This window comes from Clarias gariepinus, chromosome 13, assembly GCF_024256425.1.
Source record: "Clarias gariepinus isolate MV-2021 ecotype Netherlands chromosome 13, CGAR_prim_01v2, whole genome shotgun sequence".
NCBI lineage: Eukaryota > Metazoa > Chordata > Actinopteri > Siluriformes > Clariidae > Clarias > Clarias gariepinus.
This window is the reverse complement of record NC_071112.1, coordinates 18,655,998-18,799,326: the sequence shown is the minus strand read 5'-3', so window position 1 is coordinate 18,799,326 and position 143,329 is coordinate 18,655,998. Positions and strand designations below refer to the sequence as shown.

General features: G+C 38.4%; 8 protein-coding genes across 14 annotated transcripts in view; 6 read left to right on the top strand and 2 right to left on the bottom strand.

The window, feature by feature from the left end:
- eml5 (EMAP like 5) overlaps positions 1–3,249 on the top strand; it is a 66,392-nt gene extending 63,143 nt beyond the window's left edge. The window contains exons 43-44 of the mRNA XM_053510158.1: positions 1,221–1,321; positions 1,633–3,249. Of these exons, the coding sequence (XP_053366133.1) occupies positions 1,221–1,321; positions 1,633–1,669 (138 nt within the window). The 3' untranslated portion in view covers positions 1,670–3,249. The remainder of the gene's footprint in view (positions 1–1,220; positions 1,322–1,632) is intronic.
- Positions 3,250–5,694: 2,445 nt separating this feature from the next.
- Positions 5,695–10,458, bottom strand: isca2 (iron-sulfur cluster assembly 2). The gene is made up of 4 exons (XM_053509369.1): positions 10,342–10,458; positions 8,982–9,135; positions 6,813–6,928; positions 5,695–6,209 (listed from the first exon to the last, which is right to left on the bottom strand). The coding sequence occupies exons 1-4, from the start codon at positions 10,401–10,403 to the stop codon at positions 6,035–6,037; spliced, it is 507 nt and encodes a 168-aa protein (XP_053365344.1). The 5' UTR covers positions 10,404–10,458; the 3' UTR covers positions 5,695–6,034.
- A 1,191-nt stretch (positions 10,459–11,649) lies between these two features.
- Positions 11,650–14,064, top strand: LOC128535867 (NPC intracellular cholesterol transporter 2-like). The gene is made up of 5 exons (XM_053509943.1): positions 11,650–11,743; positions 12,082–12,195; positions 12,839–12,946; positions 13,360–13,532; positions 13,666–14,064. Exons 2-5 carry the CDS (start codon positions 12,108–12,110, stop codon positions 13,750–13,752), a joined length of 456 nt encoding a protein of 151 aa, XP_053365918.1. The 5' UTR covers positions 11,650–11,743; positions 12,082–12,107; the 3' UTR covers positions 13,753–14,064.
- Positions 14,065–16,143: 2,079 nt separating this feature from the next.
- gskip (gsk3b interacting protein) lies at positions 16,144–18,336 on the bottom strand. Its single transcript, XM_053509373.1, has 3 exons — positions 18,279–18,336; positions 17,607–17,849; positions 16,144–17,490 (listed from the first exon to the last, which is right to left on the bottom strand). The coding sequence occupies exons 1-3, from the start codon at positions 18,315–18,317 to the stop codon at positions 17,332–17,334; spliced, it is 441 nt and encodes a 146-aa protein (XP_053365348.1). The 5' UTR covers positions 18,318–18,336; the 3' UTR covers positions 16,144–17,331.
- A 3,498-nt stretch (positions 18,337–21,834) lies between these two features.
- Positions 21,835–53,268, top strand: atg2b (autophagy related 2B). Of its 3 annotated transcripts, none has more exons than XM_053509572.1 (44): positions 21,835–21,929; positions 29,599–29,640; positions 31,925–32,310; positions 33,378–33,540; positions 33,652–33,804; positions 34,153–34,255; positions 34,993–35,155; positions 35,630–35,809; positions 36,131–36,227; positions 36,353–36,526; positions 36,633–36,784; positions 36,891–37,002; positions 37,208–37,451; positions 38,289–38,451; positions 38,550–38,639; positions 38,986–39,174; positions 39,281–39,551; positions 39,756–39,864; positions 39,976–40,183; positions 40,310–40,452; positions 40,569–40,726; positions 40,924–41,096; positions 41,262–41,412; positions 41,639–41,838; positions 42,324–42,404; positions 42,527–42,633; positions 42,784–42,876; positions 42,965–43,035; positions 43,128–43,204; positions 43,994–44,164; positions 44,399–44,531; positions 45,797–45,999; positions 46,104–46,333; positions 46,499–46,616; positions 46,765–46,956; positions 47,179–47,280; positions 47,444–47,522; positions 47,613–47,814; positions 47,930–47,999; positions 50,549–50,631; positions 50,755–50,876; positions 51,144–51,298; positions 51,404–51,553; positions 51,668–53,268. In XM_053509572.1, exons 3-44 carry the CDS (start codon positions 32,149–32,151, stop codon positions 51,896–51,898), a joined length of 6,228 nt encoding a protein of 2,075 aa, XP_053365547.1. In that variant the 5' UTR covers positions 21,835–21,929; positions 29,599–29,640; positions 31,925–32,148; the 3' UTR covers positions 51,899–53,268. The 3 variants fall into 3 exon arrangements, with proteins under 3 accessions (XP_053365547.1, XP_053365548.1, XP_053365546.1); XM_053509573.1 differs by having other exon boundaries at positions 36,630–36,784; positions 41,265–41,412; XM_053509571.1 differs by having other exon boundaries at positions 36,630–36,784.
- Positions 53,269–54,764: 1,496 nt separating this feature from the next.
- msh4 (mutS homolog 4) lies at positions 54,765–69,448 on the top strand. The gene is made up of 21 exons (XM_053510254.1): positions 54,765–55,080; positions 56,871–56,996; positions 58,058–58,221; positions 59,250–59,360; positions 59,586–59,701; positions 61,708–61,881; positions 62,063–62,192; positions 62,260–62,302; positions 62,407–62,474; positions 65,141–65,215; positions 65,316–65,380; positions 65,474–65,643; positions 65,740–65,876; positions 66,079–66,182; positions 66,434–66,558; positions 66,739–66,939; positions 67,689–67,807; positions 67,888–68,016; positions 68,155–68,329; positions 68,539–68,627; positions 69,260–69,448. Exons 1-21 carry the CDS (start codon positions 54,813–54,815, stop codon positions 69,446–69,448), a joined length of 2,778 nt encoding a protein of 925 aa, XP_053366229.1. The 5' UTR covers positions 54,765–54,812.
- A 2,118-nt stretch (positions 69,449–71,566) lies between these two features.
- On the top strand, positions 71,567–110,217 carry ktn1 (kinectin 1). Of its 5 annotated transcripts, none has more exons than XM_053509529.1 (37): positions 71,567–71,773; positions 76,966–77,594; positions 80,574–80,756; positions 80,986–81,144; positions 81,329–81,459; positions 81,557–81,670; positions 81,928–82,068; positions 84,159–84,265; positions 84,418–84,562; positions 84,654–84,750; positions 84,835–85,022; positions 85,104–85,172; positions 85,257–85,294; positions 85,381–85,471; positions 87,330–87,398; positions 87,498–87,535; positions 87,853–87,943; positions 90,059–90,127; positions 90,221–90,261; positions 90,443–90,533; positions 92,161–92,270; positions 92,356–92,469; positions 92,562–92,655; positions 96,138–96,175; positions 96,279–96,369; positions 98,836–98,922; positions 101,973–102,062; positions 102,147–102,239; positions 102,347–102,436; positions 102,623–102,715; positions 103,956–104,024; positions 104,296–104,379; positions 107,161–107,244; positions 107,807–107,890; positions 107,968–108,057; positions 108,251–108,361; positions 109,394–110,217. In XM_053509529.1, the coding sequence occupies exons 2-37, from the start codon at positions 76,967–76,969 to the stop codon at positions 109,409–109,411; spliced, it is 3,930 nt and encodes a 1,309-aa protein (XP_053365504.1). In that variant the 5' UTR covers positions 71,567–71,773; position 76,966; the 3' UTR covers positions 109,412–110,217. The 5 variants fall into 5 exon arrangements, with proteins under 5 accessions (XP_053365504.1, XP_053365503.1, XP_053365507.1 ...); XM_053509528.1 differs by having other exon boundaries at positions 96,135–96,175; XM_053509532.1 differs by lacking the exon at positions 98,836–98,922 and having other exon boundaries at positions 71,568–71,773.
- A 7,417-nt stretch (positions 110,218–117,634) lies between these two features.
- On the top strand, positions 117,635–138,611 carry peli2 (pellino E3 ubiquitin protein ligase family member 2). Its single transcript, XM_053510406.1, has 6 exons — positions 117,635–117,988; positions 124,611–124,740; positions 131,176–131,277; positions 133,298–133,495; positions 134,624–134,812; positions 136,771–138,611. The coding sequence occupies exons 1-6, from the start codon at positions 117,870–117,872 to the stop codon at positions 137,359–137,361; spliced, it is 1,329 nt and encodes a 442-aa protein (XP_053366381.1). The 5' UTR covers positions 117,635–117,869; the 3' UTR covers positions 137,362–138,611.
- Positions 138,612–143,329: the final 4,718 nt, after the last annotated feature.

The following is a 143,329-nucleotide window of genomic DNA, read 5'->3' as shown; positions in this document are numbered from 1 at the left end:
GTAAAGCAAAAATACTTCTTGTGCTACACAGTGCCTTCCATGAGTGGTTTTAATGTGTTCAATGGCTTTTGGAATGTTTAATCCAAGAAAAAACTGTCACTGCCATTGCCACGAGTAATAAATAACAGGTGGGAGTTGCTTAATGTCTATGTCCTGTAAAATACCTTATTATGCAATTTGGATATTGATTAAACACCATGTTATATACCTATTAAAACCATGTAGGATGCTATAGTGCAAGAACTGTGGTGAAAACACTGTGGTAAATACATTCGCTATTATATATTATACAGTGTATACTTGTACTATGACAGGGAGCTCCTTGTAAAAGGAAATGTCTGAATATGTTGTAAATGAACATTGTATTGCTAATAATGATCATGATCAACAATCTTATAATTAAGATATGTGTAACAAAACTTTTTTTCTTTGATCAAATTTGTTGCCACTAATTCCACAATCAAAACATGAGTTTGCTATATTTTTTTCTAAAACTTAATTAACATATTCTTGATACTAACTTGCATACTTCAATATCAAAATCAAAAATATGTTCTAGCTTTGTGAAAAATCATACAAAATTCACTTTGATAAAAACGAAATATTTTGGCATTTCTGCTTTTTAACACAATTTTAATTTTGACCCTTGTGCTTTTTGTGATTAAAAAATCATAATTCTTGCTTTATTTAAAAATATAGTTATCTAATTTTGCTGTCAATTTGTTCATTCATACATTAAAAAAAAAAATCTAAATCTGGGGCTGGAGCTGTTTCAGTAACCAAATTCAATGGCAGTGCTTGTTAGATTTTCTTGTAAAATGATTGTCGTGCTACACCACTACTGATCAGTGAATTAATTTAAATTGTTCTCAACGTTAGTCCAGAAAAATAGTGGACTGAATGTAGTGGTTAGGATTGTGGTTGTGATGTAAATTAATTAAGCAACAAGTAGCCTAGATAAAATGTGGAAGTAACCCACAAGAATAGAGAAATATTAAAATTCAGTACTTCCCTGGTGTTTAATGTTATAATCATGATCCACACATGACCTTTGTTTAGTTTAGTCTAACTCCCAAGTATTCCTGATTGTCTTATCACTTGTGCAGGGTATTTCAGATGTTCAGACTTCTATAGCACTCCGCATGATCATTCTACACACAATACACATTTCTGAACGTGTGAAAAGGACAACTGTTAACAGGACAATCGTTTTTCCTCAGGCCAAACATAAGCGCTTTCTAGGCCACTCAGCCCATGTGACCAACATCCGCTTTACCAGCGGGGACCGGTTTGTCATCAGTGCTGGAGGAGACGATAGAAGGTACTTTGAGTCATCAATATGTTTTTTGTGGTTATGATTCCTCTTGTGGTTGCAATTCCTGTTGGCTGCAGACATTTCACTTCTGCCTGTTTGGCCAAGAGGTCAAAGTCTCGTGATGATCAGACACCCTTTGTTGTAGACTGAGGTCAGATTAGAAATGAATATTAGATTCAGAATCTCTTCAATAGCCAGTGTGTGTTTTGGTTGTTTAAACACCTGACACACCTGCTGATCTTATAGGACCATGTGAAGATGTATTGGTTTGTAAGGATTGCATTTCTAACATGTCCTGTTATTTGTTTCTTATACAGTTTGTTTGTATGGAGGTGTGTCCATGCTCCTCACTAACACACTTAGTGCCGCTGTAATGCCCAGAGAAAAGTGCAGAGGAGCGAGTGAGCACCAGGATGGTTGCTCTTGATGGGTGTTTTGTATCCAGGTGCATGTATCTGAACAAGCCTCCAGTCCCACTTTACATCTGCCTGAACTACGCTGTGTTGTCTTCTCAGTCTGATTGATGCTGAATAAGAGAGTGAAATTCTCTAATCTCATTGTCTGAAATATACTGTATGTATCCCCTACCCTGTGTTTTCCAATGGCCCAGGATTGAAGATTGAATGTCTTGTTTTTGTTTTGTTTTTTATTTGTGCTATGTCTGTGTCATTGTTCCTTAACATGTGTGAAAGTTCCTTCCAATCAAATGACTTAAACGTGTAGCAAGCAAAGCAGGATTAGCCTTAAAGCAGTCTTTTTAAGACATGTCGGACCCCTTGGTTTGAAAGTCTTGTTTTTACTAAATTATCACACTCACTTGTTTTTAAGTGCTTTTCATGTCTTGACACGCGCATTCTTCAGTCCGAAATCTTTTCATTAACGATCAGAACTCTCGTGGCCTTCTCCCTGAACGTAACAGCTGTTATCTTCTTGGATGTCACCATGCCAAAGCATACTATGCACTGTATACTTGACCTGCTCACTGTGGTTCTCCAGTGGTCTTTACTGTCATCCCTGAATGTTGTTACGTTATTCACTCATCAGACCTCAGATCCTCCCTGCACATGTAGGTGGCATTCCTAACTGTAGCGTCTTTAGCTTGAGCAGTAACCATGATTTTTGTGTGCAAATGTGTGTTCCTGTGTGTGAGCCTGTAGGTAAGAATCGTAGGTTTTGTATCTTGTATCTGAGAACAAACTTTGAAAGAAAGTTTCTTATCCAGTCTATGAAAAAAAAAAAATGAGAAGGGAGTATGTGTGTGTGGGTGTTGATGCTGTGTTGCATCATATAAAATCATTCATTGTGCTGCTAAAGCTTTTTTAGGTCATATATATATCATGTTTAGGAAAGAAGATATTGTTTCTTCCATGAACAGAGTGAATATCACTGAACTGGAAAGTTTCAACTCAAGAAAAACATAAAAGTAAATTGAGATTACTTACTCACTCACTCATCTTCTATACCGCTTTATCCTGTATTCAGGGTTGCGGGGGCCTGGAGCCTATCCCATGAGGCCTAGGGCACAAGGTGGGGTACACCCTGGACAGTGTGCCAATCCATCGTAGGGCACACACACATACTATACACACACTCATTCACACACTGGCAATTTAGGAATGCCAGTTAGCCTGACCTGCAGGTCTTTGGACTGTGGGAGGAAACCGGAGTACATGGAGGGAACCCACCAAGCACGGAGAGAACATGCAAACTCCATGCACACAGAGACGGGACTCGAGCCTGGCCGGGAATCGAACCCGGACCCTGGCGACAGTGCTTAAATGGAGATTACATCATGCAAAATGTTTTCTATTTCATTTGTTGTCATACTGATAAATAGTGCAAGATGTGTTCAGTGCATATTTTGATTTTCTGATATTGATGTAAATATCAATTGTAAAGGCATTCTTTTGTATATTTTTGTGAATTTTTTTCTTAAAAGGTCAAATTTGATTAAAAAAAATTAGTGTATAACGAATGCGATTGATTTTTTTTTTCATATATAGTATTCATATTATACTGCCTGGTCAGAAACAAAAATCATACAATATTTTGTAATATTAAGTTTTGATTATGGAACACAATATAGTGGCCATTGTATTTGTGCAAATAATTTCTTATCCAGCCAGAACAACTTTATCACAATTTGTTAACTGCATTAACATTAATTACCTGAGATCGTCCACAAGCCTTCAAGTGATCTCCGATCATTTTATTATCCATTTGAATTTTTATTTGCTTGATTTAGACCAATCCTTTGATCCTTCTAAACCTACAACTTTTTTTGGCCAGGCTGTGTATAAACAACATTTAAAGGGAAATTAGATAACACTAATCAACTGACCAGGAATACCTGGAAGGATTAAACTCTCTAACAATGAAACAAAGCACAGAGGTGTTAACAGGGCTGCAGTAACTGTGATCTAATCAGAGAAATGAAAATAGCTAAACATGACTAAGTTCAGGATGTTCTGTAGAATCCAAACGTTTTGCTAATAACTAATTTAATCAGGAACATGTTAAAAGATCTGTATATTGATCTCAGCCTACTGTGAGATGGTACAGGTGATGTCTGGATCTAAGAACCTATTGATGTCTTAACTGACAAATTACAGTGGGGCAAAAAAGTATTTAGTCAGCCACTAATTGTGCAAGTTCTCCCACTTACAAAAATGAGAGAGGCCTGTAATTTTCATCATAGGTATACCTCAACTATGAGAGACAAAATAAATCCAGAAAATCACATTGTAGGATTTTTAAATAATTTATTTGCAAATTATGGTGGAAAATAAGTATTTGGTCAATAACAAAATTTCATCTCAATACTTTGTTATATACCCTTTGTTGGCAATGACAGAGGTCAAACGTTTTCTGGAAGTCTTCACAAGGTTTTCACACACTGTTGCTGGTATTTTGGCCCATTTCTCCATGCAAATCACCTCATCATCATGTAAATCATGTTTTTGGGCTGTCGCTGGGCAACACAGACTTTTAACTCCCTCCAAAGATTTTTTATGGGGTTGAGATTTGTAGACTGGCTAGGCCACTCCAGGACCTCAAAATGCTTCTTACAAAGCCACTCCTTTGTCCCCCGAGCGGTGTGTTCAGGATTATTGTCATGCTAAAAGACCCAGCCACAAAGTTTCATGCCTTGAGCCCCAGAGATCATGCATTGAGCCCCAGATTGAGGGAAATTATCAGTGGTCTTTTATGTCTTCCATTTTCTAATAATTGCTCCCACAGTTGGTTTCTTCACACCAAGCTGCTTACCTATTGCAGATTCAGTCTTCTTTGCCTGGTGCAGGTCTATAATTTTGTTTCTGGTGTCCTTTGACAGCTCTTTGGTCTTGGCCATAGTGAAGTTTGGAGTGTGACTGTTTGAGGTTGTGGACAGATGACTTTTATACCGATAACAGATGCCATTAATACAGGTAATGAGTGAAGGACAGTGGAGTCTCTTAAAGAAGAAGTTACAGGTCTGTGAGAGCCAGAAATCTTGCTTGTTTGTCCAGTAGGTGACCAAATACTTATTTTCCACCATAATTTGCAAATAAAGTTTTTTAAAATCCTACAATGTGATTTTCTGGATTTTATTTTCTCATTTTGTCTCTCGTAGTTGAGGTATACCTATGATGAAAATTACAGGCCTCCTTCATCTTTTTAAATGGGAGAGCGTGCACAATTGGTGGCTGACTAAATACTTTTTTGCCCCACTGTATTTATAGCTTGAATGTGGGGATTATCGCTGAGGGTGAAGCGGAAATTATTGACTCAGAATTTAACAGTCATTAAGATATGTCTTTCCAGTGAAAATAATTATTATATTACTCCCTACAATTAATCCCTACAGTCTAAGGACATGTATTTTCAACTGACTGCAGATTGTATGACTGGGTGTATACCTGTGTCCTACAATGTGTGGGCACGTCATCTAGGATGTCCCATCACCCTGTGCCTCAAGTTCCCTAAGATAGACTATTAAATTTTGAATAAACTGGAGAGGCAGCTATTAACATCGGTTACACTACAGTTACAGTACACTGACTATTATTTAAGTGCACACGTACACAGAGCTTGGAGTACATACTAACTGTAAATAACAATGAATAAACTCTATGAATCTCATTCTTTCGCTGTACTGCTTATCCTGCACTCACATCTTTGGAAACACCAATTAGCACAAATGTTTTTGGAACGTGGAAGGGAACCGGAGTATGCAAAGGAGAAGAACATGCAAACTCCAAACACACAGGCACGAAGATGGGAATCAAACCCCCGACCCTGGAGATACAAAGCCACAGTGCTAACCACGCCACCGTTTCACCACAATGAATGAACTTTTCGAAATGTAGTGTAAATGTAAAACAATTTTGAAAACTGCATCAGGTAATATATTTATTTTATTATATCCTATTTACAATCTGTATGTACAACCTGCATGCAAAGATATTTTCGTGAGCTCAAAAACAGTCCAGGCATATTAAATGACTACAGCTTCAAATCATACTGTAATACAGCAACTTTTCAAACTGCTTTGGTTCTATTGCTGTGTTTGCGTGTGCATAAACATAAACAAAAAACACTTCTTGTTCTCAACTCCACGTGTGCTATAAAAACCTGATTTGGCTCCTCTAACTTCCTCTAGCACAAGATCAAGACCAAAAAATGAGGAACTGGGACTGAAAGACACTGCTGTACATGTCTATGGTGCACAAATATGTTTCAGGCTTTGACAGAGAAAGAGCTGCCACAAGAGCAGCCATGTTCTGCCTGCGGGTTCCTGAGCACCTGGAAGGAGGAGCGGATGAGCTCCTGACTGAAGTCGATCGTTGCTCCTTTTACAAACTCCATACTGTCTTCGTCTACAATCACGGCCACACCGTCCTGTTCAAAAACCCTGCGGGAGTGCGGAAACACAGACTCAGACACAGAGAAAGGCTGAATTCAATCCTTACCTGTTCGATTGATTACTGAAATATCTATCGACTGACTGTTGTGCAATCCAAGACCAGTGATCTAAGCATTTTTCCTTCTGCAGGTCAAAATCCAGTTTACAATACTAAAACATGCTTAATTAGACAAGTAAACACTCTGCCAAAATATGCACTTTATGCATAACAAGGGAATTGTCAATAATTGATAAAACATCCTATTAAAACTATAAAGCAGTGCATGTGCAATTCTAGCAAATCTCCGAAGGAAAAATCTGATTAATGCAGTTTAACTCCGTAAATAAATAACATCAGCGCTCCAGGCAAAGGTATCGAGTACTAGAGTTTTAAGCAAACACATTTCCTGTTTATGTATCAGTTTATGTGGCAATTATAGCTTTTATTATGGAGCAGACCTGACATGTGCAACAGGCAAGAACAAAATTGAAAATGTCACAGTGCATGAAGTATTCCTTTAAACGCTGCTTTTTGTATCAAAACCCTTGTCAAGCTCATATTCTCAACAAAAACTGAATAATCGGCTGAGAGTTTCTGCCTGAATCTGTTACCTGTCGTCATCATTTTTGACCATGTCCACAGAAAACTTGTACTGGAACCCAGAGCAGCCTCCACCCTCCACCTGTATCCTCAGATATTCTCCCTTCTGCATGATTTCACTCAGCCTCTGCGCACAAAACATGTTTAATAGTAAAGATTCTACTAGGCCTTTTAACATACAGTCGCATACATGAGTACACAGGACAGAGACACTTTTTGAATTTGGCCTCTGTACACCAACACAATAGATAAAAATTAAGATGTGCCTAAGGTGTAGACTTTCCAATTGGACAAGAGACATTCCATGAGTGGTAATAAAAGACTGAACCAGCACTGGGACATTTCACTACTAATAGTCTTTAAATTACATTAACTGTAAGTCGCAGCATGTATGAAAGGAGGCTAGTACAGTACTAAGGAGTGAGCAATGGCCTGGCAAAACCCATATTCAAATTGTGACAGAAGCACTGTCAGTAAAAACACACAACGGATAATGTTATGTCATCTTCAGCAACAATTTTCTTTTTACAAATTGCTTTGAAGCTGTTCTGAATTGCATATGTGTAGTTTTATTTACGCCTAAAACGATCTACAAAGCTAACTATCTTCTAACACACGGCTGAATCCCAAATCCCTCTCTAACCCTAATCAAATGCACTACTTGTTGTGTGGAAAAAGTGATCGTCCTCCCTAGTGCACTAGCTTTCCTTTTAACGCTATTAGGGATTCAAATTTCAGGTCCAGGAAATTAATGGAGATGAGCTAAAGCAGAATAAGTGGAAACATAAAAGAGAAACGTACAGGATTTACCGGAAGTCCAATAATTTATTCACTTCACCTTTTGGCTGATCTTGTGAAAGGATTCACAAACATTTATTTGTAGTTATTTTTCTGTGACACACCTTAAATTTCTATAGACGACCTAGCAGATATTTATGAAATAAAAAGTTATACAAAGCCACACTTTAATGCTACTACACTGCCCAGCCAAAAATATAATATATATATTCACCACTAGCGTATCATTTCTTAAACAGCCACATCAGAAGACATGTCCTGTGGTCGTGGCAAAGATGTTACTCTGTTTCAGAAGGGTTGAATTATTGCCCTGCATTAAGCAAAGAAAACAACTAAAGAGCTTACTGAAAAATACTAAAATGTAGTTAAAAAAAAAACACATTATTAAAAGCTGAGAGTATACTAGTGAGCCACCATCTTTAAGAAAGAAATATGGTTTTTGAACGACTGTGATCGGAGATGTCCTGTATCCAGGCAAATATCTATTTAAATAGCTTGTGTCTGCTGAAACCATTTCGTTTAAATTGAAATGCAAATGTGTGTCCTATCATGTCTGTCTGTCTCCGGGCCTCTCTGTGACTTACATGTTAACTGGCTCTTTTGATGTACAGGACGTACATGATACAGGGCACCTGGCCAAAACATTAAATACGTTTACTTTGCTGATGATAAACAGAGATCTTCAGACATCATGCATGCGTTTGTTTTTTTTACCTTAACTGGTTGTTCAGGCTCAGCCGGTAAGCGTATTGAGGCGCAGTGGAAAAAAGCAATAATTCTTTTTCTTTTAATTAATCTTAAAACTTAACAATTCCCTCTTTTCTTTTTACACCCAACACCTAGTGTCTGCTGTACAATCCTGTTGGGTCATGTGTGTTATGACCTGGAGTAGTTTCAGTCGGTCAGGTCTAGGTTCAACAACAATATGTGCACAAAAAAAATTAGGCCAGCTGATGACCTGAATGTACTGATCGAGTGAGTTTTTCCATCAATTAATTTTTCTTCCTTGATGTCACATTCCAAGATGCAGGGATTCATCAGGCTCAAACTGTGAAACAGTGGTTCAGGGAGGATGAGACATCATTATCACACATGAATTGGCCACCACAGAGTCCAGATCTAAACCACACTAAGAATCTTTGAAAGATGCAGAAGAAGGCTTTACGCAACGGCCCGACTCTCCCATCATCAATACAAGATCTCGAACAGAAATTAATGCGACTCTGGCTAAATGCAGAAGCCTGTTGATACGATTCCACAGCGACTGTGTGCCGTAATCAAAGCAAAAGGTAGTCCAATGTAATATTAGTATGTAACTTTATTCACTTTTTTTGCCCGATTAGTGTACTGTATATTATAATAGGGTTTGAGGACTTACAAACCTTGACACATGCATCACTAAGATGTACTTTATGGTCAGTGGGACTGGAGAAGAGCTGCTGTCCCTGCGATGAGCTGCTGCTATAACACAGTGTGGAGGAGACAAGGGGGGACTCATGACATGTCTGCAAAGCTCTCAGTCTTGCTGAAGACACACTGCAAGACAAAACCAGGAGCTGTTAGTCAACAGTGCAGTAATCTGATGAGCGTCCTTATGAATAGTTGAGCCGTGGGGAGTCTGGAAGAATGTTTTGTACAACTTACATTAAAAGTAATTTTTTAATAAATAAACACACAGTTCTTTGTGAGAGATGCCTCACATGTCAAACAAAAATACCAAAGCACAGTATTATTAATATTTTAATGATTTTATTATTTTTTTAATGCAACACAGAAAACGTGTAAAAAGTCAAAAAAGCTACTTCTGAAGTTTATCCAACATGGAAGTGACCAATTTTGCTTAATAAAAATTTTAAGTTGCTAACTTCAGCTGTTTTGTATGTGCCCCGAAAAATGACCATACCGTCCCGGTCCTGTTTTTATAAAATAATTTTAAATAAAAATTATTCAGATTTCTTTGAGTATTGATACTAAAAATGGCGAATGCTGGTTGAAGCATATGACCTGTCAAATTGTCGCTTGAATTGGTTTCTGGTAAAAGCTTAAAAACCAAAAAGTTCTGTTGTGTCCATAACCATGTCAAATTCATTATGCAATATCATTGCATTTCAGAATGATGCACTTTTTCAGGTTTTTGTCTTTTCATGTGAAATCTAAACTGGCTTCAGTTAAATGACAGTTAAGATCTTTGAAAGATTTGTAATAACTAAAATAACGGACACTACATGAAAGGGCTTGAAATTGCATTTAGAAAATTTGTTTCTTTTTATCTGATAAAGATATAAATTTGTATGCATATATGCATACATACAAAAAAAATGAAGCATGGCTGGGGAGATAAGAAGAATTAAGTATTATGAGAAATGGTGTTATAAGATCCTATCTTAAAGTTCATTTTTTCAACTAGTTGAGACACTTGTTTCAGCAGCAATACTATGTTTTGACCGACTAACGCACGTGCACTATTGAACTCTCAGATTATGTAGAAAACAAACATGTAATTTAATTCTAATTCTTGCATTTGCGTAATATAACTGAAGGTTCTGCCCTTGACGCTGCTAATGGATGCTAATTTTAACTAGCATCTATTAGCAGCGGTGCGCGAGCCTAGCTAACGGCAGAGGTGAATGACCACACACACACACACACACACACGCGTAAACATTAAAAAACTTGAGCAGACCACAGCTCTTTAGTCTGCAGTTTTATACCAGGTCAATTCGTTTTTTGTCAGCAACCTACTTTATGATTTTCCACGGTCTTGTTTTGAATGCGCTTGTAACCAGAGCTCTAGTGAGTGACATCTTCCATAACACAACGACACCCGGGGTTGCCAGTAGTAATATTATTACACATGAATCCGAAGTTCCTGTGTCTAGCAAAAGGGGCGGGTCTAGGGTCACGGAATCTGACGTGACAATGACATCACAAATGACATAATCAATCAGCATGTGGTGCGGCCCTAATACCATGACTCTATAGACAGTTGCTATACAGCCATCAAGAAAGAGCACTATTTAGCAAAGTTTTGAAGTAATATCTCCCAATAAGATTATTTGATTATTGTAAGTATTTGCTAAAGTGCAGTCAGAGATTTTCCAGATTCTGAGATAATGGTTATGTGCACAATAATTTCCTTTGTATTGGTCTTTGTAACTGCAAGTAATATCCCATACAGCTGTAAGCAAGTATTTTATATAGTGTATCAATAGAAGGGTAAAAAAACAACAAAGATTACTGAAATTATTGAAATTATTAAAATCTAGCATTAGACATTTCAAGGAAACCAAATAAGATGAAACCCACCAAACATGGGGAGAACATGCAAACTCCATGCACACAGACCCAAGGCAGAAATCGAAGGTGACCGTGCAAACAACTGATTAGAAAGAAATGAATGGAGGTCAATTAAATGCTTAGTACAGAAAAAAAAAGAAAGTAGAAATCATAGGTATAGTCTACTAATAAAAGCTTTTTCTACACACACAATGTGATGAGAATTTACAGGACTGGGATTAAACAGCTGTGTGGCCATAAGAAAGAAATAAAAAAGAAAACTGGTGAGTGACAGCAATGTATGAAATATTACGTGTAGCTACATGTCCATATTAATAGTGTTGTCTGTGATAGGATTGAAGACACGTTAAGCTCTTAAATGAAACTTAAATGATTTGGTGAAACTGTTGGCTAGGGAACACTTCCTCGACACACCTTAATGATGCTTGATCTAGCCATCACTAGTTGCCAGGTTTTTAAAAACACAAAAAGTTTAAAGTGTTTAAACAAAATCAAAGCTTATAGGCAACAGGGAAAATACACGAGTACCTCATAAAGTAGTAAAAAAAAATATTTTAATTAAAATAATTTTTGACTATTGACTGAATATAGCTTGTTTTTATAATTCAGTTCTAAATCGTAATTGTAGAATATCTGGCAGGGAGGCGGAACAGGTCTGCTTTTTTTTGTTCTCAAAAACAGCAGTTCTATTGGTCAGAGCGTTCGATAGAGACGTCAGTTATTGGCTGAGAGCGCTGTCAAACTAATCACGCGCTCGACACGTCACGTATGTGCGTATAAATGGCCCCAGCGTGGTCTTGTGATTAGGGAACTAGGAGTGACTAGGACTGCTGGTATACGCGTATTTGTAAGTTTGTTGATTATTAACACGACTGTTGTTAATCTGTTGTTGACTGGCGTTTTTGTGTTATTCGTCTTTTCTTTGAGTTTAGTTAGTTAATGAGTGAGGGGAATGGTAAAAGTTATGTTTAGTTGCAGTTAAATTATCTGTTCTGTGTGTTTGGGTGGTTTTTAGTAGGATTTAGTAGGACTGTGAAACTCGGTAAAATCTGATTGTAGTTTGTAGTTGGGATGTGATCACGTGATTTAATGATACGCTGCTGTTTGCAGATCTAAGTTTAGGTCGGAGTTCATTTTGGGGAGTTGGTGAAAAGAGGAGACATTCTTGTGTTTTCTTCCTGACAGGTAACGTCAGCGAGCTCACCTGTGTGATGGATTTCCGTGTTGTGTGTGTCGCCTTCCTGCCTCTGCTGCTGCTGGGACTCTCGCACGCAGAGAAGGTGAACTTCGTAGATTGTGGTAAGTAAGTTAACTGCGTTGTCTATGGAGTTGTCTCCTTTTAATATAACGTACTAAACTTTTTTTTGCTTGCTTTGCTGAGGCATGACTTTCTGTAACAGTATGACTATTTTCACTTTTATAAAAACCTTCTCAAATTAAGGCAATACAATGTTCTGACATGAATTGGTGATAGAGTCCTAATGCTGCTATGTGTCTTCCTCTAACACACTGCTTATGTACATGAATAAGCAGCAGATCCCTCAGTCTGGCTGCTTTTATGAAATTTCAGTGCAGTTTTTTTATTTCCTCCCATCAGGTTAATGACTCACCAAATTCATAATCTGTATTTTAAAAAGGGAAGGTGTGGGTTTTTTCCCTATATTGTAATATTAGGAAGTAAACTAAATGTAACATATATTTTTTTTATCTTTAATTTTCCTTATGTCAAAGTTTTAGATGCATGTCTGTCACCTAGCAGATTTTGCTGTTAAAGCTTTGTAAATTTTGTGCTAAATGCTTATAACTGTACAAGAAACATTGCTAGTGATTTCCTATGTGCAGTGTTTGTAAGCATATTTGATGCATGACTAACTTAATGACAGATGAGCATCATTTCACAATTCCTTAACTTTATCTTTTTTTTTTTTTTTAATTCATCCAGGTTCAGATGTTGGGAAAGTAAGTGAGGTTAATGTTGTTCCCTGCCCACAACAGCCATGCCAGCTTCACAAAGGACAGTCCTACACTGTAAATGTGACCTTTGCCAGTGGTAATTAACTTTTACACTGATTTTCCACTTTTTTTATTATATTTTTTTTAATAAACACTTAAAGGAAACATTTGCTTAAGGCTGTTGAAACATTCTGATGTATAATTTGCACTAAGGGACTATGTACAGTAGTTCTACAAACTGTTATCACACCCGCATGTGGGCCTTCCCCCAGCCTGGTGGCTCAAATGTTATAGAACTAAAGTGTTAGTCTTGTTTGTGGGCTTCTATAATTGGATATAAAATGTAAAGTGCTGAGAATTGTACATATTCACACAGTAGAGTTCTGCAGTGAAGCTTGATTTGTGCACAGTGATGCACCTTCACTGAGCCCATTTTATTCTTTAAACTGCATGGAGTTGATGGTTTAGTGCAAAAAGTGTCTTGCTTGAGGAAAAACATTTAATTTGCAGAAACTGACAGTAAGACGAGCAAAGCTGTGGTCCATGGCGTGATTGCTGGCGTCCCTGTCCCCTTTTCAATCCCTAATGATGATGGCTGCAAGTCTGGAATCCAGTGCCCTATTCAGAATCAGAAAACCTACAGTTATGTCAATCAGCTTCCTGTTAAAACGGAGTACCCTTCAGTAAGTTGGACTGTCTTACCTTTACCACTATTTGTGCTACACAGCTACAATTTAGGCAGCAGTTATGTGATCTCTTAGTTCCTTGCATGTATGAATAACCTGGATTTCTCTTCTCCTTTATCACCCCCTCCAGATTAGACTGGTTGTGAAATGGGAACTTGAAGATGACTCCAGTAAAGACTTCTTCTGCATCAAGTTTCCAGTCCAGATTGTCAGCTGAAGGTTGACTCTTGTGTTTTTTTTTTTTGTTTGTTTGTTTTTTTTAAATGACCATAAATTTTTAGAAATGATAACCTTTTTTATAATTTCTAATTGTTAATGAACACCTGTTTTAAACATCAAGAAAATATCTACTGCTTTATGGTTAAAGTAATTCTGTTAATGTTTTAAGTAATGATTAAAAGAACGTTGAAATGCATTTTTCAGATTGCGGCTATTCAGTGGTAATTAAGATTCTATCACAGTGTCTAATTTTTAATATTTAACCTCACATATTTTGATATGTCTGAAATAAAGAACCTTTTTATTGTTACTATGCTGCAATGTTTATTTTTTAACCAAGGATTTTGTCAGGTCAACCTTTTGCACACTTTGTCCAATGTTTTGCCTTAAACCCCCAGCACTAATTTAACACAAGTTTGAGGTTGCTGGCTGATTTTGTTTTAAAATTTAAAGCCATTGAATAGTGTGAACCTGATTGGCAGCTTCTCCATGAAAATTTTCCTAGAAAGCATTTTCGATGCAAATGCCTGTGGTGTGTTTTTTTTTTTTTTTTTTTTTTTTTTTTTTTTTTTAACTTCACTATAATGCAACATAGGAAGATGGTTACTTGAGTTTAACACAATATATTTATAAAAAAAATGAGTCTAATGAATATTGCATCACCCTGGGTAAAGGAGTGCCATATATGACAAATTAAACAATAGTTTTATTTTAGAAACCAGGCTCAATGCTTCACTTTGGACAGAACTTTCCAGACCATCATAAGGTGTCATAGAGACTTACTAGCTTTTTTTTTTTTTTTTTTTTTTTCAAAAAATCTTTTCAGGTCCAATTTAGTGATAACAAAATGGTAAAGCCTAACTAGAACAAGCTTGCGTTTGGTTTGGGTCACAACAGAGGTTAAAGCAATCTCTGGTTTTAGCATAACTAAAACAAGCTACTGTAGTAAGGTGTTTTGGATTGGCAAGGGTGCTTTTAAGATGTTTCGGCAGAACTGTAGTGTGATTACTAGCTATTGTGAAGATGCTTGGAAGTCCTAAGTTTGGTCTTCACTTTCTATTTTCCACTTGCAGTTCTGAACAAGCATGCAAAGTAGTCATTGATGGGACATTCCTGGCCAATGGATGCAGTCCCTGTTTCAAGCCTGGATAAAATGGAAGGGTTGTGTCAGGAAGGGCATCCGGTGTAAAAACCTGTGCCAAGTTGCTGTGGGGATTGGATGGTCTGCTGTAGTTACTTCTCAACAGGAGCAGCTGAAAAACTAACTTGAGCATATTGGAAAATTAATTTCAAATATTTCCAAAAGGAAAAATTTTATTAGTTATGCTGTTTTGCTCCAGTGTCAGACAACTCAAATCTAAAATTTGTAAAAAAAATCAAAAAAATTATTAGTTAGATAGAAATTTAAAACCTTTACAGAGCAAATGTAACTTTCCTGTTTCCATTTCCTCTTTCCTTTATTTTTTGGTAGTGAGAGACACAATTGTAGCCTATGTTATGAGACATAAAATATACAAGTATGAGTATTTCTTTAAAAGCAGATTATTAAAATCAAAACAGGTCAATCACATGTTCCTAAAAACTGAAATATCTAAGTGTTTACATGTAAATATCAATTATATCACCTACTGTAACTTTACCAAATTTTTTCCCCTCAGCTGACTGTTAGCACTTTTGGGAGAGCAGTATGCTATGTAGTTTGGGTTCATATTAACTCAAATAATTTGCTTGTCAGTTCAAACGATGTGTTGATTTGGTTTAAACTATTATAAAAACAGTACTGGTCTATAAAGGGAAGTCTCACCAAACTTTTGAGGTATGAAAAAATGTCACTTTCACAACACTTTATGCTGCCCTAAAGAGGCGAAACTTCAGCAATTTCTGCTTTGTGAATAATTTATATTTCCTGGCCTTAAACAGTGACGCCTATATTGCCTTTGATTCAGAAACTATAAATGTAATGTCACATGTTCTTAAAGACTGTGTTGTTGATGTTGCTGTTGTTAAAAAATAGATTTAAAATATACAAAAACATTGTGCAAAAAAGAATAGGATAGTATACAACAGGTTTCAATTTGGCTTTTGTGCTGACAACTGTAACTGTGCTACATGGTTATGATGTAAAGTGTTAAAGACATGTTCGAATGTAAAAGCTGAACAGCTTTGTGATTCAGCCTAATAATTAGCCAGACTGATAATCAGTCTACCACAATGGTGATTGTGGTAAAAGTCCAACTTTATCCAGGTGTTTTTTCTTCTTCTTGAAATAAAATAAAAATGTAACAGATACATAAAATCATCAAAGTAATTATCATTTTTACCTGTGCAGTCTCTGTGTTTTTGTCTAGGGCTTTGGCTTAAACTTTCAACACTAATTCAATACAATATGTTTGAGGTTGAAGACTGATTTATTTGGTTTCACAGAAATCAGCACTAATGAAATGTGCAAACCCGATGATTGGCCTTATTTCCACAAAACAGCAAAATTTGCTTAGGCCAAAACAACACATGTATTAAAACAGAAGTTAAACAGGCTCATAAAAATACGAGGAAAACTCTGAAGCTGATGGACTTATCTTACACACTCCATGCTTCTCCTTTCAACTGAAAATGAAATAAAAGTTATATTTGTTCAGTAGCCCTATGTATCGTGACCGTTGTTTCCTTTACTGTAACTTTAAGTCATAAATTATATAATATAAGGGCATTGTGCATTTTAAAACCTTACATTCATTAAAATAATAATGAAAAGATGCTGACAAAAAAAAAAACGCTGTAAAATCTGAACTGGAATCAATGTTTGGCATCACTAACATTCATGCAGATATTTTAGATGATATATTTTTTTGTCTGTTTTAGAGCAAAAACACTAAACGGTTATTTTTTTTTTCTTGAAATGACACTACATTGGATAAAGTATGTAACACCATGTCTGGACAAAACACAACCTTTCAAACATAACTGAACTATTGGAAGTAATTTAGTGAAATTATTTCCGTGATGCTGGAAAATGACAGGAAAACAGATACACAAAATGAGCCGTATTTCCAAACTAAAACTATATTATAATGAAACTTTACATCGGACAAAACATTCCAGACCACCACAATAAGGCATCATAGAAACCAACCAGCTTTTAAAAAACAAGCAGCTTTTCAGGTCCAGTTTAGACAAAATAGTAAAGCTTTAAAACAGCACAAGCTGGTTTTCAATTCTAGTCACAAAAGTGATTAACAAATTCCGTTAATATTTTTTTTAATCATGTGCAAAAGTATTTTCAGTATTTTGTAGACCCTACACTCAAAATCATACAGCACCCTCTGTTTGTTTGTTTGTTGTTTTTTTTCTCCAAACCATAAAACACAATAAAAACATTGCTACTACAGTAACTGTGAAGCTTATTAGAATCTGACCAAGACGTCTGTAAAATTAAGAGCATAACTAAAATAAGGTGTTTTGGATTGGAAAGGGTGCCACTGGTACTTTTACGCTCAGAACTGCAGCGTGATCACTAGCTATAGCGGAGATGTTTGGAAGCAAGTCCAGGGTTTAGGGTTCAGAGTTCGGGCTGAACTCTTCACTGTCCGTTCTGTTTGAGCCTCTCGAGTCGCTGGAACAGGGCGTTCCCGAAGGCTTCTCTATAACCCGGGCTTAGAGAGTCCAGGAGCGAGTAAACAGTCTCATGATACTGCGAACTCAGACCTGCATCCACCTTGTCGAAGGCGTGTCCCACCACCTGCAATGTAATGCAATGTAAAGAGAGATGAAACATGGAGTTCAGTGGTATTAGAAACAGAACAGAGCCTTAAGGACAGAGTGTCTGTGCTCTCTCTCTCTCACTCACTCACTCACCCTGAGTCCTGCTTCACTGAGCTCTAAGCAGTAGCGCTTTCCTTCTCTCGTCTCCACGTTGATAAAAGCCAAGTCCAGGCCGTTGGTGAGAGTTTTAGACACGAACATGTTGCTGACTGCAAACAGGACGTCACTGACTATAGCTTCAGCCTCCAGCCTCATGTCTTTAACACCATGTTCAACACACTGCTCGTCGTACGAGGACATGGACAGATCCTCCGGCTGATAGTCCACCTCCATCCCCTAAACACAGCACCGAGCACTTTACTGCTAATCGATTATCAGTCGAATCGGCAAAAAAAAATCACTGACGTAATGGAGTATGCTAGCTAGCTAGGTGGGTTAGCTTAAGATCCCTGAAATCCAACAGCGTACAGATAATCAGTCATAAAACCAAACATCGCAGTAATAGTGATGTACGTGCCTGGAGTTAACGCTATAATTGAACAAACATCATTCCCTCTATCTAGATATAAACACTGACAGCTAGCTAGCGTAGGCTAATAGCAGCACTGCTAGCTAGAGCCTACTCAATTAATTATTGTGCTAAAATGACAAACCTGTCACACAATGCAAAATAAAACACACTACATGTGAACTAATGTGTTGCCTGGTACGACCTCACACGATTAATAAGTTGGTTAAAGATGAATAATATTGTTAGCTACAGACCTCCTCCGGGGAGAGTTCACCGGTGCACTTCCGGCTCATGCCGGCAAATAAGGGTGTGTTCAACACCAACGATTACTGCGCACAATTTCTACCAAGGCAGACCTTTCAAAAATGAAGCGTTTTTTTTAGCCATGGACTTTCGGACATAGACATTTTATTAAAAAAAAAAAATGCCAGTTAAAAAATCTTATTGTATATAATTTATTATATATTATTATCAAAAATATTATATGTTTTTTTAGCCTGACAATAAAGAAAACGTAATTAAAACGTATTTAGTAAATTCATATTCATACCACTTTTGTACACCCAAAAATCCAGAACATTCTCTATATATAGGTATTTGCCTGGTTAAACCTACACCAAATGAAGGAAAAGCTAAATTAAATGAATGGAAGTGAAGTGAAGTTATAAGCAGTTATGTGTCCGATTATGAACTGCAAATCTAACTGTTGGTGTGTCTCAAAATCAACCGCTGGACAGAACAAATTCAATTTAGTCAGAACTCAGATACTGTATCTGCCTGACGTTTAACCTGCACTATAAGTGAAATCTAAGTGATGGTATAAAGAGTTATTTGCCAGATTTAATAATCTACTTTAAAATACAACTAATAAACTACTGGCTTAATGTGAACAAACACCTGCACCAATAGATATTAATTAGAAAAGCCAAACTGAATATTTTACTGGGAACCTAACAGTAGTCAGCCCAATCATCAACTTTTTTCTACTGCGATTGTATCACAGGCAATTCTCACCAACTGTAACAGTAGGCAGTGTTGTCTACGGTGAAAAGGGGGTATGTCATGATGCCATGCTCATAGCTACTGAAACCCTGGGTAAGCACACCACAGGCACAAGTAAGAGCTGCAGCAACATTGGAGCAGCGTGAGGAGTGGCACCGAGTTTACCGCACAATCCTTTCGCAGGTGATGGTACTGTAGCACACAGGCATCAGGATCTGTATGCGGGTTAACTTCGAGTTAATTATAAAATTAAGTTAAATAATATAAAACCAGTTTTAGATTGGAACTGAAATGTTTATACAGTATATATTATGGACGGCACGGTGACATGGTGATTTGCATTGTGGCCTTGCACCCACAGGGTCGAGGGTTCAAAAGACATACAAATTAGGTTAATTGACTTTCCCAAATTGCCCATAGAGTGTGTGTGTGTGTGTGTGTGTGAGTGTGTGTGTGAAAACTCTCCTGGGATAGGCTCCAGGTCGTGGGGTCGTAGAGACATGGTACAGGATAAGCAGTATAGAAGATGAATTAATGTATATTAACAATGACAGAATACAAGGCCAAGGGTTACTCACTCACATTATATGCACAATAAAACTGGTTGGCCAATTATAAAATGTACACCTACAATTGGTGGCCAGTTAGCGATGATGTACTTTCTGTCAAAAACATTATGCATGCTGATAAGGACATGGTAAAATAGTATATTTATTACATAATATATCACAGTGTTGAGTGCTTGAATCTGTTTTTTTATATAGCAGCATGGTTAAAAAATATTTCCAGCTAATGTCTAACTTTGTCTTCTTTGTTGTTTAACAGTGGTTGGGATCCAGTAAGTTGCATTACTAACTATACTGTAGGTCTCACTCCTCCTCATCATCCCGGCATATTAATTCCAATTATACAGTACAGCTTTCTTTTTAAAAAAAAAACATTAAATGCTTCCTTCCCTGATCTTGTTTTGTCTTGCTCTGTGTCTCGAATGCTTCATCTGTTTTTGTCTGGCACTTCCACACACTATATCCTCTCTACATGTTCCCTCTTTGTACTGCTCTGTGCCTTTGGTTGGCATCCTGTATGCTGTGTTACCACCTATAGATTTCACTCTCCCTAAATTTAACAGTCTTTTAAAGCCAACTTTCTTGTCCAGACATCCTAAACAATACATTCTATTTTTTGTTTTAACTATTGTTTCCATAGTAACAGTTCATACTGTAGGTAGGGATTTGTATAGCTTGTATTTTTATTGTTCATATATTGTATGTTCTTTGTAAGGAGACATTTGCTTAACATTTGTGGAAGGAGTTTTGGTTGTAAGCTCTTGGTTATGCTTAGTTGAGCTCAGGTTCTGCTCATTTTCTTGGACGTTCCACAACATAAAATTCAACAACATTCCTAAGTCCGAAGACAACAAGTTCAAATCCAGATGATGCCACAGCCATCTATGGCCAGAAATATTGAGAGCAAATTTGTCCATGTTCTAACAAAGAGAGGGGTGGCATATTATATCTCTCTGCTTTGTCAGTCAGAGCAATGCTAGACAATCATGGGCATTTGTGAGCTCATGCATGCAGAAATGGGTGAATAGCACTTTCCCATGAGTGTGTTATTTCATCCTCTGACATAGCATGAGCAGGTGTTAGAAATGTTGACTAGTTTTACGTGCCATAGAGGATGCCTTCCATGGTTGGTGGCTGCCTAATAGAGGTTGGAAATTATTATAAATTAGGGAGAAATCTAAAGGATTTTGTGTCTCACAGGCGTTCCTCACAGCATGACATAAAAGTTGATGTTGATGCTGCCTACTGTTAGTTACAGAGAAACGCCTGTGACGGAACTGCAATACCTGTTCAAAATTATATACTAGAGGTGTACCGTGGACATGAGGTTTATAATTTACATTTAGGAGACACTCTTATCCAGAGCGACTTATATTTTTATCTCATTACACATCTGAGCAGTTGAGGGTTAAGGGCCTTGCTCAAGGGCCCAACAGTGACAACTGGGTGGTTGTGGGGTTTGAACCTGGGATCTTCTGAACCGCAGTCCAATACCTTAACCACTTAGCTACCCCTGATACTCCAGCTGCAATCCTAATGCCTGCATGCTACCATTACCGCTGAACAGACCGTGTGGTCAACTGGCTGCCGCTCCTCACGCTGCTTCAATGTATGGGCAGCCTGTACTTCTACTTGCCTATCACTGTAGATGCTCAGCAGTCTATCCTGGGGTTTTAGTAGCTATGAGCTTGGTTTGATGTCGGGAGCAGCCGAAAGACCAACAAGTCTGGTCGTGGATGATGCTGCCTGCTGTTACAGTCGGTGCGGTACGCCTGTGACACATCCAGAATATGAAATAGTAGCTGACAATCACATGTGACTATCTGTGCAAACCCACAACCCATATCTGTCGCACCAACGACCAAAAACTGTCCACCACCTGCTGTCTGCACAAATAAACATTTGTGTTTTAGATCGATAGATAAATAGACAGAAGCCCTATAATATTAATGATTAAATAACCAAATTACGCTGGTTCATTTTCAAACTTTGACCTTTCAGGATTATGCGAAGGGATGTCAGGGCAATGTTTTTTTTTTTCTTTATAAAAAACAAACAAAAACAAAACAATGGTTGACCAATCAGATAAGACTACCATCTTCCAGATGACAGATTGCAGAATTCGCGCTATAATAAACCATAACCACCACGGACTGTACAGCTATAATACAGTTCCCTCGATTTCCCCTGCCCGCTCAGCTGCGCTGATTGACGTAGTGTGAACACACCTGAGCGTCAGCCGCGAGTGTGTAGTGAATGTGCGGCAGGAGAATTACAACGAAGAGTGCAGAGTCATGAAAGTGTTTGTAAACACCGTAAGCTCCATATGCACACAAGGTAAGTGATGCTGCTGTGATGTCCAGCTCTTACACCACGCGTTTATTCTCGTTCAGGTGTAGTCCGTGTCTGGAGGTCGGTTTAATACGGAATGTTTATGTTCACACAGTGAGAGTGGAGCACAACGGCGTGAGCAGTTTGCGCCAGATGGGTTTTGTTTTGTGACGTTAGCTCGCTAAAGCTGCTAGCTAGGAAGCTAAAGGTGGCAAGAGGGCCAACTGACTAGAGTAACTGATGCAATGTTGGGGGAAACGGGCTGCCGGTAATGTGGAGGGTATTACAGCTGGATTAGTTAACTGATAATCAATTTCTTACTTCGGCATGAGTGTATAAGGCTTTTCTTAGCTTAGCTTAGCTGACTAGCAGGACAGCTGACGTCACCTGTCATGTCTTTAGGAGTGAGCGCGAGGACGCCGGTGTCACACATGCTGGTGTTCAGTCTGGACAGAGACAGAGGCATGTAATGTCCCACATTAATGTCAGTGCTGTACTCAACAGCTCACTTGACTCTGTCACACTCAGTGTGCTGTTATTGCTACGTTTCTACACTAGTTATCTGTATTTGTTTTCCTGCAAAATTGGTTTTCTGCATTTATTTATGTACGACCACTCTCCGACAACTTCATTATTTACACCACTTTAAAGCCGATATTTAACCCGCCAGTGCATGTAGATATCTAGCCGTGATCAAGATGGTCTGCTGAAGTTCACAGGATTTACGAAACTGCTGATTTACTGTGATTTTCATGCACAGTCATCTCTAGGTTTGGCCTAAAGATGGTCTGAAAAAGAGAAAATATCCAGTTTCTTGGTCGAAAATGTCAGATGAGAATGGTCAGACTTGTTCCAGTTGAAGAGAATCTCTGACTGCTCAACATGTTGAACCTTAAAGGTGACAGGCTACGGCAGAGCAATTTCTGTCAGCAACAGACAGGAACCTGAGGATACAGTTAGCTTGAGCTCCAATATTGGAAAAATGTTTCCTTGTTTGATGAGTCTCAATTTCTGCTGTGAAATTTGGAGAGAGGGAGTAAAATCTTTCCGTGCCACGGGCATATGCCACTCCACATGTCACCGCTGTGCGCGCATGTCACTGGCAGCTGTTATTCCACATGTCACCGCTGTGCGCGCATGGCACTGGCAGCTGTTATTCCACATGTCACCGCTGTGCGCGCATGGCACTGGCAGCTCCCACTCCACGTGTCACCGCTGTGCGCGCATGGCACTGGCAGCTGTTATTCCACATGTCACCGCTGTGCGCGCATGGCTCTGGCAGCTCCCACTCCACATGTCACCGCTACTTGCGCATTGCACTGGCAGCTGTCACTCGCACGCTACCAGTACAGTAGCTGCCACTGATATGTCCGTCTGTCATCGGTCTCAACGCGACTATTAACGTCTGTATATGCCACTGGACTCCTCACGGTTAAATACGTTGGTCACATGACAGCTGTATAAGCCGGTTACGGGACTCATTGTGTGTAAAGTTTTTCTGAAGTTGCGTAGTAGAAGAAGCTAATTGCTCGGTCCGTCCGCTGTGCTTTTGATAAGCTTTTCTGGCGCCAGGAGAGACTCGGTCAAACACACACACACGTTGTCCGTCAGAAAGGTCTCTGTTTATTAACAGCAAAGATATGGTTTTTATATGTTTACACTTTCAGGTACGTTCATAATCCTGTGAAAATTAATATTATTATTTTTTTCTGTCGACGTTAATAATGTGTTTTAATGTCGGTAATAATTTCACGACTAACGCATGTTTCTTAATATGATTCAGTGACGCTCCCTGTAACTGTTACCTCTGCTGAGGGATTCTTTTTTAAATGAAGCTCATCAAAACGTACTTGCGCTCATCTATGGCACAAGAGAGCATGAGTGGTCTGGCAACTGTCAGCATCAACTCTGAATTAGAAAAGGCTTTATCATATGAAGAGCTCATGTACGACTTTGCCTCAAGAAAGAAGGCAAGAAGTGTGCCTTTGTAAATTTTAAACATTGGAAAGCTCCAGCAGATGACAGTGTTGATTTTACTTCAGTTTATTATTGTTTTTTATTTTTATTTTATTTATTATAAATTTTTTATTTAAAGTATAATTTTATTTTGTATTTTTTTGCTGTAGAGCTACAATTGTAATTTTTAAATGATACAATTTATTTATGTATTTACTTTTAATAGAATAAAGTTCTATTTTGGCCCCTATAGTAGTAAGTTATATTTTATACTGTCTTAAGTCTTACCTTAGGTTAAACGTTTTTGAGAATTAGACCATCCAGCTAAGATAAATGTTATGTTGTTGATTGATAAAATCTGGATTAAGGATATTTTATTTTATTTTGTTTCATTTATTTAATTTTTAGTTTTTAGTTTCCCCCCTGAGGGATTGCCACCTTATTGTGGTCAGGGGGTTTGCGTGCCTCAGTGACCTTAAGAGCTATACCAGCAGGAGCTTAGTCTTCAAGTGGGACACCCAAGTTGGACAGGTCTGAAGGTAGAGGCCTGACAAAGTGTAATCCACTTCTTCAGGCTTTGGACGCAGCTAACAACACAATTCAGCAAAGACAATACTGTTACTATAAGCACAGGGGGAAAAAAAGAGTGCTCGATCATGACGTGTACACATAATGCCCCCTTCACATTTCTGACTGCTCCCCCAAATTTTCTGGTCTAGAACCGGCCCTGGTATGCTGAGCAAAATTAAAATAAAACTTGAACGTGCAATCAATGATTCAAAAAGGCTGCATAAAGACGTAAAAGGCTGGCACTAAAGAATAAATCCATACATCCATACATGTTCATATGACAAGAAAAATACAACACAGTAGGCTAATTAATTAAGCCTTGTGAGGCTTGGGGAATTGGGTTTATGAATGGGGTACAAAGGTTTGCTACACACACACACACATATACTGTATATATCTATATCTATATATATATATCTATATAATATATATAAAGTTAATATATACAAATATTAACTTTTAAGAAATAATCCACCACTTCATCCTATGTTTTTCTCATGTTTGTAACTACAAACCGGATGCCAAAATAGTTGGGACACTATACAAATCGTGAATAAAAACTGAATGCGATGATGTGGAGGTGCCAACTTCTAATATTTTATTCAGAATAGAACATAAATCACGGAACAAAAGTTTAAACTGAGAAAATGTATCATTTTAAGGGAAAAATATGTTGATTCAAAATTTCATGGGGTCAACAAATCCCAAAAAAGTTGGGACAAGGCCATTTTCACCACTGTGTGGCATCTCCCCTTCTTCTTACAACACTCAGACATCTGGGGACCGAGGAGACCAGTTTCTCAAGTTTAGAAATAGGAATGCTCTTCCATTCTTGCCTAATACAGGCCTCTAACCGTTCAATCGTCTTGGGCCTTCTTTGTCGCACCTTCCTCTTTATGATGCGCCAAATGTTCTCTATAGGTGAAAGATCTGGACTGCAGACTGGCCATTTAAGTACCCGGATCCTTCTCCTATGCAGCCATGATGTTGTGATTGATGCAGAATGTGGTCTGGCACTATCTTGTTGAAAAATGCAGGGTCTTCCCTGAAAGAGATGACGTCTGGATGGGAGCATATGTTGTTCTAGAACCTGAATATATTTTTTTGCATTGATGGTGCCTTTCCAGGCATGCAAGCTGCCCATGCCACACGCACTCATGCAACCCCATACCATTAGAGATGCAGGCTTCTGAACTGAGCGTTGATAACAACTTGGGTTGTCCTTGTCCTCTTTGGTCTGGATGACATGACGTCCCAGATTTCCAAAAAGAACTTCGAATCGTGACTCGTCTGACCACAGAACAGTCTTCCATTTTGCCACACTCCATTTTAAATGATCCCAGGCCCAGTAAAAACGCCTGAGCTTGTGGATCTTGCTTAGAAATTGCTTCTTCTTTGCACTGTAGAGTTTCAGCGGGCAACGGCGGATGGCACGGTGGATTGTGTTCACTGACAATGGTTTCTGGAAGTATTCCTGAGCCCATTCTGTGATTTCCTTTACAGTAGCATTCCTGTTTATGGTGCAGTGTCGTTTAAGGGCCCGGAGATCACGGGCATCCAGTATGGTTTTACGCCCTTGACCCTTACGCACAGAGATTGTTCCAGATTCTCTGAATCTTCGGATGATGTTATGCACAGTTGATGATGATAACTGCAAAGTCTTTGCAATTTTTCGCTGGGTAACACCTTTCTGATATTGTTCCACTATCTTTCTGCGCAACATTGTGGGAATTGGTGATCCTCTACCCATCTTGGCTTCTGAGAGACACTGCCACTCTAAGAAGCTCTTTTTATACCCAATCATGTTGCCAATTGACCTAATTAGTGTTAGTTGGTCTTCCAGCTCCTCGTTATGCTCAAATTTACGTTTTCCAGCTTCTTATTGCTACTTGTCCCAACTTTTTTGGGATTTGTTGACACCATTGAATTTTGAATCAACATATTTTTCCCTTAAAATGATACATTTTCTCAGTTTAAACTTTTGTTCCCTGATTTATGTTCTATTCTGAATAAAATATTAGAAGTTGGCACCTCCACATCATTGCATTCAGTTTTTATTCAAGATTTGTATAGTGTCCCAACTTTTTTGGAATCCCGTTTGTATATAACATTTCAGAACTTACACAAAGGCTTGGAAAATAGCGCAATAAGATCCAACAGGATGTTTTTATTTAAAAATCCCACATTTTTTCCAAAGTTGAAAATGAAACTCAGTGAAAAGTTTTGTTTTTTTGACGAAGAACAGGTAGATTCATATTCATTTAGATTATTTGCCTTGTCTACAAATGTATATACTTTGAATAAGTTTGTGTTTGTTTAATTTGCTGTATATAAATATATATATACTGTATACAGACAGACAGGATCATTAAAAGGATATACACAGTTACACAATTGCCTAGAGTTTCCCTGGGAAGCACGACCTACATTCTTGAAGTTTTGACCCCTGAGGTAGATATACAGAAACTTTGATACAGGACATGAAACAATATCAATAAATGCACTGTGCATACTGCTCATAACTGTCTCCTAAAAAAAAGCTTACATTCATAATTCTGCACAAGACAGAAGGATTTCACAGATTCCAGGCAGAAATGGCTTTACAATCAAACACTGTTATGGAGTAGAACATGTGTCCTGTTTCTTTTTTAAAGGGTAAAATGTTCAAACCCAAAATGGTTTTAATAGAAATTCATCACCAGAAATGTTGTCCTGTGTGATAATGGAGGCACACAACAACTTTACTCAGTACAGTATACATTTTGGACCAAGGCAAGAGGAGGAGGCCCACTGTTTAAAAACAAAAACAAAATTCTAGGCCCTGTCCCCAACTTCTTTTTAAATTCCTAGTGGTTGAAGTTAAATAATTTCACTGACGTTCCAGAATGTATGTAAAAATTGTTAAGTAATTATTTATTTTCATGTGTTTGCATAAATTAATTAAGTGTCATTTATTTTTTATCATAGAAATGTAAATAGGGAACATTGTAGAGGTCTTATTAAAGGAAGTGATTGGTGTGATTATATATAGTGTTTCTTTTCACTTTATTTCTGTCACTTTAGGTTGCAGTTACTATATATTAAAAGCAATATAGTATTACAGTTTAGATTGAAACATATTGCTTAATTTAGCCTTGACAGTAGTCTTAATATTAATGACAAATTTAATTTTCTTGATCTCCTTTGGTTGTTTAATAGTAATTTGACAGAATGCTGTGACAGGTGCATACAGAGAATACCAGATCAAGTGACTAGTGTACAAATGAACGGTGTAGGAAATGGGGTCGCTATAGGCCTCTGAATTTGTAAAATTTGATCAAACACGAGTGCTTAAGGTATGAACAGACAAATCGGTGAGGGATAATTAAAAATAAAGGGGTATTCAGAAACAATTTAAACGTTATGCAGATTTGCAAATAGTTGGTGTAACTACATAAAACTATGTATTGAAATGTGACCAAAAACAAACAATACTCAGGGACATAAACAAATGTCAAAGATAACATGCGTGTGAATTCCCATCTCGACAAAAATACATAGAAAAACGGATGTTTTTATATAATTACAAGTGCTCTGAACGCGCATCCCTGCTAATTCTCTGCTAACCTCTGAAGTTACAAAAGATACCGTGCCCACCACCACGCAAACTGACCCACCACGCAGTCATTTTCGCCGCGCGCACCTCTGCGACTATAAACCAAGCTTTAAGTAGTGACAGTCGCACGTAGCGGTGACAGGTCGAATGACAGCCAATATGTGAAGACACCATGTCGAGTGACAGGTTCCTATTGCCGTGTCGGGTCGCGTGAAATGCGCGCATGGCCGTGCCGGGTTGGTTGCCATGCGCATATAACAGTGAAAGATCGAGTGCCATGCGCACGTAGCGGTAACATGTGGAGTGCCATGCGCACGTAGCGGTGACATGTGAAGTGGCATGCGCAAGTAGCGGTGACATGTGGAGTGCCATGCGCACGTAGCGGTAACATGTGGAGTGGCAGCTGCCAGTGCCATGCTCACGTAGCGGTAACATGTGGAGTGCCATGCGCACGTAGCGGTGACATGTGGAGTGCCATGCGCACGTAGCGGTGACATGTGGAGTGCCATGCGCACGTAGCGGTGACATGTGGAGTGCCATGCGCACGTAGCGGTGACATGTGCAGTGGCATGCGCACGTAGCGGTGACATGTGCAGTGGCATGCGCACGTAGCGGTGACATGTGGAGTGCCATGCGCACGTAGCGGTGACATGTGCAGTGGCATGCGCAAGTAGCGGTGACATGTGGAGTGGCATGCGCACGTAGCGGTGACATGTGCAGTGGCAGCTGCCAGTGCCATGCGCACGTAGCGGTGACATGTGGAGTGGCATGCGCAAGTAGCGGTGACATGTGGAGTGGCAGCTGCCAGTGCCATGCGCACGTAGCGGTGACATGTGGAGTGGCAGCTGCCCGTGGCACGGAAAGATTTTACTCTTACTGAATTTGGATGGAAGGTCAGAAGTTGGCATAAAGAACATGAAAACATTGATCCATCCTGCCTTGTATTTAACGGTTCATGCTGCTGCTGGTGGTGTATTGATGTGGTGGACTTTTTCTTGACAAACTTTGGGCCCCTCAGTACCAATTGAGCAACGTGTAAATGCAACAGTCTGCCTGAGTATTGTTGCTCAATATGTCCACCCCTTTTTGACAACAGGATAACACACTATGTCACAAAGTTAAATTATCTCAATCTGGTTGCTTTAGCATGACAGTGAGTTCACTAGCATCAACTTAAATGGCCTCCACAGTCACCAGACCTCAATCCAATAGAGCACCTTTGGGATGCATTGGAACGGGAGATTGACATCATGTATTTGCACCTGACCAATTTGTAGCAACTGAGCGATATCTCTTACATTTCTGATAACTCTCTAAGAAATGTTTCCAGCACAGTGCACAATTGTTACAGTTGTCCTCATTTAACAACCGTTAATCAGGCATATCTAATGAAGCAAAAACATCCAGGGTTTCAAAAGTCACAATTTTTTTTTTTAATACAATTGAAAAACACTCTTTAGAACTGACTTGATATCAAACATGTTTATTTTTCCTGTGTATCGAGACCTTTGAGACACTTTATGTTACAGTTGATCTCCTTTCCTCTCGATGCAGGTTGCACTACAACAGATAATTGCCAAAAGTCCTGAGTCAGGGGTGAGTAATTTATAATTTCTTCAGTTAGCACATCAGTGTAAGTCTAGTGTGCTGCTCAGTCCCTGGGTTTGATTGAAATGTTTGTTGAAAACCAATTACCTGGAGCAGATAATAAATATATAAATAATAAATATATAAATAATAAATATATAAATAATGTAATTTTAGGTTATGGTGTTCTGGTTGGTTAGTTAGAAACTAACTTTATTCCTGTCGATTGGATGACGGATCATTATCACTTTTTTCTTAAGCATAGAATATTAATGTATACAGTACCAGTCAAAAGTTTGGATTTATTTTTAACATTCTAAAAAAAAAAGTGTTGTCATAGAACTATAAAATAACACATGGCATTATGTAATTAAATAAAACAACAAAAACAGTCAGTTGTTATTCTAAGACATGGTGGTGTTCTGGAATAGTTCTTGCAAGAACAGTATTATCAAGTTCATTTGCAAAATACAACCAGCACTATGATAAACCTGGCTCTCATGAAGACCATCCTAGGAAAGCAAGACCAAAACTTACCTCTGCTGCAGAGGAGAAGTTAATTTAGAAAAATCACCAGTTAACAGCAAAATGTTTCAAAGTAGATTATTGCATATTTTGGATGTGTTAAGCTTTATTTTACAATGTAAAAAAAAAGAAATATCAGTAAATACCATTGTAGAAAGTTTGTCCAAATGTTTACTGGTGGTGTACAAAGTAACACAGAAATGCAACAGAGAACTAATGCACTAATGCAACAGAGAAAAAACTGAGGGAAAGGATAAACTATTAAAGTACAATAAGTGTTCTGACAAATATAGAACTAGTAACAAATACAATTAGTAAATAAAGCTAAATAGTTGTACGTACATAAATACAGAGAGAGAGAGAGAAAGATGAGGGTGTACCGGCACATCTACGCAGCCATTCAGTCAGCCATTCATGCAGCAGTATCACAGTATATCTAGGATACTGATCTAGAGCTCAGTAAATGTCCTTACCAAGCACCAGACAGAGGAGGGGATGGGAAGCCCCCCTGACACATCCATGGCATGACCACCAGCACCAGACAGGTCTGTCCAATATTCCAGAAGACCTACTTTCTCGACCTCCTACACATGCGCTGTGAGTGTTGAATCTGCATCTGACAATGCCATGTGACAGCCCATATTATAATCAACAGACAGGTTTAGGCCTGGCTAACAATTCAGCTGTGCATTTCCATCACCGTGGTAAGCAGAAAAGGTGCCTCACAATGCACAACACACCAAACCTGAGGTGGTTGGGTATTAAACCATGTGTGAGACACTCACACCCCATCGCAATGCGGAGTAAACACCCACCAAAGCCCCAGAACCCATCATACCACCACCACACAAATGCACAAGTGAATCTTTAAGAAAAAAATAAATTTTATCAAGAGGTAAACAAGCTGAAAGAGAGAGAGAAGAGAATCATAAGTGAAAAAAAATGTGAGAAAAGAACCAAGGAATCATAGTGAATATATATGCACGTTGTATACATATGTTGATTTGTTCGGATGAGAGACGAGTCATAAAGATAAGTAAAATATATGTGTGTTAAAAATAGTGTGAGTCATATAAACCTCCTGGTTAAACCTGTTTGAGTTGCTAAAATGTGTGTGGCCTCAGCCCGAAGTGTCTGGTATAAATTAAAATTATTTAGAAATGGATTCCAGGTTTGGTTAAATTTGTTTGTGCTTTTATGTGTGGATGTTATTTTATCTAACGTAATGTATTCTTTTCCATTGATTTATTGTAATGATTTTTTAGGTTCCTGTTTTGTCTTCGGTTGTTATCATTATTCTTTTTAGCAAAGTTTCTTCATCATATTATGTTTGCCCCTCTTAATAAAAAGTAATTTAAGTTTTGTCGGGCAAATGTCAGCTATGAGTTGTGGTGTTCTCTTGGTGCAATGCAAGATACTCAGGTCTGCTTATAGCTTTATTTTTATCCAATATTTCTGATTATGAGGTGTGTGTTGCTTTGTTTTTGTAATGGGAGAGTTATTTGTCAGCATTGTCCTGTGCATTATTTTACTTTCAAAAACCTTCAGTAATAATCAATGAAAGGTAGCGTTTGTTCGTTTTCTCCTGTTGGTAAGTGATCTGTCCACACTTGCTCAGTATGTCTACTTCTTGTGAGAACATCTGTTCGACAGTTCCAGCTCAAACATGACATTTGTACTTAATTATGCTGATTTAGATAATATGAAATTTCTGTTTCTGTTAAATTTCAGAATATATTTATTGTAACAGATTTTTGTCATTTTGTAGGTGCTGTTTTTTTGCCACCTGAGTTGGGCCTGTCATGCCACTTTACTTTACGTGGGAGGCCAGTGTTAAACCACTGAAGCTACTGGACGTTACAAATGACAGAATGATTGCTCAAAGAGCGCTCTCGGAATCAAGCAGGATATCTGTGTGTGTTCTGCATGGAAGTACAATACTAGCTTAAGGTCTTCTTGGGTACAACAGACTGAGTTCACAAGGCAGACACAATGCCGTGGCCTTTTTCAGAGTCCATTAAAAAGCGGGCCTGCAGGTACTTGCTGCATCGATACTTGGGCAACTTCCTTCAAGAAAAGCTAAGTTTGGACCAGCTTAGTGTGGACCTTTACCAAGGCAAAGGTTCACTTGCACAAGTGCCACTGGACAAATGGGTAAGTTTCTGCACGACAGAAGGAAATGTCTCCACCAGGCATGACGAGTAATGCTGTAGCCTCTACTAGGAGGTTGTAAATGCAGCAGTGTTACTTATTGCTGTACAGTTGCTGACAGACGTTTGCATTCGATTACCATGAGATGGAAGGAATGCCATTCAGTGACTTCTTTAAACGAGTATTTTTTTGGGGGGGGAAATAATGATTTTATACCATACATTTTTAATAGAAGAAAATAAAGGTAATTTTTGGTTTTGTGATAACACCGGGTGAAAAATATACATACTTACATTATTAATTTAGTGGTGCTCAAGTCCCAAATTGTCTCAGTTCAAACATGATCAGTTTGATACTTTTGCCCGGTACAGTATGTTCGTAGGACTAAAAGTAAGGCATTCAACCCCAAGGTCCTTGTACCAACTGTTCACCACAGACAGTGGTAACACTTTGCCTTGGTACTGTTTTGCTGCCAGTGGAACTGAAGCATTGCACAAAATGGATGGAAGAATGAAAAAGGAGGCATATCTCAGAGTTTATTATTCAGTTATTCATTAATCTTCTTTACAGTTTAACCTGTGCATGGGGTCACAGGGGGCCTGGGGCCCAGAAGCCTCGGAGCACAAGGCGAGGTTCATCCTGGACAGGATGCCAGTTCATTGCTGGGCTCAAACACTCACACTATGAGCAATTTGGGAACAGCAGTTAACCTAATCTGCATGTCTTTGGACTGTGGGAGGAAATCAGAGTTCCCTGAGAAAACGCACCAAGCATGGGGAGAACATGCAAACTACATGCACACAGACCCAAGGCAGGAACTGATCACAGTGCTACCTCAGATTAAAAAAAAAAAAATTAATAACTTATATATAACACAACTTTTGCACCAAATGTTTGGGGTTTTCTTCTATTAAATATCTATCTTGCACATAGTTCCCCAGCCAAAAAAGTTAATTGCAAGCCAAATATTTCCCTGACATTTATGTCCCTGATATGTAAATGTAAACTTCTGACCGCAACTGTACATGTACACACACAATAAACTAATATGACTTGTTACATTCCTTTAGTCACTAAATGAGATTCTGGAGTCGGTGGATGCTCCATTTGAAGTGACTGAGGGCTTCATTCAGGCCATTACCCTCACTGTGCCCTGGGCCTCATTGCTTCAGGACAACTGTGCTCTGGAAGTCAAGGGCTTAGAAATGGTTTTTAGGCCAAGACCTCGAATGAGTAAGTGGGATTATTGGTTCATCATTGCTAAAGTAATTGTTAAAGGATTGTTTAAGCTTTGGTGTGTGTTTCTTTCAATTTATTAGCTGCTTCTTCTCTGTCTCTGTTTAGCATCTGGTACAGAGCCTATGTACTGGTCCAGCTTTATGACCAGCAGTATGCAACTAGCGAAGGAATGTCTGAGTCAGAGACTAACCGATGATCTGGGAGAGGGTTTCCAACCTCTGGAGGGTCTAGAGAAGTTTGCTGAGACAATAGAGACAGGTACTGAAATCTCCTCCTAAAATGTCACTGAGGGCCAGCACATACTGTACGTTCTCAGTAAAACTCAGTCATATGCCATTGATTATGTTTTGTTATTATTATTCTTTACAGGTAAATTCAGCAGTTCATTATGTTTATAGCAGTGTTTATACATTATGTGTATAGCTATGTGGAATGTCATGGCTTTACAATTTTTCAGTTTAAATCGAAAGTGTTTTCGTCTAGTTATAGAGCAGCTTAAATCATGAGGAGTTTGTGTAAATAATTAAAAAGTTGATGTGTGGTGGTGCAACTTTTTTTAGTGGTTTGTTGTTGAGTGAGTTAAAATTTCCATTTTCTGTTCTTTAGTTTTGAGAAGAGTCAAGGTCACATTTTTGGATACTGTCCTTAAGATCGAACATGTTCCAGAAAATTCCAAGACAGGAATTGCCCTTGAAATCAGAATCAAAAGGTAAACTGTATTAACAGCATAATATACATGCATTGAAATGTTATGGTAGACCATGCAATCATGTCATGTAGTGACTGCAGCTTTCTTTAACAGAGCTTTTGTTAATTTTTACATCAAACATCAGAACTGGGAGGGGGGTAATTACAAGGACTTTGACTGTGGCATCATGCTGACTAGTGTTTTAGAAATTGCTGAACATCTGTGATTTTTACAGATAGTGGGGAGCAAAAACAACCTTTTTTTAGAGACTTGCCTGTGTTGAATGTTACAAAGTGCTTAAAACTGACTCCTTTCTTACATCTTAAATAAATATCACCACATCAGTGATTATATGTTTTACTTTGCTAAACATAAACAACATTTTAATAATTTATAATACATGATTGGTTATGAAGTTATAATACAGAAACAATAATGTATAAGAACAAGAACATGAATATTAGTCTTTTGTTCATGTTATAGTTGAAACTACTGTCCCAGCGATGCTGACGTATGAAAATAATACACAAAATCTGTACAATCAGATTTGAATATCCAAATTTGCTGTAAAATTACAGTAAGATACTTAAGATCAAATTATCCTAATTTTGCTTTATAATTGATTATAAGTGACACTATCTTTTTTTTATTATCAGCCTTCTTATATTTTTCTTCTTAATGGTCAGCATTCTGCTTTAAAGTGTCAAATCATTTTGTTACTGTGAGTTGTTGAAAAACTGTTTGTGCTTTGGTGTTAGAATGGTTTACTGTGATGAAGCTGCTGAAGAGGGCTCAAGTGTGAACATTCACCAGCCCACTACATTTGCACACAAAAACCTAACGTTGGAGGGTGCAAATGTTTTTTGGGATGAATTTTCAGAGATCTCCCGTGCCAGTGTCAAATCATCTCCAACTCAGTCGGTGAGTTTCAATTATGACACTAATAGGAGAGGTATTCATGTCAAACCGGGACATTCTCATGAATGGAGACATAAAAATGATATTTACAGATGACATCAACACACAGTACGTTGATGAGAGTTTTAACCACAGTTTTAAAGAAGGCCATACACTGCAAGTTGCACCCATGACCATTTAGCAAGTGGAACTTCTGATCCTTGAGAATTGTCAGATCAGACTTGCGGAAGAGACGCACATTACAGGAACTCGGCTCAGAGTTATACCCACACCCCTGTATAGTCATCATAAGTCCCCATTTGACTTGAAAACTCCTTTTATTATTGCAGATTTATTTAACTTGACATTAATATAATAATCACACTAAAGTGTTTATATATTTTTTATGTGCTATAAATTATTTAGTGTCTTTACATTTTTATATCTTTTGGGCATGTTGATGTCCTACTGTATCCACGTCTGTTGTTAAATCTACAGGAAACTGAGCCTAAGTTGTCACCAAGCTGGAATCCAAAAATTATCTGCGAGCCTCACCCACAGTTCACAGAGCCCGTTTGTGCCAGCACACCTTTTGAACCTGTTCAGGTGGGCTGCCTTAGTGGTAGACTGGAGCTGTCCCTGGTCCTGAAGCAGAATGAAGCCATGCCTGGAGCCAAGGTCTGGAACTGTACTTCAAGCTTTATTTTATTTTGTTTTATTTTTATGCATGTTTACATTTTATTTGCTTTTAAAAACATGTCTTGGTTTTGATACATGCTCTGTCGACACCATGACACCATATTATCAGAAAACAGACTCTGTTTTTTCAGCATAATCTGTTTTCTGTAATGTGGTAGTGTCTTTAAAATGGAACATTTAATGTATCATTAAGTACTATATACTGTAGTCCATATGGTGCACCTGAGTAGTTTAGAAAACCCCGATGACATAGAGATTTGGACCTAATTTCTAAGCACTGACATTTAGCCATTTTCTCAGTTGGATGTTGAAGGACAGATTGATTCATTGATCATGCTGCTTTCACCACGGCAAGTTCACCTGCTTCTGGATATGTTTGGAGTCTTCTCTGGCTCAGGTTTGTCTTGGTTTGTCAATGTTTAAAGTGCACACACAAGCCACATTAGACATCACAATTTACTACATAATTTCTATTAGTTTCCTTCAGCTTTGCTGAGTGGATCTCTGTGTATGTTTGTGTAGCAGGTCAAAAATGGTCTGGCTTGGCCAAAGACAGAAAAAGTCGTCCAATGCAGCAGGAAGATGAGTACCGTCTACACATGGAGCTTAACCGCTGCTTAAAAAAGGAGCCAATGACTGCTGTTACCGAACAGGACTTATTTGAGAGTCAGACCACCAGAACAGTGTCGAGCCGAGGTATGTTCTAGCTTTAAAAATTAAATATTTCCAGCCTAAACATTTGTCATGTAAAATATTTGTGCATGCTATTTACTGGTAAAAATTTTTTTGGTCATTTTAGCAGAAGATGTATTTTTCTCCATGGCCGACATGGACATGTCACACAGCCTATCATCTCTGCCCCCTCTTGGAGACCCACCCACTGTAGACCTGGATTTGTCTCTCAACAGCAACTACTCCACCTCTCTGGCGGAGTCACCCTCTGGCAGCGCAGCTGTAAGTCATCTGCTTTAAATAGCATAATGAGCTCATTTCAAAGAAAAATAACAGAGCACAAGTATAAGAGAAACAGTTGTGTTGAATGTTATAAAATGTATTTTAGACTGTGTGGGATGAGTACCTGGATATGCCTAAACAAAAGGAGAAACAAAGTCATGAAACACCATTGTTCTCTAGAGAGCCTCCGTGCCCACATGGTCTGGGCAGACAGACATGTAAGTCTTCCACACAGCAAATGATTGCAGCACTGGTGCAGTTTTTGCAGAATGGAACTTATAGTATAAGTAACGTATAGTTTTGCAAAGATTTGTGGATCAATCTTTAAAACATTTAAAAACTTTTCATAAATTGGGACTTTATACTGTACAGAAATGCTTTCTAAAAGTGACAAGTTAAATTCGTTTCTTTCCCTGTTTCAAGCTCATTCTTCCAAGGGCCACTGTGATGAGTCTAGGCCTGAGCTAGTTTTCAGGCTAACAGTGGGCAATATTTGCCTATCTGTGCTGCACATCGATCCTCTGCCACCCCCAGACTCAACTCTCAGCCCTCTCGCACCAATGGCCTCTGAATTTTTCCACATGATGGCAGATGACCAGCTACATCTAAGAGGGTTCCTTCAAACACGAGATATTTTTGACCAGGCCTGCCCACACGACCACCTCAGGTGAGCTTTATATGCTGATCATTCTTTTAATTATATAGTATGAACAAATACCACTGTATACATGCTATTTGAACTTTACATAAAAATTATAAACATATTCATATATATATTCAGTATCTATCTATCTATCTATCTATCTGTCTATCTATCTATCTATCTATCTATCTTCAGTTTCTGTGTATCTGTCTGTCTGTCTATCTACTTCCCTACCTTGTGAACCCACCTATATTTTTCACCTAATTATTTTATATGGAGTGAGAGCTTTGAATACACGAATGGCTTAAAAAAGTAATTTAATAAAAAAAGAACATTGTATGTGTATATGTATTAAACATTTTTACAGCAAGCGCTTAATACTGAATTTATTTTGACTTTGTTATTGACATTTTATGTGGTTGAATCTCAAATAACATCTTATTAATCATATAATAAATGCACTATAAACTCTATGCAATGAGCATATAATGCATAGTAACTTTATTATTCTTAAGCAAAGAAATACAAAAGAAGATTTTCATTATAAAATCTAAAGTTATTTTAAATTTCATTACAGTGGTTTTACAAAACAAAACGGTCTGTGATTATGGAAAGTTTTATACCAAATATTTAATTATTTAAATAAATACTAAACACATTTAAATACTTAACCTTTATAATCAAATCAAATGCAGTTAAAGAAATGTGACGACATTATATTCAAACAGCAAATAATCTTCTTGTTACATCACTATTTTTCAGATAAAAGAGGTAAACATTTTTAATGTTACTGTCAATGTCTCTTTTTTCCATGCTTTCTAGCACAGTACACATTTCACACTTGTGTTCTTCTCTCTCTAGGTTCATAGGTGAGGGGTTAAAGGTGACATATGAGCATTGCCAGGGTTCCAGTCTACGTACTCTTAGCACAGATCTGTCTTTAAGGTGTATGGAGTTGCTAGAATGCCTCTATCCTACAGAGAATCACAGAAGCACAGTGCAGAGTGGGGTGCAGTACACAGAGGTATGCTACTGTTCTTCAAATAAAGTCAGATAGTATTACACATTTATTGACCAGTTACTGACCAAGATGCTTTTTTTTTATTGTCTTTAAAACACCAGCTCTTAACGTTTGATGCTGCCAGCTATGATTCTGCTACCCAAACCTGTCTTCATTTGTTCTACAAGTTAAAAGAACGCAGAGGTCCACAGGTGAGCATGTGGTAAATCAGTTAACAATCTCATACTTTTTAAGTTTCTTATGGCATGAACATACCACTTTATATATAGTTGGGGTTCTCAGCACACTTGATTTATTTAATCAGCTATTTAAGTCCTATTTCTGAACCGAGCAGGGGAAAAAACTCTAAAATGTGCAGGACAGAGGGTTCTGCAGGAACAGAATTGAGAGCCACTGATATACAGGCTCATGACATAAGCAGGAGAAATATAATACACATTTCTGTTTAGATGTGGTTGTAGATCCACATTGATGGTCGCACCATGCGACATATACTTATTCTCTTCTCTTCTTCTCTGTATACATCACTTCTCTCAGGGTGGGCAGGTGCGTCTGAGTGCCATGCCCTGTAAAGCAGAGTTTCAGGTGGAGCTGGGTAAGGCTCGGTCAGAGTGTGACATCAGCATCGTAGACCGTCTACACTCCCTGCTTCAGCCCCAGAAACTGGCCACCACCGAAACCATGGCCTCTCACATGTACACATCCTATAACAAGCATGTTAGCCTAGTAAGGGGAACTTTTTATCACTCCTTTCTTCCTTTAGAAGTTCTGTTTGTATTACTTTTATGTTGATTTGTGTAATTCCTGATATATATATTTCTGTTGCCACCAGCACAAGGCTTTTGCAGAGGTCTTTCTGGAAGATAGCCGCAGCCCTGCACACTGTTTGGTGGCACTGTCTGTGAATGCTCCCCAACTGGTGCTAGTGGTACGGTTCCCCATCCCAGACCTGCGCTCAGACCAAGAGAGAGGCCCTTGGTTTAAAAAATCTCTGCAAAAGGAGGTGCTGCGCTTAGAACTGGAAGATTTGGAGCTCAAAACTGAGTTCAGTGGAAATAGTTCAGAGCAGACCAAGATAGAACTCACCTTTAAGGAGCTCAGTGGTAGGACCTCAAAATGCAATTTTAATACAACCATCTATCCAGTAATATCTTTTATAACTATTCCCATATTTCTAAAGTTTATGTTTTATTTGTTGGACTTGTTATATGCTTACGGCAACAAACGTAGATATGCTAGTTTAAAATTTATCAGACAAATGTTGATTATTTAGACTACTTCACCTAAGCCATTTTTTAAAATCGTAGGTACATTTCAGAATGACAAAGATCATCCTGCGTCCAAGTTTTTACGTGTCTCACATACTATGGAGGAGAACATGACCTCTTCTGACAGTGGCAAATTTGATTGGCCAAGGTATAGTGCTTTAGAAATGTACTAAACAAATTCTCCCTGCAGAACATCTGAGACAGGTATCTGTTTAAATGCTTAGGATGTTTGAAAAGCTCCCTGTCCAACTTTCTGTAGAGTGGTTCTAAAGGTGAACCCCACGGTTGTGCACTCCATATTGGAGCGGGTTACAGCTGAAGAGGAGGAGGAATGTGCCGAAGGACATTCCCAAGAGGAAGAGGAAGAAGAGGAAGGAACTGCCCACTCTTTGAAGGATGTGTGTGATTTTGGTAAACCTGAGCCGTCACCCTTTTCCTCACGACGTGTCATGTATGAAAATGAAGAAGTAAGTGGAAGAGGAATGTCAAAAGATGCATTTGTTATAGGCATATAGATATTTTTTGTAAAGCTGTGTTTATCTCTATTGCTCCAAATTTTTTTCTACTCAACTGTGGTTTTGTGTTCTTGTCAGATGGTTATCCCTGGAGATGTAGTGGAGATGACAGAATTTCAGGAGAAAACCATGACCAACTCTCGTTACATCCTCGAACTGTCTTTCCCCAATGTGCAAATATCATTACCTAACAAGGCCTTCTATGAGAAATTACACAACAGGTAATCAAGTAGAAAATATACTTGTGTTGTTTTTGTAATTTTAAATTACTTTATTCCTATGATAACAGTTGTTCTGCTGGTGTGTTTGTTAAAGTAAGCATCTTTTGCACTGCCAGGATTAACAATGACCTGCTGTTATGGGAGCCCACCGCTCCTTCACCAGTGGAGACGGTGGAAAACATGCCATACGGGGGTGGTCTCTCAGTAGCCAGCCAGCTCATCAGCACGTACAGCAAGGATAGCTTCAGTCAGTTCAAATCTCTTTGCCCTGAGGGTGAGCTCTGCTTCCCTGCTAGTCTGGTATTGAACAATTTGAGTTTGGGAAGAACTTATTGACTTCTTCCGTCTATTAAAGTTGATGCTACTCCATGATGTTTACAGTCAAACTTCATTAACATTATTGCTCCTTATGATTATTTTTACATTTGTGCTGTATATAAGTTTCTAGGTTCTGATTTTGTTTGTTTATAGAAGAAGACAGTGGTTCAGAAGAGGAGACTCTACCATATTACACTCCAGTTGAGTTGGGCTATAGGAACATGAAGAAGAGAAAAAATAAGATGCCTTCAAAAAACGCACAGAGCCTGTTCTCTGTTCTGCTATCCGTCAATCACTGTCTGGTAGCATTGCATACAGAGGCAAAGGTACGTGGACTTTATACTGCATTCTCAGGGGCTTCTTTATTAGTTATGTTTGTTAAGTTAATGTTGGTTAAGTAGTGCGATAACATAGTATGCACCAGGGTTAAACTTAACAAAATTTTATATTGCATGAAGTCTCAGTCTGCTCTTAATTCTGCGCTTGACCAGCAGTCTGATAAAAGTGTGCTGAAGGATAAACATGGGGAGTTCTGGATGGAAGTGAAAAATGGAGTTGTGTTCAGTGTCACACAGTACGAGGGTTATAACGACCAGCACTATGTCTGTTTTCACACCTCTGCAATCTGCCTTTATCATCAAGGTAAGCAGTCCAAGATTGCAGATAGGTAATCAGTATGCTCCTCTGGCAGATTCTTATTCTACATATTTTAAAAAATATTATCAGGTTTGCTTTTCACCTGTCCAGATTTACTCAGTGTAAATAAAGACTGACTTTTGATTTCCATACTAGCATGAGGGTCATATATAAAATATTGTGCATGTTTGTTTTTAATGTGCTTTGCGTATATGTGTGTGGTGCTCGTCAGGCACAGTAGAAGGAGATGTCCCGGTGTGGGACGTGAAGTTGCCCTGTAGGACACGTCCTCACTGGTTGGAGCCTGTATTGTATGTGTGTGAGTCTGCGGCAGAACGAGCGTCTCCCTTGGAAGGATTGAGCATGGAACCTCAGAGTATGCTGTCCCTTGCCCTCAAGATTTCCTCCCAGACAACCGAGCGCAATGTAAAGGTAACGGTTTTTCTGTCCGTTTCAATTTTTTAAATCCATTTTTTTATTTTGTACTAAACATAATACCTACTTAGGATGGGATATGCTTCTGTCTCCATATGATTCGATACATGATTCACAGAACAATATAGTATTGTTCTGTGAATCATGTATCGAATCATATTGAGACAGAAGCATATCTATAAGTTCAATGACAGCAATCTATGACTGCAGAATGATTGCATTTTTTTCACTCTTTTTCATGGTTTGATTATGAAAAAAAATAAAAATAAACAAGCCATTTACTGTAGGAAGCGAGTTGTAAATAATACAGTGCGTTTAAAAAGTTCCCCAGCAATGGCCGCTTAGAGTAGGTTATGGGAAATTTTTTTTTTAATGAAACTCATTATGATTCTTACTCATGTATTTATTTATTAAAATCATAAATGTCATTTACCTTCACATTAAGTGTTGATATCTACCAATGAATCTAAAATTGTTTTCAGGAGTTTCTGCTTGCTGTTGGAGTGAGAGCGGCAACATTTCAGCACAGAGTTGTATCTTCTGGTCTGGGGTGGTATGACCAGGTAATTGCTCCAGTGTACACATCAATGTTCTTCCTTTTATGAATTTAATATAGTTAATTTTTAATACAGAGCAGATGTAGCTTAGTGGAATATGATTAAATATTGATGTATTTTATCTGTAGATAGTAGATTTTCTAAATGTGACAGATGAGCCTGTGCTTGGCTATACGCCCCCGTCCTATTTTACGACCCTTCACCTACACCTGTGGAGCTGCTCCCTAGATTACAGGTGAAGTGTTTATTTTAGTTTGATCGATGGTCATTCTAATGCTAAGCATTAACTGGGTAGATGTAATGTCTATTTTTTGCTGTTTGTAAGTATGAGCATTTCTGTAGTTTGCTGTGTAAAACATGACACATTCTGTTTGAATCTCACCAGGCCATTGTATCTGCCTGTGAGATCCCTGCTCAGAGTCGAGACCTTTAGTATCTCTAGCAGTGTGTCTTTGGACCACTCTTCTTCTTGTCTTAGGTAAGAAACTGTGTATTCTACTGTGTATCGCCATCAGGATATAATACCTCATACTATTGATTGCTAATGTAATTATTTGGGCTTATAGAATCATTCTTGATGAAGCAGCGCTGTTTTTGTCTGACAAAAGTAATGCTGTGTCTGTCAACTTGGCTCAAGGTGAGTAGTCATAGTTTTATGTTTAAATTAAGAGAAAAAAAGAATGCTTTCCAAACTGATGTCAGAAGTGATTTATGCTGTCTTATATTCAGACTATGTGCAGGTGGTAGACATGGGAACTTTAGAGCTCAGGATCACAGCAGTCAAACCTGGCACAGATGGGGAGAGAGTAAGACTTTCCTCGCATTACAGTAAAATTCATGTCAAAGGGAAATGTTTCTTTTTCTATTAAAAAAAATTATATATTTCTAAACATTGTTTTTTTTGCAGCAGGTCAGCTTTATCCTTTTGGTTAGTTTGTGTTTCATGTATCAGTTTAGCAGCTAACCTCAAAAAATATTGGCCATGACCTAAAATACTGGCATGTTGTTTCACTTCCTGTGTTAGGGTCGACTGATTATTTTGGAATGTTTTTCATTTTCCTAATTTCCTTATTTGAAGTGTTCAGTTCAAATGGACTAAAGATTGCATATGTAAAAGTACCCTTAGCCTTACTGAACCTAGGTCGTGGATGTTAGTAAATGCAAAAGATCAAAATATAAGCAGATAGCATTAATAAAAATGTTACTGTAAAAACTGTAGATCCTTAAAATTGTTTTAATTATTAATGTACCAAATATGCCTAATACGCCGGATTGGTATCATGTCAGATCAGACGCGTTTAAGCCAGTCCAGTGTGCTGACGTATTTTAAGTTCTTGACTCGCACATAATAGTTATTGTATGTTATCATCAGTCACAAATTTCTGGCAGTAACTTTCTTTGCATAATTTGAGAATAGTTCAGTTATGATGTCATCAGCCTTAAATCAGTATTGTTTATTAGCTTATATTAAGATGTAAAACTAACCTGTTAAAACCAATAGAATAAAATGGAATTTGTGTTTCTTTTGCAAACTGTTTAATTGTTTACTGTTGTTTTCATGCTGCCTAAACACCCTGTCTTTCTCTGGGACGTAGACAAAACCAAGGTTTGAGTTGCGCTGCTCAAGTGATGTCATTCACATTCGGACCTGCTCTGACTCCTGTGCTGCACTTATGAACCTTATCCAGTACATTGCCAGCTATGGAGACCTCACGCCTCCATCCAGGGTGGAGAGCAAGAGTGGCAGCGCCAAACAAAGAGCAAAGGTTATAATGCATTTCATAGAATTAGTTTAGGCACAGTCTGAGGCCATATATATTTATACAACACTTGTATACGGGGTTATATCATTAAAGTATAGGATATTTTTACTGTTATAAGCTTTAATTGACTTTATATACCAATGGACATAAGAGCAGTGAACAAACAGCCCCATCTGTTATAACAATATTGTGTAAAATAAACTGTTTTGTGATTCAGTTGCATTTTTCCCTCTGCAGGTGGAGTTATTGAGCAAGCCTCAGTCACATGGCCCCCTGCTTCCTGATGCTGAGCAGCAGATGCTGCAAGATCTGATGAGTGATGCAATGGAGGAAACCGACTCCTTGCAGGGTCACATCTTGCAGTCTAATGGTCAGGAAGAATCCCTCTGATTTATATCATTTACACAACTTTACCTAGAATCAGTGGAGTTTCTTTAATGTCTCTTATGGGTTCCTTCTGATGTTATTGATATTACTTATAATAATAATAATAATAAAAATAATGACACAGTGGAACCTTGGATTACGAGCATAATTCGTTCCGGAAGTAAATCAAATAAAATTTTCCTATAAGAAATAATGGAAACTCAAATTATTCGTTCCACAGCCCAAAAAAATACATAAAAATAATGAATACAAAATATAAAGTAAAAATAAAACAAATTAACCTGCACTTTACCTTAAAAAAAAAAAAAGTAAAAAATAAATCACGACAAATAAGTGTTTCCATTTATGCGCCAAGTGCTGTGTGTGCTAAAGTAAGAGGAGACTCTTACTTTCAGCCCCTTCCGTCTCCCCCTTCTCATCTTACACAGTAAATCTTCCTCCTCTTTTATTTGAATTTCACACAAACACACACACACAGATTTCTTGTCAGAAAAATTAGCAAGGAACATCGCTAATGAAACTCGTGTGAGCGCATACTAACAGAACCACTGCTGTAAAGTAAAACAACCAACCAAATAAACCTGCACTTTACCTTTGAATAGAATTGCGACAGAGCAGTGTTTTTGTGTAGAGCAGAGTGGTTAAAAATCCATTTTCTTCCTTCAGCCTGTCGCTATGTGTGTGCTGCGCGTAATTTGACACACACTAAGGGCGAAAGAGAGAGAGAGAGAGAGAGTGTGTAAACCAGCACGGTGTCAAATTACACGCGCGCACACATAACGACAGGCTGAGGGAGAAAATGGATTTTTAACCTTTCTGAGACTTTCTTTTGCTTCACACACGCGCGCACACGTGTGTTATAAGAAACAGTACACATGCACTTACAAACACAAAATAAAATATGTTTTACACACAAATGTGGTCACAGTACACTGGATGTTGATTATACCAGTGAGAGACCTAGCAGGGGGGACGATTACCCACAATTCCGCAGCGCAAGAGAGAGAAAAAACATTGGCTCAGTTGTGATCATGGGATGCTCGGCGTCAAAACAAGAAGTGCATGCATGATACACGATACTCGGTACTCGTAAACCAAGACTTGCTCGTTTTTAAGTCAAAATTTATTAAAAATCTTTGCAAACCGTGTTACTCGCAATCCGAGGTTTCACTGTAATTTGAATTCTCTCATTTTCAGTCAAATGTCCAATACATATAGATTTTGTTCTTGTTTTTTTCCTTCCTGTAGGTGTACATGTTGATCAAACAAGTGATCAAGACCCACCACTTTCTGATCTCTTCCTCTTCCCTGATGAAAGTGGCACTGTGGGCCACGATCCTTGCCAGGCGTACCCCATACTGCATTCACCGCTCATCTCCCCCCCTTGCCCCAGCACACACCATGACTCTGATGACTTCTGCATTCTGGACACTCCAGGGTTTAGAGCAACGGTATTACAGTCTATTGTGTCTCTACTCTCACAACTCAAGGCATGTAAAATATGTTTACAATTACAGTATGTTCGAGGGTATGTGTCTTGTGTTGTGATGAACAGGGAAGGGATGAAGAGCCTGTGGTAAAGAAACTGACCAGCGAACCCATTTTGGTTCTGGACAATCATTTTAACAAGCCTCTAGAGGGCAGCACTTCCAGCAGAGGCCCACTGAACTTCCCGGTGCCTGATGTCAGGTACCTAGTTAAGGAGATCTCTGTGATCTGGCACCTTTATGGAGGAAAGGACTTTGGGAGCGGGCCGCTCTCAGCCTCTCCAGCCCGCAGTCGAGGGTAAGGGTGTGGGTCTTAGACTATTGCTTCTATCACAACATTATGAAAATGATGATAATATATAAAACAAATTGTCTGAGTGTGGTATAATGCTAACAAAAATGTAGTGCTGCATCTTTAAGAGTGGCTCCAAAAGAGTGTTGTGGTTTGTCTGTGTATGTTTAGGGGTACTCCTCACAGCTCCCCCTCTCAAACACCAGTAAGGCAGGCCCGCAGTGGCTCTCGCTCAGGGGGAGGTTGGGGGAGGAATCCAGATGTGTTGATGGAGATTCAGCTCAGCAAGGTCAGTTGGAACAAATTTAAACCTGAGAACTTAAAATAAGTTTGTCACAATAAATTTGTGATGGTACAAATAGCAATGGTAAATTTAACAAAACTGCATTTCATGGTTTCGATGGAATTAATTAACACTCAAGTATTTGTGATCTTAGGTACGGTTTCAACATGAAGTTTACCCCCTGAAGGGCCCAGAGGCAAGTACACTGGCTGAACAGCCAGTATCCAGACAGGTCTTCTCAGTGCAGGATCTGGAGATACGAGACAGACTGGCCTCCTCCATGATGAACAAGTTTCTTTATCTCTACTCCAGCAAAGAGATGCCCAGGAAAGCCCACTCCAACATGGTGATTAAGATTTAAAGATTTTCAACCTCAAGGTTTTTTTTCTTGGCCTCAACACAATATGTTTAAGACACAACAATAAAAAAATGAAAGCTCAAAACAACAAATTACGCAGTCAACCAGGCTGATTTACATGGTGGCCATATTGGACTTTGGCAGTTTTTGTTAGATTAATCTCTCGCACTGTTACAGCCTTTTTAACCTTTTTTTTTTTTTGTGTTGTAGCTCACAGTCAGAGTGTTGCACATGCGTCCAGAGGCGGGTCAGGCTCCACAAGAATGCTGCCTGCGTGTTTCCCTTATGCCACTTCGTCTCAACATTGACCAGGTGCAGGTTCATAAAAAGCACAACCGTTGTCACTTAGTAACATTGATGATTATGGGTTCTGAAACCTCTTATTATTACCTTTTTTACCAGCACATATTAAACCATCAGTACCAACAGTAGAAGGGAATGAATAGTGTAATGTCCTTTTTTTTCACCCTGGCAGGATGCTCTGTTCTTTCTGAAGGACTTCTTTACCAGTCTGGCTACAGAGGTAGAGCTCTTCTCCCCACCAGAACAGGAGGGTAAGCCTTTATGTGCATAATATTAAACGCTAGGGTTGTTATAATTTTTTTTGGTGGGTTTCTGCACATGAAAGTTTCTTTTTTTTGTAGCATTGTGTGTATCCACAAAAAAGCCTTCTGGTCCAGAGGTAGCGTGCACATTTGCGAAATCAACTGGAGGAGCAGGTCAGAGCTCTGCACCAATCATCTCTGTACCAACCCAAACCCGTGCCAGTATGAATGGCCTCGGAGCCTCCAGCCATGAGCATGAGTCTACCGCAACATCTTTTACTGATCAGCCTATTTTCTTTAGGTGTGTGAGTATGCCTCTGTTTGTGGTTATTTTCATAAAGTGCTTGATGTGTGTGGCTATAACTCAGAGCTTATTGACGATGCTTTATATGTTAGTTTTTACTTTTCTCTTTCAGAGAGTTCAGGTTCACTTCTGAGGTGCCAATTCGACTCGATTATCATGGAAAACATATGGCCATGGAGCAGGTGGGCTTTCTACATCAACAACTTTTATCACTTTTTTATGAAATTGCTTTAGCTGAGACTTTTCAAGGGTATATGATTATACATATACAGAAAATATAATTCAGATCCTTTGAAACACCATTCTAAAATATATATCATCAGTTTACCTTTTGAAAACCAGCTGTCTCACATGGCAGTCCCATAACTATTTATCTCCCTATTAGGATTTAGTGGCTACAGAGATTTACAGTATAAGATTTACGATCAGTATAAGATCATTTTCATGCCTACATCAAACCAAGATAAAAAAAAAAAAATGTTGTCATACAGTATGATAAAAGTGATCATATGGGATTTTTTTTTTTATGTTTTCCAGATTTTTTATTTAAGATTAAGATTTAATTATTAGTCACATGTACCTTACAGTACAGGGCACATTATTTTTGGATATCCCAGTTAGGAAGCTGGGGTCAGAGCGCATGGAGCAGATAGGGTAAAAGCCTTGCTCATGGTCTCAACAGTGGCAACTTGCCGGTTCTGGGGTTTGAAACACCCACCTTCTGATCAGTAATCCAGCAACCCACAGCCGTAACTGTTTGAATCACCACTGCCCGCTAGCGTGTTTTTTTCTGCATATTTTTGCTTCTGTACACCACAACATTGGATTTGAAACAAAGCAGTCAAGGTGTGATTTTATTTAAGGGTTAACCAAAAAAAAAAAAAAGTTCATCACATAGTCCCACCATTTTCACAACTCAAAACATAACTAGACAAAAAACATTTTTAATTTTGAGTCTTACCAGTGTTTTTAAAACTACGAAAATAAAATAAGAATGAACACAAAGAATTGAGTGAGTATAAGGTGCATACAGTATTAAATGAGTGTTTCAAAACAACAACCAACAAAAAAGCAATTAAACCAGAACAATTTCCCTTTCTTAAATTGCTATGCCAACCCACCACCCATAAAAGGGTAAGTTAATATCCGGAGAAGAAACATATTAGAAAGAAGGCAAATAAATGTATAAAAAGAAAAAAGTAAGTAAATAAATCAATAAATAGTCAGGAGGATTTAACAACAAGAAGAGAGAGGAGTTACAAAACAATAATGTAGTCTATGGTCTGCATTCTTTCTACTCTAGAAGTTAAAAAAAAAAAAACCCTAAAGGCATTAAAATACAAGGTCCAGTATTTTTTAGAATTGAGCGTCAGAGCCCTTCTATATCTAATATCTAAGATATTTATAATGAATGTTTTTTCCAGCGATTATGCGTGATGGACTAACAACACAACAATAATTGGATGGTACAGTATTGTATCAACTACGGGACCTTCTGGTAACTGGGGGAAGGAATGAATGTGTTTGTTTAAATACCTGTTGTGTGAATACCTAGAGATTTTAGCCAGTCAAAGAAAACAGACCAAGACCAGGTAATATAGTGATAAATAAGAAAAAAAAATGTATACATGGTGTGTGCCATTTATACATGGAGTCAATAACAGATGTTTAACATTAAGTTTTCATGTCTTAAGAGGCCAAAACTCTAGTAATGGAAGAATATCTGTTCAGGCAGGAGGAGCATTGCCCAGAAAATAAAAACTCCTGGACATAGTCCTAGAGAAATATCATGAGTGAGCCTTAATTAATTATCAGTCTAGGAATTATTCAAGTGTGAATGGCAGTAGGACTATTCTTTTAGGTCATCGGAGGCTCAATGGTAGGCTCATGGAGAAGGCCCAGGTTCCCATTTTTATCCAAAGCCTGGATAAAATAGGACGGTTGCATCAGAAGGGGGTCTGGCGTAAAACCTGTGCCGAATTGTGTGCGAATTTCAGGCGTCGCCAGTGGACCATTGATGGGAACACCCGAAAAACAACACAAACAACACCAATGAATAACAGTGGTTTTCATGTTGAGAAAAATTAGCTGTATTTATATTCATATTATCATCTGTTAATTGTAGACTTTGATGCATCTCCAGTCTCCAAACTGTTCTTAAACCATCCACTTTAGTTGTCTTCCATGGCCTTAAGGTCTTTTGGTGTTGCCGCTTCAGTGCATTCCTTCTTTTTATGATTAAGCCAAATTTTTAATTTTGGCTTGAAATGTCTACATTTTTAAAGTTTATGCTATCTCTCTGATAGGTCTATGATTTTTTTTTTCAATCTTAACGATGGCCTCCTTCACTTGCATTGGCACCTCTGGAGTGCATATTAAGAGTTTCCATGAACAACTACCAAACTTTTATTCTCTCAGTTTGTCATGAAATAAGAAACAGACTGCAATTAGCCATCAAAATGTTTATGAATTAGTATTTTAGTCACTTTTGAGCCAGTGAAAATGGGGGGACTTGATAAAACATGTCTGTATTTTCTAAAAAGTTACCCCCTGTATGATAGCTGAATGTTGACCATACAGTACAAGCAAATCTCGATTGCTTCATTTCAGATTCATTGTGGTGACAAAAATACAAAAAACTGTGTCCTTGTCCAATGATTGCCCCAGATCTATATAGAGCTCTGAGGAAATAACTAGTTAAGTATATTAAAGCAATGCAGTTTTTTTTCAGGGTACTTTTGCTGGTATAGTAATTGGACTGACCCAGCTGAACTGCTCTGAGCTCAAACTGCGGAGACTCTGCTACAGACAAGGGTGCATCTATATATTTATTTATTTATTAAACTATTTACATAATATGCTATCTAGAATTATAATAATTAAAAATGTGCTGTTTAATAACACTGTTTGATTGAGACCTGCTTACCTTCTCTGCAGACTGTTGGGTGTAGATAAGCTCTTTTCTTATGCCATTAATGAATGGCTCAATGATATTAAGAAGAACCAGTTGCCTGGATTGCTTGGTGGAGTGGGGCCCATACACTCCCTGGTGCAACTTGGTAAGTGCATCTCTTTCTGTTTTACCCACATTCATAGAATGGCCAAATTTTAGAAAATGTAATACAGTAATATGTATTGTACATGTAATAAAATAAACAGGGTAATAATCATGATGTAAAACCAGTTTTCATTGAGAGTTTTTTCTCTTCACCAAGAGTAATAGATATGGGTCAGTGTATTTATAGATGTATTTTCAAGCATCATATTTAAATAGCTTTAATAAAGCCCCAGTGTTTGTCAGTAATGTTGTTTCTGTTGATGTGTAGTTCAGGGCATCAGAGATCTAGTGTGGCTGCCTATAGAGCAGTATCGGAAGGATGGGCGGATAGTGCGGGGATTTCAGCGAGGTACTGCCTCATTTGGGACGTCCACTGCGATGGCAGCCCTGGAGCTTACCAATCGCATGGTGCGAACCATCCAGGTAAACTCCCTTGCCTGCATTACTCACTCTTAGTTTATTTTGCTAGTTTACAAGAAAAACAAATGACAAAATGTTGACCATGGGATGTTCTTTATTTGGGCATAGGCAGCTGCAGAAACAGCATATGATATGGTGTCTCCAGTGATAGATGAGAGAGAGTGCAAAAGAATCAAACGGTACTCACATTTCCGACTGGCTCATCAGCCTGTGGACCTCAGGGAAGGTGTGGCCAAGGCATACAGTGTAGTGAAAGAGGTATGTACTGTAGCTGCTTTGCCCTTTGTTTTTAACTGATCCTGGACAACTATATTTATGCCAAGACTTAAATGTACTTTGAATCAAACAGTGCCCTGTTATGTACTCTTGTAGGGCATTACAGATACGGCGTTAACGATTTACGATACGGCCACTCGTGAGCATGAGCAGAGGGGAATGACCGGTGCTGTGGGTGGAGTCTTGCGCCAGCTTCCTCCTGCTGTTGTTAAACCTCTAATTGTTGCTACAGAAGCCACCTCTAACGTGCTGGGAGGCATGAGGAACCAGATTCACCCAGATGCTCGCCAGGAGGAATCACAGAAATGGCGTCAAGGAGAAGAATAATCAAAGCAATCTTGTACTCATTCTGTCTAAGGCTGATGGAGGTGACAAAGTACTATGGCTAAGTCAACAGTACACAATTGATAGAATCAGCTTGGCTGACTGGCCTGTGGTGTCAACATTTTGCTGCTTACAGTTTTATTTAAGGCCATGGTAATATGTTACTGGTAGACCTACTGGCAGTAAAGCCTTTGCTTCAGATCAGCTGTTAAAGACTGAAGCTAACTGGATTAACAAGATTTTTATTTTTTTTTCAGCAGCGCCTGATCCCATATATTGAATTACTCAAAAGCTGCAGCACTAGGGATTTAAATTATCTTTACTGGAATAGATTAATTGGGTTAGCATGAAACCTTGTCAGTTTTATGTCAGTAAACTTCTGTAACCTGGCTTTTCCACCAAGGCTAGTGTTATAAGGTTAGTTAGTTCAGGATCATGACACGGATAGGCTAGTTAATCAGACCTAAGACTAAAAGTTGCCCAAAAAATGACATGTAGTGCCTTTATAGGATTAGTATAAAATGTTAATTAATTCAGTTTTCTTTAATATTGACATTAAAATGAGATCAGGTTCTTTTTTAGGTTTTGCCCAAACATGGTTATAATTGTTTATAAAATTGCCATTATTTTCTCATAACAAGGAACTAATAAAAGGGAATTTCAGTGGAATGGATGGTTCATGAATGACTGCTTGCATTATGTCCTTTGTTAATAAATCTTGATTCACTGAATCTGGTTCAGTTCCATGCACTAGTTTCTGCTGTAAGACTACTTCATCAATTGTTAAAGACAATTAACATTTGATGTCATAATAGAGAGTTTGCCTCAAACATATCCCTTTTTAAAAATCTGATGTTTCCATGGTTTAATATTACACATTTGTCATATGGACTTTTGATTCAACTTCTCTACAGAGACGGTGGTGTTTTTTTGTTCAGTTGTTTAATGTGTGTTTGCTTTTGTGACATTCCCTAGCATCTGTATCACAAACCAAGTCTTACGGAAGAAACATTTAAAGCCAGGCTCTTAATATTGTGGAGCTTTTGCACATACAAATGTCATCACTGTAAGCAATTTAAAAATGTAATATATTCATCATAATGCATAACAAATGTGAATATATGTGTATAGATTGTGTAGTTCTGCATTATACAAATGCTTTTGAGATTTGAATTTGTGTATGGAAACTCCTTACTGCAACACATTTACTTTAAAGCTGAGAGAAACTGACTTCCTCCTACCTTTTCCTCTCCCAGCACACAAATACACACAACTAAAAAGGTAGTAACAGATTTGTACATATATGTAAAGTTAATTTGTGCAGTTTACATGAAAGCATGTGTTATCTGTAATAAATGGTTTAATGTCCAGCAGTATGTTTGTTGTATTTTTCTGTAATGTGAGCTGTAGGAGCTGTACTAATAGGCTCACATATAGCACCAAGAAGACTGGGCTGCAGTGAAATCTGAGCACAGACCATATGCCGTACACATTCATATGTACTGGGGATATAAAAGTCTACACACATGTTAAAAGGGCACGTTTTTGGGAGAGACCATTATGAACAATTTCAGAACTTCTTCCACCTTTAACGTGATCCATAACTAATACGATTTAAGTGAAAAATAAACAGTTCTGTAAACAAAAAACAAACAAACAAAAAAAAAATATATATATATATATATATCATGGTCTATTTTGCATTACAAAAACCTGGCATTTAAACAATTGTATATACAGTATATCCATAAATTATTTTTGATAATGCTGCCAGTCAAATCCATTTTATCAAGTATTTAAAATTGTTTTGCTGTCTTACACTGATCAAAGCAACAATATTAGACAGACGTTTGCAATTAAAAAGGAAAGAAAGAATTAACAAGAAGGCATTGAAAGGTAAAATACTTTAAATTTGCTAGAATGAGCAGGAAACCTTTAAGCTGATGTTTTGTTCTGCTTAATTTGTTGCTTCTAAATATTCAATAATAATAATCTTTTTATAGACTAGCCCAGTATTTAACTTATTGTATTATTAAAATCAACCCTTAAATGGAGGCACAGAAAACCCAAAAGTGCATATTAGCCATGCAAAAGCTTGCACATCCTTAGAGATTTTTAAAAATTAAAACATGAATATTTTATGGCGACAATAACTTTAATTTACAATTGTGGATTGAAAAAATAACAGTTTGTTACAATAATAATAGTGGGGGAAATTCATTATAGGCAATATTAGACATCTCTTTAATATTGTGGCTATCCAAAAAATAAAATTTCAGAAAATAATCATAACCAGAATCCTTTCTTAGTCATAACAAGCCATTCGACCTGAGCCTATTAAAAATTTAATTAAAAATAATTGCCAGCATTAAGCTTATGAGCAAAAGCCCACTGATATTTAAGAGCTGCCATGCTCTTGATAATGATCATTTGTCACGGTAGGCCTGGAGCCTATAAAAGGAGACTTATGCCAATATGCAGGGTACACCCTGGACAGGGTGCCAATCTATCGCACTGCACACACACACACACACACTCTATGGGCAATTTGGGAATGCCAGTTATCCTAATCTGCATGTCTTTGGACTGTTGGAGGAAACCAGCGCACCCGGAGGGAACCCATCAAACACAGGACTAGAACCTGGAGGTGTAATGCGATCGTACTAACCACAAGCCAATGTGCTGCCTTGTCCCGAAGACAATTAACCAAGAAAAATTCTCGGCCTGGTGGACATGCGCCTTCCTAAACACGTGTTTGTGTTTCAGTAGTAAGTTAGTCGCACTGGCCACTAGATGGCGCGCTTAACCAAACGTCCCCCGACCAAACGAACCTGACAAAGTACTTCTTCACTCGCTGTAAACTGTCGATGTTCTTCAATAATTTGCACAATTTCTTTCCAGTCAGACGGAGGTCTAAATGCTGTGCAGCAGCACTGAGGAGGTTACCCCCAGCTCGGACACCGGCGCCAGCAGCGCGTCCAGCTCTGAGCGCAGCCTGAGTGCAGCTCGGTGTAGCCGGGAGGAGGAGGAGGAGGAGGAGGGCGCACCGCCCCGGTCTCCTCTGTCCAGCTCACACACACCGCACAGCGCTAGCTCCTGCTCCGCTTCTGGGTCAAACTCCTCCACTAAAGCCTGTGTCCCGACAACTGCTCTTAATAAAACTCCGGTTAGGACAGGTATCTGCAGTCAGAATGAAGCAGAAATAAGCATACACGGCTAAAGTTAGCTCACCGTGCTAGATTTTCAGGTTGAAATTACCCTCTAGGTCTATTTTCGGGTTCAGAGGAGATTTTCCCTAATATACACATAACCTTTAAATAACCTTGAAGTAACTCATGAGGAAGTTGACTGAAGTCTGCTCTGGTAACCTTTAATCAAGAACCTTAAATGGAAAACACTCCCGTAAAATCAGGAAATTCTCTCTGAATCATTCTTGTACAGAACTGTCGCTATAGTGATGTGAATTCCCAGAAAACACAAGTTGGCTGCCAGAATGTTTTGGAAACGTTTTTTTTTTTTTTTTTAGTTCCCAGCTGGTACAAAAGCACACCATTTGTGTTTCGCTGCATATTTTGTACGGTTCAGAGACAGTTCTGGTAAACTTTAAATAATTCAAGCCTCTCTGGAGCCTTACCCTAACATTGTGACACTTCACTAGCTGAATCATCATGAACAACAACCCTGTTTATATAGTAACACTAAGTTGGGTTCCCATTATATATGTATCTAATAAGCTCCGGATGAATGGTACGATTACTTTTTAGTATGACAAGCTACACAAATAGGCATTGTATTAGTAATAGTAGTAGTAACGCAAATGTAGATTTTTAAAATTCTATAATATTTCTATTCTAAATTAAAATCATAAATTATTCGCACTCTGTTTGTAGATTATATTTTACTTAACTTTTAGACATAATTTTTCTAAATAATATCTTTGGTGATGAATCCATGTCTTGTCATCAGTAATGATTCTCTTTAAAAAACTTTTAACTTCCGTAGAGTATTGGTCCAAATTTTGTTATCAGATACCCAAACGCTTCTCTTTATGATCTTCCTTTGGTTTGTTACGGCACCTGGGGAGACAGTAGCCTTGAACAGAAAGCGCTGATAAGACAGTGCAGCCAACAGAAGTTTTAATATAACTGGAGTGTGGATCATTTTTGACTCACCCTGGTAGCTACAGACACAGAGGTGCTAGAAAAAAAGGAGACACAAACGTGTACTTTACAGTCATCTACCTAGGACTTAAGTTTGTATATAAAAACATTTAAAAGCAACATTTGGAAAACCTCAAGAACTTCCATGAAGAAATTGTTATGAGAATATTAGTTTGTCGTTTTAGGAAAAAAAAGGTAACTCTGGCCACCATTTCTCATCGGTTATCACTTAACCGTGACAGAGTGTTGTGTTTTAAAGATCCCCGAAGGTTACAGGATTAGCTCTGGGTTTGTTAACCAAATTGGAATGTTAAATGTTATGAAATGGCTTTTGAAAAAAAGCAACAGGGAACAAAACTCAGACATTAGGGAAATGTTTTGTGTTTTCTGGACTGGCATTATTTTGGCATGAAACCTTTTGTGCCACTTTAAGACAAATAAGGTCAAGAATGCCCTAACGATTTAGGACAGAGCTGCATTTGCACAATCTGATTTTTTTTTTTTTTTGGTTATTGAAAATAAGCTCCATAAAAACATTACTCTTCTGACTTTCTCTGTTGTTATTGAATCAAAGATGATCAAACACATTCAAGGCTACAAAGGTGGCTTAAATCAACATGAACTAGATATGATAAGACAGTCTGTTCTGGAAAAATAAACACCTTTAAGTGGTCGTATTAAAAGAGCAGAGTTGTTGGGATGGTGAGGTTTATTTCAATGGACTGAGCAAACAGAATTCATATTTAATCTATGTAACTTGCACAGACTAATGCTTTACTTTCTCACTTTTCTTATTTCAACTTGTGTGTGTTAAGGTGTGAACAGGGTGAATTCATCAAGCTCTTCATGGACTGGTGGGGTCTACAGCTCACTGTACAGAAGCTTGAGCACTCCTTCCCTCAGGAGGACACCAGGCTCAGCTCAGCAAAGGGAACTCAACAGTGAGTAAACAAAAAAATCTAATAGAAAAAAACAGTTAAGCAGTCTTGTGTCATACTATTTATAAATTAAACACAACTGAAGGATTAATAGACAGGGCGTAACAAAGGAAGTAGTTGATAAAATTTTCATTTTGTTGCAAGAAAGCAAATTTAGGTAGAAATGACAATTATCCAATTTGAACTGTGTAAATAAACATTTATAGTAAGAGCTCCCATAGTGTCATGAAGGTGGCGGAGTTGCACCGCAGTCGAGCTTCACAGCCTCACAGCTCACTCCAGGGTCACTTAGTCTTGAGTGTGAGTTACTGTCTGTGTGGAGATTTGCATTTACAGTACTTCCTATGTCTTTGTGGTTTCCTTTGGGCTCTATGGTTTCCCCCCAACTCCCAAAAACATGCCAGTAAGTGGATTAAGCTCTATAATGTGCCCTTAGGTGTAAGGAGTAAGGTGTGTGTGTGTGTGTGACCCATACATTATATATGTATCTAATAAGCTCCGGATGAATGGTACGATTACTTTTTAGTATGACAAGCTACACAAATAGGCATTGTATTAACCATTTTTCATTGGTTAGAACAATACATTTGCACCAGAGTACTGTAAGTAATGTGACTAAATTTCAAACAGTATGAAAATGATGCTGTGCTAAAGGCAACAACAGTCATACTACAACAACTACTACTAATACTGTACTCATAATAATAATGGAGCAGCATTGCAAAGTTGGATAAAAAAACGTTTGATTAAAAAGATAATGTTATTATGGCAATATTCCAAGTTTACAGTCAACTACAGATCTATTTTTAGTATACAAAAGCATCAACAAATACAGTAAGTGCTAGTGGTTTTGCCTTTTTGAATGGTTTTTTAGAAAGATAAACAAAGTATCATGTTGTTTTGGTAAGTGTGGAAAAAAAGCCCCATTTAACATTAAAAACCCCTTTTATGACCACGGTCCATGGTCACCATGGTCCTGCTTTGTGCTTTGGGATCACCTTGCTAGTGAAAGTCATTTCAGAACATTGAATCATATTTTGATGGGCAGTATTCTTTGAATCTAGTGACATCTTCATCGTCTGCATCTGTGTGCCATGCTGCATCTGTAATCGTGGCTTTGGTGGAGGGCCGAGGTTTAGCCAGGGGAGAGATCGGCATGGCCAGCATCAACACTAGGTCCCCCGAGCTGGTACTTTCACAGTTTGCAGATACTGGGACTTATGCCAAGGTGAAATTACATTTGAGGCTTTTTCAGTCCTTGTTTTATACAAACAACAATTAAAGGTTTCAGAGTATAAGTGATGAATTTTGCTTTTACTAATTGTTTAATTTAGAGGTTCCCAAACCAGAGGCTAAGTTACAAATAGGATCTTGAGAGAAACTCACAATCCCCACAATCTTTTGTTCATTTATTAATTTACAAAGTAATATTATAAAATTTGAGGACATTTCTCTATAGTAGTTGTCGATTTCTATAAAGTTTCTTTGCAAAAGTTTTTTTGCAAATTGATCGACTCATTGGTTTTTACGATGGTGAGTCAAAAAATTATCCACACTCTGGTTATATTATATATATATTATAAACTTCTGTTGGCCGCACCATCTAAACAGCGCTTTCTGTTTAAGACTCTTGTCTCCCCAGTCACTGCTGTGCAGGTGTAAACATGTTACATCAGCTCAGTTGTAACTGCGGTGCGAGAAAACTTGGATGCCACACTTGTGGTTTGCACAAAAGAAGAGCAGCGTGCAGAGATTTTTTTTGTGGTTTTTCATACCAGTGCACATTCGCTCACTTCTGCCCACACTGTCGATACACTGCAAAATCTTCTTTCTGAGTTTTTTTTTTAGGTGTTTTGAGGTTTTAAAGCATCCTCTCTATAGTCCTGATCTTGTTCCATCAGGCTTTTACCTATTTGGTGCCCTAAGAACATGAAGAATTTAGCACAGGGGTGCATCTGTGGCTCGCAGCTCAGGCCAAAACATTTTTAATGAGGGAATACGAAAACCTGTTGACAGATGGGGAAAGTGTGTTGAAAGCAGATTGATTATGTTGAAAAATTATGTATTAGTCATTTCTAAAAGTTAATTAAAATAAATTCTATAGTTAGAGTGCAGATAATTTTAGACTTACCCTCATACGTACATTAAGTCTAACACGGTTCGGGACACAATTCTCATTAGGCTGTATTTAAACACTGAGCCCTTGAGTAAAAAAATGTAGTGTTTTTGTGATTTGCATGTCTAAACTCGTTTCAGGTAATTACCAAACTGCATATCTTAGTGCCCCTTGAGATTCTGATGCCAGACACTGCTAGCGAGAAAGGGCATGGAACCAAGCTGTACAACCTCATCACGGAGAATTTTTCGGTACATGTTTGGAATAAATTTGTAGGCCTGTCAGATGAACAATTGTTTAGAAGTAGCATGTTAAAGCCAGAAGTCAGCACTACTTTTGTAAATTTTAAAAGAATGTACCCAAACTGAGCATGCAGTATAAAAATTATAAAACATTTGTACAGTAATAAAATGCTGGAAATGTAGTTTTGTTACATTATTAGTTTCATATATTTTATTTTGCTGCACCACTTACAGTCTATAGCTTTCACTGCCATTCAGCGGAAGTACTTTAACGAAAGGAAAGGACTGGAGTACATCCAGCAGCTTTGTGCACCCGAGTTCAACACTGTTCTTATGGATGTACAAACCAAGTATGCTCTACATTTATTCACTTAGTGATTGTTTAAGTTTAATATAAGACAAATTTGATGGTTTTATATACAGATCAGCCAAAACGTTAAAACTACCTTCATAATGAACCTTGGGCAGCCATGACCCAGTTGCTGGTTCACAATTTGTTCTTCCTTGGACCACTTTTGGAAGGTACTAATCACTACATACATGTCAGATGCATGCCTGGATTGGGTCCCAGAGCACAGCTCAACCTAGAAAACTCTACATTCAGGATACACTGTCTAGGTCACCTGACTACAAAGAAGCAGAATTTAACTCCGTTATACAACCCCAATTTCAAAAGAAGTTGGGCCAAAAAGTATGAAAAATATCAATAAAAGCAAAACAGATTAATTCTATAAAGTCTCTTCTACATTGTTTATCATTTGGATCGAATTGTTTATTGAAAATATGCACTAATTTCAAATCTGGTTCCTGCAACATTCTCCAAAAATGGGATGAGAAACAAGTGCTGTTAAACAGGTGAGGCAATTATGTTATAGAACTCAAGCAGTTTCAAAGAATTTTCTATCAGCTTGAATTTTAACCAGATTGTTTAATAAGCAGTGTGGCATGTCAGAAATGCCCGGTCATCCTCAGTCCGATTTTCCATAGTTCTACTTGTATTTACTTCAGTGCGCATATGCACTAAATATGCCCACAATTTACCCCTAATTGTTGCACAAAACTGACAGATCATACTTCCCAAATATTAATTGTTTTAAATTCTCACTCTTTGTTTTGTTGCTGAACAATGTAAAATTGGTAGGAGCACTGCTTGACTCTTTTTTGACACAAAAGAGATTTCAGATATGTTGTTTAAATAAAATGTATTGTTTTTAACATTATGGCTGATCGATGTATATAAACTAAATACAAATGTTCCTTAATTAATAGTGTCTAAGTGGTAAAGTAAAAATCCACACTAAAAAAATTGCAAACCTTTAGAATTAATTAACTTTTTAATTTTCAACTACCAATGCAATTTTTTTTGTTGAAATTTTAGCACTTACTTAGTCTGTTCTAAAAACTTTACTTTTATAGCTAATACAGTCCTCGTTACCACTGTGTTTGTCAACTTGTTGATCAGCTTTGTGTGCCTTTGCTGTAACTCATTGCTATTGTATTTAGCTGCATTGCATTCTGCACTGCAAATTGTTCTGTGCTTGCCGAGATTTAAAATGTGGACCTGGACATATGAGATTAAGTGGATATGTAAAAACATTAAAAAAAAAAATGGTTCAGCCTACAAATAAGATTATTGGCTAGTAAATAATTTTTGTAAACTGGTAATTAAACTTGCAGCACAGTGGCTTGGTTATCACTGTTGCCTTGCACCTCCACAGGAAAGGGTTTGATTTTTGGCACAGTTCTGTGCGTATAGAGTTTGCTTGTTCTCCCCGCGCTTGGTGGGTTTCCTTTGTGTACTCCGGGGTCCTCCCACAGTCCAAAACCATACAGATTAGACTAATTGGTGTTTCCAAAATGCCCGTAATGTGTGAATGTGTGTGTGTGTGTGTGTGTGTGTGTGTGCGCCCTGCGATGAATTAGTAGCCCGTCAAAGGGGCACTTCGCATCGTGCCCAAAGTCTCCTGAGATAGGATCCAGGCCACCCACCACCCTGTCTACTCATTCTAGTCAATGAGTGAGTACTAATTAATTTCATAGGTCCAGGTCTAAGATTTTAAATCTTGGCAACCACAGAAAAAAAATACATTATAAGATTTTAAATTTTGGCACGTATCTTGGCACGTACAGAACAATTTGCAGTGTGGAGCCATCCATTACTTTTGTAAAATAGAACCCGAAGCAAAAGATTTGTGTATCAACTACAGTATTGATCTATTTTTTAGATCATGCAATCAATACTGTATGTTGCGTATCAACATACAGTATTGATTGCTCTACTTTTAATGTGAGTCTGAGGTCAGTAATTCAGATGACTGGCAGAATGTAGATCTAAGTTGATATTAAAATGTCGCAGGTACTATTGTCTGGCAGCTGCAGCAGCGCTCCTTAAGTACTTAGAGTTCATTCAGAACTCGGTGTATGCTCCCAAATCTCTGAAAGTGAGCTTCACCGGCAGCGAGAAGACTGCCATGATTGACGCGGTCTCAGCCAGGAACTTAGAGCTAGTCATTAACAACAGAGATCACAGGTTAGCAAAGATAACAATTTGTTTCTGTAATAATAAGAAACCATTCTCGGCATGTACTTCACGCTTTTTCTTCTCATTCTGTTCATTTCATTACGAAATAATATTTGAGAATATTTTAAAACTTTAACCCATTAGGAACCGCGCTAGTATATTTGTGTTGACATCGTTGTTTTAACATCAGGAGTGAACACACTCTACTTGAGGTCTTGAACTACACCAAAACACCTGGTGGTGAGAGGAGACTTCGCTCGAACATTCTGGAGCCTCTGCTGGATGTTGACACCATTAACACACGACTGGACACCATACAGGTAGAATGTCCACACTATTTAATTTGTTAAACTGGAATTATTCAACAATGTGTTCATCTGTTTATAGGAACTGCTGCAGAGTGAGGAACTCTTCTTTGGTCTTAAAAATGGTAAGGTGCTTTATTTGTGCACTGCAGGGCATTTTTTTAACATGGTGTCGCAAGAAATCTATAACCGAGTTGATTGAGTTTAATGAGCACTGTTTTATTTACAGCGATTACACAATTCTTGGATATAGATCAACTGCTTTCTGCTCTTGTGCAGCTCCCTAAGCAAGAAACGGTAAAGTGTGTTTTTATTTTTTTTTTATCTAATTTTATTAATGTACACTACCATTCAAAAGTTTGGACAAACCTCCTTTTCAGTTTTTTTTTGTTTTATTGTTTTTAACATTGAACAAATATGAAATTATACAGCCAACAAAAACATGTTAAATAACTCAGAATATGTTATATATTTTTGCAACCGCTTTTGCTTTGGTGACAGATTTGCACACTCTTGTCATTCTTTCACTCAGCCTCATAAGGGATTCATCTGCAATGGCTTTCCAACAATCTTGAAGGAGTTCCCAGAGGTGTTGAATTCCTGTTGGCTGCTTTTCCTTTACGTTCTGGTCCGACCCTTTTTTGTGCCATGGCCTGGTTTTATATAAAACAATATTTTTATGGCCAAGCATAGAAAGAGCTAAAAATAAAATTGCCTCGTTGTCAATATCAGTAGACTCATCTACCTGTATTGTGCACCATGGTGACTTGTGAATCCTCTCCACAACTGTGTCTCAATGTCCTATATCCTCTATATCCTCAATTCGCCTAGTGACGGTGCTAGCCGAAAAAGGAACCTTTTTAAGTGCAGCCTCTCCTAGAAATTTATGGCAAATGTCTTTAGCAGCGGACAGGATCAATTCCTTACTGGTAGTAAAAGTTTTCTTCATCTTAGCAATGCCTTTAGCCATTAGGTGTATGATTCTCTTGAGACTCCAGAATGTTCGAGCGAAGTCTCCTCTCACCACCAGGTGTTTTGGTGTAGTTCAAGACCTCAAGTAGAGTGTGTTCACTCCTGATGTTAAAACAACGATGTCAACACAAATATACTAGCGCGGTTCCTAGTGGGTTAAAGTTTTAAAATATTCTCAAATATTATTTCGTAATGAAATGTGAGAATCACCTGTAGCGAAAAACCTGTATTTTAAGTAAGACGCCTGATATTGTCTTTTAATTGGCCCTTTTTTTTCTTAAAAGTTGTAGGCCTTTTCTTTTCCTGTCTCCCGATTGTCTCCTCTCCAAAGACGTTTGTTTCTTGCTGATTTTTGCTAGCTTGTGGCCTTAATTTTTTTATTTTATGTATCACATGACCTAGACGAGCATTTGTTCTTAATATAAGTCTTTTAGGCTCTGATAATCAATGAAAAAAAAAATTGTATTTCTGTGCGGACCAGTACCAAATCACCCACAGACTGGTACCGTGGCCCAGGGGTTGAGGCCCAATGGTCTAAAGCAAATTAAAAAGGCAAGAAATGTCATAAATTAACTCTTGACCAAGTCTTTCAGGTAACTACCTCATGAATCTGATGAGCAAATGCCATTAGTGTGCCAAGCTGTTATCAAAGTTAAATGTGCTGTAGATACTTTGGACAATATAAAACACGAGTTGGTATCAAAAAGTTGCGAGATTAGCTCTGCTTAAAGGCAGTATGTCCTCTCTCAGATGCCTTTAAACCTGGCTATTAATGGTCTGGCTCCTGGGGATGAACTTTCTATGCACAATGCCACAAATGTCCAAAAACACATTTTTAGACATTTCCGCTTGGTCGGACTTGGTTGAGCATGCGCTTGGTCAAGCTGCCTCGCCTGTTTGGTTGGGTCGTGGAGATGATGGGCTGATCTCTTATCATCTTCAAGTGATATTCTTGAAGCCTGCGTGCCACTCAAAACATCTCAAATGACTTATTGCAACGACTGCTGTAAACTTGACGAATTATGTCAAACGTCTCCATGTTTCACGCAGAATTTCACATTTGCTCTTTGTTCTAACTTGCTGTTCATGATGAAATTGCAGATCTGGTAATGGATATGGTCAAAATAACACTAGTTGCACAGCTTCCAATGTACACAGGACAATGTCTTTTGGCACACTGACTTATGAAGGTCGGTGCTCTGTGACTGTGTGCTGCCATCTGTTGGTGTGTTACAAAACTAGTCCTAAACCTTTTGAAAACCACCTTGTATAAAATATATGCTGCATTTCTACTATATTACCACATAATTGCATATATGTTATTTCATAATTCCCTATGTAGGTATTCAGTATTAATGTATACTGTTGAAAATAATAAAAATAAGGAAAAATCACTGAAGGAGAAGGCGTGTCCAAAACATTTCACTCATAGTAAATGTATATTTCTCATTTAGGTGTAAGGCTAAAAAGTTTAAGCTGTTTATGTTTCTAACTATGTAAAATGGTACATAGTGGAAATATATTTTTTTCTGCATTTTGCATAGACCAGACTGGGTAGATGATAGAATTGTTAATAATTTAACATTGTTTAATCTTTAAGGCAAGGGGGCTACTGCATTGCACTATACAGGTGGCAGTTTATAAACTACTCTCATTTGCCAGATAAGATCATGTAGCAGGTGTACAATTACTGAACATAGTCCATCTGTTATTATTCACAACAGCCCCATTCTACCTGTTCATCAGTGAAAAGGGATCAGTATACAGTATTATCCGTGTGGTGGACCATTATTAGCAGTGACAATTAATGCTGATGGATTCAGGACATATACATTTTTGAATTGTGCAATTATAATGTTTTAAGAACAGATAGAGAATTATCATACTGTAAATAGTATGATATTTCATTTAGATGTGTATTGTGTATTTTTATAAGAAAAAAACAAATATGCGCTGAAATTTTCTTCTTCTCCTTTTTGCCTGTGATCTAGGTTGAAGTGGCAGAAGCAAAGATAATGCATGTTATTCAGCTGAAACACACTCTAGAACTGATTGAACCACTCAAGGTCAGAATCGGTCAAATCAGAGTGTTTGCAGGCATTTATATACGTATACTTTATGTCATTTGTATGGTTTGGTCAGTAAACTGTTTTCAGTCCTTGACAGATGGTGTTGAAGGACGCAAAGACACCCTTACTGAAAGCTTATTACACTTCACTAGAAGATTGCAGGTTATAAACACATCATGCTGCCTTATAAAAATGGTTGTATGTGTAACACTCCAAAATGTACAATGCATGTGTTCTTTTAACTTGTGTTTGTAGGTTTAACAGCATTTTGGACCAAATCAAAACAGTGATTAACAGTGACACTAGCTACATTAAGGGCAGTCTGAATATGCGCACACAGAAGTGCTATGCCGTACGTCCTAATGTAAACGAATTGCTAGACATTGCACGTCGAGCCTACACTGAGGTAGTGGATGATATAGCAGGTGAGCAGTTTTATGTTAAATATTTAAAATGAATTGTTCATGCCTATATGACAAACGTTTCTTAAGCAGTATCTGTATCGTACTCCACTGGTACAGGATTGGTAGAACAGCTGGGAGAGAAGTATGGCCTTCCTCTGCGCACTAGTTTTAACACTACTCGAGGTTTCTTTATCCAGATGAGGATGGAAGGTTTTGGTCTACCTGATGGACAGCTCCCAGGAGAGTTCATTAAAGTAAGGCTTGATCGCATAAACAAACCAGTGCTACAGTACTTTTAACCATACACTACACACAACACTCAATGTTATTTCACAGATGATTTTCTTTATTCTTGCTTATTAACCGATTCAAGCATATGCAGTGGATATTTAAGGGATTAAACACATGTAACATAAAGACATGAAGTGTGTGACAGACTTTAACTGCTTACTGCAGGTAACGAGGCAAAAAAACAACTATAGCTTTACTACATTGGACATGATGAAGATGAATGATCGCTGTGATGAAGCCTTGAAGGAGATATTTCACATGTCATATATGTGAGCATTCACGACATATACATATTCTTAGACTGAACATTAAAGACACAGGTTTTTGTTCAACTGTCTAATTAGCACACTTCAGATCTTTTTAACCACTTGTGAGTATTAAATGTACTATATATAAACAGTACTGTGTATATATTAATTACGATTTATACTTTTATGTTGATGATTGTGTTGCTGTTCTGCTCAGTTGCAGTATGGAACTGTAGATAAATTGATATTTTATGTCTTCTACACCTCTGCAGTGTGGTATGCAGGTTACTTAATGATGTGTATTCACACATTCACTGCCTATATAAGCTGTCTGATGCTGTGTCCCTGCTGGATATGCTGGTGTCCCTCGCCAATGTGTGCACTATTTCAGACTACGGTAAGATTAGACCCCAGACCAATCTAAATATACTTCAGTATTTTTGACGTATGGCTTGCTGACACTTTGCACAGTTACAGCCATGACCGATGCTGTGAAGTCAGTGGTCATTGTAGCGAAACATTGGTCTTAATGACTGTTTGAATGACGAATATTTTTCACTTTGTGTTTATGCCCCAGTGCGGCCTGAGTTCACGGATACACTGGCAATAAAACAAGGCCGCCATCCAATCCTGGAGCGCATGGTTGGCCAGCAGCCCATCCCCAACAACTGCCATCTCTCTGAGGGAAGCAACTTTGTTATAATCACAGGCCCAAACATGAGCGGCAAATCCACTTACCTCAGACAGGTGGCTCTCTGCCAAATCATGGCTCAGATAGGTACCCGGACGTGCTGTTTTTCAAATCAATCATTGTTTAGTTATATACTTCACGTACTGAAAATATAACAGAGATATAATAATTTTACCTCTTAATTATATGGGATTACCACAGAAAACTAATTTATTCTTCTAAACTCACCTTTAAGTTTTGAGCAATTATTGAAATCAGTCAATAAGTTATTAAAAACATGCAACTTATGAGGATTGGAAGGATTGTGGAATAGAATTCTAAAAGGCCTCACCAATGCACTTCTTACAGTATGAGGTCCAACAGTTGAGCAAAACTGTATATAAAGAAGTAATTCTGGTAACTCAGTGAAAAGTCTGTTGAAATTTCTAAGCATTCATCTTACAACATACTTGTAACCCTCATCCATAAATGTCTTCCTAAGAAAAAGTCATATTTCTGAGAAGATGAATTGAAGAATTTTTTTTTTCTAGATTGTATTATTTCAAAAGTATGTGGCATTGGCACTTCACAGCTCCTATGAGGAGTTTCACATGTCCTCCCTGTATTTACTTGGGTTTCCTCTGAGTTCTCTGGTTTCCTTTTACTATCCAAAAAGATGCGTGTAGATGGATTGACTGCACTAAACATGTCCCTAGGTGTGGATGAGTTTGTGAATGTGTGAGTGCATGTCATTTTTTTATAGAATAACTATTCAACAGATGTTCTACTGTATGGCTAAAATTAAAATGTATTTATTTCACTGGTACACCTCTCTGTTCTCATTAATTTTGCTTTAGGATCATTTGTGCCCGCTGAATTTGCCTCGTTCCGTGTTGCTGATCAGATATTTACTCGGATAGGAGTAGACGACGATTTTGAGACCAACTCATCAACATTTATGGTTGAGATGAAGGAGGTTAATATAAAAAAATTTAAATATGTACAATACTGTTGTGCATTTGCCATCTCCATACTCATTTTATATTGTGCTTTTAGGTGTCTTACATAATACACAATGCAAGTAACAGGTCACTCATTATTATTGACGAGCTGGGACGTGGCACCAGTGCCGAGGAGGGCATCGGAATTTGCCACTCGGTTTGTGAGTTCCTCATCGGGGTGAAGGTACGGTGAACTGATTATAATTTGCAAGAGTTAAGACACTCAGAATTCTCAGTATGGCAGTGATAACTTGCTTTTCATCTTGGGAACAGTATAAAAATCATTAAAGAACAAGCAGCTTCAACCAAAATGTGTTTGCAGGCGTTCACTCTGTTCGCCACCCACTTTCTGGAGCTGTGTCAGTTAGAGACACTTTACCCCAACGTAGAGAATCAGCACATGCAGGTCCAGCACATGCGTGGGACTGAAAACATCACGGAGAATGTAGTCTACACCTACCTGCTGACTCAAGGCTTCTCTGAGGAAAGCAATTATGGTAATCTTAATCAAACAAAGGGCAGGTCTCTTAGCTCTTGTATTATTTGATGACTAGTTGATAAATTCGAATTAAAGAGTCAGTTTGTTAAATATAAAATAATGATAGGTTTTAACCAAATAATTACGTGACTTGACAAATTTTAGTAAGTTTGTTGTTACACTTATCCCTTTTTGATTAATTAAATGTATTATGTTTATATATTTGAGGTATAAGAGCAGCAGAGAACACGTCGTTTCCACTTTCTATCATTAAGGAGGCCAAGTCTATATCAGCCATAGTTAGTCAAAAGTTATGGGTAAGGTTGTATTTTAATGTCATTGGATGTATACTTAATTTGGCCTTGTTTATCATTCTCTTAGTGTATATATGTCTGTTTACTATATATGTCTACTATATATATATATATATATATATATATATATAGAGAGAGAGAGAGAGAGAGAGAGAGAGAGAGTATAAAGCAAATTTCACAGTGCTTTTTTTTCAGTGTCAAGTTATTCGACAGGTAGAAGAAACAAACAATAAGTTTGAGTGCTCAAAAACAGATGTGGACAATTTTTTAATTTTAAGGATAAACAGATTTTAACATTGTCTTCTAAATGCTATTAATGTGATAAAAATGAGTGAGTTATAATCAGGAGAATAATCCACATATTATGGTGTAGTAATGCATACAAATTACATATAGGATTTTAATTCAATCATGTTTGCGTTTACATTAGTTACACTCATTATAGGTAAGTAAAGAATATAGAATATGAATAGTTTTTAAAAAAAATTTCACAAAAAAACAGAACAAATCGGTCATATCCTGCAGGAAAATTAAGACCCACTGACTGTATAATTGCTTAGATGTCCTTACTTTACCTATTTATAAGATGAAAAAACTTTCCTGAATAACTTTACCCATTTATTCATGTCTCAAAGGCTAAGCATCATAGTGATCCATCCACTCTGCGTCAGGCCGCAGTGTTTCGTCTTGCCACAAGATTGTTGCAGGTGGGCCGAAACTCCAGATTGGATCAGGACAGCCTCCGTCTATACCTAAAAGGCTTAAAAAGAAACTATGAATCTGAGTTAAATAAGAGCTTAGAGTCCACGGATACAGAGGAGTGAGTGTACCTAGACTAAAAGAAACTGACAGACTTTAGTAGACAGTCCACACTGAATTTGTTGTGTTAATTAAAGTATTTAATACATTTATCCATATATTGTTCTGATTTGGTTCTCTGATGCCATGCCAACAAATCACTTTATTGGTTTATACTCTACAGAATGTTGAGCAGTAAATGCTTAATCTGACTGAAGATTATATATGCCTAGGTTTTCCTACTAAATAGAAACAACTAAAATATATGTTTTATTTTGTCTATTTTATTTATTTCTAATACTTTTAATGTATTGTTGTTTGTTATAATGTAAGCTCAAATCCTTTAAAACAATGCGTGTTTCAAGACCTGCTTTATATTAGGATACCTACATATGTACCACAGTAACTAGGGTGGCCTGATTACTGCTGTTAATTAAATTTTAAAAATTCTGTTAAAAATTCGACAGCAGAGCTGCTTTTGAGGACACAGTGTAGAATAGATAAAAATTAAGGACTTTTTTAGCCCAGCTCTGGCCCACAGTTACCATTTTAACCTGGTCAAAATAATGCAGTGAAATGGCAGTGTGCAACTAAAATGAAACTATGTTTTATTCCCATAAAAGTTTCTGCACGCAGTTTCGTCTTTTGTTAGTTACATTACGAGGCGGTATCAAAGAAATTTTGTAACACGCCAACAGATGGCAGCATAAAGGCTGCACGCACAATCACAGAGAGCACCGACCTTTATAAGTCAGTGTGCCAAAAGACATTGTCCTGTGACAAATCTGCCACAGAGTTGTTTGGCAAGATTTGGCAAGTTTACAGCAATGCAGCAAGAAGTCATTTGATGTGTTTTGAGTGGCACCTGCGTTTCAAAATTGGAAAAACATCACCGGAAGACAACGGGAGATCAGAAAGACCTTCAGTAAGCTCAACCCACGAAAAATGTCGAAACCATTTGGCAGCTTGTGCATGATGATCGTCAGAGAACAATGAATCCTGAGCTCCATGGTGGGGACATGGAAAACTCTGCACAGACAATAAGTCTCAGCTGATTTTTGAACTCTGGTTTACAGTAAAATCTTGGATTGCGAGTAACTTGGTCTCCCGATTGTTTTGCAAGATGACCAAAAATTTGTAATAAATTTTAACTCTATAAATGAGCAAGGTCTTGAAATATGAGTAGTATGTATATGCTTTGTCTACTGAGAGTCACATGATCACAACTGAGACAATGGTTCTTATGCTTTCAATCCAAGGTTTAACTGTAAATAGTGTATCAGTATATACTCTAGTTTATAGTTTTATTTAATTAAATGCTATTAAAAGGTGCTGCATTAAATTTTGTAATAATTATATAAAAGAATAAAAAAAAAACACTTGATTATTAGACAAAACATCTTTTCAAGAAAATAAATATAGTTGCAAGCAATGACCTGTGCCATCACCACCCCGGCGCATTACACAACCTTCAAAAAGACATCGCCCCCCTGGTGCACTGCAAAACTTGTGTGTCTTTTGAACATGCTAAGACCTCTAAAACGATATCACTGAATATGATGTCACAGAGGAAGTCATGAGTCGTTTTTAGCATAAGTTTAAGGCACCATCATGGCTGTATGTAATAACCCACACCTCACTGCTCAAAAATATATATCAAGTTTTAAGAAATAATATATATCTTTTTAATAAAAACATGTTTATTTGTCATCTAGTCATACATGGCATTGTTTTTCGATAGGTTTAATTAAGATAATACTAGATTTAATTACAATAAAAAGTGTTTTATTCAATATAATATGACAACTCAAGGAAATAAATTAGAGCTGATATTTAATATACTTAAACTATCTGTTCCTAAACCCTGGTGTGTAGCCCCTGTGACAGCGCTGCTCCCAGTTATCGCGAGATCTCGCCCTGGCCCCGCCCTCAACGCGCAAAGCTGCGCCCTTTAAACGCACGGAGCTTTTCTTGCCTTCCTCCTTTCCCACGTCTGCAACGACAATCCCGCCTCCGGTTTCCTTATTGGTCGGAAATAATGCAGCTTTTGTGGTATGATTGGTGGATAATTTTATACACTTGATTCTGTCTAATAGTAGCACTTGTCACTAGTCTACACCAATACCCGTGTAGGAGGCGGGATTTTGTCCGAATACGGGTGTAGGAACTGTTCATGTTGCCCCTTGTATTGTGCGCAGCAGGGCTGCTGACCCGCCCCCGCGCGACGACACAGGGCAGAATCGCTGCTAGCTGCCGGCTCGGAGGTGCTGTCCATCGAGGCTCTAAGACAGAAACAGCATTTCATTCCAGCCGTTACTTACTCTGACAGATCTATCTATCAATCACAACAGGTATGTATGTATGCTTCTTGTGTATGTGTGTGCGCGCGCGCGCGAGATGTTGCATTAGAGGCAAAGCGGCTGTGAGATTAGGGGGATTTCAAATGCTGCAGGAGCCGCACACGGGGCCTGCCTCACCCGCTCACTCTGCCTGCTTCTGCTGTGTCACAAGACGGGAGCTTAAAGCTGGCTTCAATTTGCGTGAACAGCGTGATGGAGGATTAGTCTAGTGTAGGACTTAAAGGAGCGAAACCACGTCAAAGCGACACACGCACTGCTAGCACGAGCTAAACTGCTCTAGCTACTGTACTCTAGCTGCACGCGCACAGTTTCACTCAGAATTCACTTGGATTCTCCTAGCACTGTAGCTCTCTACCTACATCTGGTTTATATATATATATATATATATATATATATATATATATTACACCATGCGTTATTGCCGTTTGTCGCTGATCTCTTTATCTCGCTTTTAGTGATCGCTCTGTTCTTGAAAGTCTAAATGAGGAAGCGACTTGACCAGCCCTTTTCTTAACATAGATCTGCGCGAGTGATTGTCGGAAACGATACAGCAACGCTGTTCATGACGTTAGCCTCGCGCGTGCGTGCGTGTGTGATTTACTCCAACGACTCTTTATGTCGTTTCACATGGTTAACCGAATAAAGCGTTCATCAAGTGTCTTAGAGCAGAGCTACTCAACCACTACTTTTAACTAGGAATCCTTTTAAATGTCAACTGAATTCGGTACACACCCCTCAATTCTGGATATGGATAGATATTAGATGAAGGGGAATCACCAGTCACCTCCTCATACGATATTATCACTTCAAATCGGTACCAATTTCATTACAATTGCGGTTTTATAAGTATCACGATAACTTGAAAAATCCTGATTCAATATTGTATTTCCCTCTATTTTGTTACAAATTTAACCCTTCATTTGAAGCCTTCTCGCTTAAAACTAGTATTTCTAAACCAACTTGGGAAATAATTCACTCCTACCACACGGGATGAAAAAGTCTAAATGGTTCAGAATGTATCGCCTGAAAGAAATGAAGACGTTTTGCCCCTTTATATGCCTCCAATGTCTCAAAACTTGATGGGGAGAACGTGGACTCGTGTGACTTTTAATCCTGGAAACCCAAGATTTTTGACTAATTTGCACTCTGTATTTTGAGACTGGTGTAAGCATGTGTAATTAAACAGTGTTAAGAAAAAGCACAGATTGAAGGCTTTTAACATGTGTGATTTTTTTGATACTGTAACCCCATAAAAATGAGCTTCTGTTGTGCCGCTCGGGAGCGTCTTGATTCTGGAGTCTCTGTGCCAATACATGATTCACATACTTTACGTACAATTAAAAAAATAAGCTCTATGAAATACTTTAACGTTAATAAGAGCTGCCTTTGCTTTGTCTTTTTAAACCCTCACTGCCTCGTCCTCTTGCTGCTCTTGATTCCTGGATGACACCATCGCGGTTCTAGATTCAGTCAGGTTCTCTGTGTTATAAATAAACTCAGATTAGTTCACTTAGCTTTTAATAGCATATGAATGTTGCAGCCTTTTTTCTGTCTACATACTCGGGAAGGTCTTGCGAGTCAAAGCCATGGCCATGTGTGTGTGTCCAATGTTATTCTCTGAATAACGTTGCTCCGAAGTGAATTGTCCATTGTGTTAAGTCAGGGCTGGCCATGAAGAATACATTAGTTTATTCACTCTTCCTGTGACTCCATCGAAAGGAAACTACTGTGAGGTGTGTGTGTGTGTGTGTGTGTATAACTGTGTGGGTGGAGCTAAGGCTTCCACAAGTGTGTGTTCCTGTTTCTGATGTTTGCTTTCAGAGCTAATTGTGTAACATGTTGCACAACTACGCACAGGCTTATATTAATGGCCAGCAGTGGTGTTTTCAGGATTTTGGACACGAAGTGGAGAACACACTAAAATGTGTGTAAGATTTGTGCACACTTAATGGTGTTTCTTTATTGCTGTTAAAGTTGTTCTCCTGTGATTCTTTAAAATTAAAATGATTAGATAGTATTTCTAAAATGTGATTTGCTTTGTTTTACTAGTTGAGTGGAAAGGTACATTTCAAATGCACCCCATCTCATCAAACTTATCGAAGGATAAATGATAAAATGTTCATTTATGTAGATGAGAGATTTTAATACTGATTTATTTATAATGACAGGAACCGTTCTTGAACACAAACACAAATCACAGCCTGTCCGTTTGGTTACGCAGTGAAAGATTCGATGTGGAACAATCCCAGAGGGCTTTTCTATGTCCATGTTGTTGAAGGTGTCTACGTGTTTTTGCCAGACCAGACAGGACTCGCAAAGCTTTGGGATTCCAAGCAGCCATTCGCCCGAGAACATTGTTTCCCCTGCCTCATTTCCATGCCACAGGACACCCCTCACAGAGTAGGTGCATCCTGCTTGCTGAAGCGACACATGTAAATAAGGATTCTGCCTTGTGCTTGTGCAAAGTTCGAGCAATCCCTGTGGTATATGCTACCAACATGCATAACAGGGATTCGAAGCAGAAAGTACACAAGTAGCCTGCCACACCCATGCCTACGGAGATCACTGCACTTTGGACTGGAGAAAATGGGCTCACTTTAGCAACTGGATTATTTTCCGAAATTGTAAACTGATTAGCCTCATCAGGGGAATTTATTGCTGTTGGCTAAATATATATAAGTATATAATAGTAGTAGTAGTAGTAGTAATAATAATATGTTACTATATAAGTAAATAATTTACCTATCAACACGATCTGATGGGGTGTGCTAGGAAAATGAAGAGGTCATGTGACACAATAACCAAAGTTTACAGAAATGGCACGGCATGAAGTAATTTATTGTTTCTATTCCAAGGCAATTTGCCAATGTGAACCTTATTAAATATATTAACGAGTGACGTGAAATGCTTTTTATCGTTGTCATCATTGATGTCATAGCAGTTGTAAGTAGTCCTTAGTTCACCTTCCTCAATTCCCCCCCCCACCCCCATCATAAAGTTAATGACTTGGACACAAGCCCATCCATCCATGACGAAAAAGTGCTTCTACCTTCCATGCATTACAAATAAAATCTACTTACAGAAAATGTCCACGTAGTATTTAAAAAAAAAATTTGAGTGAGTGAGGAGTTAACTTATTAGAAGCTGTGCATTAACATAGTTCTGTGATTTGAATTACCGTGTGAGATTCCAGAAACTAACAGTGGGCATTGGTGGCACAGTGGTTAAGTTTCCCGCCTGCCATGCGGAGGGCCGGGTTCAGTTCCCAGCCAATTCCCAAACCTCAGCCACTGGATGCAATGGCGTAAAACCTGTGCCAAGTTGTGTGCGGATCGGATGGTCCGCTGTGGCAAGTCTTTCGTCAGGAGCAGCCGAAAAAACAACAATTCAAGGAACATAACAGCAAGCAGTTTTCTACCATTTTAAACAATTTGGTTAGCTGTTTGATTCTTGGTGGTCTTGCCACATATGTGTGGAATTTGACACTGGTTTAACACTGACCTGTTGGAGAATTTGCCAGATTTCCTGCACTGGGTATACTGGGCAGGCTGCAGTCTGCACATTTTTAGCTCATCAATTACTAAACCAGAAGGTTATAGTAGCACTATCTTTCTTCATTTGTCCCAAAGCATTATGTAACAGCTATATACAGCACCGCGGTAGTGATGTAGGTTGTATTTATTTCTTTTGACATGTACAAGGTTAAGTCTTTTAGGTGTCAACACAGCATGGTACTGATAAGCTACACACGCTGATAAATTAAACACATCCTTGATTGCTTCTTAGGCATTATTTTTAAAGTGTTTAACACCACTGACGAGTGAGCGCGAACAGTGGGACTTCAGCCGTCTGACGGATCAACCTTTGACAAAATAATTTCAGATATTTCCTTCAAACATTCCATGGCAGGGTTACACTCCCTAGGAGAAAATCTAATGTTAATAAAGAGGAGCTGAGGAGATGTAAAACGGAGATGTAAAGCGTTTCCAAGTAAAAAAACACAAAGCTAAAAACACTTCTCTATCCAAAGAATGCTTAAGCGTCATGCTGTCATTTTCATCCTGGCTTTGTGTGTTTTCTTTTTTTGAGCGCTGCTTTTTCCATTCTTGGTTCAGTTTAACCAGTAAGTGGCAAAGAATTTAGTCTGGATTCAAGGGAGGCCACGTTTGTGAAACTTATCCAAAAACATTGTTAAAGGATGTTCACAAACATTTAACTAGCCAGTGTGTAAGGAGGAAATAATTGAAATTATAAATTTCCTTAACTCCTTCTAAGTTGTATATTTATTCAGCTCCTTTAAATGCTCTTGATTGATTAATAACCGATATTTACAATTGACTTCAATCACAGATGTCTGACCAGCTTGCTTTCTCTCTAATGAATCAAGCGATCTCGTCTGAGTGTTCTATACAGATTAGATGGACGGCATTATCACCACTTTTCCACTGGACAGCGCTGCATGGCACGACTTGGCAAATTCACCATGATTCTGCATTTTGTCGCTGATTCCAGACCACCTGTGCTGTAGTTGTGCTGAATGCCAAGCCAGGGCACCATTGGAGCTGAAAATAATGCGGAGCGATGATTGTGCAAATGCTGTCATTGTATCAATCTTGCTTAAATTACTTTTTGTTTTATCTTTTAAATGTACTTTCCAACATTACAGTTTAATAATATACATTACTGATTTTTTTTTTTCTTGATCAAACAGTAGTCTCCTATTTTACCTTTTTATTTCTTTGTGCCCTGCATACAGTCCTAATGGAACTGTATAGTCTATGTACTGCCCTTTATATGTAGTATAAAGCACCATTTGATCTTTACTCCTGGTGTTTTTGTTGTATTTTAATGTCTGTTGGCTGGCATTGTGTATTTTTAATAAAGGTTAAAGTATTGGCACATGTTGGAGACCTCATGCTGCCATCAGCCTATTTTTAATTTTCCCCATTTTTATTTTAAGGTTATTTTAGTGTAAAATATTAGTATCCATTCCAGTGGTGTCATCATTCTCTAACAGCCACAGATTCTCCGTCTCCACTTTCACAAGTAGCATTATGTAATCAGAAACTGACACACATTCTCTCAGGATACAGATAATCCTGGCTCTGGATTTCTTGGGGTTGGTCTCCTTTTTTTTTCTTTTTTTGTCTTTGCTTATTGTTTGCCTTTCTATGTTTGTCCAGAATGGCGTTCGACTTGGCTGATTCACAGTACCTCCTCATCCTTGCCCCATCACTGGTCATCATCCTCATGTTCCTCTTCTTCTGGCTTTTCATGAAAGAGACCTCCTACGATGAAGTTCTGGCTCGCCAGAAACGAGATCTGAAGTTGCCACCAGTGAAGACGGATACCCGCAAAAAGACCGAGAAAAAGAAGAGCAAGAAGAAGGAGAGCAGTGGAAGCGGAGGTGGTGGGAGTAAAGGGGGTGAATCGGAGGAAGAAATACGAGATTTCGATTTGATTGATGCCACCAGCTCTACTTTAAACGACGCGCTCCCTGAAGTGGTGCCTGCGCCACTGCCTGTCTCTGTCCCTGTGCAGTCAGAACCGCCAACAGGACTGAGGGAGAGGAAGAAGAAGGAGAAGAAGGCGAAAGCTGCTGCTTCTGCTACTATGGCAGCAGCATCTCCTCCTCCTGCCGCTCCTGTCACCGCAGAGAAACCAGAAGTCAATAGCGCAAAGTCGGCTGTCCATAAGGAGCAGCCCCTCATGCTTAGCAAACAACCCAGCCCACCCCAGACTCAAGCCACGCCTCCAACTGCAGCTGAATCCACCAGCAAGAAGAAGGCTAAAAAGCAGAAGAGTGAGACAGGTAAGCAGGGTTTACAGCGAGACATGGGGCATCAGGAGCAGATGAAGTGTGTATTTTAAGTCTGTTATATATTATGGTGATATTTCAAACAGCAAAACCACTAAAATGAAAGATTTTGGCAAGAAAACACACAGTTAAAATGCATCTGTTGTTCGTATAGAGAAACAATTATATTGTGCCATTTAGTTGTACAGCAATGTTATATTGAACAGAGATAATATTGTGACTAGCTTCTAATTTCACTTAATTCATAAATCACTCCAAAAACTGATGATTAAGTGTATTAAATAATGGCCTTTAATGTGTAATGTTGGTGATTTCTTTCTTTATTTTTGTCAATATGACTAGTATAATGGGATGCCAGGACAACCCTCAGCACCCCTTAGAAGAAAAGTGCTGAGTCAGTGTTGTATTTTAGTTGAATAATTGAAACTCTCATATATTCCAAGATCGATCATACGTCAAATGAAATATTTTAAGCTTTTTTTTTTTTTTTTTTAAGTTTAATGATTGTGTCTCGTAGCTCCCATTTTCATTTAAAAATCCAGTATATCAAAATATCAGTATATTTCATTTCAAGTCAATTAATTTTCATACAGTGTAAATATTATATATATGTCAGTACAAGCAACCGCAGTCATGCAGGAAGATTGCTGGCTTGACAGTTGTCCAAACAATCATAGACCCCTCCACAAGCAGGGTAAGCCATAGAAGGGCTGTATCAAAGCATATTCATTAAACGTTGATCATGGGTGCAGCTGCACAAGGGATGACTGCAACCTTAATTGTCCAGAAAAGCTGATTCAAGAATCCAGGAGAGCATCACAGGGAGAGGAGTAAGCCTGGAGTCAGTGCATCAAGAGCCACCACGTGCAGATGTCCTCAGGAAATGGGTGACAGCTGTTGCATTCCTAGCATTAAGCCACTCCTGAACATCAAAAGCATCTCCCCTGAGCTAAAAAAATAAATAAAAAAGAACTGGAATATTACTCGATGGTCCAAAGTCCTCTTTTCATTTAAAGGTCTATATTCCATTTTATTTGGAGATCAGGGTCCCAGAGTCACGAGCAAGAATGAAGAGACACCGAATCCAAGTTGTGTAAAGTTTTCAGGGTCTGTGATCATTTGGGGTGCCGTGTCATCTGCTGCTGGTCCATTGTGTTTTATCAAGTCTGAAGTCAGCGCAGACATCTACCAGGTGATTTTAGAGCTCTTTATGCATCGTCTGCTGACCAGCTTTTTCCAAAAGAACTTAATACCTGCCCAAAATGCCAGAATATTGACCAAAATATTACTATATTACTACTACCAGAACTGCCCCTTAGAGAGTCTATGTGGTATTGTGAAGATGAGGAGTACCAGACACAAACGATACAGATAATCTGAAGGCTGCAATCAAATTAACCTGGTCTTCAATAACACCTCCGTAGTGCCACAGGATGATCTTCTCCATGTCATGCTGCATTAATGCGGTAATTCGTGCTAAAGAAGCCTGGACCAAGGATTGAGTGTATAAATGAACTTACTTTTTTGTGTTGTAAATCCCTTTTAAACAGAAAGGCTCAAAATATTTTGTATTATAATAATAATTTATAAGAATTATCATATGTTATTTCTTTACTTATTTATTTATTTAAATATATAAATTATAAATTATTATTTTTACTTCAGTCAACTGTAATAACAGAACAGGCCATCCCATGCTTGCTGCCATTTCTGTGCTTACATCAAGGAAGACAAGCACATTAATTCTGTCTAGTTTAAAGTGATGTATGGTGACAGATTGAGCTTTTGTCTTTCTCTCCCTCTCTCTCTGTCTCTCACACACACACACTTTTTTTTGCCTGATGCAGTTGCAGTCATGCATTAAGCATCATCTGCTCAGGTTTGTATAAAAGTGTCTACAAAAATGAGTGAATGCAATCTTCTTCACTAATTGCCTGTTCATAGTCATTTATTAATATTGTTTATATTCACATAGTTTAATAGCACATGTTATACAATGTAGAAAATGGCTATAGTACAGTAAAGATGTAGTATGTGATTTTTATATGGTAAGATGTATGTGTGTAATTATGCAACACAGGTTAGAAATATAGTATATTTAATAGAATAATAAATATGATTTAATTCAACGAGTTAATATAATTACAACAAAAGTTAAAGAATTTTACCCCAGAAGGGTTCAGGGGGAAAAAAAAAAACAAGGATTAACTTTTTGTCTTATAATTTTCAGTTTTATTTGACATTATTCTTTTCTTTCACATGTTTTGTTAACTAACGTACTGTGGCTGATGGTTCTAAAATTATAGATTTTGTTTTGGTGGCTGGCTTGTCCAGACGTGTGTCTGCGTTAGGGCGTGTGTAAGTAAAGAGGCCAAGCTTTTGATCTTGCGCTGTTTTGATCCTGATGATGTGCTTCTTGCCACACCTCCTCACAGGAGCTTGGAAAGTCTGGGACTCTCGTTGCAATATACTTCAAGGTGCTGCCTAAGCAATCGCATTCCAATTCGATAGAATTACAATACCAGATGGTAACAATCAATGGTGCATATCTCTCTACGTGTATAATACGTATGTAATACTTTTTTCAGAAACCAATGAAATACTAATTTGAGTCTGTGTGTCAGAGGTAAAGAAGTGTGTGAGGGGGATGGTTGTGTCTCTGAACCTCCTCGTATTTTACGCTGCTCATAGTGGCTTGGTCGAGCATTCTGTCTCATTTGCTTAATCAGGTCAAATATTGATTTATAGCACACCGAAGGGACCAGTTCTATCCACAGCCTGCTTATTTGCACAAAGACTGTCCTCCTTTATTTCATTTGTATTAACATTGTTTTATCGAAAATTGAAACGCCCATAATTGCAGTCTTTGTTACCGCTTAAGCTTTTGGGGTCTGTGTTTAAATGGCAGGATTCCTTTCTGCCTGTGAATGTTTGTGTGTACAGTGTAATGCATAAATCTGCTTTCTGCTGCAGAAGAGCCTCCAGTGAAGGCTGAGGTGAAGCCTGACCAGTCTCCTGTTGTGGTTAAGAAGGTGGAACCTGTGCTGGCGGAGCACAAACTGCAAGATGGAGCTGCCGCTCCTTCTGCACCCACCACCTCCACTAGCAGCGGCAGGAGAAAGAGCAAGAAACAGAAGACTGAGGCTGCCGTCACAGGTTAGTTTGTACGAATTGTATTTAGAGAAAACATATACTTGTTTTAAGTGTAAATATTTGAACAAGCGGGTGAGGTGAGCAAAACCTCTCAGGAAGTCCTGTTTGTCTCTACAAATGTAGTTATTGTGTTATGTTTTCCTAAGCTTTTATATTCCCTTTTTCTATTTAAGCTAATTCTAAATGAACATTGTGTTAAGGTGTTCATGTGTGTGTTCATGTGTGTGTGCAGTCAAGGAGGCTCAGGTTCAGTCTTCTTCTCCTGCCAGCCAGACGGACTCTGTCCCTCCAGCAAACCACCAGAGCAGCAAGAGTGATGAGGTTGCTGCTCCTTCCCCATCTCATGCTTCCACTAAGCAGAGCAAGAAACAGAAAAACGAAACTGACAAAGGTACTCAAATGATTAGACCATAGCTGTAGCTGTCGGTCTGAATTAAATCCAGCTTTATAACATCATGTTATGGTTGCGTCTTTCGTCTCATTAATCAGAAAAGATTTATCCTGAACTCTTTTAAAATGACTCCAGTATATTTAGAACCAAGAGTGTAGACAGGAGTTTGTGTGTGTGTGCACAGAGAATGCCCGAGTGAAGCTGAAGGAACTGTTGGCCAGTCTGGGTGGACTGGTGATGTCTGATGCTGACGTGGTTTCTGTGGTCTCTCTCCTCCGTGACAAAAGCCCGAATGCCTTGGACAGCTGGTATAAAGTGAGAAAGGAGACGATGTTTTCGCCATATTGTGTATTGCATTTCGATACGTTCTATAATAATCTCATGGTCCTCGTTTCTTCTTTTCTATCATTAGTCTGCAACTAAGTTTGAGCCCACAGCTCAGCAGTTGGCAGAGAAAGAGCGTCTTGTCACAACCCTGCAGGAGGAAGCCTCCATCGCCAAGGACAAAGTCAAACAGCTCGGCCAGGTACTTCACACCACTATGCATTGCGCATATTTATATATATATACACACACACATATATATATATATATATATATATATATATATTTATATATATATATGTATGTATATATGTGTGTGTGTGTGTGTATGTATATATAGATAAGGTGCAGCAAATCTAACTTGTTTAAAAATAAAATGAGGTATGTGTATAAGAGTGTGTTAGTCTATTGATGTGGACCTTACTTTTGAACTGTGTTTTGCTGTGATGTTTCGTGTAGGAGTTGCAGACCGAGAAGCAGAAAAGCAACCGTGCTGACGCCATGCTGCGAGAACAGCGGGTTGCCATGGATAAGGAGGTGAGCGTCATGCAGGCCAAGGCTCAGGCCAGCTACCAGGAGCTTCAGAGTATGCAGATCAAGGTAAGCAGTAGTGATCCAACCAATCACAGTGCCAGTTTTTACCTGGTGCAAGCTGTTGATCTGTTTAACCTCCTCAAATGTCAATGGTAGAGTAATACAAGTAAATAAAATGATCCATTTTTTCCCCTCAAAATCAGCTGCTTCCAAACCTGTATATGTAATTCAAAATTTTGTTACTATAAAGGGATAAATTTAATGTAGGTATGTCAGCAGCAGTGTGAGTGAGACATGAAGTAGGGAATGAAATAATGTGTGTGACAGCCACAGTGTTTATTATCTAAAGCGTCAGTTAGTCTTTATGTGTAACGCAAGAACAAGAAGTGTGCAGCACATGAGCTACGAGATATGAACAATTATGTTAGTAATTGTTTTGACATTTTTCTTTTTTCCTTTTGAGGTTCCATGTATTTCCGTCTTCGGCATATTGAAAATGTATTTCCAACCGAGATGATTAATTCTGCTGGTCAGTGTTTACTACAGTGAATACATTAGCAATCCACTATAATTGTAAGAACTTTAATTGACCAGTCCAATACTGGCAATAATATAACTGTTGTTGCAGGTTCTTATGGTATTTTTTGAGCTATGGGGAGGGAAAGAGAATAGACGGCAGTATTTATCAGATAGACAAATGTGCTGTTGTCTGGGGTGGGTGTAGGTTACCCGTGACAACAGTACCATAATCTCCTGCATTGTTAAATACGACATGCATATCCATTCCTGAAGTGAATCTTGTTTTAAGATCTTTACTCTTTTATTTAGTGAGAGATCTAAGCATGCTCTGCATATCTGTCTAACCAGTTTGGTTGGGGAGAGTATTATAAACTGTGGCCTAATTTGTCAGACTTCTCTACTCATGGTATTTGTTTAGAATGCATGTGCATTATTTTTAAGACTAGCACCGAACTGTAACAGTTTTTAAAAGTGATGTGCATAATGTTTATCATTATGATGATACAGACCAGCCTGTTCAAGAGATAACCATGAACGTAACGTAATTAGTAGACATGTACTGCAGACGACAGAAAGCCTTTATCTGCTGCGGTGTGTGGATGCTCAGTGTGGCAGGCTGTGACATACACTTTTCAGCGTTTTCAGATTAGGAACCCTGGATTGAGAACTGTGCCCGAGTCTGCTGAAAAAAGGCGCTATTGAGCATACATACTCGGGAAAGGATTGAATCAGATATGGATGTCGATTGTACCTGAACAAAGAAGTGGACCGCTTTATAGTACGCGACATCATCGGTGCCGTCTGTCTCTTTTAAAATGTGTGTGCGAAGCACATGCCAGTCTCATCCTCTGACCTATACAGCCATAACTGATAAAGTAGGAAGGCATGCGACAGAGATGCTCTTGACATTTTTTAGTATGGGGAACAGTAAGGCAATTGTTCCTGTTCATGGTGCACATCACTCGTGCCTAGTGTGAAGGCATCCTTAAAACTAGTGCTGTTAATTCATTAAAAATTCTAGTTAATCACAGTCATAGTCTGGGATTATACTGATAAATCACAATATTAAAATATTCAGATTTACTTGTATTCTAAACATGAAATGTTAGAATAAAGAAATGAATGACAAACTGGTTAAAGGAAACAGATTATGACGTTACTATCTCAAACGTTAACAGTTAACAAATGTTTCCTTGAAATCTCCCTAATGGGACCTGCAGTGGCTGGGTAGTACGGCGTGTGGGACTTGAAACCAGATCGTCAGATCTCAAGGGTGACCAGTTAGAGCCTCAGCCACCTGAGCCACCACTCCCACATCTTGTATTCAATGTATTCTTGTAAAAATAGTTCCCCTTGAAGGTAGCTCCGGCACACAACTTCCATTTAGACGATTTTTGTAATAAAAACTTGCCGTTTTGGCAATATTTCCTCAGTCAGCGCGTCATTATCTCACACAGCCAGGTAACCGCACTGCGATCGTGGGAAGCCATTAGGGAAGCCAACATCATTGGCTGATGTATTTTAAATTACGCTTAAAGCACTATTCAAAGACATTATCTTGTATTGCATAACTTGACCTAATGCATGTGCAGCATGTTGGGTGACTATTTACCTGCAACACTTGCATCCGTTTTCAGTTCCAGACACTGAGGGAGCAGATGGAGGGGCAGATCAGCAGACTCCAGAAAGAGAACAACATCCTTCGTGATGCTGTTAGCTCAACCTCTCCTCCTATAGACAACAAGTGAGTGCTAGAAACCACCTGAATACAGAATCTTTCTACCTAATAAATAGAATGTAATGTTTAATAAGTTTGAGCATATCTCAACCTTGTGCTCTCTTTCTCATATTCTGATCACATTCTGTGCTCTATGTGCTTGTGTGCTTTATTTTAAGGCAAAACTCTGAGCTGAACAATCTGCGCTCCGAGTGTTCGAGTCTGATGAAGGACCTGGGTGAGACAAAGGGCAAGCTACAGCAGGAGGAACACCAGAGAAAGAGCCTGGAGGTCAGCTACAAGCAGAACGTGTCGCAGCTCGAGGTACAAGTCATAGTATGAAGGCTCTGATTGCAATTCAGCATGATTTTTCATCGAGTTTTTCTGAAAATCTTGTATGTGCACTGTCTATCAGGGCCAGTTACAGGACGCTAAGCGGCGTTGGGAAGAACTGCAGAACTATTTGCACAGTGTGAACACTGAGAGAGAAAAGCTGCAGGCTGCCAAACAAGGTAGGTAGTGTCGTGCTGTTCTGCTTTACGCGTATGCGGTGCGCATACACATGCACGGCTCTTACCAATATAATTCCCTCGCAGAGCTGCAGAGTCAACTGCTGGCGGTAGAGTCAGAGATGACTAATAAAAACAAGGAGATCCAGACTCTCCACAGCAGTCTGACTGACACCATGGTCTCCAAAGAGCAGGTGGAACAAAAGGTCATGCAGCTCTTGGAGGTCTCGCAGCACAACTTACAGCCTGACAACTCCCTACAGGCCCAAGTGCAGGTACCGCGTGCACTCTTCTTTAACAATTGACAAGAAAATGTGGTGGCTGGGTTTTGAGCTTTTATTGCCTTCTTGGCACAGGAACTCATGACTGAGAACAAAGCCCTTAAGGTCCAGATTGAGAATCTTCAGCATCAGATCACCTCTCAGGTAACTGTTCAATAGTTACTGTGTCAAGTAGTACAAATTTATGTATTAATGCAAACTCACTGTTTTTTCTTCTCTATTGCCCAGGCCAATGCGGTATCCCATTTTGATGAGCTTCAAAAGCTGTAAGTTAAAGCTATTTTTAAAAAAGAGAGCACAGTATTTAAATATATAAGTTTTTTTTTTATATATTTTCCTTGTATGTGGGCAGGCTGGCTGATAAGGAGATGCAGAGGAAAAGTTTGGAGGATTCCCTTAATGTGGAAAGAAGCAATGTAGCATCTAGGGAGACTAACCTCCAGGTAAGCCACAATTCCTTTACGCCAACCTACACCACATACCAGGAGTCAGTGAATTGTGACCCACAGACAAATTTAGATTTCCAGTGTTGGAGGGAACTGTCCTTCTGCATAGATATATACAGCAATGACTTGCATTACTCTTAATTGTATGTAAATCTTTGTGGTTCACCTCTCACTGATTTAAAAAAAAAAAAGAATTATGTGCATTATTTGCTTCAGGTTCAACTTTGGAGAATTTTTACATAGGTATTTGGATTGTAAATCAGCGCTTCTAGATGCACTGGGTGTTTTTGTTTTGTTTGTTTTCCACTGCGTAGTACTACACTTGTAATAATATGAAAGACTTTTTTTTATCTCCGATTCATGAAAACTTATTCCAATGTGTGGTGGTGTAAAAAATGTTTCGAGATGAGCTCTGTTTACAAGAAAGTACTTTATTTATCTACGTGTACACACCATCATAGTCCACTTGCACAGCAATAGAACCACTTCTGGAATATGTCCAGGAAGTCTTCTTTTCCTGTCAAGCACCCTGTGGGATTTGTGCCTGATCTCTGCAATGGTGTCAAAATGGCAACTTTTGAGCTCGATCTTCATCTTCAGGAAAAGAGCGAAGTCCACAGGAGCCAAATCTGGCGAGTAGTGTGGGTGCGGAAGTGAAATCATGTTGTTTCCAGCAAGAAACCCACATGTGAGGAGGGGTTGGTGACGAGATGCATTGTTGCCGTGGACCACCTATTTGTTTTGCTCGCTACAGATCCGTTCACAGACATGGCAGTGCACGTGGTCAGAATAGCACCAGTCGCACAGCTTCCAATGTACGCAGGATAATGTCTTTTGGGATACTGACTTATGAAGGTCGGTGCTCCATGTGGTTGCGCGTGCAGACTTGTGCTGCATTTCCTTGCACAAAATAGGTCATGACACTAATTAGGCTTGACTTATTTGGCTGAAGAGTTCAGTTCTAAAGAGAGAATCATCTGGTTTAGTTAATGGATAGAACAAATACAGTATGTGGCTGAATTCTCCACTGAATTGTGAATTTCTGTGGTGAATTTCTGTGACTTATATTCAGGAAGCAATTGAGTAGGCAGGGATTGAGCAAGTGGCATCAGAGCACTGCAGACATCCTTTTCTCAACCGGCTTTTTGGACCCAACCGAGTCTGATGAATAAAGGACTTCATACTGAATATTCATTGCTGTAAAGCAGTTTCATTAGCCCAGGTCCATTTCTCCTTAGAGGGGGATTATGGAGGATATTACACAGACCAAACAGAATTTAATGAACTAATTTTAAAAGACATTACATGGCCTTTTCCCTGACCGATTTAAAGTTAGTTATAAGCTCCATGTAACATATGTCACAGCGATTATTGTCTTAATTTTTAATTACAAAGAAATGCAGTCATAACAGGTTAAATATAAAATATATTCCTAAGAGATATTAACTATGATGGAACTTACTTTCAGTAACAAATAAACAGGCTTTATAAAATTAGCTGATTTTGTCACATGTTCTACCCAGGCACTCCACTATATCGGACATGATGGCATGGGCACACAGATTCACAAACTGTCACCTGACTTCACCAGAATGCTCACTAGATGTCACTTAGGGACGTTGAGTTAAAGTCAAGGATAAAGTTGAATAATGAACTTTCCAGAAAGTGTTTGTGATACCTATACAACTTTAAATTCCATATTTGTCCCAATACTTTTGGTACACGAACCACAATGCCCAACAAGCATGGTTAATGTTAATAGGCCAAAGATATAGTTCTTAATAAAGGTGTGTGTGTGTGTACCACAGCAAAGACTAGTTTGTTAATGTGAGATTCCTGTGTTCCCCTTCTATAGGCCTTTCACAAGGAAAATGTTGTCCTGAAGACAGAGGTCCATCGTCTGAGCACACAGATATCTGAGCAGGTCAGGCATAAACTGATGAAAATGACATTTTTAACAGATACACATACTTGTTTTCTGCAGTGCATGTCTCATCATCTGAGTCACTCTTCTCTCTCTTAGGCCTCCTCCCTTTTGGCAGTGGATCAATTCAAGCAGAGGTGTGTGAGTGTATAAGGGCGTGTTTGAATAGCTCTTGTATTGAGATTAAATCACACCTCACAATGTCACAACAGTTCTTGAACATTCTCATAGAAGAGGGTTTTAATCCACTCTTATGCAACTGACCCTAGAGCCATGTACTATATCGGGAGAACGTGGTGCCACAGCCAGAATGTTCCTGTTCCGTCTCGTTATATTCCGCATGCTGACAACATTGCAAACTTTATCATGTTCGATTAGCATCAAGGTGTGTTCTACTATTGTTCTGTTTGTCTAGCTTGAAACAAATGACTGCGTTGTTCACTTTTTTTGACAGCCTTCAAGAAAAGGAGGAGAAAATCAAGACGGTGGAGGTGCTGCTGGAGACTGGGCTCATTCAGGTAGCCAATAAGGAAGAGGAACTTAAGGTGAGCATTGCCCAATCACAAACTAAATGACACACTTATCTGCATGATGAACAATGGACACATTGCCACATTCAGATTAATCAAATCGTCAGCTGTTGTAAATGAACAGCAATCAGTTTCCCTTTGTCTTCCAGTATTGTTTTATAGATTAGATTGCTCCGTGTGGACAGGCTGTTGTGACTGAATCTCTAATACTGTAGTTTTATCACTGCCGCCATAATTCCTCAAAAAAACTAATTAGGCTGTGTGCTTTAGTTTTCTCTCACAGACTTAATTCTTGAATGCCTGACCTGTAAATACAAAAAAAAAAAAATCACTTTTTATCTTGGGTTAAAAATATTTAGCATTATTATTTGTTAGAGGCCTTGTTCAAAAGCTTATCTGTACTTTAGGATCCTCTATTTTTGAACTTGTGCTCTAGGCCTGTAACAATTATATAATCTAAAATTTATGTTAATTATGAATATGTAAAAATGATGTATGTGAACCTTTATATGTATGTGTGAATGTGTTCTCAGGCTCGCTTCTAGGATCAGACTTTTAGACGGTGTTTAGCCTCTAATGAGATTGTCTTGCTATTAATAGTAATTTAGTAATTATAATCTTGTATATACCAACGTTATAGTGCTCCAACACTGTGAAAGCAGATTAGGTCAGAACTCATTTTTAGCAAACTACGCCTACATCTGTTATCACTTAATTACATTTTTTTATTTCACTGTTTTAATAATTTGTTTACAACAAAGTTAAACTTTTTAAAATATTTTTTTTTATTAATTAAATTTTTTTTGTAATTTCTGTCTCCCATACATCGACTATCTGAACCAGAGCAGTAAAATTCAGCAGTAGAAAAACAATTCAGCAGCTCTAACCTGAATTATTCAATAGCTACTACTTTTCCATTTCTTCCCACGGACACACGGACTACTAACTGTGCTGCTACCTACTAGATGGAAACAAAGTGTAATGTCATGCAATCAAGAATAGTGGACATTAAAAACCTGTAATTGTTTGTTGTTTTAAAATTTAACTGAAATGGATGCATTATCATAATAATAATAATAATAATAATAACCTATTTGTTGAGTGCGTGTGTGTGTGTGTGAGGGTTATTGTGTGTAAGAGGAAGGGAGAGTGTGTTAATATGTGTGATGTGAACGTGTGTTCAATAGTCCGCAGATGCTGAAAGAAAAGCATCACACTATGATGTCACTGAACGTGATGTCACTGAATATAATGCCACACAAAGTTCTTAATAATTTTTCAGTGTAAGTTTAAGGCATTATCACGGCTGACACGTTTGAGATATCAAAAATCCTTCCGCAATTTTGCGTCCTCAATGTCTTTAGATTACAATTTCCTAGGAGTATATCAAAATCCATTGGGTGTGTTTTTGCAAAATAACCGGCCTCCTGTTGGGTTGAGCCCCTTTACATGTTCGGCTTAATGAGCTCTAAATGTGTACTGAGTTTTGTGTGCCTACGTTAAAGTATGTATTAGTTTTCCAGCAAAATCTCGTGTGGGTTCCGCAACTCTCAGGCATCCTAATGGCAGCAGATTCCAACCTCTCTGCCAATTTCCATGAGGTTTTTAAGCATGATAAGACCCCCAAAATTCCAAAACGGTGAAAAAAATAATCCTTGGGAAAACAAGAGGGTCCTGCACACCCTATAGTGTATATTATTATTGTTATTATTATTATTATTATTATTAATAGTAGTAGTAGTATTTTTGTTATTATTATTGGCTTTTGGGGTGCTAAGATTAAGTTTCCAGGTGGCCAAGTTACCATAAGGATCCACAAATAAGACTACTTTAGCATTGTTAAAACAAAAAACTATTTAATTTAATTTGTAGTATTTAGATTTTTTTGCACAGATAACAGGAGCAGTCGGACTGAATGTGGGAAAAAGGCTTAAAATCTAGTACAAGCATGACTGCCAGAAAACATTAGTGCAAGCAGTGCTTTCCATGCAACCCTGTGGAAAAAAACAGGCTTAGAATTAAAATATTTGTAGCAGTTTCAAGTCTTGCTGGTTTAGCCGTCACAAGTTCATTTAAAGTTCTTGAATACATCAGATTTTAGCTGTGTTTTTATTTTTTTGTTCCCTGCAGCATGTGAAGGAAGAGAATGACCAATTGAAGCAGCACATTGAAGCCCTACAACAGCGGACTGTAGAGCAGGTGGCGTTTCTCTTCCAGTTAACTCCAGCTCGGCTGTTCTCATAGTAAACACAGTGTAACTTGCTTATACATCCTTGTTTTCTCATGTTTCAGAAACAATCTGACACATCATTGCTAGAGGAGCTTCAGAGACTGTAAGTTTTCTCAGTAGAGAGAGTCAAGCCACCAAATTTCTTCAGTCTTTGTTCTGCATAGTTACTTAGCCCTCATTGCATGGACTGCCTCAATTCTTTTGGAATAATGTGTAGCTGATTAGAGAAGAATTTAATTTGTGTTTGTGAGTTTTAACAGCTGGGGTCTCCTTTTTTTCATTAGGGTTCAGGAGAAGGATGAGAAGATCAGATCATTTGAGGAGAGTTTAAAGTCAGCATTGAAACAGGAATCGGAAAGTGTGAAAACTATTGAGGTTTGTGTATGGTCTTTTTTTTATTTTATTGAGTGTAAACTCATTATTGATGTGACCGCTTGGTGACCTGTGATGGATTGGTGTCCCTTAGAGAGTGTAATTCCATCTTGTGCTGGTGTCTATCTCGGGATAAAGTGAACATAGATGTATTAATGGAATGTTTCTATATGAAATAACAGCTTGTATTTACTCAGTCAGGTTGCACATGGGTGTGATCTGTAGTAGAGTAAACACTAAAATGTGTGGCTGTCTGGGTAAAACCTGCTGCATCACACTAGCTGAATTCAGCCAAAAACTAATTGAGAAAGAATATATATACTACAATAGAATATATAATACATTACAGCATAGTATACTGCTATGTTTTAGCTCAACTAAAATTGTAAGGTTAGCAACAAAAAGGTCATCCCGCGTAGACTATGCACAATGTGCGGTTCAGATGATCTGCTGTGGTAAAGGGAAAAAAAAACAATAATTTGGAAGTGATTTATATACTTTCACAAGTCTGATCATTTTCAAATTGGATCTGAGTCACTTTCATATTAGGGACTGGATCAAATACATATCTGGCATGGTCAGATCAGAACTTTTTGCCTCTACACATGCTTTAGGCACTTGGCAGGACAGGGATTTCATAGCACTGTTAAAAAACGCCAAAATCTTTGCATCAGATTTTCTGCATCTATTGTTTGAAAGGGATAAGTGGTTGTGCAAATGTAATGTGTTTTACTTTGGATAATGATAAGGACAGATGGGTCCATGTTCGAGCCAAATGAAAGTCCAAATGTGAACCGTCATGATGTGCAATTCCAATCTGACCAAAAAATTTGAATTCAACAATGTGGCTTGTTGTAATGTGAACATGGTATAAAACTTGGGTTGGTAAGTGTGACCTGTCTCACACAGTGATTGTGACTTGATCAAATTATTGCATAGCTTAGTCATTGAAACTTGGAAACCTTTCACTTTTACTTTTGGGATTACCAGATTTAAATGCGATATCTTTACTTGCAGTTGAGACACACTTCATGGGTAAAAGTTTGTGGACACTTGAGTTATTGGGATATGACTACTATATGTATTTGTTAAACAACGGTTCCAATTTTTTTTCTTCACTTGACCCGAAAAAAAAAACATCGAGCTGTGTGACTTAATAATAATAATAATAATAATAACAACTGCCATTCTTCTGGGAAAGCTAAACATTGGATTTTGGAACATGGCTGTTGGAATTAAAGTCTTTTCAAATGCAGTACTAGTAGCGTAGTCAGGCGCTTGTAGTGATGTAGTGTAAGTGCAAAAAGAATCCATTTCAGTTCAAGGGAACCTGTATATTTAACCAAGTTAAGGGTTTTTCCAGGAAACCATAAAAATATTTTCCAGCATCAAAAAGAGAATTAGTTTTGATTACTCCTACAAGAAGCCTTTCATTTTCTTACCTCTTAACACTGCCAAAGTTGACTCTAATTTATTCTTCATTTCTGTATTTGTATATGACCCCAAGTGTCTGAGGAAATGGGGTTACCCCAAGTTAGATTATCCATCACTCGAATTCACATTGCATCGATCCATCATGTTTATTGTATATTTTAGCTTGATTAATATAAAATTATTTCTTAATCTACAGGACCTCAAGAACCAGTTGAAGAATGTGTCAGCTGAACTGCATAAAGCACAGAGCAGAGAAACCCAGGAGAACACTGGGATGAGATCCCAGCTTCTGGAGCTCCAGTCTCAGTAAGTTTCCATCGCTCAAGTCGATAACGTTTTTAACACAACTACCCTCAGTATCGTTCCTTCACTCACCGCTGCTATGTTGTAGGTTATCTACTAAAGATGAAGAGATCCAAAGACTAGAGAAAGAGTTTGAAGAGAAGGCCAAAGAAGTTGTTGACAAGATGGTAACAAGCGCTCAGCTTCAGGAGCTCCAGTCCCAGTAAGTTTCTATGATGAACTGAGGACAAGTTGCACTGAAACACTGGTAAATGATGACATTATCACCGTCACACGTCTTGTATTGTGGTATAGGTTGGCTACAAAAGAAAAGGAGCTTCAGATCCTACACAAGAAGATGGAGGAGAAGTCAAGACAAGCAGAAGAGACGATGGAGCAGCAGCAGCAGGTCAGATTCTTTGCGAAATCATTTTATGTTTTGTCGTATTTAGGGCACCAGGAATGAAAAATCATTTTAATCTTGGCAACCCGAACAGTTATGTGCATAGTGTAGTTTAGTTAGCTAGCCAACATTAGCTAACATTAGTCTCACTGACCGTAGAGAAAAGAGAAGTAGGACAAATGCAATATTTCCAACTTTATTTTTTGGCCAAACCCTGTTCCTCTACATTGGATGTCATTTGTCAGACTGCCAGTTGGTTAAAATTCAGTAATGGGCAAATAATAATATCGAAGCACTGCTGAGTTAGTTTCCTTTGTCCATGGCTCTTTTGCCTGTAACCAGTTTAAACCAGTGTGAGTACAGGAGTTTACCTGGTTATATTACAGAAAAGGGCAAATGCACAATAACTTTTTTTTTTTCTTTTTTTTTCATGCATAAATAACTGGTAAAACTAAATTAATGAGTGGATCAAGTATTTTAAAGAAGAAACGGAGAAAAAAAGCATTGTGACAGTAAAAACCCAACACCAGGTTTATCACTGCACCTCATGTCAAATGTGCCAATGATGATTATATTAAATCAATAACATTTACTGAAGCTAACCTGAAATCCTAATGAAGAAGAATGGCATGAATTTGTTAAAGAAATATGATCATGACAGCATAAGCAGAATTTCTAGACTGCAATGCAAAGGAATTAAAACAGTGTGAACATCTGTCGTAAATGATTGCAAACAGACACATTAGAAAAAGACTCTAGGCATGTATGTATCTGAAGAAACACCTGTGACTTGTGGCCGAGCTTGATTTTGATTCAGTTCAGTTTTATTTATATAGCGCTTTTAACAATGTCATTGTTAAAAAAAAAAAAAAGGGCATCCTTAGAGAATTAAAAAAATATATGTATGGAAATGGGTGAGGAAATGTGTACGAATCATACTCATCAGTGTCCCTGATGAGCAAGCCGAAGCCAACGGTGGCATGGAAAAACTCCCTAATATGGCAATAGGAAGAAACCTTTACAGAAACCAGAATCCACAGGGAGCCCATCCTTATTTGGGTGATATCAGATAGCAGGGATTGATCTGCAGTCGTACTGTGCGGTTCTTTTTGAGGCTGGACATTCAGAATAGGACGGAGAAGTGTTAAATATGGAGTCCACTTTCCTTATTGGAGGCGCAGGTACAAAAGAAAATTTCCGTCCTGAGCTCTTGAACGACTGCTGTCACAAGTCCTCAGAGAACAGCGGTCAGCAAGTGCACCGTCCCCAGGCACCACACGCATCCCAAGCAGACCACACGGGGACTCCATGGGATGAGATCTTCAACCAGAAGCCATACACCAGGATGAGTCAGACAGGTTCGGGGGCAGAGGGGGTCTGGATCGCTGGCAACTCAAGAGTGCCATGTGTTGCATGCCAGAGAGTAAGAGAATGGGAAGAAAAGAGAGATAACAGTTAGGTATGGCTACAGTCACATAATGTATAATGTGAGTTTATATTTAGCTCAGGGTGGATGCAGGGACTCCGGCAGGACTGACTATATAACAGCATATCTAAAAGGTAGAGCCAGAAGGAAACGCAGACATGGGAGCTTCCTGGGAAGTACAGCGAACAGTCACTCCACCATCAAATGCTGATCACCCCCTTATGCTAAAGGAATCCTAAACACAACCAATTGAACAAAGTAAAAATGCCGACCCAAGCAACCCAAACCTGCGGGTGAACAAAATGAGTTCTATTGGAATAAGCAGTGTGAATAAGTGTGAATATGGGCACAGCTGGTGGGATAGGGACACATTTCAGGTGAGGAACAGGTGAACATAGCTATCCTCCTGTTAGCTGGAAATGGAATGCTATGCATCCAAATGTCGACAGTTGAGAGCATCTATACTGTAACCTTCTCAAAAACAAGTGGGAGCTGAGGGCAAGAGGATCAGAGTTCAGGCTGTAAAGAAGACAACCCATAGGATTATAAAATGTGGCTCTGATTTATACGACATTTTCCTTCAGTCAAGTTATGTAACAGGGTGGGGGCAATATACAGCACAGTACTGCTGTTCATCATCACACTGGGAAATAAGGAGCCACATCTAACAGTGGCATAAAAGGAAGGATTGTTTATTCTGGATCATATGGAAACCCTGTCACTTTGTGCTCGACCTTTGTTCAGTTCTCAAATCTTCCAAAAGCAGTTTCTATAATTGAAAGCTATGTGTGGATGGGTTAAGGGATTGGAGGAAAATCTATTAAGAAAAGGGAATCTGTAGGAAGGCTAACTGTTGTTATAGGGGAAGATTTAATGGCTAAAGGTACAGGTCAGCAGGAAGTACTGCCAGTGAGGAGTTAGCGGAAGGCTGAAAATAGCCATATGGGCATAACCTTCCGAGTGTCACACTCAAGTGCCACCGAAATTCTGCCAAAATTCTTTTAGAAATGATCTGAATGCTGTCATTAAGAACAATTGACGTTAAGGTTAAACAGAAAAGATTAAATAACATGACACTGAATGGAACACAGACAAATTCAAAGGGATCAGAAGTAATCAAGTCCATTTTTGTGTTTTGTCCTGATGCATGGCCAGATGATGATTTTAGCCATGATAAGGACAGAGATTAACACAATAGAGAGTCTGTACGAAGAGCTCTTGACGGAGAATGGATGTGTTGTTATAGTTGTTCAGAGTGTATGGAGAATGCAGAACATGGTAGTGAAAGGTCAGTTCATGGATAAGCTGTACACTCAGGACTGGAAAGTGATACTTGGGGAGATCCAACTATCTGGAGAAGGGGTGGGGATTAAAAAGTGTGTGAGCAGGGTAAAGAATAGAGAAGTAAGTATGGATCAGTGAGATTTGAGGGATACTACATGATTGCGTTTAATGTTACCTTTGTGTATAAGACATGGCAGACAATGGAAGGCAGAGCAGACAGCATAGATAAGTTAGAGAAAAGGCAGCGTGAGGCAAACCTGGGAAAACAGTGAAGCACAGACACAACGTACATGTGTAACATGAATTATAAATTTTTACTGATTGCTTTATAAACCTAAACATTTGGGAACCAAATAGTTTTTTGTTTTTTTTGGTAAAGGTTTGAGTTCTGCATAATGTAGATGAAAATGAAAATAAGGGTCAGGTGTCAGGAAATTAAAATATTTATTTTTAAGATATTTTGTGTGCATGCATATTGCATTTGACCATGAAAAGAATTATGATGCACAATATTTAATGCATTGAGGATTTCTTCAGTAGTTCAAAAGCTGCTTTCCAGTGAATATAGTTATTTTTCTATAGCGTTTTTTAGCACATACAGTAGATATTGTCGCACAGCAGCTTTACAGAAATCCACATATACTGTAGTGTTAGATTATGAATAATTTTTAATTTGATATCCTATTTATGTTTTTTTTTTCTTTTGTAAGTTGCGCACCTAAACCTAAATGGTTAATAACTTCTTATTTTTTTTCCCTATAAACCCCTTATACAGCAGATGGCATCAGCAGTTCCCAGTAAGGAGTTACTGACAGCGTGAGTTTATTTTATTTTTTTCCCTCCTCATTCACTGGATGGCTTTATTCATAAGAAATAACATTGCTGATTGTATTTACATATGGCGCATCTATCTTTTCAGGATTGCTGAAAAGGACAGGCAGCTGTCAGACGTTCAGGCCCAGCTACATGAACTTAAAGAGGCAGTGGAGCTTTACCGGAGGAAGAATAATGTAAGGATGAGGTTTTGTTTCAATATTTCCTCTTCAACTCATACTCCATAATCACTATTCCTTCCATTAAAAGTGGCAAATTGATTTTTCTTTAAATGCTTTTATGTGTGTTTTTTTTTCCTTATGCCATCATATTTATTAGTAAAACTGAGTTCTGCATGTGCATGAGTTTTCATGATGCAGATGATCCACTACACGTGATGAACTGACACCTGCCAGGCTGGGTGTGTGTAAACATTGGGCATCTTCAATTTGTCTGTGCCATTCCTGCTGCATGCTGTGCCTCAGTCAGCAAGATTTTGGTCTGAAAATGGTCGATGACTTAATCTGGCTGTACATATCACAATTATACAGGATCTTTGTGGTGCAGTTTTGTAATCATGCAGTCGGTTTGCATAACCATACGACAGAACAAAGCCAATAAAATATAATATTTAACCTGTGAATTTTAGTGTGTTAGGTTTTATAGATGTTCCTTTGTTGTAACAAGTGTATGATGTGCTCAAAAATTGTGCATCTAAAAAGAAAAAATTGAATATTGTGGAAAAGTTTTTTATTTCTAAGCTTTGATTAGGAAAGTCAAACTTTCATATATTCTAGATTACTTACACACAGTGAAATATTATAAGCTTTTATGTTTTCATTTTGATGATTGGGGTTTACAGCTCATGGAAAAAAAAATAAAAAATCAGTATCTTAGAATTTCATTTTGTATACACACAACCGTAATCATGTGAAAGAGTGCTGTATTGACAGTTGTCCAGAAGACGATCATCGACACCCTCTAAAAGGAAGATGAGCCATAGAAGGATATAACTGAAATTGCTGGCTGATTGCAGAGTGCTGTATCGAAACCTATTCATGGAACGTTGACTGGAAAGGAAAAGTAGGTAGGAACAAGGTGCACAATCAACAGGGATGACCACAGGCTTTAAGAAGCAAAACTGGTTTAACACATTGGGCGAGCTTCAAAAGGAGTGGAGTGAGACTGGAGTCAGTGTGTCATAAACCACTCATCATCAGAAAATGGGCTACAACTGTTGTATTCCTAATATCAAGCAACATTCTGAACCAGAGACAATGTCAAGTTTCTAACCTGCGCTTAAAAGAAAAAGAACTGGAATGTTGCTTAGTGGTCCAAAGATCTCTTTTCAGATGAAAATCAGTGTTGCATTTTATTACTCTGGAGATCAGAGTCCCAGAGTTTGGAGGGCTATAGACTGTAGAGGCACAGAATCCAAGTTGCTTGAAGTCCAGTGTAAAGTTTCCACAGTCAGTGATGATTTGGGTTGCCTGGTCATTTGTTGGTACTAGTCACCTGTGTTTTATCAAGTCCAAGGGCAACGCAGTCGTCTATGTGGAGATTTTGGAGACTTTTCTGCTTCCGTTTGCCTACAAGTTTTATGGAGATACTAACAGGTTTGCTGACCATGACGGTGCTTGGCCAGACAACTTGCCTGATTTATGGGTGACTGTCAAGAGGAAGATGAGAAACAATGATACGGACGAGCTGCAGTCTGATATCGAAGCAGCGTGGTCTTCACTAATGCAGGCTGGTGCCATGCAGCACTGATACAAGAATGTTTGCTAAAGTACCCCTGACCAAGTCTTAAGACTCAATTTTTGGTAATTATTGAAATGGAAACAAAATAAAGGCTTGAAATATTTTACTTGATATATGAGGAATTTGGAACATGAAGGTTTTAAATCTTTTAAATAAAATAAAATAACTTTGCCGAAATCTTGCTTTTATTGATCTATCATTGTACTAGATCTCCTATAGTGTTCTTAGGTCAGAAAATTATGGCTATGAATTTTTTTTTCAAAGATTTTTAAACCCATGTTCATTTCTCCTTGTTTCATTGCGGGATACTTTGACTACATTTGTACCATTTTCAATGTATTATTTTTTTTAATTAGGCTAAATAGACAAATGGAAAATGGACATTGTTTCTGTTTCTATTTTTCTTTTGATAAGAAATGTGTCTCTGTTTATTTGATGATGCAGTGTTGCAGAGATTTCCTGAGGTACATTTCATTTTAGAGTTAAGCAATGATTCCAGGATCTCCAAGCAGTTGGGGTTTTGTTTAACACAGCCGCATAAGAGTTAAACAGTTAACACCTTGTTCTGTGGGGTGTTTGTAAATCTGAAATGTTAGCTAAAATATGGTAATATGTTGATTTAGTATGAGTTTAGCATTTGTTTTTGTTTTTTGTGGGTTTTTTTCCTCAGTTCCAACTATCAAACATAACCCTTCTTCAGTTGGATTTATAACAATATCGTGGCTCTTTAAAAATAATGACGCAGGTCTAAGAACATCCATTGCGTATGACAGACTTTTTTTTTTTCTTGTCTAAATGCTTGTGATATGTTGAGCTCTTGGTGTTAAAAGTGAGGGAATTTTTCAGTTTGCGGCAAGTTTATAGTGCTGAACTGAAAAACGTGTTTCTTTAAAACTGACCAGGAGCTTCGGGAGAAAAACTGGTGTGCTATGGAGGCGTTGTCAGCCACCGAGACCATGCTTCAGGGAAAACTCAGCAAGAACGCCAAGGTTCGCATCGAAATACTAGTCTGCTTCATTTTTAAAGCCAAATCAGAGCACCTCAACTACTGCTAATAATTGAGCAGTTCGATTGTTTTCATTTTCATTAACTCTGGCATGTAAAGCTGCAAACTCATTTTTATGCGTCATAACAGCTACATGGCTGCGATTGCATGTAAACTAACACTATTGAAAGTTTAAGGAAAAAAAACTTTCTTGGAATTGAATAATTACATTAATTGCCTTGATGCTTTGATATGCAGTTTAGTTTTGCACCTTGTACTCAAGCATTCTTATAGTTAAAAGAAAGGCATTTCAGTTTTATGACTAACAAATAAAATGAGTGTGCAGCTGTAATCTGGTTTAAGGTGGTCATTTAGTTTAGGAATCATTTCACTGTCATGTTAGTCCACCTCATGGATATTTTTCACATAACCCTGTCATTTCTTTCCCTCTCTCCCCACCATGTCTCTATCCTGCCTTAACGATGGTGAATCCAGCACCCAAACACAATTATCAGCAGTCTATGTTGAAAATAAGAAGCCTTATGCTTCATGCTTAATGATGTTTTTATGTCTGGCAGGATCAACAGTAATATATATTTATTTATTTATTTATTATTTTAACCAAAATATTGGACACTATTTCTGTGTTTATGTGTGGAGGGATTGGTCCGGTCCATGTTTTGTTCATTCCATGTGTGATCTTATAGCCTCTGTGAACACAGTGAAGTCTGAAAATATGTCGGTAATTCAGTCTTCTTACATAGGCTTTCCTTCCTGGACATGTGCGGAGGTGCTAAATGCAGAAAGCTATTTGCATAATCTATAAACAGGCACAGGACTGGAGCTCTGCTTACACACCGTGCGTGATTCTTCTGCACATTTAGCTTCTTCTCTTTAGTGCATTAGGATAAAATCTGCTCCCTTTATCAGACATCTGACGCACAGCACCTGTTGTATTGACCCCGGATGTGAATATATTTTCCTTCAGAGTGTGTTAGAGCTTTGGCCTGGGACTGTGTGTGTCCTGAATGAATTTGCATCGTCTTATTCCTGGTAAAAGTAGGAAGATTTGCTTCAGAGGTTTTTAGATGTGGTGACTACTTTTGGTTATAACTGTTTATATATTAGTTGGTGAGGTTTTAGGTTGTTTGTTGTTTAAGCTAGGTTTACACTAGCAAGTGACATACACTACATGGACAAAAGCATTTGGTCAAACCTGCGATGAAATTGTATCCAAACGCATATACTTTAATATCTCCCTTTTTCCTTTATGAGTTTAGGCACTAATGTTGGATGAGAAGGCCTGTCTCGCAATCTCCGTTTTCAATTTATTCCAAAGATGCTCGATGGGGTTGAGGTCAGCGCTCTGTGTGGGCCAGTCATGTTCTTCCACCCTGAACTCATCAAACCATGTCTTTTATAGTCCTTGCTTTGTGCACTGGGGTCCAGTCATGTTGGAATAGAAAAAGGCCTTCCTCAAACTGTTGCCATAAAGTTGGAAGCAAAGCATTGTCTAAGATGTCTTGGTATATTGAAGCATTAAGATTGTCCTTCAATGAGGATAAGGGGCCTGATTTGAAACACATGAATTCAATCATTTACAGGTTTGCCCAAATACCTTTGTCCATATGGTGTAATTGTTCATTTTTATTATACATTTATGATGTGGAGTTTTTCTCAGTCAACTTTACTTGCTACTTACAATTAGTTCCTGTCCACTAATTTAAGCACAAACCTGTAACCATGGTTCCATACACAACTTTTCATTAAATTGTATCTGTGAGATATTACCAAAGGGTGAAGGAGTAGCAGAGAAGCAACAATTGCGCCTTTGGAAAAACTCTTGTAGTTAATACGGTTAGTTTTCTTTTTTAAACTGCTATTGCGCTGACTAGTGACACATCTGCAAGTGACAACAGTAGTGGTCCCTAACATCAAACAGTAAAGAAGACATGCAGGTGCAGTGGTGGCTTAGTGTGTTAAGTGTTAGAGTTACTAACCGGAAGGTTGGCAGTTCGAGCCCCAGCTCCGCTATGTTGTTGCTGTTGAGCCCTTGAGCAAGTTCCAGGGACGCCGTAAAAATGGCTAAGCACAGCGCTGCCTTTTAACAAAACTGTACAGTAATATATACAGTATGACGAAAAAAGGCTAAACAAAAAGTAATTATCCAAGCTGGTGAAGATTAACATAAATGAATAGGCAGCTGTGCAACAGAAAAACAGTCATGTCTGTTCTGTAGTTGTAGGTAAACTAGCATGCAGACATTGACCTCATGTTCTGCCCCAAGGAAATAAATATGACGCTGCTAAGGATTCGGCCTAACCTAAAAAAAAAAAAAACTAACAAAAAAACGCAGATTTGAGCTGTGGAAAAATAATAGAAATTAACAAATTTGTGATAGCAGTCAGAACACTGCCAAAGTTTCATTCACTGCTCATCCATCAGACGGTTACAGCAATACTACTAAAGATAGGATGATGAAGTGCAGACTGTGTATCCTGGTACTGTAAGAAAAATCCAAATTTAACTAAAGTTTTTAATTATGTTATGGTTTGCTTGGCAGTGGAAACAATATCAAGATTAATCTCTCAAGCTGAGCTTTGCTAATAGCACAAAATGTTATTCTAGTTTGTAAAGGCTTGAAGTTAGCTCATATTTATTTAAGCAATAAAGGGTAAATCTTTCTGGCCATTGTACTGTGCTTCAATAGTTTTATAGCACCCAGTACAACCATTCAGTGAAATGAGGGTTTTAGGTTACAGTGGGTGTGTGTGTGTGTATTTAGTCGGGACAATTCATGTACTTCTTCGATAGGGTGTGTTTACAATCACTATAAAGTTCAATGCGTGAGTGACACTTGGATCACTTCTCGGGTGTCTGGATCTTCCCCCCCAAAAAAAAAACTAAGTGTAGAGTTACGGGTTTCAGTCTGTAGGGTTTTTCTTTTATTTTATTTTTTTAAACAGTTATTATGGACAGCCATTGAACATGCATGGACAATAAATAACTACACTCGTTACTCATTTCTCTATGTTCTTTTGTTTCTCTTTGCAGGAGAGTCAGACATCACTGGAGGCTGCTGAGGCTGAATGTCGAGCAGTTCTGCACAGACTTCTCCCACATGTGCCTCTTCCTACTGAACAGGTGCACAATGGAAACAATAGCATATTCGGTAAAGTCTAAAAAATAAAGCAAGCCTTTAATAGCTCTTTTTTTTTTTTTCTTTAGAGCCATAAAGAATGGCTGCAGAACTTTGAGAGCTCCATGGCTTCAGCTGATAGGACGGGCTCTGCACCAGGCGCAGACGATAGTTGTGTCAAGGTAATGCACGTTACCACGTTTTACATTTAATCCTGTTTTTAGTGTGAGGGTATACTGTATATTTCTCTGTTTGTCTTTATTGTTACTTCTGTTTATATTTCCACCAGGATTTGACAGAAAAGTTAAAGGAGGCTGAAGAGGCCCAGAAAGTATTACAGAAGGATTGTGAGACGTACAAGAAAGTCTTAGCAGATACGGTAAGAAAAATGCAGTCTGCTCTTTTTGGATGAATAAATCATGAATCAATGGCTTTATTTTTCACTTATTCAGTATCCTAAGCATATAATCCTGTCCTACTGATGTTCTGAGCTTGTGTTTTTAGCTTGGTTTGTACATAGACCTCTCTAGTGCCAGACTATTTTCTAACTTAGCGGTGATTTCAGGAGGGCATCCTACAGAGGTTACAGAACAGTGTGGAAAAGGAGGAGTGCCAATGGAGGGAGAAACTGGACCTGGCACAGAGCGAGCTAAGGGAGGTGAGATTTTACAGTAAATCAGTCACAAAAATGTTTAATGATTGTACATTATTATTAGTTGGAGGCATTAGAGTTATTGAAAGATTTAGATGTAATGCCAAAGTCTCCATGTAGTAATAAATCTCACTTTAATCTAATGCGAAATGCGTCTTATTTCAGGATAAGAATTGTCAGTATACATAAGGAAAATGGAATTTATCACATAGACACTGAATATCTTCCATGGATTTTAAATTGCTCTGCTTGCACACCCTATACAATATATAGTTAATAAGTTCCCCTATTGCCTGCTCTTGGCACCATTTGTTATTGATGATGATGAGCATTTCTTTGGCACTGTTACAAATGCTTAGAAAATCTGTAATGGCACAAAAATCCCTTTGTTTTTTCCTCTTTTTTTCCTCTCTTTTCCACTGCCATATGTGGTAATGTAATGTACTAAGGCATGAGTGCGATACATGAATGCACAAAAGGCATATCGTCATTTGGCTTATAGTTGGTTGGGAAATGCCAGACTGGTCTCCAGGTTCTCTTTGAAATACGCCGTTGGCCTAAACACCTAGAAGAGAGATCAATTAAAATCTCGCTGGCCCCATCATCCGGAGATCGCTGGTTCGAACCCCGGGTGATGCTGTTTGCCTCTCACAGCCAGAGGTCTAAAGAGAGCTCATTGGCCGAGCTCTCTCAGGGGGGTACTCACGCTCCCACATTAATCACGGCTCTACGGCCAATCAGGAGCGTCTGTGAGCTAGCGCACGCGGAAGAAGCGGTGTTTCCTCCGAGTGAGCCCCCTAGTGACGGGGAGGAATTGGCCACGACTAAATTAGGGAGAAAATTGGAAAAATCCAAAAAATAAAAAAATCTCACTGGCATCACCCTCAGCAATTTTTAGATGTGCCTTACCAAAATTATTAATCATGCTCTTTATTATAATACTAATAATAATAATAATAATAATAATTAGTGCTCTTATTACACTTCTTGTCAATTAAATAATAATAATAATAATAATAATAATTATTATTATTATTATTATCAGTTTTTCTACAACTAGGCTTTTCTACCACAAGGGCTTTCCGCATACACTTTTGGCCAAAAAGCCTAAAAAAGACTTTTTGTTTAAGGCTGCGCAACATACAGCCCCATAATGATGGCTGAAGGTTTTAAAGTTTCTTGATTTTATTCAAATTTCTCAAGTTTCTTCTTAATAGATGAACGTTTCTCATGTTTTTATCCCTAGATGACGTTGAAGGTGACCGTGTTGGAACAGGAAGTGGACAGACTGAGCTCAGATGGCGATCTGGAGAGTGTGAGTTATTCAAAGGATTCTAAAGGAAATGGGGCGTTAGAGGAAGTTCTAGAGTCTGTGCAGGGTGCAAAGGAAGCTTTTTCCTTTTTGACTTCTCAAATCCTAATTTTAAGATTGTGTCATCAGCACGTTTTGCTCATTTCATCAATCTTTATATTTCCTTCGGCCTTTTATAGCTAACAAGCAGACTAGGTCTGCATGAATCTGTAACAAAGATGTCTGCATGACATGTGTTTGAGCATTCTTTATTTATTTTTTAATCCCACTGTAGCTGAGAAGAGAGAAGCAGCACCTGGAATCTGAACTGCAGAGAGCGGAGCGCGAGAGTGCCACTTATGTGTCTGAAGTCAGAGAGGTACGCAAAGTACAGTATAATGCTCACTCGGACATGTGATCCGTTTTGTGTTACATGTGAGTGTCCTGTCATTTTTGTGTATAACACTTATTTTTGATGCCAAACACACCTTAGCCTTTCTGTTACTCACAACGGTTAGAACTAGTGTCCTCAAATCTCAGCGCCAATATTAAAGGTTATATTGGTTGCCGAAAAACTTAAACGCGAGTGTGGATTAAGAACATGACTGTAGTTAGTCTGTGTTTATTACGTGGTATTTAACTTCTCAGATTAAACGTCATGTGTTTTGACTATTGCTGAAAATAATTAATGTAAGCTCCATCAGTACTGCTAGCAGGTTAGTTTATTTATCTAATGTACAGTATGCTGTTCATGAGTGTGAAAGTACTGTTATAAAACATCCTGTGCAGGACATAAGCCTCCTTTTAAACATGCGCCCCTTTACATATAGTATCTCACAAAAGTAAGTACACTCCTCACATTTTTGTAAATATCTTATTATATCTTTTCAAGGGACAACGCTAAAGATATGAAACTCTGATAGAATGTAAAGTAATCAGTGTACAGCTTGTATAATGGTGTAAAGTTGATGTCCCCTCAAAATTACTCAACACACAGCCATTAATGTCTGAACTGCTGGCAACAAAAGTGAGTACACCCCTAAATGAAAATGCCCAAATTGTGCCCAATTAGTCCTTTTCCCTTCCCATTGTCATGTCACTTGTTATTGTTACAAGGTCTCAGGTGTCCTTGGGGAGCAGGTGTGTTAAATTTGGTGTCATCACTCACACTCTCATACTGGTCACTAGACGTTTAACATGGCACCTCATGGCAAATAATTCTCTGAGGATCTGAAAGAAAGAATTATTGCTCTACATAAAGATGGCCTAGGTTATTAGAAGATTGCTAACACCCTAAAACTGAGCTGCAACACGGTGGCTAAGACCATACAGCGATTTAAAAGGACAGGTTCCACTCAAAACAGGCCCCGCCATGGTAGACCAAAGAAGTTCACGTGTCATGTCCAGAGGTTGGCTTTTGAAAATAGACGTGTGAGTGCTGCCAGCATTGCTGCAGAGGTTGAAGGGATGGAGAGCCAGCCTGTCAGTGCTCAAACCATATGCCGCACACTGCATCAAATTGGTCTGCATGGCTGTCATCCCAGAAGAAAGCCTCTTCTAAAGATGGTTCACAAGGAAGCCTGCAAACAGTTTGCTGAAGACGAGCATACTAAGGACATGGAATACTGGAACCACATCCTGTGGTCTGATGAGACAAAGATAAACTTATTTGGTTCAGATGGTGTCAAGCGTGTGTGGCGGCAACCAGGTGAGGAGTACAAAGACAGATTTGTCTTGGCTACAGTCAAGCATGGTGGTGGGAGTGTCATGGTTTGGGGCTGCATGAGTGCTGCCGGCACTGGGGAACTACAGTTTATTGAGGGAAACATGAATGCCAACATGTACTGTGCCATACTGAAGAAGAGCATGATCCCCTGCCTTCTGAAACTGGGCCGTAGAGCAGTATTCCAACATGATAATGACCCCAAACACACTTCCAAAACAACCACTGCCTTGCTGAAGAAACTGAGGGTAAAGGTGCTGGCCAAGCATGTCTCCAGACCTAAACCCTATTGAGCATCTGTGGGGAATCCTCAAACGGAAGGTGGAGAAGCGCAAGGTGTCTAACATCCACCAGCTTCATGACGTAATCAAGGAGGAGTGGAAGAGGATTCCCGTGGCAACCTGTGAAGCTCTAGTGAACTCCATGCCCAAGAGAGTTAAGGCAGTGCTGGAAAATAATAGTGGCCACACAAAATATTGACAATGAGCAACAATTTCATTTAGGGGTGTACTCACTTTTGTTGCCAGCAGTTCAGACATTAATGGCTGTGTGTTGTTATTTTGAGGGGACATCAACTTTACACCATTATACAAGCTGTACACTGATTACTTTACATTCTATCAGAGTTTCATATCTTTAGCGTTGTCCCTTGAAAAGATATGATAAAATATTTACAAAAATGTGAGGGATGTGCTTACTTTTGTGAGATACTGTAACTTTTCCTGGAATTTAAGGGCTCATCTTTGGGACGAAATGCACTTGTTCTATAAATATCGATCTGGAAATCATACTAGGTACTATTAACTGTTACGAATCACTTTCAACTTAGAACAAGTCTAAAAACAGTGCAAGGCATGGGGTTCTCCAGGACCAGGGTTAGGAACCACTGATTTACACAATCCGTGCAATTTATGCATTGTCCAAAATGTTACATTTTCTATTTCTGAAAATGGCTATAGAGTAGTGTTCCCATGGTATAAATTTCACACAAGGCTAATTCCTTTGAAAAAAAAATCTGAATATTATGTAATCTAGCTTATGCTCATTCATACAAGGCAGAATAGTCATAAGTTATTTATAATTAAGTCATAATCGTTATAACTTCTAAGGCAAGACCCCTATACAGACTGTCCAAGGCCTTGCGCAATATTCCATGTTGTACGTTCAAATCTAAACCTGGAGTGATCCTGCTTTAGTAATGGAGCTAAGCGTTGTGTCTACTTCAATCACAGGGCTGTGCTGCGTGTAAAATTAATTGTGCCTATTGCAGATCAACGGATTTCCCCCAGTTACTTAAACTTAAGCTCATTATATTATTAAAAAAACAAACAAACAAAAATAATTCTACAGTTTGAATACGTTACTTCGAGTTTGCTTTAATATACCCCTGAACCCCGTTACACACTCACCACGGTCACTTGTCAAACTTCATTTCAGCTTAAAGATCTCTTGACCGAGTTACAAAGTAAGCTTGATGGCTCCTATACAGAGGCTGTCAGGCAGAATGAGGAGCTGAATTTGGTAAGCGCTTCTCCTCATGCAGTAATATCTCTCTGCTCCTCTCCGCCTGAGCTAGCGCGGGATCAGGGGACTTAACCAACTACTAGCTTTTTACTTTCTTTTCTATGGGAACAGGACCTTTACAGCTTGCTTCTCTGGTCTGTGCGCGTGTCCAGTCTTAGTCCTGCTTTTTCTCTTTCTCTCTGATTCACTCACAGCATTAACATGTACGTTTACTGTCTTGTCGTCCTGTGTTAGTTGTTTGTGCTCGTCCTTTGCTGTCATTTCCACAGCCTGTCCAGTAGTCTTTCGAGAATGTTTTCATGTCCTAAACATGCTCCAGTACCCTTTATTAGTCAGTTAATATTTAATAGCTTTATTCAGTTACGGAAGAGTGTTGCACAACTACAGCAGTCAGTACTTGTTTGACAAAATGTGTTTCTAATTCCAAGCTTAACAAACTGCAGCCATCATCAACAGAACTTGCTTTTTCTTTTATTATAAATGACTCCTTTACCGATTAAGTGATTAGAGGTTAACACTTGGATGGTTTGGGCTTTTTTTTTTTTTTTTTTGGTTTTAGCTGAAGACACAGCTGACTCAGACTCTGGGCAAGCTGGAGATGGAGGAAAGTGAGCGAATGAAGGTGGCTGGAGATCTCTACAAGGTGAAGTACAGAGTTTAGTGGGTTTAGAGTTTAGATTTGACTATTTGGCATACTGACTCATTTTTATATCCTTACAGGCACAGCAGTCTCTGGAGCTGATCCAGGAGGAGATCTCGAAGGAAGCAGGGCAGAGCAACCTGATCCAGAACAGTAACCTAACTGCTGAGGTGATGAGGCTTTTTCCTTTTTAATGGGAGCTTTATCAAATTATGTCCACAGTAAAGGAGATGATGATCAGAGATGCTTGACATCCTGGGTTTAAAGTATCATGTACAACCAGAATAAGAACAATTCTATTTGAATGAGTTTTGTTAAATCTTCTGCGAACACTAGGTAAAAGTGCTATGATTTCTTTCATAGGAAGAGATAGAGCACAAGGAGAAGATGACTGCAGGGTTGAACCAGACAGTGCAGGAACTACAAGAATTACTACAAGCTGTCAATCGGCAACTTACCAAGGGACAAGAGACGGTGAGGCCTTTATTCCCGGGTGTAAATAAATCATTCATTAGCTAAACCGACGTGCAAGTTCAAGGTCTGAAGTGCTTGCGCAGTCCCATATTACTTACCTCTACCATCTGTGCTGTCTGACTGACATATTGCGATGCTCTTTTAACATGGAAAACTGGTCAAATTTGAAAATTCTAGCTAATTTAAGCTTTAAAGAAAAGCTTAATGGTGCTAATGAAAACATCCTCTGCCCAATTTAGCCTCCGCATTGTTGAACCCAGGACTGTTAAAACCTCAGATGGATTGCTTGTCAAGGTTGGTTTGGTTCTAGATCAGGTCTGACATCACTTGCAAGAAATGACATTGCAAATTTTGTCCCCCTTTGCTGCTGTAGTAATCTTCTGGAAAGGCTTTACATTTTAGGATTTGCTCTTTTAGCCACGATAGCGTTAGTGAGGTCGGGTGAGAAGGCATGGGGTGCATTTTTGGCATTTCAGGTCATCGCAATAGATGAGGACAGGGCTGGGTGGAAGGTATTTGAGTACACATTTAATATTTATATTCCTTCTTAACTTGAGTAGTTCGATTAGAGGATACTTAAACTTCTAGTCCACTACATCTTGCAGCAAAAATCTGTACTTGTCCTTTTAACTACATTAAACGTGGCAACAGTTTGGGACATGGCCCAAACAGATAGCTAAAAATAAATAGTTTGTGTATTATAATAGTGATAAGGTAAAGTAGCTTGATGGATAAATGTATTGATGCAAACTGATGGAAAAGAATGAATACATGATCATGTAGCACATTTTGCCTTGGAGAAAAAAGTCTGCAATGAAATTTCTGTCCTTGTCTGTGTATTATTCTGCAAATGCATCTGGCTAGTGTCTTAGTGTTTTCTCTGTGATTTAACCTTGACTGCAGCTGTTAATTAACATACTGTATACGGAATCAATCGAATTGTGCCCAGGCTGACGAGTGATCTGTTCAGCATGCCTCTACGTACTTGGGTTTAAATTAATCTCTGATTTTGTTTGCTCTGTCTTATTTCAGTGCGACGGAGACAAGTAGTGACAAGTGTCTTCTGAAGGCCAGTTCTATCCCACCCACAGCAGATACCCTATTAAACTCTGGCTCCCCGGTTTCCCTTTACACCTGATCTAACGTGTGCTCTATAAACCCACAGCACCGACCCAGCCCCATCTAAGAAGAGCAGGGATTGGCCAAAGCATGGCCACATACACTCCATGAACCAATCCATCTGGATCCTTTTTCTTGACTATCAGTTTCTCTACTGTGGCATTCCTTATTGTCGGTAGAGTTGCCAGAGCTAAGCCATCTGAACAGACACAACGGTTAGACTTGTTTATGTTTTGATTAATTTTTAATCTCTTTTCAGTTGAACCACTTTGAATACTACATCTTTGTTAGCGTTCTTTGACAGAAGGGTTTTTATCCTTTCTTAAAAAATGAGAGTTGAGAACATGTGTTTTAAAGACTCTGAGATAACTGTGTACTGACACTCCACGACATTTGTTCTGCAGTCTTGAACTTGCTTAATTGCGTAAAATCACACACGCGAACAAATACACCACATGCATTGAGGTTCCTGAATGTTACGTCTTTTTCCCAGAGTACCTATTTAAAAAAACAAAAATGTCTCTGTTAATGAAAAAGGCAGGTGTTTGTGTTTGTTGAAAGGCAGGCACCCCATGCAGCAGATACTTTTACTGTAATTATTCTCAAGTACAACAGAGGTGGGAAAGGGACATGTCATAATCCATACAATACACTCTTTAATGTATTTCTTTAACAAGGAATATTTCATTTTTTGTTAAACTGGTGAGCGTTATTAAAAGGGATGCTTGATAAATAAACAGTGTCTTGTATCATTTTATTACAGATTCTTTGAAGGCAGTGTTGATTTAATAATTGTGTAATAATTACCCAGCATTAACAAGTGTACCAGAAATTAATTTCTGCATCGCGCATGCCACATCTTAACAATCTTAACAGCATAGCCCAGGTTTGTAATATTTAGTGTTTCTGTGTATGCTCTATATTAATCCTACAAATTATTGTAACAATACTAGAAGTTTTGGCGTGTATTTAAATAATGTTCTTTTGTATACAAATATTATTGGATTACTAGCACTGTGTCCTGTTGAACAGTAGGGGCAGTGATCCTCCACCTACTGCCTCACTGAATAAGTCTACTTATTATACAGTCCCATAGACTGTTACTGAAATTGCAACAGTCTCCTTTAATGACCCCGGGTAAAGTTATAGGAGGCCTACAGGTCTTAACATATTTGCCAAGGATAATGTTTCTTACTTGAGGGTTCAGGTTAAAACCTTTTAGTTTAGATATCAGAACCGGGAAATACGTAGTGATCTCAGCAATCATGGGATGGTTGCTGTTGTCATTGTCTGGAGTGAGTATTTCATAAATGCTGATCCTTTGGGAACACACTAGTTCTCTAGAGATTACATGGAATGGTGTAAACAAAATACTTACTGGACTGCAGTACTGTAAGTGGAAATGCCTTGTTTATGTGAGAGGTTGGAGAAGAATGCCCAGATTGGTTGACGCTGACAGGAAATTTACAGTAAATCAAATGATTACTTTTTCCTTTACAACTGAGGTGAGCCAAAAAAACAACTCTGTGCAATGCGTCAAACCTTGGATGGACTACACCAGCAGAAGACCTCACCAGGTTCAGCCATTTATGAGAATCTGAGTATTCAATACGACAACTGGACAGTTGAAGACTGGAAAAAAGACTAGGCAATGATTTCTGATTTATAGCGGTCTAGTTTTGGTGAACCTGTGACCACAGGACCCTTAGCCTGACCAAACAATAATGTTAATCAACCTAGTAAGGGAGGGGCAAGGATGCAAATAATAAGACAGAATATTTTTAGGTGATATACAGTACGGTCCATAGATATTTAAACAGTGACTTGTTCCATCTAAATTCTGCGTCAGTCACGATCACGATGGATTTAAACTGAACGTCAAAATGGCACCTGAGATAATCTTGTCCAATCTTGTGTGTATATATCAATAAACATCAGTGACCCTGTTCCACTGGCTGCCCTACTGTACATGCTCATGCCACAACACTCTCAACACCATGTTTGACAAGTAACATGGCATGCTTTGAATAGTGAGGCCTTCTTTTTTTTTTTTTTTCTCCATATTCTTCTCTGCCATTGACTGGTTGTCAATCTTGAGTACTTAATTTGTTTTTTAATCTAGATTTTTGTAACAATTTTATGTCGCTCTGTGGAATCTGAGTAAACAGATAAATATTTTGTACCTCATCCCCATAACTGTAAAAAACAATACTGTGTTTGCAAATTGTATGTTGTTATAATGACAAGAAAACTAAGAGGGTCTGAAACAGAACCTTATAGGAACATCGATTTGTGATCTAGGGATTCATGATCCCTTGTGATTCTAACAAAAGTGTAACAGTATGTCACGTACAGTCTGAGAAATCTAAAAGGGAACTGTAAGTGTCTATCCAACATTGATATTGATAACAAATAGAGATTTGCGAATAATGGGGCAGTGGTAGCTCAGTGGTTAAGGCGTTGGACTACTAATCAGAAGGTTCCAGGTTTAAAACCCAGCACCACTAGGGTGCCACTGTTGAGCCCTTAAGCAAGGCCCTTAACCCTCAACTGCTCATATGTGTAATGAGATAAGAGGTATCTGTGGATTAGTGATTCCTAAGACCATAACAGCAAAAGTCCAAAATTGTTCTAAAGGGTCACTTCATTTTGATTTCAATACTAAAATCAGATCAAGTGAAATGTGTCATTATTTCTGAGAGTTTCTTCAGTCATAACCTTGTGAAAAACATGTTGACATCTGAGGAATAATAAGAAAGCAGTTCTTCTTAGGCCTTGTTGACTCATCAAACATGATGTGCAAATAGTGCAATCTAAACAGAAATTGGAACATTTGGTGTGTATCCTCAGTAGGACAAGATGGACATGTTTTTGGTAATTAAAAACATGCAGCACTTGTGTTTACAACATGAAGGGTCTATTACATTCCTCCAAGTCTCTGAGAAGGTTTTATCTTTAGCAGCTCTCACACCTAAGCTTTCCATCATGCGTCCTGTGTTAATAATGACACGTTTGTGCGGCATTCATGTGAGCGAACTGTGTGCTGGTAACACTTCAGCACATTCCAGCCATTCTCCTTGCATGTCACGTTGATGTCAGCTGATCCCAAACTCGCCCCGTGGCCATGACCTCATCAACATGGAGACCACATTCAGGCTTCACTACACAGTCTGTCTAACATAATAACAAACCCGGCCAAAGACACGCCAAAGACACACCCAATGCATAGTATGTGACACGGAACAAATGGGCGCTTTTTAATACTAAAGCCTTATACTTAGCTTGTTAAATTATGACTCCAATCATGGGATATGACTTATGCTGTGTAATACAATACAATCATAATAGAGCTCACAGAACAATACAATGGCACTGAATCATTGTTATTTGATGAAACTAACAAACAATATGGATAGAATAAGTATCGGGTAGGTACAGTATGTTCAAATGACACCATTAAAAAGAAAACTGTTGTAAGATGGTGGCACCGCGACACAACAGGCAACTTATATCTTGTGCGTCTCTGGTTTAATACTAAACGGTCAGCGGATTCCTGGATCCATGTTCATTTTCCTCAGAGTTTTCTGGTTTCCTCCCACCTCTCAAAATATTCCAGTAGGTGGATTTGCTATGCTCAAGTAGCCCTAGATGGAAATAACTGCAGCATTGTGTCTGGTGCACTATGATATATTCCAGGGTGTATTGCTGCTTTATGTCCAATGTTCTAAATGTGCCTCTGGCCAAGATAAGTGGTTACTGAATATGAATAAATGAATGATTGATTAAATAAAGTGTGTGTATATACATAGACTCAAATGCTGTAAACTGTAATAATAGCCATAGTGCTTTAAAGCAGTAATCAGGAAGTTCATTTAGCATCTTATTTTTTTTTTTTAAGACTAAGCCAGTGTTTGCTTTCATCAATACTTTGCTTCTTCCTGTGTATGTGCATAATAACACATGAGAACAAGTGCAAGAAGAATAACAGTTGGCTGTGTGCCTAAGAAACGTCATCATGAAGTCCACATAGTATTTGCGTCACTACTGCACAATCCTCTCTTGGCAGATGTGTCATGTATTCCGTCTTCCTGACAGTTGTCCTTTATTGTGCGTGCACAGACACACACACACCCCGCAGTGATTATATCCAGTCACGTATCTTTAAACAGTCTCCTTGCATATGTTATCCATCAAGATGGTATGTGACTCACAGTCTATGATACTGGTGGATGTGGATGTGCTCTTAAAGTGGGAACAATATATTTAAGGATTTTTGAGGTCCGATGAACGAAGACTGAATGTTCCTTAGGTAACTAGAGGACATAATTAAATTCAGCAAGATAAGACAGGATATTATAGTAGGACTGCAGTGCATAAGGCCGTTATTACAAAGACAAAGGCACATTTGATGAAATGTGATAAAAAAAAAACATTTCTGTCCTCATGGTTGTGGCTTCTTCCATGGGAAAATACCTCTATCCACAGAGCATGCGGGATAACTGAATTGTTTGCTAACTATAACAATTGTGTAAATAAAATACTTTGGTTTTCAGCCCGAAGTTTTTCTTGTATTCTTTTTTTTTTATTCAATTCAATTCAATTCAGCACAGTGCAGATTGCAAAATCTGGGGACATGACCCAATGGGGGCCTTATCACACTATAAGGTGTCAAGTGCTTATGTTTACGGCTTAGGTAAATATGGTGGACAAGATGAAGAATCATGTCAGGGCTGACAAAAACCAATTTCTAATAAGTTTTATTCACAGATAAAATAAGTAAGTCAAAATAGATCAGATGGGTGGGCCTGTGGGTGGATCATTAATGGGCACAGAATAGCCATTTGAGTGAGGCAACAGCACAGTGAAGAAGGGCTACTGTTGTGGCTGATTATCAATAATGATACAGTAAGCTAGTTAAACCTTTTCAGGTAAAAAATGGAAAAGGGAAAGTCAAAACCCAAACCTACTCTTTCATCAGGAACATTTGAGAAGGCCATGATTTTAATTCTGGACAATGAAAGAAAGGTTAGGTTTATTTATCACTGAATGATTTTGAAAGATTACAATTGTTTTTTTTTATTTTTTATAAGAATAATACTTTAAGACTGATGATTAACTACAATTTCAAATGTAGTTGCCGTTAATAAAGCCACGCTGAAGGAGAAACTAAAACAGAAACCTTTACTGGAACAGAAATGCTGAAAGAAAAACAATGTCAAATCAGAGGTGACACATTCATCAGGGAACTGTGAACGACTGCAATAACACCAACAGACACGGTGGAGTGGGACAACTGGTAAACTAATCCCAAGCTGAAGTGACATGACCACTTCTGAAAAGGTACAAATCTTCAGTTACAGCAGAGACGCTATGAAATCCCTTTCACCCATCATGACCACCTAAACATGGGCCTCGGGTTCTATTCCCTTCTGTTATTAGAATAACATTAACTTGGACTTAATGTGTTCTGACAATGGAAAAGTTCAGGAATAAAGGCTCTAGGGTTCCAGTATTTATTTGGACACATTTGAAGAATAAGCTTAATATTTGAATTATTTAAAATAAATATATGCTGAGAAGTACTGTGGAACTCTTTCATAAATGCTAAAGCAATTCTTGGTGCTAAACCCCTCCTCTATGGTCTGGTGTTATCTATAATTGTCAAGATAGAAGAGGAATGGAAGTGTGTTTGGACAAACAGCAGTTGTGAAGCAAATGGCTCATTTATGTGCAATAATTTGCTAAAGCAGCAAAGGGACAGCAGTCGTGACCATATCCTGAGCACAGACAACACAAACCTGGGTTATGTTGGGTGGCATTATAAATAGATGGTTCAGAAATGTTGTGATGATTTTACGTATATGTTTAACCAGTGGTGAAAGGGTTACAACTGAAACAGCCCCAGATCATAACATTGCCTCCAGAGGCTTGTGTAGTGGGCACTATGCATGATGGGTGCATGGCTTAATACGCTTCCCGCTTCCCTTCTTACCCTGACATTATCCGTGCTTTGGAATAGCCTCAATCTGTACTCATTATGACTCCGGTTTCCTCCCACAGTCCAAAAACAAGCAGATTACGTTAAGTCGTGTTTCCAAATTGCCCTTAGTGTGTGAATGAGTGTGTGAGTGAGTGTCCAGGGTGTACCACACCTATTTCCTATTAGCCTCACTAACAAGTGCTTTTCTTATGGCTAAACAGCAGTTTAGTCCCAATCCCTTGAGTTCTCTTACCATTGTGCATGTGGAAATGCTCTTAGTCTAAGTGATCTCCATTTATGATTCTTTCCCAACCACATTTCTTTACAGAAGTTGACAGTTTGGCACAGTCCCTACAGTTATTAATAATTAATGTGCTGGACACCTCTTAACCCAATTCCAGTCACTTAAAACATTTATAGTTGTTGTTGTTGTTGCAATAATTTGACCTTCGGAATTGGTGACTTTTTTTGGTGATATATGTTACCCGAGTATGTTACTTTAAAAAAGCTAAAATTCATATAATATAAAGTACACAGTTTGTAGAGCTTATTGCAATTTAGCATATTTGTACAGTATATGGACACATAAGCAAAATTAATAAATGCAAGAACTGGTACACTGCTTGCAAGCATATTTACTGCTAAAAAAACTTCAGCTGCCTTAGCATGCTGGGTAATGTGGTGGCATAGTGGCCGAGCAGGTATTATTGGTGGATACCTGGGTTGAACCTGAGCTTGTTTTTCTGACTGTGTAGAGGTTTGCATGATCTTTCGATATCAGGTTTTCACCAGGTTCTTCAGTTTCCTCCCACATCATTAAAACACATAAGTAGGTATACTACATTGCAATGTGCATAGTATACGGTGTAATTTAACCTTATGCCCGACATCCTGAGATAGGATCTGAATCCACTGTAACCCTGGCCAGGATAAAGTACTTAGAGAAGATAATGTTGAGTAATTTAATGATGGGGGATTAGCAGGTCTAAAAGGGACAGGGCCAATCTGAGGACATACAGTATGACTACAGAAAACAAAAATTTATTCCAGAATGCTGCATTAAATAATACTGATAGATTAAACATGTCTTTACTTTGCCTTTAAAACAGGTTAAATTACTCCAAAGATTAGCATTACAGCCACCACCACTGGTTGAAATATGTAAAACAAATCTTTTCTCATCCTGGCATCATACTTTCAACACTCTCATTATCTGTAATGCTTTATCCTGTATATACAGGGTTACTGGGGGGGGGACTAACCTAGAAGACTTAGGACATGACAGGCTGTGGGTTACTGGATTACTGATCGGAAGGTCGGGGGTTCGAGCCCCAGCATCGCCAAGTTGCCACTGTTGAGCCCTTGAGCAAGGCCCTTACCCAGGGGTGCTGTAAGCTGGCTGACCCTGCGCTCTGACCCCAGTTTCCTAATTGGGATATGCAAAGAAGACATTTCACTGTGCTGTAAAGTACATGTGACAAATAATTGAACATTTATTTCATTTATTTTATTTATTATGAGGCGTGGTATCGATTATCTCAGGGCACACTATGGGCAATTTGGGAACGCCAGTTAGTCTAATCTGCATGTCTTTGGACTGTGGATGAAACAAGAGTACCCGGAGGAAACTCAGCAAGCACGGGGAGAACATACAAACTCCATGCACACAGACCTGAGGCGGGAGTCGAACCCAGACCTTGAAGGTGCAAGGCCAACCATTAAAGCACTGCGCTTCAACAAATCCAAAGATCAAAGGGCTACTAATTAATCAACATAGTATTTACTACTTAAAGGTTTTCAGCCAGCCGCAGAGCCACACACACACACACACACACACACGGTGTGAATATCCCTTTAAAACTGTCCAAATTTTACTCTTTGTTTACATAATTGAAGGTGCCGCCTCAAACCGTGCTGCGCTTGGACTGTGCCACTGCAGGGAGAACGTGTGATTTGGCTCGAAGCTGTTTCATTAAGGGAAACATTCTCACACAGATAATATAAGCCAGGATAGGTTTCTTCATATTTATATGTGAAACGAACATATGTATGGGAAGTTGGAGGACATTTTTATGGAATTTCCCTGGATTTTTCCACAGCGCTTTCCCTGTTTAAAGTAGGCGAGAGTGAGTGGTACGGTCCGCCCCCTACCGTGTAGCCTAATGTTTTTCCACTTGGCAGAAAGGGGTCGGAACGCGAAATTAGTCGCTTAATTTGATAATGGGAAATATTTTGTAACCCGTTTTAACCATTCAGACTGTACTTGATGTATAGGCTTATAGAGTTGATTTAGTAAAAAACGCGAAACTTGAGTGGGAGCAGAAAAAAAGAGGCGGAAAATGGCCGTTAGCCGCGTCCTTTGAAGTATTTTCGCTGTGATCTTTTTTTCCTCTGGATTAGAGCCACTAAATGCAGAGCGAGGAGCGGCCGCTTATTGAGGTGCAAAGCCTGATGTTTTTTTCGGGTCAGGAGGAGACCTGTGCACCCACCAAAGATCTTGTGAAGTACGGGGAGCTCGTTGTTCTCGGGTGAGTTTGCTTATAATCAGCCGTTTGCCCCGAAACCCTCTCCAGGAGGAACTTTTAACTGATTTATCTGGCGTTATCTGATTCGACGCGCTGGACTTTTCAGGTAGTCAGGTTTGTGTTCAACACGAACAAAACCGACTTTCAGCAAGTCTTTTGGTTAACTTTTGGGAAGGGGAAAAAAACAAACTGTATTCTTTCTAAATATATCCATCGGTTTGTTTTTGTGCGGAAACGCGAGCTACCTCCTGAAATCCACTCACGCCCCGAAACACGTGCTTTTCTCTCCGAGTCTTCCGCAGAAAGAAACGCGCGTTTAGCTTCGTACGGATCTGCCATGATGGAGTGAAAGGGCTAATAGTTCGATCTGGCAAATGCACACGATCGCTCAACCGCTCTAACCGAGCCAAAGCCTCATGCTTGGGGTGAAATCTCGGGGTTTCTGCTTTTGCAGCTGTTGTTAATTTACTGTGTTGCGTTAGTTGGCCACGGCGGAGTCTCTCCGTCACTCAGGAAGTCCCACTGAGACTCGGGGCTTTGCAGGAATTCGGAAGTCGTTTTAATCCACCAGACTTCTCGTTCCCATTTCCTCCCCTGTGATCAGCTTTTGTGTGTGTGTGTGTGTGTGTGTTTTAAAGCAACCTTTCGTCCTTTACAGTCCTTAACACTGTAATGAAAACATTTCTAGAAGATTCCTACATATTTTACATTTGTCACATAATTGTCAAGATTACATAATTACTTCTTACAAATGATTTCCCTAAGTGTGATTCGAATAGACTAGAATCTGCTACTGATTGGTAAATCAGTCTATATATAAAATCAGTCTATAGTGTTATGAAAAAGCATTTGTTTTGTTATATTTTTGCCCATTTGTCACACTCAGTGAGAACACACAAAATTAAGTGGCCGAGTCAAAATTCAGGCGTAAATCTGATTGAGATCCTTAAACAGCCCATTCATGCTCCAAAACTGTCTAATGTGGCTGAGTTTCAGAGAACAATTCTGCAAATAAGAGTGAGTCAAAATTTCTCCGCCTTCTACTTGCCAGTTATGTCAAACGCTTGTAGTCGTTGCCACCAAGAGTGGCAGAACCACTTTTTATTTTTAGGTGGGCTTTTACTTTTTGACATAGGGTAAATGAAATAATTTAAAACTTTTTGCATTTGGTGTTTACTTGGGTTATCTGTGTGTAATATTAAATTTGTTAGATGATCTCAATTACTTAAGTGTGACAAATATGCAAAAAATTATTAAATAAATAAAATTATATTCCGGAAGGTGGCAAGTACATTTTCATAGCACTGTATAACTGTTGTTGTGTGTATGTATATATGCGCTTTCATATCTAGCTAGTCATATGTTGGTATTTTACATTAGTTAAAACTTTTAGCAGAGTGTGTCATACTGTTTAAGTACCTTATCACAGTCGTATAGACCTGTTCATTCTTGTTCTTCACTTAACTCAGTAGAGAAGTCTGGCTCAAGGATTATATATAATTTTTTTTTTTATTTCTGTATATTTAAAATGCACATTTGGAGGAAAAAACAACAGTGCCTCTGTTTCTGTCTTTCGTTTGTTATAAACTAGCCAGCTAACTATGGGGAATGATTGTTTTAGATTTTTAACATCAAAACAGTGAACTGTATTGCTTATATATTTATCAATTAAATATGTCTGTATGTTGCTTGATCTATCCAAATACTTGCACATAAAGACAGAACAATACACATCATCAGATAAAAAAAAATTACACTCGTTGTTGGGGAAAACATTCTGCAAAGTTTAAAGAGGGTGCATGAGAAAACACAAAAATATCAACACCAGCATATTTCACTAGCCTTATGCCCGAAGAAAGGGCAAGATGTATATTATTATTATTATTATTATTATTATTATAATGCTATGACCGGTTTAGTTTTTCAAGCTTAACATCAGTACCAGGCTTGTTCCTGGTCCTTTTTTTTTTTTTCCTTTTTTTCCTCTCGCTGGTTCTGCCTGGCACGGGACCCTGGCACTCTTTGGGGAGAGAGACCGAGGCTGAAAGAGTGTATTATTGATCTGAGCACAGGAACTGTGTCTCCTCAGTTCTGCTGTCTCTGTTCATTGTCCTCGCTGGCCTGACTGGTCTTATTGATAGGGTTTTGTGTGACCCTGCTAGTTTCTTCGAAGCAACACCTCTGGCAGGACATTTTTATTTTTATTGACTGATTTCTGTGGGTGGAACTAAGGAAAACTGATCTCTCTGAGCCATTGACTCGTTCGGTTTGTGGTATTCAGTGTCATGTGTCACGCTTGTTTCTTAAATGGCTTTAATCTTTGTTACCCGAGAACGGCTTAACTGAGTTCTGCCACCTTGTCTTTAGACAGTTTAAAGATTTGACTCCTAATAAAAATGTACCTTGCTTATCTTGCCACACTAAAAGTGTCATTGGACAGTTTTTTTAAGCAAGTATGTCTATTTCACGTTTCATGTGTTTTGAAACATTTAATTTTAATATTAAATAGTGGTGTTCATGTGGAGGGAAGTGTACAGTTTACCCTAGTTGTGATTAAACTGCTTTAGGTCAGACAGAAATGCCTGTCGGGATTATTTTAACAAACCTGTAAATTCCTCCTTTCAAATGAGGTTTGTTCTATGGTGATTAGTTGTGACAAGTGAGACTGGGTCTGTGGGAATGACCTCTGACTGCAGGACAGGTGCAGTTGATCACTTCCACGCCAGATTCTAGCTCGGGTCAAAAAGGGAAAGGATTACAATCGGCTACATAGAACTGAATATCTCTCCGAGAGACAGAACCCATGAAAAGAGATTTATCCAGAGGAGTCGGAATCAGATTAAGTGGCTTTTTTATAGATATAGTGCAGTGTAAAAGTCTAAAAGTAACTGATTTAATTATGTTTTGTTTCAAAAAGACATACTTTCTTTTATTTTTTTTATTTATTTTTGAAAAATAGTTCTGCAGGCCTCCTAAAGGACTTCATGCCTTCATTTTTGGCAGGTTTTTGGCTCTCATTTTAAGTTCCGTCCCTGTACCTGACAAGTTTCAGAATTTTTTTTAAGCCATATGAAGATCTATGGATCATTCAAGCATTAAAAAAAAATAAAAATTCCAATTTAAGGCATGAACCAGTGAGAAACGGATGCAGATAATGACAGATGATCGATCATTGGTGATGCTGAATGTTGATTGAGTGGAATAGACAAGAGGGGAAATTTTTAATTATATTATTTTTAAAGTTGTGTGACTAAATGTCTTTAGTCACTTTGCAGCCTGTTACAGTAAAACATTTGCACTCAGAAAAAGAAACACTAACTTTGTGTTAAGTTTAGCAAAATCTTCCATTTGTAAATGTGTATAATTAAAAATGTGTGCACATGCTGCACAACACACATCTGTACTGTTTCACAAAAGGTTTTCACTTGGCAAATAGATTAGCTGCAACACATTACAGGAATCAGGAACACGGTTATGTGGAAACACTGACAAATTTAAGCAGCAGGAAGTCCAGTCTAAAGTTATCATGTAACTCTCCTGCTAGTTTAACACACACCATCAACTAACGGATAAAAATATCAAGAGAAAATAAAGCATGTTAGCCAGACTCAGATAATATATTTTATGTGCATGTATATATTTGATACCAGTGAAATATATAGAAACATTTGCTTTCATTCTGCTTAGTCTGTATTGATGCCATTAACTAGCTAGCCATATGTTATGGTATATTAGTTAACACCTTTTAGCATAGTTAAGTGTCCTATTATTTTTTTATTCTTGTTTGACTTATGCTGTATTCCACTTAACTCAGAAGTAAGAGTTTAGTAATGAATGAGCCAGCTAACTTTGAAGATGATGTTTTATATTTTTCATTTCAAAATTGTATACGATTGTATAGTAATGGTTATATATTTATCAATCTATCTAATTATGATCTGTATAATCAGATGGAAAAAATTACACCCCTTGTTGGGGAAAACATTCTGCAAAGTTGAAAGAGGTTGCGTGGGAAAATTCGGGACACAGCTTTAGCATTAAAATATCAACACCTACCTATTGCAGAAGCCTTATGCTTAAAGAAATGGCAAGAGGTATATATAGAGAAACTAAATATGATTAAACTCTTTCAGTGCCCTATTGTTTCCCCAAAATCAGAGTGAAAGAATTACCATACAGAGTGGCTAGATGTACATTGACCTGTATCACTACCTGATTGAATCATGAGGTGCGCTATGCTAGTCAATATTGTTGTACAGATTCACACAAAAATCTCACTATTAAAGATTAAAGTCTTTGCTAAGCCGCCTCAGTGTTTGCTTTTCAGCAGCGTGTTTGTTTCCTTTTTTTCGATTAACCGTGGTGGTTAACACAACAGTGTTGGCGTATTATATGACGTGTAGCAATCATAGATGGAGCTGAATTCTTGTCACTCATCATATAGCAGAAGGGCAGGATTTGTTGATAAAATGTTTTTACATCTTAAACAATTCTTAAGGCTTTAATTAGCCAAGTATATTTTTAATGAGGTCCAAAAACAAAAGCCTGTCCCTGCTGATTAGTCTCAATCTTCTGTAATTCTTCAGTTGTTGTTCTGTATACACTACATCTTTAGCAGTAACTCTATAGGATATCGGCATCTTGGCTGCTATCTCAAATCTCAAAACGTCTGACACTATCCCATGATGGGCTTTTCACGAGTATCATGTCCCCTCATCACTCGGATAAAGGTGTCGCAACAACCCCCGGTTCTGCAGAGGCACAACTATGGCACAATATTCCTGTGCTGAACCTGCTGTGTGAATGGGGATGATAGCTGGCTAACTTTATGATCAAAATTATCAGGTCTTAATGGCATTTTCACATTAGCCACAGTTGATTTGCACAGTGCCCAGGAACGATTGCTCTTCCTCCCTAAACGATTGTGTTCTCGCAAAATTAACCAGACTTTGTGGTCAATTGTTCTCGAAAATGATTGATGTAGTGACCTATTGTGAAAACGATCTAAAATTCCCAATTTCCCCTACTATTGGCCACTTATAATTAGTACTATTATAACCATTATCCACCATGTTCTTTATCAGTTTAAATCAAAGATAGATGAAATCAAGTGAAGTTTGGACCCTTTGGCTGTCTTTTTTTTAAAATTGTTTTATTTATTTTCCCCTGAAAAAAATTCCGTTAGGGTTGGTTATCTCACTTGCCATGCAACCCACCCTGCAACAGCTTTTTGTCATGTTTGCGAGTTGACTTTTAAGCCAATAACTATGCATTGCAAATCAGTGAAAGGTGCAGCATTGTTTTTCCCCAGTGTTAGTGTGAAAAACAAGTTTTCTTCATAGCAATATAAAGTTAAGAAGTGCCACTGCAGTGTTTACTGCTGCTCCTCCAAGAGTCCAGGACATCATGTTCCCACATGCTTTTCCTAATTCCGAATATTCATAAATCCAGAATATTCGCCTAAATTAAACACAGATTTGTTAAGAGGGGCCACTCCATCCCATAAATAAAACACTGAGTGGTTTTGGTCCTTTTTCTTTTTTTAACAGTATTGTGGTAAAGGCTTTAGTGCTTTTAAAAAAAAAAAATTCTTTATATATAAACTAAGAATCAGATGAATTCACATTGCCGCTATATATGTTGTTTGTTTAGAAAAACATAATTAGTGTCAAAAACATAAAAAAAATAAAAAAATAAAAAAATTCGAGTTAAAATCAAGATTTATGAAGCAGATGTTTTTCTAAAACTCTTTTGGTAAACTGATCGTTCAACAGCATGAACTGCCGCATGTTTGCGAGTGTTTGCGAGTGTTATACTGTGGAGGGTATCTAATAAATAAGTGTATGGGGAAACACTTGATTGTGCAACTGTTTATATAAAACTTGAAGAGGTTGAATAAATATTCTAGTCTAGACAAATTTTATAGTCAGTTGCACAGTGTGTAATACTCTGTGTGGAATAAGATTGGGTTCATTTTATTTTACATTTATATTAAGTAAAGATTATTAAAGTAGAGAAAGCAGGACTTTTTAAATGTGCTCCCAGTTGCGCTAGTCTAAAGAGAGATCTGTTCACCCACCCAGCAGTGTTGAGCAACATGAGCTTAAAAGCTAAAGTAAATGCTTTCATTAAGACAAGTATTATTATGACGGTGCTTATCACTGTTTTTTCCTCCACTTCTGCACTAATTAGAACATGATGGGATAGCAGAGGCAGAAGGAGGCGACACAGGCTTCACCAAACATTGTCTCGCACCATCCGCGTCGGTTGGCACATTTTTTTTTTCCTTTCTGTGACTCCTCCTAAACCATTTATTTGAACAAATCTTCACAGGACTTTTATTAGGAAACACAGATGTGCACCAGCTATTTCATTTTTAGATCAAGACCCATTCAGGCGGGAGGGAACACATGACTTCCTTGGAAGAATATATTTTTTTTGATTCTTCAAAACTAGCAGGTTCTGGCTTTTGTACCAGAGGTGCTGTTTTCCACAAAAAGTTAGGACTTGTAGTGCTAAGTAACTTGACATGCATTGCTTTAGGTTAGATTTTCACTTTAAATCAGCTCATTTGAGTCGACACACCTTAATACATAAACCAATAACTTGTCCAATTCATTCACAGGTACAATGGATCTCTCCCAAGCGGAGACCGAGGAAGGAGAAGGAGCCGTTTTTCACTGTACAAGAGAGTCAAGGCCAACGGTGTCAAACCAAGCACCGTACACATCCTTAACAACCCACAGGCCAGCAAGGTACCTCTTGTTCTATAATGCCTTCAGGTATCATCTTCTCATTAAATGCAGAATTATTAGACTGACTGAAGGGAGTGTTCCTCTAGCCAAACAATTACTGAAATAAAAACTTAATTTAACCTTAAAAGTATTGTAACCACTGATACATCTGTTGTAAATCTGCCTACTTGGTGGGGGGAGAGTGTAAGGTTTTGTAATGGTCACAACTGTTGTATGGATGTGGGAGAAAATTGTGAAGAATTGCTCTCGAGCGGATATTTGTGGTCAGGCCGCTTTCTTTCTTCTCCAGCTGCACCACTAGCTAATGCAGAAGGAAGTCAGAAACAAATGGTACACCAAGTAACTCCTTTGTTTGTTTAACAAAGTTATTCTAGAATGAGTGTTTCAGTGGGAAGCCTGGATTTCTGCACTTCATAGGCATATTCCTAGACAAACAAATGATTTGTTCCCGTTTTTGTGTGTGTGTTTTATGACTTCATGATTTTCTTTAATTTGTTAATTGCTAATTCTAACAGATTAGCTTGTGCTCAACTATCACACCACTGCTAACGTCCATGGGGACGACTGCAGTAGCTTCCAAGACACCTCGGTCGGAATCATAATTTACTGATGTACAAGCCTTCGTTAAAACCTCTAATCACCGCACTGGGCTTTAAGTCTTGTGCAGAAGTCAACCATCATTCACGAGAACTTTCACCACAAGTCCCGGTTTGACTCGAACACCCCTTGGAGTTAATGCTGGCAGAAGCTTACAGCTCTTTTATTTAGACAATAATGCCGAAGTATTCTTACTAGTGATCTCTCCGAAACATCTTTCCTATTAAATGAGACGTGGAACCAGGCTGTACTTCTGGCTGTCAGGAGGAGAGTTTGGAGGTTTTCCCTATTCCCATGTAGCCGTGGGTGCACCAGAACGCTATTCTGTACAAACCTGCTTGTTTGGCTTTTTTTGGCGGTATGCCTCTGTGAGGAGGCTTTATTCGCATTGATATGCTAATAAGGCAGCACTGACTAATAATAAAAATCAGAATTATGTTGTCATACTGTATGTAGTCACCAGGCCACGGTGACTCATTTGGCTTTTTGTTTCTTACTTTCTTCGATTTGTTGTATATTCCTCTGTGATAGGGCCAGGATTTACCTGTCTTCTGTTGTTCCCAGTAAAGCAACAAAGACGACTGATCAGTGACAAAGAACTCCCCACGTTGGGAATGGAAACCATTTTAAAAAGCCAAAGAATCTTGTAAAGTATTGTTCTCTTAGCTGACATTACCTGTACTTCCTGATATAGTGCAGCATTATGTTGCAAAGGTACTTCTCATTGTTTTTGTGGATTTTCTTTTTTTTTTTTCCTGTTGGGGAAAGCTGCACCAGCTCCACAGAATCTGTAGTTCCTGTAGAAGTGGCTGATTGTTTTGTGTGTCACACGTGACTAACAGACCAGAACCTTCCCCTTAGTCACATGAGGTTATGGGCTCAGAATAGTTATGGAATTTTGCTGTTTTGCTTTCAGCACAAGCGTTGCTGGACCTTTTTAACCACTCGGCTTTAACTTGCGTGCATAGTCATAGTAAATCTTTTTTTTTTTTGGTCTAAGGTTGGGCATTCTTCATGATTAGAATAATGTTTGACTATGCAAATAGTGTGTGGATGCACAAGGTGACACTTTCAGCTCCCCACAGCTGGCGCATGCAATCGCGTTCCATGTTTACAATTTATTTAATTATACACCATCATTGTGTGAGAGGTTGAACTAGTTACAGCATTTCAATATGTACCTTTGTTCACAGTCTCTGTAATGTACTTCCACATAGTTAGTTATGAGGGTTCATAATGTGTTTTTGTTTAGTTTTTTTTTTACTTAGCACTTGTATCACTCTGAACATGGAGGCAGCTGCACAGTTCCTTGCCAATAAATGTGCTAGACGTGCTACTCTCAGAGTGACCGGTCCTCAGGCCCTGGCATTTTAAATAGCGATCACTGTAATGTATATTTGACAAATGAATGCTTTCGTTTTTTTCTTTCTATTTTAAACTCCAAATATAGCAGACAGGATATTTTTGCTGTCTATTTAAATTTCTACAAAAGGACTTGTGCTTTTCTTAGCAAATTACTAGTATACATTTTTTTGTTGTTGTCGGCCACTATGCATTCTTCAGTGCTTATTGAGGTTTGGTGAAAATTTCTCTACATGCTTTGTGAATCATATAGCTAGTATAAGGGTCTGCCACATTGTGTCTTCTGCCTCTTCAGCTTAGTGGCCTTCTCCTGGTGTAAATGGCTAAACAAGGAATAACAGCTCTATAGCGGTGACACCCTCTTTAGCTGTATTATTCTAATGTTAAAGGGTTCCACAGAATAGCCATTCTTCTTACTGTTAAGGCTGCTCTTGCATTCAGCCAGAAGGCAACAAACTGTCACTGGACCCCTTGTAGAACAATGCGTGCTACTTCGGAGGTCTTTCAGTTGTGTTCCTTTGTCTCAGAGCTGCATTGTTAAGCTTTTGCGGTAATTGATGGCCGTTGAGGCAGCTGTAAAACCTACAGCTTACTGTGACCCAACAGCGTCTCCTTATACTTCCCTAACAAAGCATAATTGTTTAAGGATACAGTATAGCCCACTGCGCATGAGCCTTTGGGCTTATTGTGACTGCTCTTTTGTGTTTTTATGTGTCCCTGTGTACATTGGGGATGGGATGGGAGATGGTGGACCCCCTGTGAGACTGGTAGTGAGAGGGAAGTGCTGTGTCTCTGCCAGCCTTCATGACTAAACCTGCATGCTAGTCTGCTTTCATAAGAACTTTTGGCAAGATGCAGAGATGTGTTTTGCTGCCTAGTAGTAGTGGGCGGTAATATTCATGCAAACATGATCTTTGTATGTCCACACCAATGGACGTTGCCTGTTCACAAACGCTTTAATGCATATTCATAGTCAGAATATACAGGACATGTCTTTCACATTAAACCGGATGCAGAAAAATTAATTGTTCATCTTTAAGTCACTTTATCTTGGTTAGGGTTAATAGTGAGGGATAATGTTACAAAGCCTGTTCTGGAAACACTGAGCAGGAGGTGAGAATACACTCTTGGATGGGCCCCTTGCAAGCACTGTAGACTATACCACTAAGTGTGTTTTCACATTAGGAATGATTGCTCCTCCCACTCCCCGCTATCCAGCATTCACATTGCTCTTTAGTCTCCGTTCTCGGGCAACACTTAAAGCCTTAGGCACCCACTTCCTAAGTACAAGAGAAGAATGAAATTACCATTTGCATTATGAATTATGTTATTGATATTTCGGGAAAACGTCAAAAGCAACAATCTCAAGTGTCTTCATACTTTATCAGCTATGAATTTGTTGGTCATAGCATGTGATTTCGGAGGAGGCCGACGGTATTGATAATGTTGTGTCTGAACAACTTCCATTCTCAGGTGTGATTTGCTTTTATATTTGATTAGATTCAAGTACGCTACATCGTTCCAAAGACCACCTTATTCATCAGACACTTACTTCTTACTGATCAAAATGGATCTGACCTTGTGCTCGGGAAAATGATCGAGAGGCCCTAACATGAAAATGCCCTGAAAGTTTGAATGGCGACATGCAGTGTTGGAAAGAGAGGAGAGAAGCTGCCTGCCAAAACCCACATTTAAACCTAGTTATGGTCGCACCTTCAGGAAAAAAACACTAGTGCTAATGGCATGTCTTCTAAGTCATCCTGAATAGCCTCTGAACCCTCAGTGTTGTGTTTTGATCTTACACTGCTGCTAGTGAGACTGAGCTTCTGCCAACACGCTGCAGCTGACTGATTTCCAGTATTCTGGGGTTTTGGCAGGTGGTTGTTTGTTGTGAAATCTCCTGCATAAAATGTGTAGCAGATTATGTTGTTTCATGGTTTTTTTTGTTTTGTTTTGTTTTAAATCTTAACTCTGCGTCTGTTAAAAAGTACGGTTGATTTATTCTTTTAGGATGCTTAACTTTAGGTATAAAAATATATATATTGTTTTCCCAAGGATGCATAAAGCTGTTAGAAATATCCCAAAATCATTTTTTTCTCTCTCTCTGCCATGTTTATTTTTTTGGCTTTAAATTGCAGTGGTGAAGAAAACCTATACAGACCAAACCCTAAAGTACCCTGTATAAATACCGTAGTGCTACTAACATTTGTGACGAAGAGTAGCTGCCACCTTATAATGGCTGGCGAGTTCTATATCTGGAAACCTTTTATTTTAGACAAATGCTCATTTTTATTATATAATTAAGGATAGCTAGCGCTTGACGGGGTGTTAATCGATGTTGATGTGCTTTCATTTCTTTTCATTCTTTTATTGACAAGTCAGTTGTAATATTTACACATGACCAGCTATAGTACTGTTACCAACCTCTCCTGCTTTTCTTCCTTCTTAAAATACACACACACACACACACACACACACACACACACACACGGGCCACATTTTACAGTGACCAGGATTAGATATCTCTAAATGCGAGTTGATAACCGCGGTTAGATTTTCCTTGAGCCTGCGGAGCATCAACATGACTGACTGGCAGTGCCCTAAAAGGCCATCTTTCAGTGGGTACATGGTTAGACACAAGTCTGTACAGTTTCCAACTTTAATAAACTTTTTACAAGCACAACCGCAGATCATTTTCTTGCATTAACTTGCAGAGGTGACTGTATAATTATTGTTATAGTGATAAGGATTTGAGTTATTTCTTGAACGTGTAACACGAGTACTTGATATTCACAGTTAAAAGATTTTATGTGTTGCTGTCCATAATTAAATGGCAGATGTGGTCAGAATAGCACCAGTTGCACCACTCCTGATGGAACTGGTGCACATAGGATGATGTGTTTTGGCACACTGACTCATGAGGGTTGGAGCTCCCAGTGACTGTGTGCTGCAGTCAGTTGGCGTGTAACAAAATCTCAACTTTTTAATACCACCTGGTAATTAGTATGAAAGTGGTCAGAATAGTTCCTTTCAGAACCAGTAGCGATTATTAGACTTCCATTATGAAATTGGTTTACAAATTGATCTACGTAATTCGGTTTAATATTTATAAACTTTAAGTACGCGTAGTTTAAGCAATTAAAACATGACGGCACATTGGCTTGGTTCGCAATTTCACCTTGCATGTCCAGTGTGGTGGGTTCGAGCTTCACCTCCAGTTTGTCGAAATGGGAACTACATGTTGTCCCTGTACTTGGTGCGTTTCCTCTGGGTACCCCAGTTTTCTCCAACAATCCAAAGTTTTGCACTATAGGTCGATCGGCATTTCCAAGTTTTCTGTAGCGTGTGTATGTGTGTCTTGTGTACCCCACCTTGTGTGTTAAGTTCCCTGGGATAGGCTATAGCAGCATAGATAACAGATGAACGGATAAGCAATGAAATCATGTTTTGATGAGAATCTTTTATGAGAGATATTTTATGCTATAAATACACATGTTGTCTTAAATGACGTATCATATATATTAATTAATTTGTTTAAAAAAAATGTAGATTAGAATTGCTGTGAGAGCAAATGGAATTAGTTAGAATATTTTCAGAGAGTGGGCAGGATTAGCGAGATTTTTTTTAAGAGTGGGGTGTGAGTGGGATTACGGTTAAGACGCTCACCATGTATTATGTAACAGCTTGCCCTGTGAGGTCTGCAACCGGCAGTATCACAATCACATTCAATATCACATTGTGGATTAAATATGCTGTATTCACATCTGACAAGTTTGAGTTTGGTGATTACACAACCAGTACAATTATTCCTTTCCCAGTTGCTTCTTCAGTTTGGTCGGAATATTGAAATATGCTCATAAAACCTTTTGAGTTTTTACTCTTTAGTTCCCTATTTTCAATGCTGTGTAGTCATTCTTTGCTATTTGTATTTCTACTTGCACGTCTCGAACTCTGACTCCGTATTCGCTGTTCACTCAGATCGCTGTGGCTGGACCCCCAACAGCCTCGCCCCCCCCTCCCTCCCTCTGCTGTTGTGCACATGACCCTGTTTCCACTCCCCTTGTGATGTGGAGATTTGGAAATGACAGATTAGTGAGAGAAAGCGAGTGAGGAGGGGAAGGTAGCTACACTGTGATAAAATCTGTATCTAGTGTTGTCCGCTTGCTGCTTGGATTGGATCACAGATGGCTTCTGAATATATCATGAAAGTGTAAAATACTTTTACATAATCAAGTGACCTTATTTTATCTTTTAAGACGATGGGATCGATGTTTACACTCAGAATATTAAGAGGAGGTTATCCACTTATTTAAAGTGTAACATTAAGCCTGGTTTTCAGGTTTTAAAGCAGGATGTAAACGAAGAACCGAAGCAATGCTCTTCCCAGTGATCTCCAGCATGACTTGATTCTTGTTCACTCCTTTAGTTTGTGTCGGTGGCTGGAGAATAACCATCCCTGTTACTGTTCTGTTGCAGGCTGTAAACTGTAAGGGTCAGCACAGTATCTCCTACACTCTGTCCAGAAACCACACTGTGGTTGTGGAGTACAGCCATGACAAAGATACGGACATGTTCCAGGTACAGTAAAACACACGCGCACACACACACACACAACAATGATGCGTTTCATTGTTTCTCACAGGTATAAATGATACTTGTGGTGGTAGCCAGTGATACTTTTAAAAATGATGAATTAAACCTGCTTTGTTGAGTATGAAGGCATTACTAATTGTGAGGGTAATAAAATCTTCCAAAGCTTTTGCTTATACCCCATTCGGTTTCAGTTTCTGTATTTCAGAAATGACGTCGTTCTGTTTGGTGCATCACCTCATAGGATGTAACGCAGCATTATGTTTTACATAGATTTGTTTATCAGACTTTTAAAACCTCCTCCATTTCCATATTTCTGAAGTGACATTTGAACCTTTTGCTGTGAGCTCAGTCTTTAGTCTCAGGCTTTATCTGAGCGTGCAGTGTTCATGGTGGGGCTGTCGGAGGTGTGTGTCAGGTTAGGAAGACGGTGTTTTTTCATATTGGTTTAGATGACATTAAATAACTAATTAAAATTATTTTTAATTAACTAATTAAAAAACTAATTCATGGATGTTTGAATGAAAAATGTAGGATATAAACACCAGTGTTGAGTACTTGGATTACTTTTTTGATGTAACGAGTAATCTAACGCATTAGGTCCGCCATTTAAGTATTTTAAAAGTAATTCAAAAATGTAATCCGTTATTCAGACAGTTTATGTAATCCGTGAGCCAAACAGCAGTACTTGCAGCCACCGCGAGAAACCGCGTAGGTGAGATAGGGGTATTAGTAGTTAACAGATTATGGGCCAAACTTCGCTGAGTGATGATGGTAGAATAATTATAAAGGTCTTGACTTAAACAACATGCAAGAGGAATCACAAAGGATTTTTCATTTTCTGCAGTGGAAAAGTACTCGAACTAGTTACTTTTATCAGGAAGTAACGCTGTAATGTAACTGATTACTTTTTAAAGCCAGTAATGTAATTAGTTACATTAAAAAGTAACTTCCCCCAACACTGATAAATACCCAATCTTAACTTATGTTGAAACATTAATTAAATTGGAACAAATTCATTGAGAAAATCGCCCAGCACTAGTTATTCTGTGCTCCAGTGAACATCTGTGTTCATGTGTGTGTTTCTCAGCAGAGCGAGTCGGAACACTCTTCAGGCGATAGCAGAGCAAACAGGAACAGGAACGCGAGGCTAAATTGACCTTAAACCACCTAATCTCCAATGTTAAGCATTTATAATACAAGCTGCTGTCAAACAGGTTGTTACAATTCACTATGAGAGCTGCACATCAGGTCTGAAAGATTAACAGCGCTGTGATGTACAATATTGTTTGGTTAATCATGAACTTATAAAGGTTCATAGAAAGAAGCCTTCTGAATACGTTGCTCTGACGTCATATACAAAGTCAGACAAGAAAATTATACACACTTCGGGGGGGAACTATGTATAATATATATATATATATATATATATATATATATACACACACACACACACAATCACATATGTATTAGGCACAGGGAAGTGTATGTGGGGAAGCATTAACATGCACAGGCCAAAGACAAATGAGCAGAAATGAAAAGTTAAAATGGGAACCAGCAGGAGCTCAAAAAGGGGGTGGGGGGGGGTGGGGGGGACAGGCTGTAACTTGTAAACAGGAAGTGAAGTTGGACAATTTGTTTAGTGCGTGTGCTTGTTTTTTTATCTTGCACATTTGTTCTTATTTAAGGTGATGTTTCATCCTAAACCAACATATTCCTCAGTATCTTTGCTTCATTCTTTCCATTCCCGTATGACCATCACTCTCTCTGTATTCACAAAATGTGTTATTAAAGAAGAAAGTGTAAGTGCAGATGTGTAAGGTGTAAGAGAAACAGACGTGTCCTCATGTTGTTTTCCACAATGTACATTGTGTTTTTATTTGTTTACAGAAAACAAAAGACATAAGGTGCGAGTTTGTCCGTATTATTATTTTTTCTCCAATGACAACACATTCAAACACAGTATGTTTTATTTATTTTTTTTTAATATATTTTGTGATAAATTTAGATTGGACGATCAACAGAGAGCCCCATTGACTTTGTGGTGACGGACACAGTGTCTGGGGGTACAGACGGCGAGGATTCTCCCATCACGCAGAGCACCATCTCGCGCTTCGCCTGCCGTATCGTGTGCGAACGTAACCCTCCATACACTGCACGCATCTATGCTGCAGGCTTCGACACTTCCAAGAACATCTTCCTCGGGGTGAGTGTGCAGGATGTGATGCACTTCGACATTACTATACACGTTTATCCATGTATTGGTCATGAAAAGCGTCTGTTGTCCACTTTTATCACTGGCATTCAAGTATATAGAAATGAAAAGTTAAAATAGGAACCAGCAGGAGCGGAAAAAGGGGGGAAAAGCTGTCTGTCTGGTCAGACCGACGGACAGATGCTTTCTTGAATAGAATAGTTAGCATAGTTCTTAAATATTAATAATATTAGCTATATTCTTAAATAGCATGTTTTTTTTAATTACGTTTATGAGATTATACTGAAAGGTTTTATAGAACCAGTGGAACCTTCCAGCATAATCTGGTAAATGTGAATGTCATCCAGCCATAAAAAAACAGAAGAGTTAAACCCAGTATTGTGTAGGTTGTTCTCGCGCTGCCGGGGTGTGTCCGGCTCCTCGAGGCATGATTCCCCAAGACCTATAGGGTGTGCTGTTGTGTTGGCAACAGGACATTGGCAGCAGATGCTTTGGGTGTCGTGGGTTGTGGGATGGACCCCCAGTAGATCAAACTTGTTTCTCCAGTCCATTCCATGGATGCTCAACCATGTTGAGATTTGAGGAATTTAGAAGATCCACAACCTTGACCTCTTTGCTTGCTAAACCCCATGTACGGCAGGATGTGATGCACTGGGTCTTTACAAATCTTTCTGTCATACCCAGCAAAGTCTAACCCCTCTGTCCAAACCTGGGGTTTGACTGTAATTCTTTTACTCCTGTGAGAAACTTTGTTTTATTTTGTTTTATTCTGTTTTAAAAGGTTTTTAAACGAGTAAATCCAAATTTAGTTTTAAAGTTCTTAGACAAAATCAATCTTAAACATCTAATCTAGTTTTAATATCGAATAACAAATAACTCGCCATGAGTATAGCCGTAGGAGCTGGCCTGGTGTTAACAAAAAAAAAAAATTAAGGGAGAAAGAAAGATAACCAGCATTGACCTATTAAATATAGGATCAGAACAGACATAGCTGAGGCTTGGGTGCACACGATTTCTACCAGTTTACTAATATATAATTGATAATCAGTGTTATTTAATTCACCTGATGTGTGTGTTTGTGCACACGCTTAGTCTTTTGTCATGGTCATCTATTAACAGGAAAAAGCAGCTAAATGGAAAAATCCAGACGGCCAGATGGATGGACTGACGACCAACGGTGTGCTGGTGATGCATCCGCGTGGCGGCTTCACAGAGGAGTCCAAGCCTGGCGTGTGGCGAGAGATATCCGTGTGTGGAGACGTATATACGCTGAGAGAGACTCGCTCTGCACAGACACGAGGCAAACTGGTTAGTGCTTCAAAATGTTTATTCGTATGTATGAAAGCTTATGAAGTTAGAAGACTTCCATTTATTCTAATAATTTTCAACACCATTTACTTAGTTAATAATTTGATATACGGGGGTGAGTCAAAAATTATCCACACTTCAGCTATATTAAAACTCGCGTTGTCAATTCAAGGCCGCCATCCCCCGAGTTGCCGCTGTGCAGTGTTACTTCGGGTCGTCTGTAATTGCTGTGCAAGCAAAAATGCATGCGTCACTTATTATTTGCACAAAAAAAGAGCAGCATCCAGTGACGTGTTTTTGTGGTCTAAGGGTGTACCTGGAAGATTTTTGCGCAGTATGGTGAAAGTATTTTGTCGAGGAGACATGTGAATGAATAGATGGAGAAGTACAAGGAAGGTCGCACACTGTCGACATTCTGCAAATACTTTTTAATAAGGGAATACAAAAGCTTGTTGGAAAAAATGCATTTGCCTTTTCCTAAGACTTAATTCAAATTCCTTCTACAGCCAGTCTGTGAAAATATTTTGACTTGAACTTGTACCTGAACGTGAGGAGATAGCAATCTTCAATTTTGTGATGTTACGAAAAATATCAGGCTCTCCATGGCCAGAGATCAAAGCGTCTAAGCTTGAGGCTTACCTGGTGATGCACACACTGAATACACTAAATAACTATTTTGACTTTTATCTTAATAAGTGATCTGTTATTTTAGACACAAATAATTTCTCTCTCACATTTTGACATGAACTAAAAGCTTTTCGGTATGGTAGTTCAGATGCTTTTACAGATTATAAGGAGATAACTTTTACACCCTTGTGATGATCATTATTATGTTTCAGTGTTTTGGGGAAAAGCAAAGCCAGAGGAAATTTGATGAAATATGTGATCTTGGATCTTATCGACAACGAGTAATTTCCTTCTGACTTCAGGCTTTTTTACAGACACAAAAACATTCCAGCATTGGGTTTGGCTGTACAAGTCAGACCTTTTGAGTCATAGTGCTTTGAATCTTGTCCATGGCTTGACTTATTTAGAGACTTGTTAAAGTTAATGGTTCTAAATTGAATAAATAGTTTAGATTTTATATAAAATTATATAATCTTATAGTCATAATGTACTTTATGGTGCTGTTTGCAGTCTAAATGAAGCTACGGTGATTATTAAGGCTCTTAGTGTGTGACAATTTCAGGTGTTAAGATTTACTGGACTGGAACTGTTCCATCTCTAAAATAAAAACGATTCCAGTTTCTAACGTGAAACATTAAAGGACTTTAGTTTGTTCATTTAAGAACCATTTAGTTAAACGCCAGATGTTGCAGATGTTTCTTTTCCTTTATTCCGAGCTGGACAATTATTTTAATAGGTGGGATTTTCCTCCCACCTATAAAACCAAATGGAGTTTAATGAAATCTCACCAAACCAAATCTCTTTAATAGAGATTTTCCTCTATTTAATAGAGGGATTTTCAATTATTTTATTTTATTTTATTTTTTAGCTCTCTAGCACCCTCTGCTGTTCAAGTGAGTTTATACACTATTCAGATGCTAGTTCCTATTCTGATTATATGTAAAGTTATATTAATATATATGAATTGAAAAATGTCAGTCTGTCTTGTCTCATCTAGTTAACTAATTAGGTTTTTTAGTTAGCTAGTAAGTTTTGCTAATTTATGTTGTTTGTAGCACCTTGGTCCTGGAGGAACGTTGTTTTGTTTTACAGTATATGGTTAAAATGACAATAAAAGTCGACTTGACTCGGCAATACTGCTGCAGTATGATAGTGTTCATTTTAAAAGAAGTCAGTCATAATCATTATTATTGAAAAAGACACTTTTTCCTTATATGCTTTAATGTTAGAGTTAAATTATGTTTTTAATTTCACCTGAACATAAAGTTCCATGACTTCAGAGCGCCCTGAATCTCTATATCCTAACAATGGCTTGTTCTTTTTGCCTCCAGGTTGACAGTGAGAGTAACGTGCTGCTGGACGGTTCTTTGGTGGACCTGTGTGGTGCCACGCTACTGTGGCGCACGGCTGAAGGGTTGTTTCACGCACCCACTCAGAAACACCTGGAGGCCCTGCGCCAGGAGTTGAATGCTGCCCGGCCACAGTGCCCTGTTGGCCTCAACACCCTGGCTTTTCCCAGCATGCATCGGTCCAGCCGGGCACTTCCCAGTATCGCCCAGCAGCAGGACAAGCAGCCCTGGGTCTATCTGGCATGTGGGCATGTGCATGGCTACCATGAGTGGGGCCACAGCACAGAGCGTGAACCTAACAACAAACGCGAGTGCCCCATGTGTAGGGCTGTGGGGCCGTACGTGCCACTGTGGCTCGGCTGTGAACCAGCCTTCTACGTGGACTCGGGAGCGCCTACGCACGCCTTCGTACCTTGCGGTCATGTTTGCTCAGAGAAGTCAGCCCGCTACTGGTCTGAAATTCCCTTACCGCATGGTACACACGCTTTCCATGCTGCATGCCCATTCTGTGCCACACAGCTCAGTGTCACACAGGGATGTGCTAAACTCATCTTCCAGGGCCCTATAGACTGAGTTTGCAGAGCAGAGTTGGGGAGATATCTAAGGATTGGTTGGATTCAGATGGAATTCTTCTTTGATGAGAAGACGAGAGAGAGAGAAAAAAAAGAGCAAAAACAGCAATGGACTTTTGCACACAACAAGCCATGAAGCCATGCTCATATCCTTACATACGACTTCCAGTGGAAATTTTATTCTCCATCAGAGGTTACTTTGGAGATCGGCAAGACTGTTGGCCGTGACAGTGAGGCAGTTTTATTTAGCATAAGCTGTTGGATGAGTTAATCCGCAGGTATCGAATCCCAGCAGCACTGTGAGAACAACAGATTTTGAGCATTTCCTCAATACACTGATTTTTAACTAGTTAGTCGAAGAAGCAGCAGGTCAGTTTAGAAGTCATTAAGTTATAATTAATACTACAACTGTTTGGGGGATAGTTTTTTTTTTCCCATTAATCAATAGTCTAATACAGTATTACATGTTTATAGAATTAAATGATCAACAATAATGTTTGCTTTGGATTCAGAGTACCAAAATCTGGTTTTCCAAAGATAAACTGGCTGCTAAAACTGGACTGTTGAAATCAATTCATGCCAGACCGAAGACAAAATCACATCGCTCCCAGTCACTGCTTGATCGTGTGCACTATTCTGCATTATTAAAATAGGTCTAAGGGGCTTAGATTTCTGGGTGATTTTTTTTTTTTGTTTGTTTGTTGTTGTTTTTTTTGGTTCTGTTTTGGACATTTAACTCTGTAACATTTCCTTTCATGTCGCTTTTCCAGTCTGGGAATTTTATTGTACTGTAAAGTGTGAACCATTTTTGTTACGAGTGAAGGAACAGTATGCAGCTGGGGTTAATCGTGAACATCCACGTTCCTGTAAATAACAACCATGATGTAGAAGTTGCTTTAAACCAAAACCTTATAAGCTCGGTGATTCTGGAAGTTCGACAGCTGTGAAACAAACAGGCTACTGCCATTGATGAGCCGATTTCCCACTTCTTCTTATCAATTTAACTTTTCTCACCAGTGAAACTTTAATTACTAATAGGAAGTGAAACATTGTTTTATAAGTTTGTTTTAAAATGAAAGAAACTTGTCTTCTATTTTCTTAACCTTTGTACAGAGAAAGTTTTTAGTTCTGGCAAATGGGGGAGTCTTTTTTTTTTTTTTTTTTTTTTTAATTGCGGTTTGAATGAGTTATTTTAATCAAAAATGGGTTTATTGCTTTTGAAAAACATTATAAAAGATTTCATTCAAAGTAGCCCTGTGTTTGTGTTTCATTTTACTACAGATGCATTTTTTACTATGACTATACATGTTTTTTTTTTTTTTTTAAGAGAAGAGATGTTTATCTTGTTAACCTGAGTTCACGACAGTAAAGAACCTGTTTTAGTGGAAATAACGCATCATCTGGTCATGATTTAAGTCAGACTCTGCATCGCTAAGAAAGCAGAATGATTCCACAGTGTTGCTGAAAACTCACAGCACTTCGTAAAGCCACTCTGTTCCGGATGCACACTATAAATGAGATTTTTTTTTTCCTCAAGTGATCCTCCTTTTGCTTGAATATTTCTTTATATAGCCACAGTACGGCGCTGCTGCCAAAGCAATTGAATAATCTGAAACTCAAACAGCTTTAAAAATACTCCAAATATTTCTGGAGAGGAATGTCAGTGAGTGGGTCAGAGGAAGCCAAAAAAGGAAAACCTTCACAAACTGAGTGAATAAACCATGGATAAAAATGGCTGTTTTAGAGAAATAATCTCTGCTATTTATAGGTAGGATACATGCAGGGTGTTTTCACTAAGAATCACTAAGAAAGATTTCCCGTTTCAATCTCAGGCTATAAAAATATGTTTTACGATGGTCTTTGCAAGTATACTTTAAATAAAGGCAAATATCTAATTCAAAAGAACAATAAATGCACACAAACTGTCCCATATTCTGTAGACCTGACGTGTATGAAGTTTAAAATGTATCCTGATAGTTGGCTGGCTATAGATGAGACTGAGCAATATCATTAAATATTCCAAGAAATCCTTTATATGGAATATTTTTATAGTGTCATCCACATTATGCATTATATTAATCGAAACAATTAAGTTCTGTTTGCTCTGTAATTTTCTTTGATGCAACAACAAAAAATGGAAAATTATTTCTTGCTGCACTCAGTAGCAGTGCATTTAAATCCATAATGTGTATGTGCAAAAAAAGACGCTAGATGGTTGATGTATATATGTTGACAGCTAATGAAACCAGGTTCCTTCACATTTCCCTTACCAAATGAAAGATACAAAATATTTGGGCTTAATATTAAGTACTAATTTATTCAGTCTCTCTCTCTTATCATGTGAATGTTTATATCTGCACATAAAAAGCTAAAGGTAAAATTGGAGACAATGTTTTGTATTCAATCCCTCCTGGCTGTCTCCACATGATGCCTGCCAGCTCGAGAAGCAAGTACATCTGAGGGATCAAAGCATGTAGAAGAGAATGATCTGCAAGCTTGCATCAGCAAAACTGACATACAAATGTGCCAAATTGTGATGTCAAAACCTAAAACGGATTTTTTTTGGTCCAATCCTGCATCTTTGCATATGCGTCAGTAAATTCAGTGACACTGTCTTATTATTTTCCAGTCCTGCTTTAAACCAGTCTGTGCATCAAAGTTACTTTCTTTTCCCTTCTGGATGCAGAAAACTGATGAGAAATTGACAACAAAGGTGATTGACAATTATTTAAATGCGAAACAAAAATGCACCAATATATATCTATTATATTTTGGGAACTGAGCAGTATTTGAAAAGATTATTCATTAACCTACGATGGACAGAATAAGACATAAGAGTAATAACCACCTTTATTTCTCTATATAATCCTCTGCTACACTAATGCACTTTTCACATTCACCAGAGCCATGATTGGACTGCCTGCTTCACATCTGAAACGCTGGCCTCCCAGGAACTCCATTAATGGCCCAAACATGTGGAAAAAACTCCCAGCCCAAATTAAGAGCTTTTAATTGCATAATTATGACTGCAGGGATAAAAATGTAGGCAACAATTCTTTTAACTCTAACTGATGCAGAGAGCAGCTTTTCATTCCATGTTGGAGGTCGTATCCCATGCTAATAAAAAAGATGTTACTGTTTTTCAGGTGGGTGGATTTATTGACCTGCATCAAGCAAAGAGAACAACTAAGGAGATTGCTGACATTACTGGAATTGTTCTAAGCTTCATTTTAACCGGGAAGGACACTGCTGGACTTCTTGGAAGAAATCTGGTCAGAAAAAAAATCTTAACTGGAGATCACTTAAATGCTTAAACAGCATAAAATAATTACAGTAGAAATTACAGTCTTGTTTATAAGCGACATTAAGAGCATTTCCACATACACAATGTGACAGGAACTGATAGGATTGCAACTAAACAGATGTGGGGCTGTAAAAATGATTCATAATTAGACGTGGGAGCAAAGGAAAAGGTATCGTAGTCTGATGAGTCAAGATTTTGTCAAGGTCCATGAACTGATGCACATATGCATTTTTTCTCCCAGATGGCAAGGACATGTTTCAGGAGAACAATACTACCAAGATTCTTTGTGCTCAAATTGTGAAAAAGTGGTTCTGGTTTGATTAAAACGAGTTTTGGTGCATTATGATGTTGGAAGCCATTAGAAGATGGTAAATTATTCAGCAACAATATTCAAATAGGGTGTGATATTTAAGCAATGACCGATTGGTTTTTACATAAAGTTTGGCAAGGAAACATTCTCACACTATTATACCACCTTCACCAGCCAGTTGGATAGATTCATGCTGTTGGTGCCCAATTCTTACAGTATACTTCTGTAAAGGTGCCTGAGCAGTATTTGAGATTCATTAGTCCAGGCTGCATTTTTTCCGGTATTCTGCTGTCGAGTTTTGGCGAGTTTGTAGCCACTTCAGCCTCAGCTGACAGAAGTGGAACTTAATGTGGTCTTTTATATTTTCTCTCATCTGCATCAAGGTTTAATTTGTTGTGCTTGCTGAGATGCTTTTCTGCTCACAACAATTTTACAGACAGGTTATCTGAGTTAATATAGGCTTCAAGTAGCCTAAATCACTTTTCATTGACCTTCTTATTAACAAGGTAGCTTTGTCCTGAAATCTGTTGCTCACTGGATGCCACTCATACGTCTAGAGGCTGCATGAAAATCCCTGATACTCAATAGTTTTAGAGATATAAACCAGCATGTCTGGCACCAACAGTCATGTCCCAGTCAATATTACATAACTTTTATATATATATATATATATTTTTTTTTTTATCATTTTTACACAACTAACTTCACATGATTGGCAATTTAAATAGTTGCATGAATGAATAGGTGTACAGCCAGGGGTGCCATAAAGGTGGGTAAGTAAAGATGATTCCAAATGCCATGGTAATTGTAAAGTGTTGGGTTCTTCAAGGTAGGGAGTGCAATATATTGTGGACTTTACATGGAATTAAATCTAATGCAAATTTTTACTTAAACCTACATTTCTTTTTTTTGCAGGATGACAGAAAAAAGACTTAGTGTAGGAAAAACAGGTCTTTTATAAGGTAAATATAAGGCAGCGTTCGAATCAGGCTACTGGAGCAAACCAATGATGGGGACAAAATACAGAATCATTTTTAATTAACTTGGTCTTTTTGAATTTCTGTAAATAGGTGTAACCCCCCCTTTCAGCCACCAAAGGGTGTACACTCAACTATACATTAATTAAAGTTAATCCAAACAAGATCCTGGGTTCCAAGTTCTTAATAACGGTGGCTGCAATTCCCTATTTACCCGCTCAAACAAAATTTTAAATATACATCTAACAGAAAGAGTAGCGCGGTGCCTCCACTGTGGAAATATTAAACTGAAATGAAGCTATTCAGTATATACCATATTTCCCCAGAATACTAAGAAGAAAAAAAACAGATTATCACATCCCCAATAAAACACATTCAACAATACATATACATAACCAGGGCAATTTATTAAACCCAAGGAAAACTACCAGAATTTGTTAGGTAACCTAAGTAAACAAAATAATAATAAATAAAAAAGAAATAAAGAGCAGAGTACAGTTAAACTGTAAATTTACATTTACCCTTCACTGCAGCGCCATGAAAACATGGAGAGAAAATAATAAAAGAACCAGTTGCTCGGCGCAGGACGTTGGGGCCCGTTCGTTGGTGCACTTTTGGCCGTACCAAGGGAAAAAAAAAAAGTTACCACAGTACGTTCTCGCAGCCAAGTCGAGGGTGTGTGTGCGTGTGGGTCAGTATCAGTGTAGATGTAAGTTACCCGCAACCTTGTTCAGGGTAGAAACTCAATGCAGCGAGGCGCCCGCGAGCAAGTTCTGCCGAGGAGGGATTTCTTTCAGCACGTCTCAAGTTTGCGCAGCGTCACGGTGCAGACAAACACGCAGCCGAACACTTCCGAGTCCTGGCGTATCGGTCACTCTCCTCTGTGGTCGGGTTTCCCGTCCGGCAGTGGAATAAAGCAGCAAAAACTCCAAACAACACTTTTCAGAAAGAGAAAACTGCTCCGAATCTCCGCACGTTGCTCTCGCGCTCTCCTTCCGCGCTCTCTCTCTGTCTTTTTTTCCGCTTTCCCCCCCCCAAAGAAAAAAACTTCCCGCAATATTTAGTCACTCATCTTCTCATTGGTCCATTCACGTCTCATTAGCAAACCAATCAACATGGATGAAAATTATTGGCCAACACATTATAACAAAAACGCGGCAACTCTTACCAAGGCATTCTGGGTAATGTAGTCCCAGTATACAATACAGTAACATCTTAAAAAAAAATACAGCACAATGGAATTACAAAAACAAAATATGCAATTCTCCGTATTACATTTTCACAGGTCCTTACACTCTCCCCCCACCAAATAACAGCATGCCCCCAGGCTGAGGGATAGAGGAAAAAGAAATAAACAAATAAAAAAAAATAAACATCT

What these genes read in the sequence shown, in the direction of transcription:
- isca2 (XM_053509369.1), bottom strand. Translation starts at nt 10,403, where the DNA reads ATGTCACTCACTAGAGCTCTGGTTACAAGCGCATTCAAAACAAGACCG. An exon ending in AGACCGTGGAAAATCATAAA is followed by an intron (nt 9,136 to 10,341) that starts GTAGGTTGCTGA and finishes TTTGTCTTGCAG; the next exon opens with TGTGTCTTCAGCAAGACTGA. An exon ending in GTCAAAAATGATGACGACAG is followed by an intron (nt 6,210 to 6,812) that starts GTAACAGATTCA and finishes GCACTCCCGCAG; the next exon opens with GGTTTTTGAACAGGACGGTG.
- LOC128535867 (XM_053509943.1), top strand. Translation starts at nt 12,108, where the DNA reads ATGGATTTCCGTGTTGTGTGTGTCGCCTTCCTGCCTCTGCTGCTGCTG. An exon ending in AAATGTGACCTTTGCCAGTG is followed by an intron (nt 12,947 to 13,359) that starts GTAATTAACTTT and finishes TTTAATTTGCAG; the next exon opens with AAACTGACAGTAAGACGAGC. An exon ending in TTAAAACGGAGTACCCTTCA is followed by an intron (nt 13,533 to 13,665) that starts GTAAGTTGGACT and finishes CACCCCCTCCAG; the next exon opens with ATTAGACTGGTTGTGAAATG.
- gskip (XM_053509373.1), bottom strand. Translation starts at nt 18,317, where the DNA reads ATGAGCCGGAAGTGCACCGGTGAACTCTCCCCGGAGGAG. An exon ending in GTGAACTCTCCCCGGAGGAG is followed by an intron (nt 17,850 to 18,278) that starts GTCTGTAGCTAA and finishes TGCTGTGTTTAG; the next exon opens with GGGATGGAGGTGGACTATCA. An exon ending in TCAGTGAAGCAGGACTCAGG is followed by an intron (nt 17,491 to 17,606) that starts GTGAGTGAGTGA and finishes ATTACATTGCAG; the next exon opens with GTGGTGGGACACGCCTTCGA.
- atg2b (XM_053509571.1), top strand. Translation starts at nt 32,149, where the DNA reads ATGCCGTGGCCTTTTTCAGAGTCCATTAAAAAGCGGGCCTGCAGGTAC. An exon ending in CTTGAAATCAGAATCAAAAG is followed by an intron (nt 34,256 to 34,992) that starts GTAAACTGTATT and finishes CTTTGGTGTTAG; the next exon opens with AATGGTTTACTGTGATGAAG. An exon ending in GCATGGTGCGAACCATCCAG is followed by an intron (nt 51,299 to 51,403) that starts GTAAACTCCCTT and finishes ATTTGGGCATAG; the next exon opens with GCAGCTGCAGAAACAGCATA.
- msh4 (XM_053510254.1), top strand. Translation starts at nt 54,813, where the DNA reads ATGCTGTGCAGCAGCACTGAGGAGGTTACCCCCAGCTCGGACACCGGC. An exon ending in CTTATGGATGTACAAACCAA is followed by an intron (nt 59,702 to 61,707) that starts GTATGCTCTACA and finishes AAAATGTCGCAG; the next exon opens with GTACTATTGTCTGGCAGCTG. An exon ending in ATTAACAACAGAGATCACAG is followed by an intron (nt 61,882 to 62,062) that starts GTTAGCAAAGAT and finishes TTTTAACATCAG; the next exon opens with GAGTGAACACACTCTACTTG.
- ktn1 (XM_053509528.1), top strand. Translation starts at nt 76,967, where the DNA reads ATGGCGTTCGACTTGGCTGATTCACAGTACCTCCTCATCCTTGCCCCA. An exon ending in AAGTCAAACAGCTCGGCCAG is followed by an intron (nt 81,671 to 81,927) that starts GTACTTCACACC and finishes TGTTTCGTGTAG; the next exon opens with GAGTTGCAGACCGAGAAGCA. An exon ending in CTAGGGAGACTAACCTCCAG is followed by an intron (nt 85,472 to 87,329) that starts GTAAGCCACAAT and finishes CCCCTTCTATAG; the next exon opens with GCCTTTCACAAGGAAAATGT.
- peli2 (XM_053510406.1), top strand. Translation starts at nt 117,870, where the DNA reads ATGCAGAGCGAGGAGCGGCCGCTTATTGAGGTGCAAAGCCTGATGTTT. An exon ending in ACAACCCACAGGCCAGCAAG is followed by an intron (nt 124,741 to 131,175) that starts GTACCTCTTGTT and finishes GTTCTGTTGCAG; the next exon opens with GCTGTAAACTGTAAGGGTCA. An exon ending in AAGATACGGACATGTTCCAG is followed by an intron (nt 131,278 to 133,297) that starts GTACAGTAAAAC and finishes TGATAAATTTAG; the next exon opens with ATTGGACGATCAACAGAGAG.